The sequence below is a fragment of the Takifugu rubripes genome, chromosome 20 (genome assembly GCF_901000725.2).
Source record: "Takifugu rubripes chromosome 20, fTakRub1.2, whole genome shotgun sequence".
Taxonomy (NCBI): Eukaryota; Metazoa; Chordata; class Actinopteri; order Tetraodontiformes; family Tetraodontidae; genus Takifugu; species Takifugu rubripes.
The window spans coordinates 2,922,205-3,038,842 of record NC_042304.1 but is presented as its reverse complement, the minus strand read 5'-3'; the positions used below and the strand labels follow the sequence as shown (position 1 = coordinate 3,038,842).

General features: G+C 39.8%; 2 protein-coding genes across 3 annotated transcripts; one reads left to right on the top strand and one right to left on the bottom strand.

Annotated features, from left to right (window-relative positions):
• Positions 1-29,543: 29,543 nt before the first annotated feature.
• Positions 29,544-81,412, top strand: LOC105417892 (uncharacterized). Its single transcript, XM_011614453.2, has 5 exons — positions 29,544-29,827; positions 32,631-32,749; positions 37,631-37,678; positions 73,864-74,069; positions 78,754-81,412. The coding sequence occupies exons 1-5, from the start codon at positions 29,770-29,772 to the stop codon at positions 78,923-78,925; spliced, it is 603 nt and encodes a 200-aa protein (XP_011612755.1). The 5' UTR covers positions 29,544-29,769; the 3' UTR covers positions 78,926-81,412.
• Positions 81,413-100,293: 18,881 nt separating this feature from the next.
• lmo4b (LIM domain only 4b) lies at positions 100,294-110,308 on the bottom strand. Of its 2 annotated transcripts, XM_011614452.2 has the most exons (6): positions 109,888-110,308; positions 109,409-109,511; positions 108,489-108,729; positions 104,388-104,484; positions 104,002-104,157; positions 100,294-101,237 (listed from the first exon to the last, which is right to left on the bottom strand). In XM_011614452.2, exons 3-6 carry the CDS (start codon positions 108,722-108,724, stop codon positions 101,229-101,231), a joined length of 498 nt encoding a protein of 165 aa, XP_011612754.1. In that variant the 5' UTR covers positions 108,725-108,729; positions 109,409-109,511; positions 109,888-110,308; the 3' UTR covers positions 100,294-101,228. The 2 variants fall into 2 exon arrangements, with proteins under 2 accessions (XP_011612754.1, XP_011612753.1); XM_011614451.2 differs by lacking the exon at positions 109,409-109,511 and having other exon boundaries at positions 109,888-110,307.
• Between the last annotated feature and the right edge of the window lie 6,330 nt (positions 110,309-116,638).

Sequence of the window (116,638 nt, the reverse complement as noted above, 5' to 3'; positions counted from 1 at the left end):
TAAGTGTGCCCTTTTAAATGGATGTTGTCTGTGATTCTAGCTGACACCCCATCGCCTCAATTTATTTAAAAGAGAATTATTGTGAGTTGCCAATGACAGAGTGACCCTTTGCCTTTTAAAGGTTGATGTGTGATTATTGAAACTAGAATTTAGAATTTAAAATTTCACAGCCAACACATTGTCAGTAATTCTGGATTTAAGCCCAGATAGACCTGTCTCCCTTCATTCAAATTTAGGCAACTGATGATGAAACCTGTCAATATGTTGCTGTTCACACATGGAAGTTCACTTAATAACCAGCCCAGGTTAATCATTAGTTTTACAAATGAATTAAGACAAGTTGTTAACAACAGAAAATACAACAAGCGGGAAGACGAATAGAAAATCGGAGGCAAGAATTTAAAAAAAAGAGAAAAAGCTGCAAAAATAAACTCTGGGGGACAATGTGTTCTACCTTTGAAAGCAAAACCTTGCTTCCATAAATCTCCCTGGCCTAATTTTCTTCTCTAATTTATAAAACTAAACATTTTAACAGTGCTGCAGATTAGGTCCGACAATGTCACAACACATTTCTCTTTAAAAGGACATTATTTGCCCCCCCCTGTTGTCAGGAAGTGCAAAGGTCCTCCCACCGCTTTGAACATAACAGTAACTTTGCCATAGTTATACAGTTTTCACCTTTAATTAACATCAATTTCTCTGATGCATGTGCAAATATAACAAGGAGATCAAGGCATAATGGTGCTAAGGTTTTATTTTATTACAATACCGCTAGTTTTCTCAGCCACTGAAAGCTCGGGCCCTCTCATCCATAACAGACAGCGTGAAGGCACGTGCAGCTGTGGCAGAGTTGTCAGAGATTTCCCGAAGATTTCAGAGAGAACGCCGTCCTTTCCGCCACTTGGAACTCGTGATGTCACTGCGCTCATTAAGGAAGCATCAGAACATGAACATATTCTGCAGATTCGACGTCGCGTCCTCCTTTTTAGCAAAGGAAAATGCCCAGGTTAATGGGCTCATTCACAGCCCAGGTTCATTGAATAATGATGAGCTGGCTGACAAAAATGTGATTGCCGGAAATGGTTTTGGAATCTAGTGCCCTTTCAAAAGGTCAAGAGTTGGAACCGAGTGTGAGTAGGCTAAAACACAGGTTGCAGGTGAATGACAATATTTTCTTATAGGTACTTTTGGAATTACGGCTAACTCAAGAAGAAATAAAAGGTGCTGGCCTTGACTACAACTCCAAACTGCACCTGTGCCTCCACCCTCCTCCTGTTTTGTAAGCTCTCTCTATCCTGACATTCTCAAATTTGAATTAAAACAGTCATTTTTATTTTTTATTTTTTGAACCTGAATATGCTTATTTATTCTGCTGCCTTGCTTATTTTGTGTATGATTGCAGATATCTGCTAGTGTGAATATAGCTCTTCAATATATATCGTCATCAATTTCACCTATTTTGATTGAGCAGCATTATAAATGTTTTTTTTTGTGCGTATGTGTATTCATATATTTCAGGTATTGGTGCAATGGAAAGCACAGTGTTTTCAAATAGCTGTAAAATTGGAGTTAAGGTGTCATGTTATGTATTTGCTACATGATGATAAATAAGCTCTCGCTTCATTATGTTAAAAGCTTCGCCCTGACATGCAACAAGCCCTCTGTGTTGTTTCACTCTTCTCCATTTGACTCTCATTGATGCAGATTTTCCGTGGCGTCCAAGCTATAACTGGGGAACGTGCGCTGCGTCTCGGCCGTGGCCTTTATCATTTGATAAATGTTTTTACTCTTCCTTGATGTCGAGTCCTCTTACAAGAATTCCCTGGCTTTTACCAAAAGCAATTGCACCAGGAAGTAATCTAATAAGGGACACAAGTGCAGTTTACACACTCGTTGCCTTTCTTCCCATAATAAAAACAATGGCACTAGACCTCCTCTAATGGAGTAGCACAGCAAACACATTCATTTGATCACAAGCCTTCCTTTCAAAGCAAGAGGCCAGCCAGTGGAAGATGCAAGGCTAATGACCCATGAGCAATAAGCAAGTGTTAGACTGAATGTACTCTTGCACAAAGAAAAAAGCTTTTCTGAAATAGCGTATCAATATTTTAAAGCCACCACCCACCCCCGCCTCCCCCTCACCCCGCTAACTGGATTAGCTTTGTGATGTGTTCTGACAGTATGCTGTTAGTGATACTTCATTTGTTTTGTCTATCATCTGCTTTTCCCTCGGTGATCCACTCCGCGCTGTTATATTTCATAATTTATTTTGCTATCAGGGCTGATTTGTAAATGTGCAAATTCTAATTAGCCACAGCTACTGTTTCTTATTTATTAAATATTGAATGATTCCTCTGGTGGAGGCTTTCTTCACATCCTCCAGATGAAAGTTTGGGGGATGTAAATTCAATAGCTTTTCGGATATCAGCAGTTCTTTTAAATGTCCCATTTTGTGAGTGAAGCCATTTTGGCACCGTTGTTTATGTGTCCTTGGTCTCCTGAAGGTTGATTTTGATTCATCTCCTGTTGTGTTTGGGTTCGTAACATCGGTAACACACCCTGCGACTACAGCTGCTCCTACGAACTAGCTTGTAGTTTGTTTGTGGCATAGAAATCATGTTCTGTAAACTCTATTAAGAATATTTAAGTGCTTCATTTTAAAACTCATGTTATGCTATGTTGAAATGAGCTTCTGTACAGGCAACACAGTTTACAAGCTGTGGAATATGGCACCAACATGTTAGCAAAAGACTCTTGCAATCCTCTAAGGTGCCTGGCCTCCATGTTGCCTCCTTGTTTGTCCATCACAGCCCAGAGATGCTTGATTGAAGTGAGATCTTGGGAATTAGGTGGACCACTTAAACACATTGTTGTGTTCCATAAACCATTACTGAACACTTGCTTTATTGCAGGGCACATTACTCTGCTCAACGAGGCCACGGCCATCAGGGACTATTGTATCCATGAAAGGGTGTACAAGGTGTGCAGCAGTGGGTCGGTAGGTGGTACGTGTCTACGTAACACATAGGTGACTGGACCCAAGGTTCTGCAGAACAAAGCACATTGCCTCTGGCGGCTTACCGATACCTTAGAATGCAATCTTGTACCCTGCACTCCCCTGGTATACGTGAATCCACGTGAATGCACACGCCTACTGTGGTCTATTTCTGACGCTCACATGCTCAGTGTTGGTGCTTTCAGCTGTAGACAGGGGTCAGCATTAGTACCCTGATGGGTCTATGGCTTTGCAGCCCCATATGTGACAGAAGATCGGAGTCAGCTGTGTATCCTGACACATTTGTAACAGAACCAGCATGAACTTCCTTAGCAATTTGAGCTACATTAGCATGTAGGTTGGGGCTTTTTGCTCCGCATCAGTGAGCCTTGGTCAGCCACAACCTTGTCAGCGTTTGAACCGCAGCTCCGTTCTCAGAGCACTTTTGACCACTTTAGACTAGGAATCCCCTCATGGAGACACTGCTCAATTATGCCCTTGTCAACCTTACTGAAGTCTTTAAGCTCACCCATTTTTGGGTTGATTTCATTTTGAAAGGCGAACGTGAGTAAAAAAAGGTTATTCCTTATGACTCTGATATCTATAGTGCTCCTGCAGAGGTTAATGGAGAATGGCTGGATGGATATCACCTACAGTAAAGTCTTTGGTCTGGCAAAAAAAAACCCAAAAAACAACCTAAATGATGTCATGTCATATGCTGCACTCACTCACTCACTCACTCACTCACTCACTCACTCACTCACTCACTCACTCACTCACTCACTCACTCACTCACTCACTCACTCACTCACTCACTCACTCACTCACTCACTCTGAAGGACATTACCTGTTGTATCTTAAGACCATCTTAAAATGCAAAGCCCAACATTTCTCTTCCCAAAACTCTGATGTTATTTAACCTTTTTGGTGCACTTTTTTTTAAATTGTTAAAATTGTATAGACATGCATTCTGTAGTGTATAATAATCACAGCATAATCACTGTGTTTTTGTCCATGTAGCACTGAGATATATATGGTACCATATTACCATGAGTTCTATTCTATTCTATTCTATTCTATTCTATTCTATTCTATTCTATTCTAAGGCCATTAACTAAGTATATTCATCACATTGAAGTATTCCTTTTTCCTTTGGAAATATGGGTGCAGCTGTCCTTTTCCAACACTAATTTAGGCACTACTTCTAAAAGGTTATTTTATGTAAATGATTATCAAAAGGGATGAATCATAACAAGGTCCATGTTAATTGTTAAACAGGCTTTGGACTAGTTCAGTCTTTTCAAGACAGCCTTCACTCCTCTTGTCTTCATGCCTCACTGCTGCAAGCGCTCACTTTCGTGTGGTTTGAAATGTTTTTGAACGCAACATGTATTCAGCTGTCAGACGTTGAGGACAGCCACATATCTTCACTCTAATTAAGGTTTTAAGAAACACGTCAAGCTACCGAGGCAGTTAATGTCCTCTTTTGCAGAATGAAAGTGGATTTCTCCTCAGGATGATGCTGAATATTTCCCAACCCATTGTGCTGGGCATTGATGCCAAGAATATTTGAAGTCATGTAGTAAAAAATGCAGTTTATGATGGGACCCACTGAGTAAATCCTTGTAAGCTTTCCATACAACATATAATTCAAATGCATAAACAGTAGAACAACACAATTTTGAGCCATTTCCACAGCGTTCCCTTGTTTTATCTCCGCGTCTCTCTCTTTTCTGTCTTTGCATAATAAACCACCCCTCAATTTGTCATGAGATCCCTCATTTGCTGGATACTCAAAAAGGCAGATTATGCTTATTTTTCATTTGGACAGTGGGAGATGGAGCCAGGTGTTTGGCAGCAGCAGAGTGTTCAGGTGTAACTGTGCTGCTGACGGGACATGACGAGCAGCCGCGGATGAAGGATGAGGCGTGGAGGATTTGGGAAAGAGGGGCACCCCTCGACCTCCTCCTTCAAGAATACACTCGGTGAATGAGAGCAGGTAAAACTTTCTTTTTGAACCACTTCTGCTGGAATCAGCTTCTTACCCAGTTAAAGCCATGTTGAAAATGCTGTTGGTAATCTGGAAGATAGCGATGCCGCTTGAAGCTTAACCGGATTAATTCCGTCAACTTGCCGCACAGTGTTAATGTTGCAATCTTCATTTATTATATTTTGAAATATTTCATTTTTTTTAAAAATATCGAATATACTGCTATACTTCTATATGATATATGATATACTGATATACGATATACTGATATATATATGTCACCACTTTTAACAGTTGACATGATGGACAAGAATGACTTGAAAGTTTTGAGCAGCGTTTTGTTCTGGAAAAGCAATTCTGTAGCTGTTTGAAGACCTTTGCTCATCAGCTTCATGAAATATTTGTGGAAATGTCCGATAAACTGTGAGAGTGTCTCCACCTTATGAATATATTTTGAAACAGAGGACAGAAGACGTCTTTGGACTTCACGCTGCAGGCTCACCCTGTCAGTAGGAATGAGGAGCCGGCTTTGGTTTTCTTATCTAACTTAAATGTTAATTTATTTTTATTTCATTTATTTTTTTGGTGCTGGAATGGTTTGTTTTCAACTACAACATCAAGTTCTTTTGCATGAAAATAAAGGACAAATGACATCATCATAAGCTGCCTGTTCACAGGAACTTTGGTTCTTCCACTCCTGACACTTTATTAGGTACACTTTGCTTGCAAAGGTCGGACACTTTTGCCTTTAGAAATGCCTGAATTCTTCATGGAATACACTTCCAAAAAACTGTCGGAGACGTTCCTCAGAGATTTTCGTCCATAATGACATGTTAGCATCCTGGAGTTGTTGCAGATCTGCACATCTGTGATCCAAATCTCCTGTTCCATCACATCTCAAAGGTTCTCTGTTGGCTTGAGATCTGGTGAATGTGGAAGCTGCTGGATTTAAATGAAGACATCGTTCCATCCTGAAACCAGTTTGAGATGATCTGAGCTTTGTGACATGGTGCATTATCCTGATGGAAGTAGCCATCAAAAGGCCGTGGTCATAAAGTGTCAGCAACAATAGGGGAAGGCTGCGGTGTTTAAATGGATGGTTGGTACTAAGGGGCCCAAAGTGTGCCAAGAAAATAGCCCCGACACCATTACACCAGCCCAGCCTGAAACATTGGTACAAGGCAGGATAGATCCATGCTTTCATGCTGTTTATGCCAAATTCTGACCCGGCCAACTGACTGTTGCAGCTGAAATCGAGACTCTTTTGTCTAATTTTAGTGAGCCTGTGCCATTTGTATCCTCACTTTCCTGTTCTTAGCTGACAGGAGTGGAACCCGGTGTGATCTTCTGCTGCTGTAGCCCAACTTCTTCAATTTGGACGTGTTGTGCATTCAGAGAAGCTCTTCTGCTTTCCTCGGTTCTAACGAGTGGTTATTTGAGTTACTGTTGCCTTTGTATCATCCTCAACCAGTCTGTCCATTCTCCTCCAACCTCTCACATGAACAAGGCACGCTCACTGGATTTCTTCTCTTTTTTCAAGAAAACTCTCGGTTATGTGCAAAAATTCCAGTTGAGCAACAGTTTCTGGAATAATTAGACCAGTCTGACAGACTGACAACCATAACCAGCTACTTTCAAAGTCACGTATGCCCTTTTCCCTATTCTAATGCTCAGTTTGAACTTCAGCAAGTTGTCTTGCCACATCGACATGCCTAAATTAGTTGCAGCAATGCAATTAGCTAATTAGCTATTTGTGTTAACAAACCATTCGTGCAATTCATGAACATTTTCTCTGTTTTGATGTGACATCGATACTTTTATAGAAATGAGCAGAAATGTGGTAGGCATTATTATTATTACTATTATTATTACAGAGAGCTGGAGAGAGAGAGAGGAATTAAGTTTTATGGTTGAAACACCAACCTCCCTTGTGTTCTTTTCAGTCCACACAGAGGAAAAAAACACATGGCCATTAAGGGCAAATGAAAAGAGCTATTGATTGGGCTCTTATGCCTTTTCTATTTGGCTCATTTCCTAAATGCACGATAATAAGGGCTCAGCCACTGAAACTAACAATACTCCATAATGAATTGAAGAAAAGAATTAACCTAAGTTTGCATAATGATTCACAGATGTTTCCATCAATGGATGGCCTTCATTTGGTTTGTTGTTTTGTGGATTCTCGTTCCATTTACAAAACAGATGCTCATCTCCTCGTAACACGCATTATGATGCAATCAAGGCATTATTTGATGATTTCTATTGTGAGAATGGAGTTATTAGAAGTGCCAGCATAACATTTCTCAAAACTGTGATATTAGAATAATGTTACAACTGATATATTATTGGCAATAATTCCCAATGAAAACAGAACATTTTAACAACCTTAGAAAAAGCCAACCAAAACATGCTTTTAGCTAATGGAGTTTGTTAATGGCATTGTTGGCATGAGAGCATTACAAAGACGGAGAGTGAGGGCCATATTAATGTAGAGATTTGCTAATTGTTTGCTCCAGATGGTGATAAAAAGGTAAGACCCATGTTGTTCAGTCATCACCCCCCCAGCCTGCAGTTGCTCCTGCACTCTTTAACTGTTTAGAGCAGCCAGGACTCTTCACCAACCTTGCTGAGGAATACATCTTCATCAGTTTTGACATTTAATACATGGAAAACATGTGTTTTCCTTTGTTTTCATACAAACCCATGACCAAAAGGTTTTGTGAATTAATATGCCTCTTTTTCTTTTTCTCTCTTTCTTTTTCTTTTTTTAAAATTAAAATATCATCGCATGGTCATTTGGCACCCAGCACCCCGTCAAAAGGACTCCAATATCATCCATCCATCCATCCATCCATCATCCATCCATCCATCCATCCATCCATCCATCCATCCATCCATCCATCCATCCACCCACCCATCCATCCATCCATCCACCCATCCATCCATCCATCCATCCATCCACCCATCCATCCATCCATCCATCCATCCATCCACCCCGACCCATCCATCCACCCATCCATCCATCCATCCATCCACCCCGACCCATCCATCCACCCATCCATCCATCCATCCACCCTGACCCATCCATCCATCCATCCATCCATCCATCCATCCATCCATCCATCCATCCATCCACCCCGACCCATCCATCCACCCATCCATCCATCCATCCATCCATCATCATCCATCCATCCATCCATCCACCCCCCACCCATCCATCCATCCATCCATCCAGCCATCCATCCATCCATCCATCCATCCATCCATCCATCCATCATCCATCCATCCACCCCGACCCATCCATCCTTCCATCCATCCATCCATCCATCCATCCATCCATCCATCCATCCATCCATCCATCCATCCATCCATCCATCCATCCATCCATCCATCCATCCACCAGTATAACTATTGGAACCTAATGTGCATTATTGTTGACTGCAGAGGGCAGCAGTGTATGATGGTGGTAAATATAACGCTTTTAAAATGTTGAGGAAATCAAACCACACAAGACTACATGTGTGTAATGATTTTGTAATATGCGCAGATTGTAGGGGGACTCTGAGGGAAGACAACAAGAAAACAACGTGCACATCGTAATGTGCAGTTAATGGTTCAAGTTAATTCTGGTCTTATTGAATCTATTGTTGTATTTAATAGTATTAACTCAGCTACGCTGACAGATCAGATAATTGCACCTTACACTATATCCCATAATGAAGAGACCCACATTTGCCCCAGTTAATGTTGCTGAAAAACTCCGATCAACAGAAGCATGTCCAATTGCCTGAAGCGTTCTTATCCCTGAGATTCTGTTCTATGCGGATGTAAGTTCAGTCATCTCCTTCTGGGCAACTTCCATATTATGCATCCAACCAACATATTGAAACATGAAAGCAATGTGAGGTTATCTCTCAGCCCTCATTGTTTATGAGGCAAAATACAGAAACGTGGACGGTGAGGCTGTTAATTGTAGTATCTTTCCTCCTAAGGATTATATTGTTTCATTTGTTTTGGTTGTTTAGGTTTGCATTGCCCCAAGCCACAAATTTGCATAACGAGCAAATGTTGCAAGTGCAACTGAGGTGTTTTTATCTTTTTTTAGGCACTCGCTCATCTGAAACTGCAATTTTAGATGCCACTGATTGCAAAACTAAACTTTCTGAGCAGCACTAACATTGCCCACGCATTGCTCAGTATAGTAAAATCCAATGTAGAATAAAGTTATAGATATTACACGGGTTTATGGTGCCCGAGTGATCGTGCTCGAGTCAACTTTTCAAAGCTCAGACAGTAGCATATGGTATTTTTGGTGATTCTAAGCCAGTTCCATATTTATGATCTTCCTGTCACCCCTGAAATGATATCCAGGGTGGGAAGAATGAATTTTTATCAATGTAACCCTGTGGAAAGAACAGCAGTGGGCCCATTACAGGTCTTTGTCTGCAGCAGTAGCAGCAGCAGCCACAAAGCAGGACAGTTCATCCCTCTGCTGCCTTTTGCAGCCTCAGCTTAACTTCTTCCTCTGTCTGGGGACAGTCACCTGCAGAGGGCCAGATGGTCTCCTTTCCCCCACAGGGGCCGTCTCCAACGCGTACTGCAGCATTGTATCATTTTCAAATGCATCCTTTCCGAGAAGTAGTGGTAGCAGTTACAGTACGGTTGGATTGGTTGGTTTCCCTTCTATTTACGTATTTGTTGTCTCAGTTCAGTTTTTATATGTTGATGATATATATATATATATATATATATATATATATATATATATATATACTGTATATATAATCAATAACAGTATACTCATTTTTATTTGCTTGTCTGTATAATATTTAGCTAATGTAGCCGTAGAGAGATATTAGAGGATATTAAAGAAGAGACCTAGCACTGGATACTTAGCACATAAATATGCTCCTGAGTTTTACAGAGCTGATTATGGTTACGTAAGAGTCCATGTTGATTTAAGCAGAACAAAAAGCATCTCTGAGAATTAAGTCGTTAAACGATGATAAAACTAGAAACATCAGGTGGGGATGTAGTGTTTGTGTTAATACCGGCCCCAATGCTTGTGTTACGGAACCATGCCTTGATAATATTGGACCATTCTGTTAGACTATTTTCCCTTTTTTTCTCTCCGGCGTGTGGATGCAAACCTGCAGACAAGGGATGACCTCACATCTACCCAAGGATTACACCCCCCCCCCCCCCCCCCCCCTTAATAAAATGATTATGGGGACATAAATTAGATTAGTTCTTATTTCTGTTCGTTCTGCAGCACAAAATATGTGATTTCATGTGATTCTCACCCAAATAAGCTGCGTGCACAGATGAGTAGGTTCTTGACAGTTACGAATGAGGCTCACACTACGTGGAGGCAATGACAGAGGGAGGGGCATTTAAATGAATCATCATCAACTCTTTTGTAAGTCCAGCAGTTTATTACTCTTTTTTTTTACCCCCTCACAGTCTTTCGTAGAGAAGAAAAGGCAAAAAAAAGGGACTTTCAGAGGTTTAGGTCTGTGCTGTCCCTCATTACAGCCCAGTCAGACCAGTCAGACCAGTGGTATCCACTTTTTGATATGATGATAATGACCTCACACAGGCCAGAACTACAACAGTGGGGGAGGGAACGGAGCAAAAGGGGGAGTATAACAATAAAGATACCGATCAAACATTCCGAAATGACCAGGATTCCCAACCAAGGAACAAGAAACAAACACCCAGACGCCTGTTTGTTAAAGCTGTGAAAGTTATGTCAATTTAATAAACACATTTTTTTTGTTCTTTGCTCCTTAAAATAAATATTGTTTTTAACCTTTACAATTACCTGTTACAAAATTACAATGCAAATGATCTAATTGACCCAAGTTTAGAAGATCTTGCAGGTTTTGAAGATCAAATCAGAAAAAGTAAAAAAAAAAAAAAACACATTTCTCTTTCTTATCCATCCCAGCATCTTTGAAAAACACTTTGTCCGCGCACATTTGTGCTATAATAAATATGAAGAGGTTTGAAATGGCTTGAATAATTTCTTCTACAAGCCTTTCATCAGCACTTGGTCTTCCTTGTTGATGTTTTTAACAAATAATAAAAAAAATAAAAATATACACAAAAAAGCATTTTTTAAAAAATTCTTTATTCTACTTGATAGTGTAAAAATAAAACAACACTGAATGCTGCATGTCTGGATTGTTCAACAGAACAGCTTAGTGGCTGTGCAGAAAGACGTTAATAATTATGCTGAACAGTTACAATCAGAGTGAAAGGACAATATTTATTATACCAGTATATTGACCAGTAATTCAGTCCAGGCTGCGTGTCAGAGACTCACTCTGAGTTTTGGTTCAGCCAGAAAGAGCAGAAAGGGTTCTTTTGTTTCAGAGTAAAAGACGGTTCAGCAGAAACACTGTTTTCACTGGAACACATTGTAAAATGTGAGACTGTCCTATTAACAACCGGTAATTGTGCCTGTTGTTCAAAGTGGAAGTCTTAGTAAAACTGGGAGTAATAAGTATCTAGTGTTAACAGTCAGATCTGTTTCAGATAATGTTGAAGATGACGGTGAAAGGACAAGAACTCCCCTTCAGAGCACTTAAACGATGTAGTAAATCTGCTGAAGGACAGCACACCAAACAAGGTCTTACCTCTTCTGTGGCCGTGCATTTCATAGAAAGGGGGAGAATTCAGAGAAGTCTTTGGAGATTACATTTTGTTAATTGCCCTCATCCATCAAGCATAACATTCCTAAATGGAATGGCCATTAGACATTTAAGATAATGCTAAACTATTATGATGGATCATGGTTTCACTGCACGTGTTCAATCAGGTTAATGTTTGAGATAATAATTTTGCTTTAATCAGTGGGGTTTTTTCCCCACCTGAGGCAGTCGGAGGGGTTTTTTTTTGGACATTTTCTGATTTCACAACTACAGTACATTATACAACGTAGCATGCATGTGTCAGATTGCTTCAGTAATTTTTATTTTTGCGGAAATAAGATATGATACATGCGTTAATGATTACTTTACCACTTCAATTAGACTTTTTAGGGACTGGTGTATTATTTCTGAGTAAAAAATAGGAAAATAGGACGTGATTCAGGGAGCAATCCCAAGTATGTATTTTAGGGCTGCAGTTAGCAACACAAGATTATGTAGTGAGCCACAAATCCTTTCAGGTTAAATATTATGGATCATTTCATTCGTTCATAAAGGAGATAATGTTGAAGCTCAACATGGGTGACAGACTTCATCAGTTCTTCATTCTAAAAACCTGAGAGTCAGTGTCAATACATGACAACCAGGTGGAGCTGTGAGCAAAGCTAATCACAGAAAAAAAGGGCAAAAAAACAAAAACACATCCACTTCTGTGTCATTGATATTAGTTCTTACTGTGCTGTCTGCTTCTACACACTGACGTCTACTGTAGGTAGTGTCCAGTGTCCTTGTGCACGTTATATCCGGCATAACTAGAGGGATACTATGTTTAATTGATGTTACTTCCATATCTTTGCTTCTTCTTGTGACACAAGTCCTGGTTGCTGATGTTAGAGACACTGTTGAGAGGCGCTTCTAATCCGGAGGTGGCAAATAATCATGATAATATGGGCACTGTGTGCATGTGTATGGGTGAGCCAATGGCCTGTATGTACGGCTTGTCATTTTTTCAATTACTCGAGCTGTGGTTAAATGTTCATTTTCAGCAGTCAGCCCGGAGCGAAAACTACTGGGCCCCATTAGGTTTTACCCACAGCCTCACACTCATTAGTTTTCTTCGGTCAGACGAGAAGTGAGGGAGAAGCTGGGTTGGCCTTACTAAGGAGGTCAGGGTGGAGTCCATAGTGCTCAGTACAGCCGCTCTCGACATTGTTAAGGAGTTTCCAGCAAGTATCCACCAACAGCAACAAGACTCCAGTGACCCTTTTCAGGCAAATCAGCACAACTGATATTTCTTTTCCCCCTCATATAAAGGAATCGCGTCACTTATGAGCAAAGACAATAGCCAGGACAGCAAAATAATTGTAATAGACGATAGGCTTTTATGACTAGACAACGGTGGAACAAAATTCCAATTAAAGATCCTGAAATTACTTATTTCACATGATTCAAAATTAACAATTTCTTTCAAAGTAAACATTCAGCGGGGAGAAAAAAAATGCCTTTGAAAGATTCATATTGCAAAATATTGGAATGATGTACCAGGATTTTTTTTTGTTATATATATAGATGCTTAGCATCCTTGTGTTGGCTGCTGACTGTAGCAGGATCTTCCCTGAGCTTTCTCCTGAAAGTTTATCAATGCTGAAATTCTTCAGGATGTATTTGACACGTAATTAGTTCAATTTTGGGGGATGCTGGCTTTGCATCCTGTCTTGTATTTTAGAATCCATTAGAAAATATCGTCTGCTAAGGTTACTGTGCTATCACAAATCACAGAGGCTGGATCAGGGTCATGGGATGGGACCACCAAAGTATTTATTGAATCACATCTAAAGTTGCCCAACACTCTGGATGTGTTGTTTCATGGTTAGAAAGCTCCAGGAGCCATGTGTAGAGCATGCAAACGCAGCACCAATCAGCCACCACTCTACACCTGCAGACCAGAAACACATGTTGCTGTCCGATGGCACCAGAGACGGAGTTTCAACATATGTACGTTTTCTTCACCTATTCTCAGAACTGCCAAACCAATTACAGTCAGGTCCAATAATTATGGACCCTCATGCCATCGTTGTGACTCCACACACCACCGCAATGGGTTTAAAATAAAACAAACAAGTTGCACTTTAACTACAGACTTTCATTTAAGGATGTTTAAAAACTGGAGTCACTGTTGTAATTCGTTCACCTGATTTGGATGTAAACGCCCTTAATATTAAATCTGAAGTTAACGCACATCTTAACGTGATCTCCCTTTTCCGATTCCCTGTACTGTAGAGCCAGAAAGATGAGAATTTTGCCGATGTCCCGATATTTATGGACCTGACTGTAAGTGGTTTGGCACATTCTCAATAGTTGCCTGAAGGTTAGAGTGCGGTTGCACTTACTTTGAACATTTTTTTTCTAATTCAAATGTCACCTGTTTCAACTTGGCACTGGTTTCCGCTCCCTGGTGTTTGTGCCAAGCTTGGGGGAGAGGGAGGGTCGTCAAAGGACACCAATTCTTGATTCGCCGCACTGAGAGGAACTGGTTTCATTTATTTATTTATTTATCTTTTCAGCAGAAATTAGCTGGGACAGATTCAAGGTGACACCGTTGTAAGCTGCGCCACTTCACCTTGCACTCTGGCACGCGGATGTTCGCTTGCACTCTTTCTGCATGGTTAGTATCCTCCTGAGCACAGGCCTCTAAAACAAGGCTGATTGTAACTATTCATCATCCTGGCTCTGCTTAATTAGACCGAAAGTAGATTGTAAGGTGAAATGAGGCTTTCAGGTGGGTGTGGACAGAGGCAGTCTGATAAGGCTGTGAAAACACTTCAGGTGCTCAGACGGAGTAAATCCACTTTGTCTCTAAGTGCAGGGTACTCATTTGGCCAGTACAGACTCAACTCAACTCATTAGCCAGTTACCCTCCTGTCAGTGTAATTCAGTCCTATCATCCCTCAAACCAGTTGAAATTAACAGGTAATTTGTAAATGTCACTTTGGGTTAGACACTTCATTTTCTTCCTTTTCCAACAATCCAGCAGCCACAAGCTATTTTTTCCTTGTCTTCCGAATAAGGTTTTCATTCACAAATAGAGTTATGCTTCACTAAATAAATGAGAGTAACTGATGAGGGGGGGAAAAATGGGATTTACCGTAACCTATTAGAGTCAATCAATGACATAGTACCCGGGACTCCTTTAGTTACCTTAATGCTGCCTGTCTGCTGTGATTACAAAGATGTGAAATGAGATGTGAAAAGATGTTAAAAAGTGCTTCATTTGAATTCTTTCACATTCAAAGACGGAGCTGTGCACTCAAAGCAAAAGCAACAACAAGCTAAAACGAAGCTCCAATGTCCTGTGTTTAACCCTTATTAAATGCACATAATACATCTGAATTATGAAAAGATAAAAGCTAAATAAGGTGCATAATGATCAGACATTTAGGATTGTTTTTGCATCATTTACAGCACAAAGAAATGGTTTTATCCCATGTGGGGTTCCTACCATACTTAAAATACAGTTTAAGTTATTGCCACAATCAAAATGAGCTTTAACTTTGTAACACTTCCTACATCCTCCCACATTTCAGTTTTTGCACCCCGAGGTGTCTGAGGAGATGAGCTCTCTGATCTCTTACTCCTTTAATTGCTTCTTTCATTTCTTCCTCCATTTTCCAGTTTTCCTTTTAGTGAAGTGTTACATATTTCTATGGAGGATCCAAAATGCCGTGAGCATAGATAAATTGGATAATAATCAATAAATACTGGTATATATACATAAATGCATACATTTTGGACTTTTATTTATGTAACTGAGTCATTTTCGATCCTCCAGGTATTTGGAGTATATCAGCTTATTAAAAGGCACTTTTTAACAGCTAATATCCAACATTTCTACATTTATGCTGTAAATTCTAATGTTTAAAATTACACTTTTGATATTAATTGGTTTCATTAGTATGGCATATTCATTTGGCTGCATTATAAGACAAGAACAAATGAGAATTCTTTTTACACCTTCTAAACACAAAGAAACAAGCAAAGAATGGGCTCAAATTAACGCCTTGCAAAGTTACTTTCCGTTGTTTGAGGTCATCCTACAGGTCGTTCCCATCACATTTTCAATTATTCATATTATTTCAATTCAGTTTTATTTATTTGATGTCTGGGACAGATGTTGCTGAGTGACAACTGTGCTAATTAGGCAGGCAGCCATGTTGGTAAGAGCTTGATGCTTGTGGCTCAGCTTCTTGGCTGCTCTAATGCAAGATAGCAGCATTTGTGCACTCTAAATTCATACAGCATCCATCTTTATCTACAGCATGTCAGGACTTTAAGAGCAGCCAGGTCCACTAACATGATGTGCATGTGATAAAAAATAAAAACAGCTGCTATTTTTAGTATTGTATCATCAGTGAATCACATATTGATTGTTACCAGTAACACCAAGCTCTCATACAAGTCAAAAATTGGATATATGGTTTCGATATGTATTTCTATGATCTCTCCTCTCCTCTCCTCTCCTCTCCTCTCCTCTCCTCTCCTCCTCTCCTCCTCTCCTCTCCTCCTCTCCTCTACCTCTCTTCCCCTCTCCTCCCCTCTCCTCTCCTTTACCTCTCCTCTCCTCTCCTCTCCTCTCCTCTCCTCTCCTCTCCTCTCCTCTCCTCTCCTCTACCTCTCTTCCCCTCTCCTCCCCTCTCCTCTCCTCTCCTCTCCTCTACCTCTCCTCTCCTCTCCTCTCCTCTCCTCTCCTCTCCTCTCCTCTCCTCTTCTCTCCTCTCTTCCCCTCTCCTCCCCTCTCCTCTCCTTTACCTCTCCTCTCCTCTCCTCTACCTCTCTTCCCCTCTCTTCCCCTCTCCTCTCCTCCCCTCTCCTCTCCTCTCCTCTCCTCTCCCTCCCCCTCTCCTCTCCTCTCCTCTCCCCTCCCCTCCTCTCCCTCTCCTCTCCTCTCCTCTCCTCTCCTCTCCTCTCCTCTCCTCTCCTCTACCTCTCTTCCCCTCTCCTCCCCTCTCCTCTCCTTTACCTCTCCTCTCCTCTCCTCTCCTCTCCTCTCCTCTCCTCTCCTCTCCTCTCCTCTCCTCTCCTCTCCTCTCCTCTCTCTCTACCCACCCCCCCATCAGCAGGAGGGTCCCCCTACATGAGCCTGGACCTGCTCAAGGTTTCTTACTGTTAAAGGGGAGTTTTTCCTTGCCACTGTTGCTTGTCTGGGGTCAGGCCCTGGGATTCTGGAAAGCGCCTAGAAACAATTTTGATTGTAACAGACGCTAAATAAATAAAGACTGATTTAATTTGATATGCAGATGTCTTCCTTTTTCATCACCACACCCTGAAAAACAAATCATTGGTTTCATACACAAGGGACTTATACAAAAGTCAAGCCATAAAAGAAGCTAATCCTACAGAAGTTGCATCATAACCAGCTGACGTGGAGGATGGGTTGATAGTTTAGAGACCTGAATATGTGAAAGCTTTTGACCAAGCATACGGAAGGATGCGTGTTTAGGTTTAGCTGTAACGCTGCCTTTAGGAGCAGAAGATAAATAAAACCTTTGGGCAGAATCATATATTACTGCTATCATAGATTATATCTACTCTCATCTGAGGATACCATATCGATACGCGGGCAGGACCAGATGGCACAGTCTAAACCATTCCTTGTCACTATCATTTTAGACACAGCCTCACTTCCTTTCATATTAAATGTATTTATTTCCTAAGGTCTAAATCAGTGAAGAAAATTTGTACAGTATAAATACACAAGATTACTGTTAGACTCTTAAATCTAAGTCTGTCCCCTAGCATTGTTATCGCTTTAACAGGAAACAACTATTGTATGTCACATTTAGGGAATTCAATGTTTGGTTGCACAATGCCCTCACATCTGTTACATGACAGACATTGAAATGTCTTCAACTCCCCAATCTGTCAGTGCATCAGCTAAGTGGAATTCTAGACCGGACTGATTTTAACCCTCATGTGCCTCTAAAAGCCTCAGTGTGATTAATAAATATGAGAACTGAGGAGACATTCAGAGTGGAGAAAGGGCCTCCTTCATTAAAAATGGGCTGTGTTTTTATGAAGAGGAAATAGAATCAGCAGTGAGCAGGATGAAGGCGAATAAAATGCTTTAAATACAGTAAAGACCGATTGGCAACCTCCTCCTCCACCCACAGCCAAATGTCATTATGTGGGTTTTGGATATAGGCTTCCCATGACCGCATATTTATTATCTATCTAAATAGAATCACTTACCTCTGATGCTGGCTCTGATACAGCCACTCACCACAAACATCACTCCCCCCGGCTGCCGACGGTTTTTACATGAGGCCAGATGATCCTGCACACAGCCAGACAAGAGCTGCTCTCCGACCACTGAGACGATGCATCTTTTCTTCCGAGAGCAAATATTTGCTGTGGATTTTAAACCAGTTTATTTCATCATAGTAAATGTACTCAGGGGTTAAAAACCATGAATTCCATTTCCATGATTGTGCTGCGGCCACAACCTTGTACTGTACGTATAGTCACCCCTTCTCATTGGCTGGTTTAGTGTTCAGTGTTGTCGTAAAGGCCATCTTTCAGACATTAATAGGGAGATATATATATATTTTGGTTATAACTGGGGGATGTATCACACTGCTTATTCATGAAGGTAACATACGCAGTGATCAAAAGCATGTACGCACATAGGCATTGGCCCATTTGTCAAGCCAGGAGAGCTAATTATCTCATACGGTGTGATATTGTTTTGGAGCCATGCATTTTATTTCTCAACATTAAAACACACGTGGTGGAGGCTGTGGAAATGGCTTCCATGAGTATGAATGCATTAGCAAATTTTGGGAGGGGATGTCGTATTAGAACTCCACAGGGATATCAGCATGTTCCGCCTCTTTCAGTTTGTCATTCATCTTCTTCCATAAGGGCGGAGAAAGGAAGCAGTGGGTAGTGATGCCTTTGGCCAACTTGGCAGGTTAATGAAGGTAATTTGATTTCATTCATAATGGCTGCCCATGCCACGCAGGGCCTAATTGCTCTCTGAGTACAGGCGTCATTTCACGGTAGCGGCCCAGGACCAGTGTCTCTTCAAGGTTGTGCAGAGGCAAACAAGCTCCTTATTCAAGGGAAATTTAAACTGTTAGCTGTGGTTCATCTGCTAATGGCGCATCTCTTTTCACAGTCAGCTGTGAGGTCTGATGTCACACCGTGACAGTAAAGGCTATCTATCTATCTATCTATCTATCTATCTATCTATCTATCTATCTATCTATCTATCTATCCATCCTATCCATCCATCCATCCATCCATCCATCCATCCATCCATCCATCCATCTATCTATCTATCTATCTAACCAATCCATCCTTCCTTCCTTCAATCCATCCATCCATCCATCCTCCCTTCCTTCCATCCTCCCTTCCACCCATCCATCCATCCTTCCTTCCTCCCTTCCACCCATCCATCCATCCATCCTTCCTCCCATCCTTCCTCCCTTCCATCCATCCTTCCTTCCTTCAATCCATCCATCCATCCATCCTCCCTTCCTTCCTTCCATCCATCCTCCCTTCCTGACTTCCTTCCTTCCTTCCTTCCTTCCTTCCTTCCTTCCTTCCTTCCTTCCATGATGGGTGATTATCTCTCATTTCTTAAACATCCATGTTGAAAGACACATCCTGCAGTCGTGGAAAAGATGGTAGCCTGCTTGAGAGGTGTCAAACTATTTGGCAAGCATCAATCAAAGAAAACATCCAAGGAGATTGTAGAAAACACTAAAAATGGGTTAAAAAGTGTTCAATGCATTATTACTGGAAAGGTCGTAGACAGGAACCATTATTTTTGAGGAAAACTTGTGCTCAGAAATGAAAAAATAAATCCTGAAGGATTGTGATCGACAAAGGTTTGGTGAAATCAGATTGGAGGAAAACAACAGCAGAAGTGTTTGTGTTTATTGGTGAAAGTTAGAGCAGGTCCACCTGCACAATGCAACGGGAACTCAAGAGATTGGGACTGAACAGATGTTTAGCCTTAAGAAAACCACTAATCATTAAGGCTAATTGGGAAAAAAGGCTTCTATTTACCAGCGAGCATAAAAATTGGACTCTGGAGCAATGGAAGAAGGTCGTGTTGTCTGATGAGTCCGGGTTTACCCTTTTCCAGAGTGATAGTGCACCAGAGGAAGAAGAGAGGCGGATGAAGTGATGCAACTATCAGGCGCAGCACGTACTGGAGCAGCCTATGCCCAAAGAATGAAGTCTGCTGAATACCCAAATATATGAAATAACCAGATTCCTCCATCCATGGGTTTTTGTTCTTCCCTGACGTCACGGGCATATTCCAAGATGACCATGCTAGGGTTCATCTGACCATTATCAATAGAGGATCTTGGGGAAAAATTAACGCAAGATGAGACGCAAAGAAATCTTGTGACATTGCAGAAATGTATGGAACCATAGGACACGTGTAATCAAAGCTAAAGGCAGTCCAATGAAATATTGTGTGAATATGTTTATCTCTCGCCCTGTTATGTAGATTAAGATGAATAATTTGTCAAAATGACCAGTGGTTACATGGGATCATTTGTTGGCCAACATTAATATTAAACACATCAGTGGCTCTAAATAATATTCTAATGACTTGTATCAACGCTAAATGAAAATAGCCATAACTGTTTAAGGAAAAAGCTGAAATATTTATTATTGACTAATTACACGTCTCTACTAATAAACACATCTCTGACAAAAGAGAATATTACCAGTTGGGGTGGATCAGATCAAATTAAATATTACTAACAAACTGATTGTGGTTTTTTGGAGTATACACTGAACTTAATTATACAGATATTTTTTCTCATGCTATAATTGGATCTTAATCAGTACCGAAGTTCAAGCTATTTTCCTAAGACCAATTCATTTGATTATTATCTTCAAAGCGGTTATAGATATTACAGGCTATATTCCTTTAGCCTGCCATCAGATCTAAATGAGTCTTGTTTCAAAGCCTCAAGGACGGTCTATGATGAGCTTGGCTGGATCATTTTTCGCTGCTTATCACTGATGTCTGTAAACATCGGAACGCATGCGATACAAATAACAATCCAACATAACTCAAGACGTGAAGATTTTCTGTAAATATCTAAAAACACCAGGATGACAAACCAAACAAATGTTCAACACAGGAGATGATGAGATTCTTTTTGGGACAGATGGATAACTTTTTCACTTATGTACAAACTATTGTTGCACTCATTCAAAATATTGGCATTTGAATGGTGGAATTTTAATTCTAAATTGAAAATTTTCAAATACAAATGTCAGCGTTGTCCATTTAAGGTAATAATATTATTGGCTATATTGTATATTGGCTATATTGTATTATTGTTTGCATATACTATATTACCGATACATTATGTAGTAAATATGTTAAACACGTTTTAGCTATCATTAGTAAAACAGAAGTAAAATAAATACAACCTTAACTCATTTAACTTTAAATTTAGACTGAATTTAAGAAAAACATTAAGGGGAAAGCTCCCGCCTCCATGCAGGAAGGTGAAAAAAAGAAATAAAATATATAAATAAAAGTAAAGGTCTATTCATTTCTCCCGAACTCATGTTGTATCGTACCAAACAATTTACATCTGACCACGAAAGGGGAAAAGGAAATTTTCTCTAGTACACATGAACCATTTGGCCCACTTAACCCTTTCATCATAGGAAAATCTTAAGGTAATAATGACTGACAGGCAGAAAATAATTGATGTTATCATCAAAACAGGTATGACAGAGGCTTAATAATGTGCTGAGAGTACACTCACCAATTCTGCTAAACTGGAGTGTCCTGGAAATGATATCCAGCAGATAATTTATTAGAAATACGTCCCCAGGCCAATGTCATGCACATATATTTTTGGCATTATTTTTCATCTTTACACAATGTTATTTGTACGCCAGTACCTCATGTGGACAAAAAGTCAGGTTGTCCATTTTGTTTCAACAAATAGGTTTATATATATATATGATTTTGTGTAAGTGTGTGGGTGTGTGTGTGTGTGTGTGTGTGGGGGGGGGGGGGGGGGGGGGCATGCATTATGAAAACTATATTTTGTGTTTTCCATTTCCCTTATGAACTCAATATTTTAATGCTTTGCTTTTGTATTAGTGGACAATGACTGAGCAGTCACGTCAAGCTAACTTTTCTTTTGGATATAGAAACTTTCCTTTTATAAGGTCAACCTTCATGGCTGTTTGGCTCCCTAATCCACCATGTGGCCAAAGCCAAAGTCCACTTCTGAAAATGGTTCATTAAGATTTGGATCAATCTTCTGCTCTCGGTTAGACAGACGTAGGAAATGCCATCAGAAAATTACATTTCCCAATGACATTAGGCACACAGTTGAGCATCTAATTCCATGTGTTTCTATTGAGATGTTAAGATCTGGTATTATTTGGGGCAGAAAACCTGCTTTTTTTTCCTTTAAGTGAGGCAATTAAATTTTCTTGATGGTCTCTGGGAGCACTTAGCTTAAGAGAATACACTTTTAAATCAAAAAGCTTTCAATCATCTCAAATCATATTTGAGAGAAATGTGCCCTGGAGTGTAATGTCACATGCAATGTTGTTGTGTCACTGACAGACTCATGCTGGGACAGACATTGTTGGTAAAGGTTATTGTACATGTCTTTGTGTGCAGGGCACTGGCTGCGACATGTTGTTTGACTTTAGAACTGCATATTAAAGACAAATAAAAAGAAGCCGGCCAAATTCAGAACAAATAAAGAACAGAAATAACAAGTGATGAATTTATGACTCTTCTCGCTCAAAGTGATTACGGCTTCTGTTCTTTAGCCTAAAAGGAATTTAAGCTGTTTTTGTACGTGATGACTGATTCCAGGATATATGCATAAAGCCAAATCTAATGCATTTAAACAGTTTGGGGGCTTGCAGTTGATGGGAATGATTTTTTTCAGGGGGATTTAGCTTGCCACGGACCTGACCACAAACTGCAAAGCAGCACCATTTTAGTGCTCGTCTTGCATCTATCGCTCTTCTGTGTGGACATTATGGCCTTTATGGCTGCTACATTGTAGTTAGGTCACAAACCCTCGTCATGTATGCAAAAAAAAAAAGCCACAAATGGGTCATAGAGGCAATATCCTTGTGTAAGAAAGGACCTTTCATCTCTTTATAAGAGAAGGAGAGGCTCTTATTTGCATACCGGTAATATGGATACCCACTTCCAAAACAAAGAACACCTAAAAATTAAACAAAAATTAGTGTGTGTCATTGTGACCTACTCAGGATGCTAGCAGTTAGCTTTCTTGGCTGTAAACTTCTGCCATTCCCTTTGTAGAAATGATCATTTTTAGGTTGAAACAGTTGCAGCGTGTCACCGGTCAAGATGACCATCTCAGTATAGCATCTTGTCCAACATCAAGTACTCTGTTCCCTGTAGGGACTGATTGTTTACTACCTCCCCTCCCCCCTATTTTCTTTAACGACAGCTAATTAGGCAAGTTTTATCACCGCCTTTACTTAACTCTTTCATACAAAGATAAATGACTATGTTGCATTTCTCACTTAATCATTCTAATTACCATGGGCAATTCATCAGGCTGTCCTCAGGGCTTGAATAATTGGAAAGTTTCTCAGTTGAAACTCTAAGATACTGTATTTGTACTCAAAGTATAAGCTGTGTTTTTAAATACAATATATAAGTTACATGACCAACTTGTTGTCTGGATAGTTTACAAGAATTTACTGTTGTCCTTCATAGCAATACTAGCCTCGGAGGGATAGTCCACCATTACGCAGGTTACCATATTAGCACAGGAAGAGTTCTTCAGGATGGATAGGCCCTATGCAGGCGTGGTCTTGACCCCATTCATCACTATAGCAACAGTAAAAATGGGGTGTCTCCTATTGATCAAAGGGGGTGGGGGATACTGCTGTGGGCTTACTTTTAAAACTTACAGCAACATAAAAATACCATATCCCAAACCCCACCAGGGGGCATTTTTGTAATTGCGTCCTGTCAAACCTCCAAAGTCCTTCTCATAGCTTCAGCTGACATTTACCTACTTTGAATTTCATTTTTCTTTCTCTGGTATTTTGGCACTGGTGCGACTTGCGACCAAATTTAGCTCTTTTCTCCCACTGAGCAGACTGAGTACCAGTGATAAGAGTGTGAAATCTGTACTTTGTATGAAAAAAAATAATAAAATAAAAAGAAGAAGAAGCAGCTCTTTAGGAAAATATCACATTGAACAGAGGACAATTTGCAAGTGCTCTAGTATTTATAAATGAAGTTTGAAATCTCCTCACCTGGATTATTCTAAACTAAAGTGTTTTAAAGAAGAACAAACATTGCAACTGAACACTTGGATATCTGCTCTCACAGTTAAAGGAAAGAACAAGGGTATTTGCAGAAACAACTATCGTGGACACCACAGCTATATGATAGGAGTCAGCCAAAACTAATATATTCATAGTAGGTTTTAAGAAAATGATTTTCTTTATGTAACAATTGGGTTCTGCAGTCTTTTTGAATAAGCTTAAAGCGCAGCTCCTCTTCTAGACAGTTGAACAAAGTCTTCTACACCTTCTTCCTCTTTATGAATGCCCAAAGTGTGCAATGATGGTGTCACGCCTGAGACAAACTGAGGTTACTAACAGTCAAATCATTGGTCTCTTGTAATGGATAATAAGGCCTTGTGGAGCAGCCAATACACGGAGATGGCTCAGAACAAAAGCAGCCTCACGATAACCTTGTGTTGCTGTGTTTCCTCTGAGTGCCTGGCTGTGAGAGAGGGGATACTGACACATTTGTTTTGCTATGGATTAATAATTCAAATGAAAGTCTCCATGATGATAAATTATCTCTGTGAAATGTAATTAGAATTTAGACTCTATGACACCACGAGGTGGTGACGGCAGAGGTAGAGGGGTTAACTATTGATTTAAACCACCTGAAAGTGCGTTAAGTGGTCAACTACAACTACTACAGTATAAACATCTTCAATTTGCCTTCCAATCTGAGTCAGAATCTATTGATACTGATCCATATTGTGCAACTAATGACACCTGAATACTCAGAACTGTTGAAACGGAATAAGCGTGGTCATGGTGATTACCTTTTTTTCTCTATAATTTCCATTTCTACCTTGGCAAAATGTGAAATTTGAAAGAGGTCCGTGAACATTTTTCATGTAGTTATTCAGACTTTTAAGTCTCCGATCGGCATTAAAAAAATTCAGTCTCCCTATAAAAGGTACAGCTAAGTGTCAGCAGCGAGGTGACAACTTCTCGTGCTCACGGTGAATTTGGAATCATGAAGACCAACAAATCCAAATTATTCTCACAGCTACCTTCAGAAAAATTTCTTTTTCTCATTTAGTGACAAAACTTGCAACAATCAATGCATATAAATGGTGTGATAAATATCATCCCAGATCCTCACTGTGGGTATTCTTATTGTCCAAAACTACACCTTTAACTGCAGTGCCCCATTTAAATCTCCCGGCGCTAACGTGCTTTATGTTACTGAGAGGAGTGAAGATTAGCATATGACATGACAGATTACATTAAATCATGTCTGCACCATACTTTATGATATTAGCCTCTTAGCCCAGGCATACAGATGCATGCAAATGCTGCTCCAAACCCTCTTATTTAAATCTGCTGCATGACATGGCACCTTTGATATGATTATTAGTCATCTAAGCGACTTGACTTCACCCTCATCAGATTGGAGATGTCAGTGAAGGTGAGAAATGATGGCCACTTTGAACACGAACCTTGTGGAGCGGCGGTAGAACGATGAAAAGCAGACGACTGGCTGAAAATGTTGTTCAACATGGGACATGCACGAGGATGGGTAGGCGATTACCTTGGTGCCATTTTAATGAGAAATGTGTAAAAGATTTTTTTTTTTTTAAACTGTCACAGTCTCATGCATGAGATGGGGAAGTGGTGGAAATGTGGTTGTCCTTTTCTTGCTGTCCAGCTCATTATCAACAGAAGTCTGTTGCTGTCATAACTGCTGCCCAGATGGCTCTCCAATCTGCCTCATGTAAGGACGGAATCATCATAATCACACATAATCCTCTCTTTTGACACCTCTTTTACTTCAATTAAACCAACAACAACAGTAATACAAAGAGCAAATCGGGGTTTTATTTTGTTATTTTGGCGAAGCGATTTTTAAAAATCACATTGGTACCTCGCTATTGTCAGACACATCCAGTGTTTGCATAAAGTAATGTTCACAACCTTCTAGTCTTTAGGGAGGTAGAGATTGTAGATCCTTCTCTCCAATTATTCCCAGTGTCATCGAAGAAGCCCCCAACACCACTCGAATGTCTTGTCTGTGCTCTTTGGTCTTTAATCTTAATTATAAAGCTATCATTACAGCACGGACCCCGGGCTGCCAGCAGTGGAACCCTGCGCTCATCTGCTCTGAATCAATCAACCCAAGTTCTGCACTCGAGGACTTTTCTCCCTCTTTTTTCAATCAGGCCATTTTGATTCTCCCTTATCTCATTTTCATAATTATGCTTGTCCTGTCACTGATGGAGTGAAAACTCTCTACCTCTCGAAGCGTCACATACCCGCGTTAGAACACTTCGCTGCTACAGCCGTGAACATGGGACTTTCATTCTCACAATTCGTGTGTTGTTTTTGGTTTGTTTGTCCTGGCCATGACAAGTGTTTGTGTGAACAGTCAAAGTGGTCTGATCTGTTTCATGCAGTGTTCTGGTGACAAGTAGTGTGTGTGTAACCTTCGTCATGCTACACAGCCTCATGTATAAACGTGAGGACATTTTTGGGGATTGAGGACATTTCAGCTAGTCCTCATTTCTTCACTGGGTTGTTTAAGGTACACTTGGCCTTACGTTTAAAGGTTAGAATTGGGTTTTTTAAATATAGGCAGTTAGTTGTAATGGTTAGGGTAAGGGGCAGGGGGAAAGCACTACATGCATGAGAGTTGTAGATAAAAGTAAAAGTGTGTGATTTAGGTCACTGGAAGAAACAGAATTTTGTATAGGAAGTCAAGAATTATTCAATTGCTACACCCCAAAGGGTGAAACACACTGGAGATATTACTTTATTTAACAAAAAATTACAAGCTGTTATATAGAGTATTTGACTATACAAAACGCCAACACAAAGCAGATAGATTTGCATATAAACAAGCACTTTGAATGCCATGACTACTACCTAGTAGTGCATTCTAAAACCAACCAAATTAAACTGAATAACAACAGCTTGTAGGTGCTGAGTAACAAATTTAGACCTTTACAATAACAACCACGCTACATAGATGCCACCCCAGCCAGTGACTGTTCAGTCAAGAGCATATTTCTTTTCTTTTATACCATTAATGAAACAGAGACTATTGATATTTTGTATCACTGCTGGTATGTGAGAGTACAGTCTTACCACTCACCTTTATTCCGGACATCCCATGCATACTCATTCAGATCAATGTCTGCGGAATGTTGTGCCAGAAGGTGTTTTTTTGTCTGCAGTCCTGAGTTTCAGGAACTGAGGTTTCACTTTAACACAATACCCAATAACATGAACTTTTGAAGCAAAGATAAGCTATTTTATATCAATTATATATCATGCTCAGTAAGTGCTGGATTCAGATGCAAGAGAAACATTTCTTTTTGCCAGTTGAATAGAACTTCAGTATATTTTGACGCATAATCTATTACTTTTTGAAAAAGGCACTAATCACCCTCTTTGTCTAGATGAATTTATTAGAGTCACAAGTGTACCGCTAAAGTGGAGCAGATAATGAACTTACGAACTTTCCGTCTGTCGTGGAAGAAAACGCAAATGGAATCGAGCACAAAGACGACCTGTAAGGCACATGATTCATCATTAAAGACGAATGTGATCAAAGCGTAGATGAATTGAGCTTTTCAGCTGCAGCTTCCACACAGACGCTGCAGGTATACGCTACTGCTTCCAGCTGTCCTCGCCACCTAGTCATACAAAAGGAACGGGCCTAACGAATGAGCCAATGACAGAGAAGATTATGCAGAGTTCATCGGTCACATTTTTATAATATCAAACCCTCCAAAATACCTTCTATTGCTGAAAGCCTGTATTTAAAGCAATAGAATTTAAGTCCTAGATTTAAAATATGCAAAGACGTTAATGGTAACATTAACCATTTCCTGTATCCTGTTGAAAAGTTCGTTATCGGCACTGTGCCTACTTCAAATATTCAAATGAGATTTGATGTACGTAATCTACGAACTTTGTTGCAAGTGTACAAGAGGGCTGTATTTTTGAGAAAACTACAAAGAGTAATCAATACTTTGGTAGAAATAAGAAAAGAAGTGATGCTTTTCTTTCTGCTTGCCTAAACACTGTTTGGCTGAAGGTTTGGCTGAGTTCACCTTGCTTTCGTAAGACAATGAACTAATCAGCTTCTCTGTTTTGTATCTTGTATCTGAGAGGCTTTCAAAACACAGTGTGACACCTAAAGGTTTTAAAGTACCATATCAATCTGTCACAAGAAACTTTGGGTCACAATCTCCTTCTTTTCTGGGTGTTTTTGTCCACAGTAATCTGATTTCTTTTACAAACAGCAGATTTTTACAGACAGGGGAGACAGCATTTACTGTAGTTTACACTAGTCATGTGACATCAGGATTACTTAAAAGTGAAATGCACGCCTCCCCATCCTGTTCAGCCTTTTTTGTTTCATTGTTTCTGGTAATATTCCCCATGTTATTCTGTATTCTATCATCTCTGAATGTTGCTAATCTGAGAGATCCTGTAGTCAAATCCTTGAATTGTGGGTTTGGACCAGATCCATTTCTAAAGAATTGAATGTGCTTCATGGCACGCGCCATAGAGTCATTTATCTAATGGACTGGAGTGAGTGTTTGTTTTAATAAATGGTCTTCACAAATGGGACCTATGGTAGGGGACATGTTATTTAATAAGGTAGAATGTATCTTTAAACACACAAATTTCCAAAGGTTCTTCTTGTTTGGAGTTCTTTTCCACCATACGAAGAGAAAATAATTTAATTTTAATTATTTTGTCTTTTAGAAGTGCAAACAATCTGACAAGTGGCTGTATATTTCTTACTTAGCAGGATTTTTCTTTTTTAAATGAAGCAGCCATAAGAAACTCAGACAACGGTGGTTGTGGACTTGTAGGGATGACAAAAGAACATAAAACTTTGCAGTGGGCCTTGTGTGGCTCTGTTTTGGAATGGCTGTAGCCTGAGTTTAGATAAAATCAGACAGCGACAGACAGTAAGTTCCAGTTCCTGGTAAAAGCCAGAGTCTTTCAATGTCCACTAGATTAGACCAAGATTTCGAATCCTATCAACTATGTGTCTGGGGCATGGTGATTATTTCACAAAAGTAGTGCAAAAGACATTTTCAGGGTTGCTTTCTTGGCCAGCGCTGGGTTTATACTTGAACAAGCAACTCTTGCAGCAAAGAAAAGGGTGGGAAAAGGTGATGTGAAGCTGCTGCATGTTCATGTTTATCACCTTTGTGCAAGAGATTCAGAGCTGTCAGAAACCATAGTTTTGAGTTAATGTGGTTGAGTTGATCGATGATAAAGATCGTTCTCTCGCCTACAAATCTCATTTAAAAGCAAGAAAACTACAACTGGAACCTTTTTGGTTTTAGTCAAAGAACTTGGGAAATTCCAAACTTTGTCCCCACAATCATTAATCATACTTGTGGCAGCCCAATGTTGATTTTAGGACCAAGATTTATGAACTTGACAGAGTATCTAGCCTTCAGTTTATTCCTGGATTACTTTTTTATATGACACACATCTGTGCTTTACAGAAACTCAAGGCTTTACTGGAAATGTTTTTTTTTTTTAAACTTCCTGTTATGACGTAACAGATGTGCGGCAATGATTGGTTGCCCCTTTTTCAAAACTTCCTGAAAAACAAACGCCCAGAGACATCAGCTGACTGCAGAAGCAGAATGTACAGGAGATGAGCAAACTTCTGTTTTTCTCCTGCAAAATTGGCAAAAGATTTCAGGTAAACCCAGACAGAAGAAACAGGAATGTAAACAGGAAACTGCTGGGGTCTGGAAATACTTGGGACTGACTGGTAAAAGCTGTGTGTCAACCGCGAACTGAAGGAAAATATGGACAGTGACAGCCAGCCGATTTCACCAGCCCAGTCAAGCACAAGTTTGTTGATGGGTATGTACTATATGTACTCCTAAGTTACTTTTAACAACTTCTACTGTGTGCACATGCCATGTTTATTTTCTACCAACAAGACAGCAATAATGCTTTCGTTTCTTCCTGAGTGTTGCAAATGGGCCATATTTTAGCAGGAGTTTCTAAAATGATCGAATGAGTAAAAAATGCGGCTCCGAGTGCAGAAATGGAGTAATGTGAATAAAATCAAGTGACTCAATGCTTCCAAAAATAATTTAAATGAAACCAGGCTGCACAAGTGAAACCAGGAAAACACTGAATGTGAAACAACTTTGCTTCTTTCCAGTTTCAGTTTGTTTCAGTTACATTGGCTTCTTCCTAAATGTTATTTAAAAGCTATTGTTTTAAGGCGTTTATCAGAATTGTATCACTCAGTAATGTTAAACTTTTAAAAGTCAGTAAAAAAACATGATTATGTGCGTATGAAACCACCTACAACATGGCTCACATCAAAATAACAGTCAGAATATCAGAATGTAGTAGAGCGCATACGTTTGCCAAGGCCTAACTGGCCCATCAAATTAAAATTCCTCTACCCTCCCTAACGCACTCTTTCCATTCTCATCCTCCCACTAATTTTCTGTGAGGTCTGTCTCGTAGTTCTAAAATGATTAAATCATCAAACACACAACCAAAGCTCACCCGCAGAGCAGCTGAAAGAGCTCATGTAAAGACACCAGGATGAGTGTCTGCTCGCTCTTTACTCTCTCTTCTGTCACTTGGATTATTTATGCTTGAAATTCAAATAAAAGAGCTAAGAAATAAGAGCCAAATGCACGTTCTGTTGCTTCTCTCTGTGCCCTGGTCTTGAGCTTGGATGAATGATGTGTTAGCTTACCCGTCCCCCAACCCCCACCCTACCACACCCCCTATTGTAGCCAGATGGCTGTCACACAGGCAGTTTCTCGGCCAGACCATGCTGATTTCCCATCATTCCTTAGTTAATGAGGTTGTTAGCGACGCAACGGACAATCAAATTAGCCGAAGCTGGCATTTGTTTATCGTACGACGTACGTCTATGTTGCGTCACCCACCAAATTTCGTTGCTGTAGCCTCTTCTGTCGTTTTTATGATGCATGGGAGCAACGCTGTGCAGCAGGGAACTAAATGGACCCACCACCAGAGCCACTTACAGAAATAGAGGCGATACTTGACAGAGTTTTGTTAGTACATTCTTCTCAGTGGTCGTGGAGAATGTCTTTAGCCTTCAACATCACAGCGCAGAGCCGCTAATGCTGCTGCTGCTGCTTCTGCTGCTGCGCACAGGAAGTTCTGTCTGCACCCCATTGCTCACCTTCAAGTGCAACAGTGCTGAACAACAGTGGCACTTAATTACACGAGTTACATATCAGTCAGATGGGGCTACAATTGACACACATGTTGACAAAGCAGCAGTGGGTTTTCTCAGTAAGCAGCGCATCTGTTATTCAGCTCCATAAACGCCCTTGGCCTCCCCATAATGATCCCCACAGCCGCACAGATTTTGGGTGCAATGCTTGAAAAGACTTGGAGGTATAATTGGTTAACCTGCCATCGCGGTAACACTGGAAGTATTTTCGGTAAGGCTGTTGACTGCCTGGGAGCTGGCTGTCATGCTGGATATGGGCACTTCTCTGTGGCTTCATTATAAAGTCTCCTACATATATAAAGATATTCTGTCAATGAACAAAATCCGGCTAAAGTTGACATTTTGGCAGCCAGACAGGAATGAAACATGAATTCGAACACACTGTGATCACTGAAAAATGTCTCGGTTCATATGGGTCAGGTGGCTGTTGTCATCCAGAGGAAATGGAGGGAACAGTCACCGCATCGCTACGTCTTTATGTGAGAAAAGTTGATCTGCTATTCGTATTTAAAGATTGTCTCAATATTAATAGATGGTCGAGCAGTAGTAGAATCTGCGTACCCAGAATCTGACTCGTTGAATTTAAAAAATAAGTGGCCGGCTTTTGATTAAAAGACTTTTTAATGTGACGGTGGATTTTCTCCTGAAGCTGTGCCGTTCAGTAAGCGATGCAGAAGAGACAGGGGCTTCTGAGGCTGCACTTTATTGCCCAGGAAGGTGAGAGCACAGATGACAGCTAACATCCAATAAGTTTATGAGATGAAAACAACTAAACTGGCTTCTGGCTACTGTCGGCATTTGGCTTCGAAAATCACCAGTGATAAAGATTCTGGTGAAGTTTGCTGGTTAAATCAAAGGTGCTTACAAAGGGAGAAGCTGTGATGGATGGGTCCTGTGGCAATTGGGGCCTGAGGGCTACCGTCACATCTGGCAACGCTTGCATGGTTTACTCTTCAACTTTAATGTCCAGCATTATCTGAACAATTCTGCAATAAGGAATGCTTTTACCTGCCTGCTTAAACAGCTGCTATAGATTGCAAAGCAAATGGGGTCCTCTTTGACATTTTAAAATTAAAAAAACGTGATTAACACAATAAATAACAAATGTGAAACATTCTGTAAATGGCTTTTTGCTGCTATAGAAGGAATCTTATCATACATCTTATATGCAGGAAAGGAGAATCTAAATGGACTTCCTTTGTCAGTCATTTATTAAGTGCGTACCTGTGCCTCACTGAAAATAGGGCCACCAGCATTGTTAGCATTATCCGGCCCTCGGTTTTGATGCACTACAGACTTGCTCTGCACATTGTTTTAAGAAGAAAAGGAAGGCACAGGAGACAGTATAGTATTAAACCTGCATGGGAATCTGGCTCATGATGCACTGTGGAATCAGTAGCAAGCATTCATCATCTCGCTCCTCTTTGTCTGCAGAAACAGAGTGTTTTATATGCAGAGATGTTGAACTCCAAGCCAGTGACCCACTGAGAAAATTCTGTGACTGCAAGAATTTACTTGCCCATCACGTGTGTCTGTCCACATGGATCCAAAGGGTAAGAAACTTTCCACATTGGCAATATCGACATTTTGAATTTGAGCTGGAGTTAATGTGTTTTCTGTTCCATAATGAGACAACACATCACCTGATGCCTCAAGATAATGATCTACCTTTTTCATAGAACTACTAATTAGTTTTAATGAGGGTTACAAGCAATGATAAAACAGAGTCAAACAGAAGTGCCTCATTATGGACTGGCAGTAGGCCATCATCCAGCTGACACCTACTGCAGAAAATCTCATTAACATCCAGTACAACCCTTAAAATGTATTTTTACACTGAACCTCAAAGAAAGATAATTTCACATTGTTCTCAGCATGAAAGTATATGGTGCTTATATTTCTTTCTCTGCTCAGTTAAGGTGATTATTGTGGTGCATGTTTATTATGCTTCCTCCATTAATTCTAGGACAGCTGCAACTGCTGCGAGGATTGTAAAAAAACAAAAAAACAAATTTGTTGGAAATGTTCCTCCCAAAGAAAACTGCAATGCTGAATAAAAAGCAAATGGTTATTGGACATGGGAATATCAGGGAGCAGCACATAATAATAAGCCACTTCAGACAAAAACTAATCTTGTAATATGCTACATGATAGGGTTGTTGCTTATGATGTGTAGCTTATCAAGTCAAAGGGAATTTATATTCTGGGAACAGCTTCATATAGTTTCCCTGAAAAATTGTAATTTACTAATGATCACCTTATCTTCAGCCAGACGCCAGATATGAAATGCTGTGTATAACCCCACTGTGCTGCTAGTTTTTAATGTGAACAACTGATCAGCCAATTAAATGAAAAAGCTTGGTTTAGCCTTGCATTATTTGTGATGGATGTCTGCCAAAAGCACTGAATCAAGGGTAAGTGGGTCAGGAGTAACGGCTAATTTGGAATGGGCATTTCACAGCAAAGGGAAAATAAAATCCCAGGAAAGTTTTAATATTCATCTCCTTGTCAGGCAGAGGATGAAGTCAGACACGCTGCATCTGACATCTGCAGTAACCTGTAGCGTTGCAGCCCTCGTGCAAACCTGTCTATATATGTGCAGTAAAACTAAATACCAGCTTTGGGACACACAAGTAAAGCAATGAAATGATTGCTCAATACATTTGTTACTTGCATATTCTCACAATTTGTAATATTGGCCAGAGCAGCAACTTTGGAAATGGGAACGTGGTGCATGTAGAGAGACGGAAAAGAGTAAAGTTTAAGAATTAAGAGTACTTAACAAGGGAGAGTTTCCCTTTAGGAACACCCTGGGGGAAATGTCAGTCTTTTCCCATTGTTTTACTCTGAAGTTTGAGGTCAGTAATTCTGATTTTACAAATCCTTGATGCAAGTTTTTATGCAGACTTCCTGTAAATATGAGTTTTTTTGTCCTCCTTTGAAGGCATGGGAGCATGCTGTTGTGCAGATCCAGTATTTTACTGACAAACGTATACTACTGTAAGCTTCCTTCAAGGAAGTAAAGTGCTGGAGCTTAATCCATAAGAATTGGTTATCCCAAATCCGTTATCTCTACGTATTTTTGAAGCATTTAATGTTTGATATCTTTATCTTGCAACTCACCCAGAGTCACAGAAGCATGTAATGCTTTGACCAGACAGCCAAAGAGCAGATAAAGCGAAAATTAATTTAATCGCTCCCACTTATGCACTTTTGGACTGTTCAATATTTGATTTTATCTGCATGGTTTTTCTCTGCTTTTATATCCATGCAGAGTCCAACTCTGTTCATCTTTACTCAAATCACTTGGCTGTACACAAACACATTATTTGTCACGGGCAAAAATGTTATCTTAATGTAATATAGTAGGCTTCACATCTGCTGTCTGATCATCTAATGTGCTGGATCTCCATGGAAACTTTTTAAGTGGAAGACCCAAGCCTACAGTCGACCTCATGCCACTTCTATTAAGTGTGTACCTTCCAATTCTATAGTTACTGTGTACAACATTGATGCCAAAGCTCCACACGTGTAGGACGGAGCTGTTTAGAGTGTGCACTGATGCCACAAGACTACTTTAGTTTTTGTGTGCAAGAGGAGCAGAGTGAGGGAGAGAGTGCGCCTGTGACCTTTCAGAGTGCTCGGCACAGGGAGGCCTTTTACCATTTACGGAACAGAAATCAGCAATTGACCTGTCACTTTTGCTTTGATGGCCATCTCTGGAAAGCAGGTCATCCACATATGTCTAAAGTGCCTCTTAACCACATTTCATTAAGCCAGAAAAGGTAATCCAATAATGATTTAATTTGTGTAACACACACACAGAGTGGAGCTCCACTAAAAGCAGCTGCAGAAAAAAAGAAATAAATGCCACATTTCTGCTGAAGTTCACCCACAGCAGGGTCGGCTGGTTTTAATAAATGTTTACCAGACAGTTTATCTGCTTTTTAAAAAAAAATAAAAAATAAAAATGTAGCCACTTTATGTATTGCTAGTCTCCAAACTCAAGTTTTGTTTGAGTCGGTACATTAGAAACAGCACAATATTTTGACTTTTATTAGTAGGTTGCCTAAAAGGAGCCTTTTTTATGGCTGATGAAAGAATCTGATCTGTTTGTGTGTGTGTGTGTGTGTGTGTGTGGGGGGGGGGGGGGTCGTCAGTATTTTAATATTTCACTGGAAACAAATTGGTTGTACGGGGACCAACACTCCATGTAAGAGAATCCTGCCTCTCAAAATGACATGATTAGGAAAAAGAAACATCTATTTATCCCCACAATGAGCATAACTGGGATTGATACTGTGTACATGTAGGTCATGTAATATAAGTTAATGGGAGGTAATTAAAGAGCTTTGTTTTTCAAACATTTTATGAGTACATTAGGATGGATGTTGCTGTGATATCATTTTAAATTGTTTATTGTGACTTATATTGGACCATTTTATAAGCCTTTCTGCATGTTGAGGTAGAGGAAGATTTGTATGATCATCAGTTACAACGAGGGCAGCCACACAGGCACATGCACACACCCCAGGATCCCAAAGACAAATAGCATGGCACAAAACTAATTAGTAACCAGGAACTAGTTAGGAGATGCCCTTTCGAAAAACATGTCCTTAGGCTGGATTTAAATATAGGGACAGAGTCAGTGACTGAGTGTGTCTAGGAGATCCCGGCCTCCAGGCAGAGCAACACTTTGACCCCTGACACTCATTATAGGGAGCACATTCCTGGAGGGGTGAAGCCCCTCATAACACAAAGTACAAGGGCATGGGAGGACTCTATGGCTCGTAGCTCACCAGCTGAGTGTGTGGGCTGGTGTTTCTCATTGCCTAAACCAACAGCAGCTGCAGATTTTACAGACCATCAAAGCTTCTGGCATACATTGGCTTTGGAATAGAAAATTTTGTTTCAGGTTGTCTTCAAAATAAGTGGGAATAACATACATTAACATTTACATATATACATGAATTGCTTTAAAACATTTGTAACACAATCCAATTAAAACAAGAACAGTAATGTGGGTATTTAAAATTCAACCTAGATTTAACAACAATATTAATTCATTTTATTTATAGGTGCCTCAAGGTCACCTCATATAAAGGTCACATTAAGATTAATCAAAGCAGACGGACAAATACATTAGGTAGGGACAGATTATAAAAGAAAATGACTTTTGACTTTTGATTTGAAGGTGGTCAGCGGGATCAGAGGCCAGATATCTTGATTTAACATTGATATTGTGAGGTGCAAAGGTTAGAACTTGTAGCAAGAAGGTTCCGGGTTCAATTCTTGCTGGGCCCTTTTAATGTTAATATGGAATGTTCTTCCTTTGCCTTTACCCCACAGACCTACACATCCAGTTAATTTGAAGACTTTAAATTGCTCCATGGTGAGAATGTGTCACATGGTGGTGTCCAGGGTGTTTAGATTCCAGCATCCTCCATGACGTTGACTACAAATAAGAAGCAGTTAGAGGATGGACATTAGCAGTAAAGGCTCGGAAAATACTAACAAATGAGTTTTCATATGGTATAATGATTGTTGTTTTTATACGTATAAATTCTATTAAACGAATGTTTGACAGTGCGTCTGTCTATATTTTCCTGTAGTTGCTAGTGATGTTTAAGCCTCCCCCGTCTCACCCTGCCTCACTTTCTCTCTCATGGGTTGATAATTCACATCACTAAAACAGACTTGGTTTACATTCATTAGGCCAACTCTCACAGCAATCAGGCCACAGTGCCAGGGGCAATGGTCCTCTTTGCAAAATCACATTGGCCTAATAGCAGTGTTGTATAATTATATTCCATTAACATCTATCAGAATGTATTTCAAACTGCACTGCATATTCCCAGTGTATTGGCTGTGTCTACACGGTCTTTCTTTATTAACAGCTTGGACAGGTAATATCAGCAATTCCAACCAATAGATTAAGTATGTGTGTGATGTATAGCTTTACATCTATATCCTAGAGATAATAAAAGTAATGATATTTTAGAAAATAGAACAATAAGAGTTTGTTTTACCTAGCACCGCCACCATCTTCTTTATGCTGATCATCTTCATAATACATCTACTCTAGACAAGGGTGAGAAGATCATTCAAAACTTTATTGATTCAAGGGAAAAAACCTACAAACACAATTTCCTATAGATGTTATTTTAATTACTATGGTCCCATTAGGAACCCTCTTTGGTTCGGTCCTCCTTTACACATTGGTGATCCGATGATCAATCCTATTTCCACTGGTCTCCATTGATGATGCTGCTATGGCTGCATCATACCAGCCCACACTTTTGACGTCATCTCTATGATATTTTCGGAATAACTGGAATAATCCTTTCTTTACTATGCGTTCAAACATGTTTTGTTATCATGTTTCCCCTTTAAGTTGAGGGCCTAATACAGTTGTACAAATTGCTTCTTTACAGGGACGTGGGAGTGAAGACAGACTGCGATGCATTGTCTGCAGAGCCACAGTAAGTACATCCTCTGTCTGCGTGTGTGAGGGGAAACAAACACACTTTAGGTCCTCTGGCATAACAGATTTATCCAGAGCAGATCCATAATACTAATGAGCAATCAGTCCTTTGGTTTGCTTTGCTCTGTGATTGAACTGCTTTACCAGCACTCGTGCTGTATGTCAGCATCACTGCCGTCTACGCCATGTTATTGTAGCAGAACACTTGCTATGGAAAGGAGGGAGAAAACATTACAGTATTTGGCAAAAGGATACAAGTCATGTAATGACAAAATCTGTATTCATTTTGGGAGCAGGAATTAATCATGCCTCACCGGTACATTCCTAATGTAAATTTCCTATCAACAGATTGTGTCTTCTGCTGGCGAGTTTATTCGTTTTGAAACAGTGGCGCGGATGTGTCACCACAGATGGGGTTGCGTGGTGGATAAGGTGGTCACATTACTAAACATCTCAGATTAGGAAGTGAGCTGTTGATGTGGTGTATGTATTCATGCTCGTGCTGTGGGTCAAAGCATCAGAAGCAGGATACTTAGTGTTTTATTCATTGTTTGGCCGACAGTGGTGAGACAAAAATCTGATCCTCGCTGTCTCCTCTTGTGCGTATGTATGTGAGGGGCCCCCACTGTGGAAGGAAATGTCACAGTAACTTTGACAACGACCTTTCGGGGTCTTAGATATTTTAAACATGAAACTGTGTTCTCGTACTGATAAAGGTAAATAAAGCATTTAGACAGTCAGAACAGCTGTCCATCTGTCTCCTTTGATAGTATTTTTTCACCTAGAGCAACCGAGGTCTCATCTGTTCACTGCATTATAGAAGAAAAAATCACATTGTGTCTGTACCTGCATAGGTATATGGGTAACTTACAGTAACTTATAATCACAGCAGAATCATCATTTGAATTAAAAAACAAAAACATAAATCTAATATTAGGCCTGGATGAAACAAAGGTTAACAGTAACATATTTTGTCATAATTCAACTCACTAGTCCCATTGCTGCATAAAATAATTCCCCTAAATACAGAAGATGGAATTCACCATTCAAAACACCAAATTTTGGGACTGACAAATAAAAATGTTTTCATGTTTTGTGTGTTTCAAACAGTAAATACATCCCAATATTTGCAGATGGACTCCTATTTCCTGAATTAATTCTTGACCCTGTCATCTCTCTCCTTTATGAGATTTCTAATAATGATAACAATAAAAAAACAGGCAAATATAGTCGAATGGGATTATTCTTTGATCGGTAAAGATTTCACAGAGTTTAGCCCAGTTTCTTTTTGCAGCATCTCTAACTGCACTTTTGTCACTGTACCAATGGCAGTGCCATCAATTATTAATGTGTAGTAGTAGTAGTACTAGTAGTAGTAGTACTAGTACTACTACTAGTAGTAGTAGTAGTATAGTAGTAGTAGTATTTGTCTCAGAAGCTTCCTGCTGAATGACCAAACAGACAAAATAAGGGTCGGTATTAAGAATAGTGAATTGTGAGCAGCAGCTGTGCCATTTAGAAAATGATTGTTTTCCAGTGTTGACTGATATTGAACTTTGCATGTCTGTAATAATACAGTAATATCTACTACCAGCCTTTTATTATTCCACCTGGGAGGAATGTATATGTAGATCAGCAATAATGACTATAATGATAATCGTGATAATCATTTGGTCTTCAGCTATCGCTCTGTAATGCATTACTGCATTCACCCTTACATTACATTAAAAGGCTTTAGCTATTCAGATTTCCGGTGAGCAGCTCTCATCACCCACTCGCCGTGGCAACCATTTTATTATCTTTTTTTTAAATGCTGATGATGTTTTGCATGTTTGCTGTTTTTCATTTTTGCAGCAAGGTTTCAAATGGGGGCTGTTTGTATGAGTTATAATAATTTGTTGAGGCAACGAACGCATTAATTTCATTAGCACATGGCCTCAAAGCAATAATTAACAGAGTAGGTGTGTCACAAGCAATCATGTTAAAATTTGCCAGTTAATTATTAAGATTTTGTTCTGAGGGACCTGGATTTGACATGAGTTGCCGAAGGAAAAAAGAGAGAGAGAGAGCAGAAAGTTAATGCGTTCCAGTGGCCGAGGCTAGGTCCTTGTTGTTGAACACAGTGGGGGTGGCCGGGGCATTGTGGGCCTACTGGCAGGATTTTTGCATGTTGACAGCTCACATTCTGGACTAATTACCACAAATAGCAGAGAGCTAGCTGGTGCTGGGTTTGTCCAGGAGGGTGTAATTATATAGACAAAGGAGGTCCAGATCCACCTAATGGCCTCGGCTGCCTCTGATTGGAGCCCGGTGGAGAAGATATTGGTGGGGATTTGTGGCAGAGGAAGTGATTCACAGCTCAGTTCCTCGGCCCTGATTACGCCTTAGCTGACAGTGAACCAGGTTGAGTGTAACAGAGATTATTAGTTTAATAAAGGCTTTCAATCAAACTTGACATTACCGGCAAAACTACATCGTTCAAATAAGTAAAGTAATTGCTGAATGTTTCTTAAGCATCTTTGACTCAACGAATAATCAAAGTGGAGCATATCCGCCTGACCGCACACAATACAGATAGGGGAAAATGTAAATACATTTATTTAGCATAAGATGTGATTTATTAGGCATAAAAGCAACTGTGGCAATTTACGGGCTGTGAAGAAAAACACATTTATCCCTGCAGGACAGTATTATGTCCTGCAGGGTAGCACATGGCTGGGCTATTATTTACAACGTATTTAGTATTTAGTACAACGGATGAAAAGAAAATTCATATGTACATTTGTCCTGAATCCTTGTTTTGCATGAAAAGTCATAATAGCAGCAAATACAATCCCACATATATTCGCGCCTTTTCGTGTATAATCTTCAGTACACATTGCTCCCTGCCACAGTTACCAGATGTGCAGGTTAATGTCACAGAGACACACCCAACCTTCAATCAAATATACAGCATCTGTACCTTTAACCTCATTGCAAAGTTAAAGACTTTGATAATGTCTTAAGTGAAATGGACAAAAACCAAATCACACAACTTAATAAACCAATGCCTGGATGTCATATGGTGTATGGAATTACAGAAAATAAATCAATACATGTATATATGTTTATTTATGTATATATTCTATTCTTTTAAGCAAGTTTCAGAAACTCTGAAAGTATGTATTTCATCAAATGACAAACCTAATTAATTCATAAGTGTGCATGGGTAGTAAATGTTTAGGTTATAAATATAGATTCTAATTTTATAAATCAACATGTACTTACATACTTACAAACATACAAATATACAGTATATCTTTTACTGAAAAGAAATCTTTGTTTTCTCTTGATATTAAAGACCACATACTGTAAATGTGAATCTTCAATGACAGAAGGGAACAAAATACATTTTAGGAGATAGTGTGTTAGTGTGTGTGTCAACTTTAAATGACAAAATCAACATTTTATATTGGAACATAACATGAGCACAGCTTTTAAAAAAAAATCTTTTTAAAGACATGCCATTTTTAAATGGTTTCTTTAAGTCTTGTCACACAGCCGTACAGTCCAACGTGCGTGAACCTTTCCCGCCCTATGTCTTTCAAACGTCTCCTTATAGGTGCTCACATTTTCACTTCCTTTCCCGTCTTAAAAAATGTTAATCATCACTTGATTTTATATGGAAAGCAGATTATCCTTTGATTTTGATGAACGCGGCAGCTGGCAGACTCGTCATTTGACTAAAAGCAGGACATTCCGCCAGGGCCTCTCGCATGTCACTAAGCCTCTGTCAGGACAGTCGTGTGACATGTGATGACACATGAAAGGAATTCCTCCTCATGCTTTCCCAGGACAATGGAACATAGCCTTAAGGTAGTGCGGTGTGTGCGTGTGCGTGTGCGCGTGCTAGCAGTTGCTCCAAAGCCAATCATCTACAACAGAACATTTCACGAGCTGTGGATCAACTCTGGCTCTTCCCTCGACAGGAGCTACATTCTAAATTTAGTTCCAGGGTGGTTTTTCAATGCATAAAAACCTCCCTGCTCAGATGTATTTGCTACCAGTGTTCAAGAACTTTCACACACACACTGTGGCTTTGCTGCAATGTCCAATTTAGAAAATAAATAAAAATAAGCCATAATCGAGAAAAGGTGCTGCACCTACACTATAATGAGTCATTTTTTATCGATTTATAGATATTATTTTTCATTGTGTATGCTAGTACTATAAAAAATCTCCTCTTTCCCTGGGCGGTCTGTTCCTCCTTCAAGCTGGGGTCCCCTACTAGAGGCCTGAGAGCTTGAGGGTCCTCCACAGTGTCTTAGCTGTTTCTAGCACGGCACTCTTCTGGAGAGCCATCTCAGATGCTGGTCCTGGGATCTGCCGGAGCCACTCCTCCAGCTTGAGGGTCACAGCCCAAGTGCTCCAATGATCAAGGGGATCACCGATGTCTTCGCTCCCAACATCCTGTCCAACTGCTCTCTTAGACACTCTCCCGTTCCAGTGGCCTGTGTCATTGGGGACTGCCACATCCATCACCACAGTGGAGGCGTGTCCCACTTTGACCTCAGGGTTTCCAGTCCAACCCTGGTACAGACGTTCCTTTGCCAGCTACATGGTTGTATATGTCCAATGGATATGAGGCCGAAAATTTACTGTACCGTATATACTGTATTAAGTGGAGTATTTATATGATAGAAATAGTTTCTGTCAATATAACTAATAACAAATCAAACCTTTGTAGCATATTTACATTCCAGAAAGTCTATATGCTTGTGGTTAATAGTGTTCAGATGACTTTAATGTCAGCAAAACCAAATAAACACCCAATATCATTTATTTAAAGCACATTCAGACTCTTTTTGTCATTCAAAGAAAAGATTTGAACTCCTGTTATATTTGGCCTTTTTTGTTTAACCTCCATCTTCCCCTCTTTGTTCCTGCCTGTGTCCCCAAGCACTTTTAATTTACGTTCCTGTTCAGGAGGGTCCTCAGACTGATCCAATTAAGGTTCCTTTAATTGACTTCCAGGCAATCAAACCAAAATTGATAGAGAATGAATTACAATTCCAATTGCTTGTTGAAACACCCTAAAACATAACATGGTCAGGCCTACTTTCCGCAGGACTCCTCTGACCATTTTTCCTCACCCCGAATAGTTGATGTAAAAGAGGCTGAATCTCTTGGACCATACTGATACATCAAAATATGGTGTTTATTTTATGTTTTAATCATATGTCCACGCAAATTTGATTTTCACTCTAACATAAGTTGTTCAAAGCAGGCATGGGTGTATGGTTTGAACACCCCAAACCCTTTTTTTCCAGTCTTTGGTCAGAGTTTTAAGGACTCAGACTAGAGCGAGAAATTGAACTAGAGTATCTAACAACAGACCAACTGTAAAAAGGCTGGAGATGAGGGCTGCTGAAATGAAAGATTGAGGTTCACATATCATTAACAGCCTTGAAATCAACGGTTCCTTTTCCCCAGTGTCGGCTTTTGTCTTCATACAGCGCTGAAGCAGTGATTGTGCTCTCCCATAATTCGCCATAATGACAGTAATTTCAGTATCAGATGTTCAAATGTTCAGCCTTAATTCATTGTGGTTAAGTAGCTTAGTAGCTTCTACCCCTCTTAGCAGAGTGTGCATGAATGAAGCATCTGAGGCAGCGCCGACATTTACATATGCTCTGAAATACATTTGTCATGTGTAGTGTCCAGACAAGGGTCAACCCTAACCCTTAATTTATGTTAAACACACCCATACATTCTCACTTTTAGGGGACTTTCATAGACATAACACATTATTAAGCTCTTTACCCTCCCCCTCCCCCTACCAACTCCCAACACCCAATTCCCTAACTCTAAACTAAACCCAATTCCAACTTCAACTTTAAAACTATATTTAACCCTAAATCCTCATTTAATGTATCTTTATGATCTCTGCCTCTTCTCTCCTCTACCTGTCCTCGCCCTCTCCTCTCTCTCTACCCACCCCCCCATCAGCAGGAGGGTCCCCCTACATGGGCCTGGTCCTGCTTGAGGTTTCTTCCTGTTAAAGGGGAGTTTTTCCTTGCCACTGTTGCTTGTTGGGGGTCAGGCCCTGGGATTCTGGAAAGAGCCTAGAGACAATTTTGATTGTTAAAGACGCTGTACAAATAAATATTGATTGATTGATTGATTGAGTACTTTCAAGTTCTAGAGACCGGCTAAAATGGCCCCATCTTGCAAAAATGTCCTCACTTTGGTAGTAAAATGATTATTGTGGTATTTTGGTACTTAGTATGTTGCAAATACTGGGAAGTAGGGTGGTGTGTGTGCGTGTGGTGGTGGTGGTGGGAGGGGTCTAGCATAGTGTAGCATTTTTTCTTTCTAAAAAGAGTTTGCGTGTCACAAAGGTGTCATGCATAGTGCAAACCATGGTTGAGATACCCTTGGGCTTTAGGATGTGTGTACTCATTGATGGATTGATGGCTTGTCTTTAAAGTATTCAGTATGTATGAACATATGACATTTTCATAACTTTTGCAAACTATTATCACTATGGGGTCTTTTTGATCAATTATCTAAAGCGTGTCAAGTGGGGAAAGGCACATCAATCACAAAATCATTAAAAATCAAGAAGAACCACGACAGCAGGGTTTCTGCTTTCCTCACTTATGTGCTTCTATGTGTCACAGCTACGGTGCAATGACATATTACTGTAATCAATCAACCATAAAGAACACTTTTGGAATCCTCAGTTAGAGTAATATGTGCATGCAACCACGGTATGTGACCTTGACTACACTAAAAACTGAACAGACTGAACTAGTTTTTTAAAAGCAGCAGAAGGGTGCAGTTTTAGGCAGAGACCGTTCCAACAGAAATCTATCATATCAGAAATGGACACAGTCATCTCTCACATTTACAGTTAGTTTTAAAGTGTTGGGACACTTTTGGTAGCTATCTTCATGCTGCTAAAAGCTTTGGTTTTATGGTCCTTTCTGTTCACCTTTGGAAACGGCAATTGGATTTACGAGTGCTTTGTCATCCAAGACAATATTCCAGCTGTGGAATATTGTAAAAAAAATAAAACAAGTAGTGCAAAATGAGCATAAAAAAGACATACCATTGTTGTTTTTAGCAGTGTTTGCTAATAGCATCCAATAACAGCATCCCAATCAACACTATCCACAGAGAGAAGCAGCGCAGTACCATCTGTAAAAGTAATTAAAGGGCTAAAAAACAAGCCTACTTAGCATATAAACTGAATTGTATGTGTGTGTTGCTCTCAGCCATTTTGGATTGCAAGATTACTATCAATTTCTGACATAAAATTCCAACTTCAGGGAGTGTTTTTCCATTACTGGAACCAGCTGGGAAGTTTAAAGCTCCACCCCTTTGTGTCTCTCACCTTCCACTTGATTTTCTTTTCGCCATATGTCAAACACGAGTTATAAAGGATAATATACAGAACCATGTGCTGCATCCTCATTTGAAAGATTTGCTGCCTTGACAACACAATCAAAGCCCTATATCTTTCTACCAACGTGACATCTATGTGAAAACCTGTGATTCAGTGGCTCGGATTATTATTTTCAACAATAATAAGAATACTGAAGCTAATAATTTGGTTTTTCCTACTTTGAGCATAGCTGAGGTTTCGCATGTACATGTCCATTAATCAACATCTTCTTCCTCGGACCTTGCAGGCATGTGTCTGTATTTTCATTATGAGGCCTCTCACAGCCATTAAGAGCAGAATGATTCGGTTCCAAACGGAGCTGTAAATTTTGAGGGAATCTGACATCCCGTGCCTGTAGGGTTACAGCAGCATACTAACGAGGCCATGGCGATGCTTCCATCACCATACAGTCAGCTGCGCCATACATCAGCCCCGCACTGAATCTCTGCCTTCCACGCGTAAAGTCAGTAACAATTTCAGACGCAACACTTTATTAGCATCCGTCCCATAGCCGCGGTGTAATGAATGACGCCATTTAAACAGGATTTACGATATCTTTAAAACTTGATTGCTTAGAATTTGAGAATTATTCATAAGACTAAAGTGTCATTTGTCATACGGCAAGTGCTGTTTTCATGGGAATAAATGGTTTTGTTGGAGTTTTTCAAAATGAACTCCTTCCATTCACTTCTAAAATAAGTCATTTGTATGCATATATGTCTACACAATGGATGTAATTAAAGGGAATGAGGCTCATGTGACAACTTGCAAACAGATTTTCTATACAATGCAGTAACAGGCCCAAGTAACAGACATGGACGCAGATGATTAAAAATATATGTACGTATTGAATTTTACTTCAACTTTTACTGAAACAAAGCGTTTGGGGGCATGACTGTAGGTCTGCGGGGCAAGTTCATGTACAGGTAGCATCCCTCATTGAACAATTCATTTGTGTATTTGCGTTATCTCCCCCGCGAATTACATTGGCTCATTCTTACAGTGTGAGAGCAGGAGGTTTCCTTGGCTTGTTATTCAGATTATTGTGCTCACGTCCTGAGGCGGTGTGACCATGCTTTGTGTGTGATGGCAAGATCATCTCTCAATTACACAAGGATCCTGAGGCAGAGGGTGTGGACCCCAGTGAAGAACCAGTTTTACTTTACACGCACACACACACACCAACACACACACATGCCATAGCTCGGAGGCACGGCTTACTAAACCACAGCCAAGAACGAGGCCTCTCAGCATAGATTTACACACAAATAAAACCAGTCTTATCTTGGCCCACGAGTGAACGGGAACTGATTACACGGTCTACATTTCAATGCTCAGATGAAACAGAGTCGATTTCTTATGGCCTATTTAAACCAACTCCAACCTGCAAACACCATGAAGCTTAATTTGGTGTTGCTGAAAAAGAATTTAAAGAAAAAAAGTTTTTTTTGAGACAGTTTTTTGATTCAAAAGGTTAACCACTGTAAAAAAAAAAAAAAATTTAAAAGCCGTACATATGGAATTGCTTTCTTTTTTAAAAAGTTTTTTGACGTTATGGAAATATAAGATTTCCAGAAAACAACAACATGCACGCAATGTGTGTATATAGCTGTCTTCCCTCCTTCAAAAATGTCACGCAAGGCTGCATTTACAGCAACCAACAATGAGAGACATGTTATGGATCTGGATCTTCTTTGTGCTAATTGACCTCACAAAATTCAAGTTTACAGAAAACTTCTTCACTTGGACTGTCTGAATTTGTACTGATTGACAGCAAAATTACAGGGATGAAAGAGTCAACGACACCCTGACACAGAATTGTTTAAATTTACGTATGTTAAGAGGGTTTGGTAAATACTTAAACACTTTAAGCTATTCCTATGTGCTAAACCATCACGCTGTTTACAGTGGAGTTGTAAAGTTGTTGACAGATGAGCCTTGTTACGGAGTGACTGTAATTTTTGTTGAGTTCTCCAATTATCCATTTTGTAAAATAGATATTAGGTGGCCTCTCTACATTATTCAGCTCTTGTGAGCAACCTATTGAAACACTGACATGCTACATAACCCCCCCGAAGGTGGTCTCATTTGTTTAATTAGCTCCCAATCTTTTCATTGGATTGTTCATTACATTTTGAAGGCCAAAGTCATTGGTTCTACTCAAAACAACTCAACTGCTGATTACCATAGGTTGTGATTTTAAATTAATCAAACAACCTTCAACAATGGAGAGTATTGCTCCTTATCTATCATAATTATAGTCTTTAATTAGTATTGTTGCAAAAGCAAAGGATTCTTTATTTACTTTAATTTGATGCCATTAACAATACAAATTTTAATGTTTTGAGAGATTTAATTAATTAAATTGTTGCTCGATAAACAAACAGGGTCTTAGTTTGTTTGCCTGTGTGGAAAACTCTCACAGCCATGCCGCAATGCTTCAGCAAAGCTTTTGATTAGTTGTGGTTTTATATTAGGATGGTCCGTTTAATTAGGTTATGTGGGTGCTAAAGGCCAGCGAAAGGTAATCACAAAGATTATTTACTCTTATTAATTGAGACTCCATCTTAAGCCCACAAGGAAAGGTTAATGTTCTCTTGGTGTTATTTACTGTCCACACTTCAGTGGTGGCCTCACGTCACACATGATAGAGGAAAGGAAGAGGAGCCCACAGGTGTGGGCGTGCGAAATGAAAAATAATTTGTGGTATAATGCATAAAATAGTTGAACTTTGCACCATTTCACTAAGCCCTCTGAAATATTGGACAGCCTTCATTTTAATAATCTGACTTTGGCTCAGGTATGACTCTGAATTTCCCCGACACTTTAGGTACCTGCGGCTCATCGCCACTCCTAATCTCTCCTTTTACTAACCTGAAATAATCTCCATGCACATGTAAATCATCCAATGAGCTTTACAGTGAATGTAAAGGCAGATTCAAGCTGACGTCGAGTGATTAGTTCTGCCACTCTCTAAATGACCCTGACTGCTGTCTTCATAGGAAAACCCTTCTATTAGTCTTCCCAGAGTCATTAAAATTACAAAAAATATTAACCCACAGGTTAATAAATATGGAAATCTAAGTAGTATCTGATTTAATTGGCTGTGAAGAAGTACTTAAACGTGTCTGCACTCTGAAAAATCTACATGGCTCAGTGGTAAAGAAATTGGAATATCTAGCTGTCAAGCTAATATATTTGACAATGTCATGAGTGTAATCTTCGCACAATCTCCCTTTGAGCCGGGCCCTCCTGCTCGCTACCGGGGCGATCAAATGTTGGAAATCGCTTCACGCCTTTTTGAATAACTCTAACGTGGTCCAAAGAGTCCAAGTGTGGCCATCAGCCAACGTTCTTAACCTTTTTAGATAAAAGATGGGAAAAGTTAACTTCAACTTTCCCATTTAATGTCTTTAGTCTTTTCTAAATCTCACCTGCGTTATCGCTGCAGACAGGAGAGGAATACAAATTCGTGTCAATACCGTAGTTCTATTACATAAGTAGGATATCAATGATGAGCATTTGATTTGGCCATCCACTGGATGATGTCCCGTAATAGTTAATTTCATGCCAAAATAAATGAGTTGTAGATACAATTCTGAGGCTTTGGCATTCATTTGTTTATGTTCGATTGTTTTCATTATAAAGCTAAAAAAACAGTCTGGATAATTTTCTACTTATGCGTCTACTTTTAAAAACTCTTTTACTCATTTTGATGTTACATTTGGCAGATTAATCATCTAAATAATCATATGTAAACCCACACTGATCGGGTTTCCAGTGTCCCTCCCTGCTGTAAAGAGAAATCCTGAAAAAGGGTGTGCACTTTCTTTGTTCAAGTAAACTATTAAAAGACATAGAGGAATTGTTCCATTTAGTATTTCCACATTAACCTTTATTTTGTTTATGTTTCTATTAAAAATTTTGCTTGAAAAAGTCTCTTTCCCACAAAATCTTTTACCTATATTGTTTTTTGTATTCCTCAGAGTTAAATAAAAACAGATATCTCCAGAGTCTATAATGACTCCTGTATAATTATATCACTGAAGTATTAAGATATTATAAGATCATTAGTGTTGCCATTAACTGCTAGGAGAAATACATTATTAAATACGTTACATTATTACAGTAATTCCAGTAATTCCTTGTCACAGGAGCAAGTATCTAAAGTGTTCAAGCATTTAAGAGTACTAATCAATTGTTTTTTTATTTTTTCCTTCTTTAAATTGTGGTTTATATTGTGGACGGTTGCTGAGGAAGTTACGCGCTGTGCTTGGCTGGACATTCAAGTCCAGTTACGCTTCTTTTGAGTTCTATTATAGTATTAACTGTAGTCTGTCCAGCATCAGCCGTGCACCTTTGTGGTTTTCCACGTTTGTGCTACATTACTGCGACCACAATAGGAACCGATCAGGGCAGGTCGCGCTGACACAAGTGTCATGCATTTCTAGTGCATCCGTTGTTCCTGAGAACTGTCTAGAACAGAAGAGCACATTTTTAAAGACCTGCGGATGGGTCGGAATTGATTTTCAAACTTTTTCACATCGGTATTAGCCGTGAAGTGACATTAGCATGATTCTGAGCTACGCCAAGCTAACTCACCCGGTCTATCAGCAGAATATCACAACATAATGCTACTACTCACACCATCAAGACATCAGCATCATTTACAGCTATACTCATCAAATGAACTAATGTTTATTTTTCACTTCTTAGTTACGTAGTGGAAAACCGACGCTCCCAGGGCTATCGTTTGTCTGCGTGTCTGTTAGCAGAGCGCTAAGAGGATTTATCTGGGTGACCCATCATGCAAAGACAATGAGCTGCACAATAGTGGTGTCTGGCTGAGAAGGATGAACTTGGACACACCCGGCCGTCTGCAGCTCTTCTTCCTAACCCAGAGTCATGTTACCGGTGGAAGGCCCATTACTTTTGTCTCTCCAAGACGCCAGCGCATGCGTGTGACAAGGATTACTGTATGTCAGTGTCAAATCTCGGACTTTTTCTGACCGACTTCGGCATCGGGTTTCGAAAGGTCCGCGTAGTTCTGCCGCTCTCTGCAGTGGCAGTATCAGGACCAAGCAGCCTCATCCTGCCTGCTGTAAATACCAACTGTATCTGTCCTTGCATGGAAATGTTGTCATAAAGTGGTTTTGCAGAACTCTCCAGTTTTTCAGAGACTTTTGCCCTGGGGCTAGGTCTAATGGCTTACTCGTCCCACGACAGAGCCTCGGGCTTCAGGTACTCTCACATTGTCAAGCTGTTCTCATTAGGTCCTATAAGTCCTGGAGAGATAAGTGTTGGACAGACACACACTTGAGGCATTAACGGTGTGCGCAATACACTGACAACACATCTGTAGCTCACACAATTAAATGATTTTAGCCTGACGTAATATTTTATTCATATTGCAATAGAACAAAATAAGTTTGACACAATTTAGAAATGTTGGTGAGGCAAGATTACTTTAGTGTATCATCATGTGTTTTTAATGAGATGCTATGGTAATAAAGAGGTTTGTTTCAGCATCTGTGAGTCATCTTTTAGCAGTTTTTTTGTTGTTGTTTGGATTATTTTTTCTCTAAAGTTGAGCAATGAAGCTCAACAGGAGTAAACATGATAGTAAAATGGAACTACCAGGTTAAAACATTCACGTGCCAATCTTCACATCTCAGCCAAGGCAACAAGAAACCATATTTGTCTACATATTTATGCTATTTTTGTCTTTTTTTAGATGACTTTTTTCCTGTACTTTGTTTTTCCAGCATGACTGAAGTCGATACGTGTTTCCGGAAAGAGGAATTGTGCCGCTGAACCCCCAACTTTCTATAATCTGTGCTAACTTGTGAAATAAATGACATCCATTGGTATCACCTACAGTGACCCGCATGTGATTGCAAAACATAGTTGTTCTATACATTATGTTCCTTTATGAATCAACTGATGAAATGAATTTGATCTTATGTGGGCCAACACTCTGATCTATATAAAAATCAACCACAAAATGTAGTAAAATGTGTATCAGATTTATTTTTTTATTGCTATTATTTTAAAGTCTTTTCTTCTTACCTGCATTTGCCGAGGTTGAGAAAGATTAGAGGAAAATAGTGCATCATAAACTGGCTACAGGCCTTAGGGCAACAGTGTCTGCTCTAAAGCTGGATAATCTCATATCAGTGTGGCGTGTTCATTTAGCTTAAAAGATAGGACCGTTTTAGAAGCACCTCCTTAGGTTATTATGAAGCTTTTCATACTCAAGATGATAACTCAGTCTGGCACCTGTGTAATTTACTAATGACACATGATTTTAGCCTGCACTGACTGCAAGCCGGGGAGGAATTACTGGGCTCTGCAGAGTCTCTGCAGATATGACATAGAGGCAGAACCTGTACAGCTTGTGTTTTAACTTCTTTAATTAGGTGTGTTTACTCTGTATTTTATTTGCAGAGATCATGAGGGAGCCTGGGGATAGGTAGATTTAATTAAGGGACACTGATGAAAGCACACGGCTCACACAATCTCCTAAGTGTTTCCTCTGATATTGCTGCAAAATATCCTGATGACAGGTGGTGCTGGGGAGGAGTTGACACCACTGTGAAATGAAGCGATTTAGATTGTTTCTCACCATGTGTAGGTGGAGAAGTGTTACAGGTCTTGTGTTATGTATCAGTACATTCATTTAACTGCTATATAAAATGTCTGCCTTACATCATAGTCTCATAGATGGGTGAGAAATTATAGGAGTGTAAAAAAAAAAAAAAGTGTTTGCACATAAAAGAATAGTAATGGTTGGGAGATAGTGGGAATGTAGGAGCAGCTTTGCAATTAGCAAGTGCGGGCCTGCCACGTTGTCAAATGCCCTCATGCTCTGTCTCTGCGATAATTGTCACAGCCCCACTCTTTTATCACAATCTGTCATACAGTCAGCCATATTCATTAGGAGTTCTTATCTGCTTGTGCTTTCACATTTGCCAGATGCCACGTTGGTATCAAAGGATAATAATGATGTCGCAAGGAAATTAAGACTTTATTAAAAGCTACTTAATACTGGAAAAAAGGAAAATCAAAATGCATTTGATGCATCAGTTGATCCTTGATGATTCCATCTGTAGACGGGTAAGAGGTCAGTCCTCCTATCTTTTAGGTACAGGATATGCAAATTGGACAGCACAGCTGAAATTAAATTGGGTTTAATTTAACTAATCTCCCTGGTGCATAATTTACACTTTCTACTGAAAGGAATCCTATTTTACACACAGTCCTTTAATCATATTTTTACACACGGCATTGAATTGGTTATAGAAAATGTATGGAATGTGTAATTGAAATGTTCAGACATGATAGGAAAGATATATGTTATTCATGCATGTACTGCCTTTCATTTTCCTTTATTTTTCTGTAGTTGTTACTAGACATTAACGTGTTTGGCCGGCTGAATAATGAAGGTTCCATAGTTGTAGAAAACCAACAGGGATTTTGAGCTGATGACAGAAAAGCACGATAAAAGTTAAGCAGATGTGAAGGAAAATGATGCTTAATGATTTCAGGCAGAAGGAGGATGAACACACACACACACACATATGCCCCCATTATACAGTCCCATTCTATGTTGTGATGTATACTTTAAATACTATGAAAGGACAAATTGGAATAATTCTCTTATAGCCGAGTTTATAACCAAGTTGCCTGATGAAAATGAACATTTAATCAGATTCTCAACGCTTATTTTTCACATGGTATCTAAATAGAATAGTATGGATCCTTTAAATGAAGCATTCAATTATGTTTTATATGCATTAATAATCGCTCTGTAATCGGTGAAGTGCAATTAAAAGCAGTTTGAACAGGGACAGATTAAGACTTACACTTTATCTGGCTTTGTGTGTAGCTGCAGTTCTCATTTCTAAAAGGAAATGAGGGCATAATAACGGCAACACCTTCATATTATGTTTCCCATCTGCTTGAGACCCATTAAAAGCAACATTCCTCATTGTTCATTTATAACAGTGTGTTGTTGGTGAATTAGACATGCTGCTGGTGAAACTGTGAAGTTATTATAACTGATGTATGTAGGTGCATGGTTGTCTTATATATAGAATAACGTGGAGAATGATCTGGAGCTGCAGCCAGATTTAACATTTAACCTTCCAACTCTTTTCCTGATGCAAATTGTTCATAAAATAAATTTGGATTTACTTCTGTTGTGTGGCTTCATGATTTGCAAGGAATAATTGATCAAGTCTACATCATAATCTGGATCTAGACAGAGTCTTGATCAACATCAGTTGCTATTTAGCATAATTAGCACAAACCTCACATTTCTGTTTCTGATATTTGCTATTAAATGTGATGGTAATCAGTAAAATTAGCATAGTAACAAAAATAGCAGAGTCACAAATCTGTTGTTGACATAAAAATGAAAGAATTATTCATGTGTAATGTCTGAACATATGAAAGTCACACCAACTTTACATTGTTTTTCGCCAGTTACCATATTTAAAATGTATGTTAAAAGAGTAAATAAAGTTCTTTTTTTATAACAACTGCAGATTCAATGGATGCATTCATGATGAAAAAGAATGTTTCCCTGAAGAGATCTAAGAAGCAACAGCTTAAACTAGCGCTGCGCTAAAGCTCTCAGACCTGGTTCCAGGGAGTCAGGAGTCACTGATGGCTTTTCATCCCAACTGCTGATATATATTCACCTTTCTCTCCCTTCTCCCTAACGTGGGATTGCCACATTTTCTCTCTTTTCCCAGTTCTCCATCACCACAATATCGGACTAAGTTACCATGACCTGTTTGTCTGAACGAACATCCTCCACCGTCTTTGGAGGCATGTTCCATCTTCACCTCAGATCTAAACCCTGTTGTTATGTGCTGGATTTGGATCAGGTGCTTCTTTGCACATCCTGTATCTTGACCATGGCTGGTGTGGTAACGCCCAGCCTTTATCGCTGGCATTATTAATTCCTCTGTTCTGTCTTTAATTCAGCCTTTCCAGCAACTGATAGAATTTGACCCACAAACCCTTGGACATGCCATGCAGAAGGGTTTGTCCACCCATGACATTTCCTCTTCTTCCCAGCTGGGTTTCTTGATGTAGACCAACTTTCTGATGTCTGTTTGTATGTTGTGTATATAATTGTTCCAGTCTGCATGGTGGGTCACTAGTTCGCTGCCTGTAGCCACTTGTTATACACCCCCAGGGTGCTGGGCTTGGTGTAGCTTCCCTTATGGATTGTTTTGTATCAGTGGTGTTGTCGTTTTATCACACCAACTTTGTTCCTCCCATTCAGCTCAGGTACTTCTCAGAGCTTGTGCTCACTGTTTGGAAGTATTTAACCAACTTTCCTGTGGCTTCCTAAAAGTTCCTGGTCAATTGCTGCCTTCTGATCACCCCACACCTTCAGTTCTGACTACCTTTCCTTTCTTGTCTACGCTTTGACAACACTTCCAAAATTAGTGGCATCCAAATTATATTTTATCATCATTGTAGATCCTTGTCGAAGGAATGGTTGCCCTATTTTGCAATTGGTAGCTATAGCCTGTTTTGATCAGATAGATAGATGGATAGATTTATGCACATTCCATCTTTTTGTACTCAAGCACACAGGCAGATTCAGTCTCGAGATCTTTGTTATTCTCAGCTATGAACAAACGCCAACATCTGGATTTAATCTGGCAAGTCCTGAGAAACCTGACTAACCAGCAGAAAAGCCCAGGTAATTTATTGCAGATGTTAGTTAACGGAGGACCGCTTTTCAAATCATTTTAATTGAATGTGTTCCTGGACTTACCTTCCTTAATTTCGTGCTTTTCATCAGTACATCATACTTGTGAATGGTTGTGCAGCACCAAATGCTCTTTGACACACCGATGTGCTTACACACTGACGCACAAAACAGTTCAGTTTAGAATTAGAACAGAGAGCTGCGAGGTGGGTCCTCATTAATAGTGTAATATGGGTTGCTTGCAATATAAGTGACAAAAAATGGTGTAATACTGGGCTTCATGGGTAGATAAGCTTGCTAATTGGCTCTTTAAAAGAAGGTTAAAGCATTGTAAATGCCTCAAATTGGTACGTTCTCCTTCTGAGCAAGTTGTGAGTGCTAAAAAATAATTAGAGCTGTGCTGATCGTTATGAATCCCATATCACACCGAGGCAAAGCAGGCAGCAGGGAGGTTGCCAAAGAAAGCTTTATAGGAATCTCCAAAACCAAGTTCAATATATAATAGGTAATGTTTGACAAACATTTCTAATTTTCAAAATATATCCTATTACAAAACTAGACTTTTTTGTGTGTTTGTTCAGCAATAATTACATTGATTCAGTTCCTGAATTAAAGCATTTTATTACATGCTCTAAATTTGATTAAATTAATGAATATGAAAAAAAAATACATTTGGAGAAACACCATTTAAAAGTAGAACTTCTATCCGTATTCCAGTAAATGTACCTTATCCCATTTAAACTGTAAAATGTCAATTAACCCCCTAAAACATGCAGATGTTTTCTGCCTGTTTTGGCAGTGAGAGACATTAAGCTTTAATCATGGGGAGCCCACAAAGCAGAACTGTGGATCCTCTGGTGCAGCTGTTTGGGGACCTCCATGTTGTGAGATTCCTTAATGCTTCCATCAAACGTCCTGGCAGCCTCATTCTCCCAGCTAGCATAGGCCGTCCCAACTGTTGTTAATTCATCAATGTTGCGTGCACTGGCTGGCACACTGAACCACCATTACAACATGTGTGTCCATCCATCATGACCAAGTCACTCATTCAACCTTGTTAGAGGAAACTAAATGGAGCTTTTGAAGTGATGTAAACAAGTCTAAGTGGACAATCGCCTCCACACTCCAACCGAGGAGAGGAGAGAACTTTCAGTCTCCCCATGACATCCAGGGCCTCCCATTCTCACATTAATGCCCTCTTACACAGTTCATTTATTACTGGCATGCATAAGCTGCGTACGTGTTGACTAATGTTAGTACTGTTTAAATGCAGTGTTTCATTCTCAGTGCAATTATCCTCTCAATTACCCAGAAATCTCCCTGTGTTGTACACTTTAAGAACACTACAGACCAAAATAATTTTAATTTTTAAGGCACAACAATGGGGAAGATGTTATTTTCAGGTTGACATACACACTATTATATACATATAGGTTGGCATATACGCTATTATATACATATAGGTTGGCATATACACTATTCTATTTGATATTTTATTGTGTGCATTGCTACAACAAAAAAATAACTATACTAATCTATTTTCTGTCTAACAGTGGGCTCAGTTAAAGCCAGTTTTGGAAAGTTTCATTTGGACAATTTAAATCTTATGAGGTGTGCTCATACCCCCAGGAAGACTCATTCATTTATTTTCATTAAACGACTCCACAATGCAGGGAGAGATGATGAGAATGTTTCAATTAAAGGACAAAAGGAATTTAGAGAGCTAGTTGATGCACAGAGCTGTTAATCACCCATGGCCTAACAACCATTAACTTAACAAGGTGGACTGAGTGCAAATCGACTCAGTTTAAAAAAAGAAGAAAAAATCCTCCCAATGGATGTAAATAAATATTTTTATTCTTCAAAGCCTTTATTTTAGCTAATTTGTCACAAATTTCTAGGCTTGTTGGTCATTTCTTCCCCACATTCCAGCCTCATGTGCAGAGCCAGAGCTGCATTTTAAATTGCTGTATCCTCCTGTAGCTATTATTTCATAAAACAGTAAAAGGCGTTTCTCATACAAGCTGAAATTATTTTTAATTTCCCAGTAGACATTTTGTGAGTTCAGAGGTCACGAAAGCAATGAAGCCATTTCAGTTTGTTTATCAGAGCATCTTGTAGTGTCTGTATCTACACCTAAATGGAGTAGCTGTTGTGTGACTTTCCTCTTTTTTGACTCTTCAAGTGCATTTAAATACCAACCAGCCCCTCATACAAGTTAAAGAGGATGGGAGTAGGTCACAGACTCACCTGACGGGGTGGCCCCAGTGTGCCAGGCTTGAGCACTGTGTCTCCAGGATGGTCAGCAGCAGCACTGGTGCTCCACAAGGGGCTGTTTTAGCCGCTTTATGTGGACATGACCAAACGGGGGTGGCCAGGATGCTCCTCTTTGCCAGGCAGCCTTACAAACAAAAAGTGATTGAACAAGCTGCTCCAAGAAGCGGGCTCAGTGCTGTGCAGGAGACTGGACCCGCTAATGTTGTAGAGAGGAGCACAAGAAACAAACTAGCTATAAAAAAGCTATAAAAGTCAATAGCAGACACTCTCTCCACAGAGGAACTGCTCCTCTCAGTATGCAGAAGTGAGTGATTTAAGAGTGAATGATACAAGTAAAACCTAGCGATTAAGATTGTTATGGGAAAAAAAAAAATCAGGCAACTCCATCTTCCCTTTCCAAGTACTTCCTTTGCATTAATGCAGTTCAAAATATGAGAAGTTCCTACACGCATAAAATGGATTTCCACGATTATTTAGCAGAATATATAAATCTACAAAACAAGTTGCAAAAAAAAAACACGACTTGGTAACATGAGTTTCAATGAAAACCTTCCAATTTTAAACAGATTTCAATAATTCTGATAGATTGTTGAGCACAATTCAACATGAATCTAATTATACCTATTATACTGAAAATCAGGTAGAAACCTCTTGCTATGATAATTACCAATTCCTTCATTTGGAGAGCAGATTTGACTCTAATTTTGGTGGTTATTATCTAATTACCCTTTAAAAGCCCTGAATATGCCTGTCTGAAAATGAACAATAATTGCATCCTAAAGCTTACAAAGTCTTTTCAATGGTCAATTGGTAAAGAAGTACATTAATCTTTATTTTACATTAGAATTTCTTGTGTTGCACTTTGGTTATTGTCAATTTAAAATCTGCTTTATGTTCACCTTTAAAAACTCCTTTATGCTCACCATTATCCGTGTTTGTGTGATTACTGGAAGATAATATGAACAACAAGGATAAAATAGAATTCATAAAAAGGGGAGTACTTTGATCACACAGCAGGCGCCTTGAGGAGTCTTGCCTAAGACTCTTTGATGTGAATGACTGCATGAAAGACAGGTCCAATTGGCCTGGGGTGACCCTCAAATTTGCACTCTTTAATCATGTCTTCCATATCAGGTGTTAAAAGAAATGGTCCCATATGGTTTATGATTTCAGACTATTATTGCATGAGATTCTGAAGTGAGAAGTGATGTGTTGCCCTGAAATATGCTGGCTTGTGCGAAATATGGGAAAGACAAGATGCTTGTACAAAAGACAAGATGGGAGGAAAAGCCCAAACAGTTGTTGTGTTAATACCTTAATAAACAGCGAAATTGCATCACCTAATTATGGCAGAAATTGAAAGGTCACTTGGAGCTGTAAAAACCGCTACCAAGGCAGCAAAATAGTCTGCCTTAAGCTATATTTGATATGTTGGACTCCCACCCCTATTTTAATCAATGTATATAAAGTCCTAATTCAGTGAAACATGCTCTATGAATTAGACAATGTGCTTGTCCAGATATATTAAATAAACGTGTTTATTCTTACTTTAAGCTCTCTACATGTTGACAAAGACCATCAAGCTACCCTGTCATCATTTGCATCTGAAGTGTAGGGTGCTCAAGCTTCCGTATTTGACATATTTGTTGTTTTATAATGTGATAGACAGAACAATATGCCATCAATTACCATGTTCTTTTAACAAGAAAGGTGTACCGGCAGTAATATTTTTAAAAACCTAATGGATTCTATTACATGCACAAGTCTTTACAGTAAATGGAATTTCATTTGATGCATGTTGTTTTAGTCATCAAGCTAAGCAACAGATGCCATGACAGCAACAGCATTGTTCCAACATAATTTCTTTCTTTCTTCATTTATTTATTTCTATATATGGTCATTATGGCCGTGGCTCCTCTCAAGGCTGTTTTTTCTCTGCACTTTATACACAAATGCGTGTCAAAGTCCATATGTGAATATGCTGGCATATTAAATTTTCTCATGACAGTGATTGTGTCACTGCTTAACAAAAATAACAATCACAGTCCAGTGGTGAAAGGTTTTTACAATTGGAATGAGAGATCATTTTTAAAAGTTAAAATCAAAGAACTAGCTATGGGTTTTATGAAGAAGCCTTCACCAAACCAAACTTACAAACTGTGAGGAGCTCTCTGAGTTTGTACAGGGCCAAGGCCACAAGGAAAGTAGCAGAACCCCTTCCCCTTTGTCTACCCTTGTCCCTCAAAACAGAGTAAGCTGAGGAAGGGATAAAAACATTCCTCTAAGAAACAGGACACCACTTGACTACCCCAAGAATTGGAGCCTGCTAGCTGCTATATCAGAAGATACGACAAGTCATATAACATCAAAATGCCGGCATCAATAGCAATGGTCACCATGGTTCTGCTGTTATTTGCAGTGATGTTGCTATATTTAGCTACTGTTGCATTAACTCATTATAACAAAACATTTTAAAATACAGCTAACAGTTTAAAGCATGGTTGTGTAGTAGGTAAAATTAATAGGAGTGTCATTACTGTGGAAATTGTGCTAAATTTCATGTACATGTAACGGCCACAGCTCCAAAAAGAGTTCTGTTGAAACTCTTACACTACAAAATAGCAGAAATATTTGAGGAGACAGAGAGATGTGTTTACTCCTTTCATCCCCGAACATGCTCTTTACTATAAAAATACTTTCTTTAACAAATTCCAATGCTATTAGCATTAACTAACCATACATAACCGTGCATGTTTTTGTCAACGTTCTGAAATGGCATCAATGAGCGAAGCGGATTGGGGAAACTTGTTTGTCTTCATTTTAAGGGTAGAGTAGCCCTCCATCTTAGCTATACCCCTTAACCTGATGGCGATTTAGGCCTCTCCTTTGCTAGGAGTGGTCATGGTCAACAAGCAGACCAACCCAAGTGTCCTTTTTGATACCAGTCACTCACTGGGCTGCAAATATGAGCTAGTGCCATTTGATCACTGGTACGTGGTAGCACAATTTAAAATAAATAGATTAAAGGACTTGTTTGTCCCAGTAAAAAAAAAAATTGGCCTCTTAAACGTATTGTGACGATCGACCCCCGAAAGATTAATCGTCTCTGTCTGTATCCGTTACTTGTGGTGAATGTTTGTTATTCTTTGTCCATTTGAAGTGCAGTGGTGATTTCTTTGCTAGCTTGACAACATTTAGTGGGCTTGCAAACATTATAGTTTGTCAGTGCCACCAATTTAATTTAAATGTACCTCATTTGACATGACTTTGAAATGTCACCATATCTCAATAGTTGATACTTAACCTTTCCCTTTAACAAGGTTTAACAAGTCAATACCTTACACCTGTCATTAAATAACTATAAGGGGACATCCTCCAAATGCCTCACTCTCCATAACGGAAGAAAGATGAAGCAGAAGAAGCAGATTTTATGTTCCCCAGAGAAGGGAAATTGATGATTTTTTAAAATTAAAAAGCCAAAAGACAGAACTGCTGTTTATAGAAGAGCAAAATTAACATTTTAAGGTAACAAGAGTTTGATCTCAGTCACCAAAGTCTACAAAACACTTCAGGGGTCTTTGGTGCAACATGTTTCAAAAATGTTGACAGTAGCCAATGAGAACACTTGTAATAATGCTGTAAATGACAGCTGATCAAATTATTACTTAAAAACACCCCACGATGTGGTTCAGAAAATGTTAGATTAGTATAATGAAAAATGTACATATTGTGCATGAATCTTGACATTAAAATGCACATTATTATCCGTCCACACATTTCTTTCTATTGCTACTGTTGACTAGACATCTCCATGTAATTTAATAGAGTATTCTTATTCCTGTATGGAGAAACAATTTGAAGACAAATAGGATTTAAGGAAACATATTACCCCTTGTCTCTCCATGACTACAAAGAGCAGACCTTAGTGCTATCACAAAGAAAACAGCTTCGCTGCAATGCATTTGTTTTCCATTCAGAGGGAGAAGCACTTTGTCTTTCCAATCGTTACCTGTCTGGGAATCAGTTGCTCCATTAACGACAGTCTAAAGAGGGAGGTGCTGTCTAGGGCTAAATTGCAATTAGTTGGCCTGCAAGTGAGGCTAAAACCAGTTAACTTGGAAATATTGGAGTGCAAGGGCCCCGTAATCAGGCTTCGGTCATGTAGAACAATGCATAAAATTAAATTGACATTAATGAATAATTGTGTAATGAAAATAGCGTAGTGGAGTTAATTGCATGTTACAGTGAGTGTAATGCCCAGATAACCTTGTGTCTAATGCTATTCTTAGTCTGACTGCCAAGGCTCTCACCGTGGCTCCACTCGGCGGGAAGTCATTAGCAGATAATGCCAGAGTGCCGAAACTCAAAGTAGCTACAATCTTGAAAAGACTTTCTTTCACCTGCTTTTTCCCCCTCTAAGTGGGCTATGCGGTAGTCATTTGTACACAGCCTGAATGAAATTAAAGGTCACCATTGCAAAGCATCCATGTCTGAATGGGCTTTTAGAGTCGGGCCCACTCACATGCTCACTTGGTCGAATGAACAAGATGGGGATATTTCTCACAGAAGAATAGGAATTGAGTGACAGCCGTTCTCACTAATTACTAAAATGAGCTACACTTTTATTTTCAATTGTATTCCAGCAATTAGAGTCTTTGTTCAGATTTGCAGTGAACGTTATACATGTATTATCTGACTTAGAACATTTCCAAAGGTCTCAATGCTGATAGGCTCATATTATGTGCCTGCCTATTAGGGCTTTCTTAAGGTTTCACAGTGTTGAAATATTACAACAGCTCCAAAGCACTTATTGTCACAATGTCGTTGACGATCAAGGCCAGTATGTTTAATCTTTCGATTGCCAAAGCTAGCTTTTGCTTGACTAATGACTTTTTTTGAGTGATTTGCATCTGGCAAACTGTGTTTGCTTTTATAATAAAGGCAATATTATTGTGTTTATCATTATGGATGTTTCATTTGGAAAGAAGAATGTCACAATGAAGTTGTCCAATTCATTGCCTTACCTCCCTTAAGTGCAACAGCACCATGCTACATGTGGTCTTCACTTTTGTCCACTATTTCCATAATAGTGACTGCAGAGTCTCCACTTACTTTCTTTTTGGAATCTAGGACAAGCAGGCTTTTGTTATCATGATTAATCATTCTAAGCCCTAAGTAGGAGTTACTTTTTGTCAAGCTATCAAATCACCAAACATTCATTTGGGACTGTTAATGTAGAATGGATCATCTAGATAGGAAACAGAAAACATTAACAAGGGCTGAACCTAAAAGACAGGAGAGCAAGTAGATGTAGGAATGGGAGTACTTCATGGTGTAAATATATGTGGCAACTGGTGGATCCTGACTGTCAATACCAAAAAATGTCAAAAAAACATCCATTTAAATGTGAAAATCAGATGTCAGGCCCTTCAGTCGTACCATACGGGAAATGAAAATATGCTATTTTACGGGCCAAAAGTATTTTTAATTAACAGAATCTGTTAAAAAAAAAGAAAGAAACATTATAGCTGTAAACATCAAACAGACTCTCTAGCTTCACCTGTGGGATGTAACCCTCAGTTTCACACTGAATTTGCCCACATGCACTTTTGAACAAGCATTTTGATCAAGCATATGTCTTATTGCCTGAAACTCTAAATTATGCTGAACTATATACATTGATAAATTCAACATGGTTAGATTCTTGTTATCAACTTAAATTAAAAAAAGTATGTATATCAAAAATAAAACTTCAGCAGTACCTTGATACTCAGGGCAATGCTGACTTACCTGCCTGCCAGTCTGAATGGTAGCAATGAATAATTTGATCACATTTTTCATTGCACTCAAGTGCTGAACAAACAGGAATCTGTGATTAACAGTTTTAATTAGGACTCTAACATGACAAACTCTTACAGCCTCTCAAAAAGTCTCAGAAGAATAAATCACTGGCCTGTGCTCATCAAGCTGCCTCTGATTTGAAAGTGCCTCAAGATTACTTTTTGATTCCATGAAGTATGAGTCAGCCTCGCTGAGAGTGTTTAACTCATCGGCTCCTAAACATTTCACAGGTGGAGGAAGTTTGTGTCCCCTCCACCACTCAGGCAGTGCCCCTCTTTACCTTTCAATATATTTGGTTTCATTCTTGACAGCTGGATGTCAAAACTTAGGAAGGCTGTGCATGTGAGTTTCACTCTCCCAAACATCTGTGGGCCTTTGTTATTGGAGTTGGGGAATGGACTGGCTGAACATGCAAAGTGGCGCTGCGGTTCGTGTGGTGCTTTCTTATACAGATGCTGGATTGTTCATTTAATTAAGAAAATACAATCGGTGAAAACATATGTGATCGCTTTTAGCTTTTTGTTAACCTTATTTTGTTATTCATGAACCTTTATTACAGTTTTCTTGACCACTTTATCCCTTTCGGGGTCACAGGGAAGGTGCTGGAGCCTATCCCACCTACATATGGGCAAAGGCAGAGTTCATACCTCATGAGTGTCCAGCTCATCGCACGGCCCTGTGTTAGCATTTGAGGGTTGGGTACCTTGCTTAAGGGTCCCTAGGCAGTGCTTTGAGGGTGTTCTGCACCCCCTCCTACGACACCTTACATGTATTGTCCACACCAGGACTGGAACCAAGAAACCTCCACCTGCTGTGCACATAACTTCCATAACACCATGCTGTCATCTGCAAAAATGTGAACAGCTGAAGTTAGAAGGGCAGAGAATGAATAGAGAGAGGAGAACCAAGGAAAAGGAAAAAAAAACAACACATCCTAGAAATAAACCCCTGCCTCTTTAGAACTCGTCCTGCTGAGAAAAAAAATCGATGTGTATTCGTCGCATCGAGGTTGATTTTCAGATCCAACACACGAGTGAGAGACTGCATCACTTCTGTGCCAGCTGACTTGGAGATCAGCAGTGTAACATTGTATTACTATTGGTAGCATTTGGTGACTTCATTTACCCTGGACATTAATGAATCTCAAGTAACCTGATGTAAACATATTCCCTTGAGATGCTTTGTAATCCGGCTTTAAGATGCGTTTTGAAACTAATCAATATATATCCGATGATAAACGTGTCCCGATGAATTTATTTATCGGTTGCCTGGGATGATTACTGAGCGGACGGGTAAAAATCTTCTAAAGAATGCTGAAGCACCTCTTCTTCTGGTTGCATTTGTCCAATTGCAGTTCAAACATAAGTGTCATCTATGAAATGAATTGGCCACAATAATCTAAAAAACTCTATTCACTCACTTTTTAATAAAATCTGGAGACTGTTTATTAAATCATTGATCAAATTGGAAATATATACAGACTACAAAAGTCATTTTTTTTGTTTAGCTTGGGTTTCTGAGGGACATAAGCTCCATATCTTTTCCCCACAGTGATCTGCAGACGTGTTGCCTACATTTATTGTGAAATGCAAAATACAAACCTTAATGACAGGAATCATAACTTTTGCAATCAAACATCTTAAGCTTCACCTACATTATTAATTGTCAAGAGTAATGATTTATATAGTCCTGCTAGTGATTGTTAATTTTCTAGTTGATTATAAGTGTGTTCCAAAACAACATTGTCCTGCATACAAGCAGCTTCTGAACTAAAAAAGTTAAAATGAATTAAATATTCCCTCAAATGTATTAATCATTTTGTTGATTCTCTCCTCACATTGACCAAGAAACCTTGTTGCATGTGCAGTCGAGCAGGAGTTATCACGTATTTGCCAAAGCCTACTTGTAAGTTACAGCACTGCTAACACTTGAGAAATGTGCTGCCCCAGTATATCATTCTGGAGTGACACCAGAGGTTTACATTCCAAAGGAACAGCGGAGAGTGACAGGGGTGTGTGTATACAACACACACTCTCTGAGCTGGGCAAGTCTGGGTATGCCGGAGCAGGAAAACAACAGGCCAAGTTCAAACTTTAAGAGTGGTTAGGTTCTCATCACATAGAGGAATGCACAGGTGCAGACACTCTGCAGCAGTCAATCCCAGCAAACACTCCCTCTATTTGACGCTTTGCAAGGTTAATACCACTGACAGGCTCCCGTGGGCTCGTGTTTGTTGTATTTGGGTGTCATACAGCAAATAAAGAAGCCCACTGAGCTGTTGTTTTCACTTTGGTGCTGCAATATCCTGGTGGAATAAATCCTTATACGTTCTCCTGTTCATTAATAGAACCACAGCTGATGGTTGTGTAATAACACTTTTACTCTGATGAGCTTGGCATGGGTATCTAGTGGGATATTAATCTATCCATCTCCAATTAATCAATGTTGGATTGCATGCTGCTGCTGTTAACTGCAGGATTCCAATTACATTTACTGATATCACCTGACAGCATTTGCAAGGGATGACCTTACGATGGGACGGTGCTCATTGCATACATCCTAACATTAGCAAACAGTTATTTTTGCAGCTGTATCAATTTATATTCTGTCCGAACCAGCTTCACTTTCAGAGCCAGAAATGATTAGTCAGAAATAGATTTCAAGAAAGATCCTTGCAGCTTCATTGATCACAAGAGATACCGACGTCTCCTAAACTAAATTTCCCAAGACCTTCATTAACCAAATTAAATTTATTATCCAATTAAGGATCTTCACTCATAAAATTGAAGAGGAAGGAACTGATGTGCTATATTAATGACATTGATTAGAGAAACAGCTCAACATCACAGCTGCCTCATCCTTAAGCACAGGTGTATTTGTTTGGAGGACTACATCACACACATTCGTACAATGCCGTGGTCACCCCATCTCCTCCGGCTCCAAAAAAGAAAGGCAGATTAATTAACAGACCTTTGCAGTCAATGAAGACAGGTGGCAATAATCCTGACAAGAGACAGATCTGAAGCCTCTCATACAAAACCAATTTCAACTGCACTCCATTTTTCAAAAGCTCATCAGAGTGAAGAACAGGAGAGTTGAAGCCGTGCGGCTGCAGAATTTGTTTCTCTCTGATTGCCTTGTCAGGATATCTTACCCAATGCCAGATGACCAAAATCCCACCCGTCACACAGGCTAAGTCTTTGTCTCTCACAGTCTATTCTCTGTGTTTTCACGCACATTCACACACACCCTCACACACTGCCAAGTTTCAGCTGGTGCACCTGCTAAGCATTGATGCTCACAGTATAAAACAATTTCCTTTATCATTCAAAATTTATTGAAATGTATCACAAAAGTGATGCTTTCTGGGGTTGTTTTTTTTTTTTTTACGTCAAAAAACGTCAAACACAAAATATGAATAAAGCTTTCGTGCTGAAAAGGTTTTAAAGTTCTCACCAAAATAAAGGTCACATCTGTCAAAATATTAGGTGGTGTCATCAGTTTAATGTGGTAAGAGGAGGCTTCTGCTGTTTTTTTTTACATTTGAGTCAGAATAATGAAGAAAAAAGCATTTTAGGCTGAGCTATTGTATGTCCTTATCAGCTGTCTTAATAATTCTGCCAGAAGTCCCTCGGTGATCCAAAATGTTACAGCTAAAATTCAGACAGGAATTAACAAAAGCGATCACATTTCTTCCATCCTGGCTTCTCTTTATTGCCTAGCAACCAAACCCAGCATAGATTTCAAAATACTTCAAGTTCCATATCCATATCTTATGATAGACTGCTGTGCTCTAAGAGTTCTGGCCCCCTGCTGTGGAACCAGCTTCCTTAGCAGGCACAGAAGGCCAAATACCTCTCTAAAGGTTGTTTTTTTTTTGCAAGATAATAATTGTCAATTGACAGGAAGTCTTTCCTCATAAACCATAAGTGGCATGTCTCATGAGAGGCCAGTGGGGGAAATCTCCAGTCATTGTAGGCCACCATAAAAGCTAAAAAAAAAAAAAAAAAACCATCCACAAATTGTTGTGCAACCTACCAGATTCGGATGAGGAACGAGGTTCTGCTTTGGTGATGGTTCAAGCTGTTAAAGGGGAGAGGCCAGATGCCTGTTTTGTTTTAAAACTGTTATGGTCTTGTTTAGAATCTGTGATACAACCCTTAAACCCAATGGTTGTCATTAATAAGTGTGTGATGATGTTGCGGCTTTATGATAGACCAGAAAATGCTAGATGGCCACTCCACCATTTATAGAAGTTATAGGAAACATAAGAAATGTTGTAGTAACTGGATTGAATTGGGAGGTCACACCAGTTTCCACACAGTCCAGCAGTCGCCCAAATCCTGAATGTTGGAGTATTTGGATATAGGGGGAGTGGAGACTGTATCTGTCCATCCACAAATTAACAGTATTTTAATCACATGTTCCTGTTTTTATGAGAATGAAAACATTGACCAGATGATGCAAAAATGCTACCGTTGATGTTTTTTTAGCAAGGGTTCTGCTGGCATGTCGGGGTAGCTTGATGGGCTCAGAGCAAAGCTTTTGTACACCTCTCAACACCTAATTTTTCTTTGTTGCTGGAGATTGTTGGGGAACTTCAAGCTCCATCCAGTAATAGAAAGAAGATAATTATTATTATTTTTTTATTTTTTTAAATTACAGTGGTGTTTAAATGAGATGACGTCAACTGGGGAAAAAAGATTTTTAAAAAGATGTCTTTACAAAAATTGCCTGCATTTTTTGCAGGTTTTTAAAGCCTCTCTTGAAAGTTTCTCAGGGCTTCACACCATATCGAAAAGTATCCTACTAAAATGGCATTGTTTGGGCACTACGTTTATAATCTTTATGCCAATATATTTCATTATTGTATTTCAATGTGCCTGCTACTCATCAGGCATCAACACTGACCCAAAGTGGCCAACATTATGCTTTTAAGTAACTACTTCTTATGATAACTGCTCTCAAAACATCACTTTCACAAACAAAAGACCTACTGGGTTGTAACAAATGTTTTGTATTTTAATTTTATATTGTTGCCATTATTACCATTAACCACTATGTCAACGACTAAAGTCAAAGAGAACGACAGTCCTTCTAATTATATCTCCATCCATTGACCCAAATATATGATTATTCTATAAACAGGACAAGTTTGAATCCTACAACATTTCTGTTTTTGTCCTACCATGAGTGAAAGCTATACGGACCATGAGGCGGAAAGAAAGTGGTTACCACCTTTAAGAAAACCAAATCCCAATACTCCCTAAATACGGACAAAAAATATTTTGTCCTTCAAATCAGGGTGAGCAATAGATCTTTGATAGTAGGTATAGGAGTAGTGGGACCCCCCACTCAGAAATACCTCCATTGGTCCCAATGAATGAAGGGAGCATGTCGAGCTACCCATGGCTGTCCGAGCACTAGGTGGTGTTGTCCCATTTTTGAACAAATATGCACGGCCATGGCTGTCTGAAAATGTTAAAGTCACTGGAGGGGACTGGTGTGTAATGGTGCACAGGCTCTCTCTGTTAAGAGTTGTTGTGGTGGAGGGGAATGCAGAGATGGCGAGAAGAGGACAGTTCAACCAAATCCAGACAAAAACAAAACAGCTAAGCATCCACAGCAGGCAGACTAACAGCATAGCGAGTATTTCTCATATTTCTCAGCAACATGCACAGAGCTTTAAAAACTCATTTTCTTCTGTGATTATCTACACCACATTCAAGTTTTCAGTTAACTGAAGAGTGTTTGGACAGTGAAAACAATGGGTTGCTGCATAGAAATAGTTTCCTTAGAGGGCTTTGTTTCTGGTAATCCGTCTTTTTTATTGTTTTCGATGCAAAGAGGTAATTTATTTGACTGAATGGATCCCAATTGGTTTGCAGTGACACTGGTCTCATTATAGTAGTTTCCACTGGTAATTAGTGCATAATAACAATATTATATTGCACTATGACTGAGATTGTCTCTTATAGGATTATCAAAATACAGCAGTATTTGCTGTATTTACCACTCCAGCAAACTCAAGAGTGTCTCAGTGGTCAATTATGGTATCCATCCCAACTAGCCAAGCATGGCTACCTCTGAGACATTAATTTCCAAACAGTCCTATATGAGAGAGAAAGAGAAGGAATAAAGCTGTCCAAGCAAGGAGACTAAGGAGAGTCTAGGTGAAAGTATTCCGTCAAATACATTTTGCACAGATAAATGTAAAATGTAAACGTCTGAGCGTGTCAATGTGTTGAAGTGCCTTAAATGCAGACGGAGACTAATGGGAACAGGAGATTCAGAGTTGCCTGATGGGTCTCAGTCAGCACTTCTCTTCTTTGAAGGTGTGATAGTGTCCAGAGAAAGAGGCCATGCAAGGCTGAGTGGGAATGTAGGCAACAGGCTTTTAATCTCAAGATGTTAATTGATTTTATTGTTTCATTCTGCTGAGCACAACTTCCTCCCTGTTGTTCACAAACAAGCAGCATCTACACCAGGGAGTATCTGGATTTGCGATGCATTTTTCACACTGCAGAGTTAATGGTTAACTTTTCTAAAAGTTGCTTACATTAAGCAGGAGTGCACCTGAAAACCGCCAACAAAAATAGTACCGAAGCCTATTTTCATTGTAAGATGTGGACCATCAATATACCATGTTTATTTGGTTTAATAAAAAGATCTATTTGAGGTGATCTGCTTGAATAATTTTGCTACCGAGAAAAATGATGTGCAGAGAAGAACTAGCTTACAAAGAGAAATAATTATATGGAGGTGGGTGAAGAGGTACCTCATATTTATCCATAAAAACCTTAAAGATTATACACTCTTCATCAAGTTTGCCGCTGACACAACTGTGGTAAGTCTCATCAGCAACAGTGACGAGACAAAGTACAGAGTGAGGTGAACCACCTGGTCATGTGTATCAAGGACAATCTCTGCCTGAACATGGAGAAGATGAATAACTTGTTGTGGACTTCAGGAAACCGCACACTCAAGGGTACTCCTTTCACCATCAAAGGTTGGAACACACCTGTCCTGCAGCAGCAACACTGCAGCACTGGCCAGTAAACCCAACAAAACCTATACTTTCCCCACAAACTGAAGACAGCCCCCACTATGCACACCTTCTACAAAGGCACCACAGAGAGCATCACCATGTGGTACGGTGCCTGTGTCGTGTCCTGCCACAGTGCCCTATAAGAGATGCTGGGAGGGTCAAATATAGTGGCTGTTTAAATGCTTAATGTGTGTTAACAATGGATCAACAGTATAAATATGGTTGTCCATTTTCACCTCTAACTTGCCTAATCATCATCTACGTCTTATTCTTATAGGTGGGAATTCAGCTCACAATTAAAGTTATTAAAAACACCGGTGGCACCAAAGACAATAGGTCATATCTCGGCACAAAATATTGCTTGCAAAAATGTTCCCGTAAATTTGCAAATAGCACATTTTGTCTTGTGATAATATTAATTCATTACCTGCAGTTGCAATAAACAACCGTGCCTTTTTATGTTTCGAAAATAACATGGAAAAAATATGTAAAAAATGTATTGGGGTTGACTGTCTGGCTATTAATAATGATGATTATGGCTTGATAAGTGGTGCCCTAGTTTCAGAATATGTTGATCTAAATATTCCCAATAGGCTGCTCCCCCTTGTATTGATTGATTGGTATAGAATTTAAAGGTCACAGTAATAAAACTTCAGGATGTAATTAACACATTGTAATTTTTAACCATTGGCTAATGTGTTTGTGTTTGTCGAGTTAAGTTATAGCTTGTAGAGTTTTTAAAACAAAGATTATTGTTTGTCTGCTTGCGTGTTTTAAATACTGGATGTGCGAGATAATTGGATGTAGAGATGAAAGATGTGACTACAAATTAAGAAAGAAAAGCATCTCAAGATGTAAAGAAAAGTACACAACAACAAATGAGGGATTGGTACATTTTTCAGTCAACTACAGAGAAAAATTAATTGGATCCCCTGTTTAGGAAAAGTCAGGAAGGTCCATCATGCGTGTGCTAGTGTGCTAGTTTAGCTAACAGGTTGTTAACTTACTGATGACAGTTGCAGAGTGAATTTAATTATAAAACAACTTGTTTAACAGTGGGGGTTTCATCAGTCTCAGACATGTTTTTCAGCAAAAACATGTGCAGTACTCTACACCATGAAGAACTACCATCATGTTTGACCGTAGAACACTAATGTCGGGCAAATTTCACCCACGCGATTGTTGTGGTAATGGGGTTGCTAACTGTGACATTTGTATTGTAGGGTTAATTGGATTTATATTTTCCATCGTTACCAACTTTTAATAACAGTATTTCTATGGAGTAACCACCAGGGTAATTGAAATCCATCATATTTGCTCATCACAAATGCAATTATGAAAACCACATCAGGATTAGAGGAGACCTTTAACTGAATACCTATTTGTCTTATTTTTTTCCCTCTGATCTTTGCATTCTATCTTCAATAGCTTTTTTCTTGGCACACATGGAGGAAACTGGTTTCTCAAATAAATAAAATTCACATTATCTTGACTGATACACGATTAGAGGAACAGCTAGCTTGTCAGAAATGTAACTGCAAATTCGGTGTAATTTTAATTGTTTCTGCGTTGTGTTGCCAAATTTTGAGGAAATTTGCATACCGGTGTCTTTTAAAGAGAGTTTATTTAAATGCTGTCTGCTTGAAGATGGAAAATACCACTACAAAAGATGACATGAGTAGGACATCCGCCCTTATAATTTAACCAGACGGTCTAAAATCAAAGGAGGTAAAAGGTCAGAATCTGAATACATTGAAATGGAGCGGTTTTTAAGAACCTCCTGACATAGCTCACTTGTGGAGGAGCAAGCCTCGACAGAGAGGGCTGACTAATGAAGATGGATGTGCTCTGTTATCATGCAGTCACTTACTGGTGCCTGATGTAACCTTAAACACCAAGGATAGTGCTGTCTCACAAAGTCTAATTAATGAATAGCAGCCATGAAAGGCAAGTGTACATTTGCAGATGAATTCCAGACACTAATCAAACATTGTTCAAGTGCTTTGGTTTGTGTCCAAAAGGCTTGTTTGGAGAAATTTAAGGCACTGCGTGCATGCTTCGCTTGGATCTGTTTTCTTTTTATTGCCTTCGGTGTCCACCTTTATTTCCTTGTAAGTGTTATGTGCAAATGTTAAATGGTTCAAGCCAAAGGAGTGAACTGAACATGAAAGGTTGCTCCCAAAAATGGCTTTGCATTGAAATTGTTGGAGTTTGTTTACTGGTTATTGTATAATTATTCCAATTTCTAGTTCTAAGTTGAAAAGAAAGTTTAAAGCCAAATTATTCAGTGTATGGCACAATGTTAGGGGGCTCTGAAACTTTCGATTGAAACAATTTAGAAAGAGTAAAAAAGAAATGCCTCAATTGAGCAATATAGCGACTATTATTGTCACCTGATCTAGTAGTTCATAACATGATGTGCAAGGCTGGTGCTGTCTCTTCTAATCCTCTTTCACCAACGTAATATTACAGCCCACGGGTAGTTAAGGAGGTGGAGCGCTGCACTGTGATGTGTGGGTTGAGTGCTGGATTAGGGAGGCTGGCCCATAAAAGATATTCTGATTAATTGTGTTTAGGTTGCAGGTGAGTGGAATTATAAATCTTTGATCAGGAGTATTAACTTTACCCGGGCCACAACATCTCAGCAGCTGGGATGTAGAGTGCACAGTGCACTAAGAGATTGACAGAGATGTCTTGCACATTTTCAGTGTAACAATGTAACATTAATTATTTACACGACTGACAAAATAAAAACCACTCCCTGCTCTGGTTCAGAACAAAATCTTTGGATGCCTGTAACACCGAGTGTACCCTTTACAGCCAATTATGTCATTTAAACTCATGTGTGCTGCATTTAGGTATCTCCTATTTTGCATCTACCAGATCTCAATCAAGAACTTTTTGTTTTTAATATATCTAAAAATGTTAATGATGGAAAATGTATCTGAGTAAAACTCAAATTTGCCCAAACATATCTCACTAAAGTTATAGGTAGAATTCAATTCTTTACAGCAGCCTGCTATATAACATCCATTGTGCTTTAGGGGCGCATTTTTGAATCTTACGTCGATTAATATGCATGTGAGGCAAATGTATTATATAATATGTCCCTATACAGACGTTTAGTATCAGTAATATAACACATCTCTGGTCATTTAAATGTTATTGTTGTGATTCTTACCTAATTACCTGCAATGTAACAAGACTATGACAGAAATCAGGTTCATGTGAGAATGAAGCTACGTGCTGAGGACATCAAATACAGGTTTCCACCACAAGACTGACCTGTGGCTTTAACAACAACAGTCAGGCTCGATCCGAGGACCCACCAGACGCGTCGCCAACTCCTAGCAGGGCTATTATATTTCTTGTTCCTTTTATTTTGCAACATCCCTGGCTGAGGCTTTACAGAGTAAACACTGTTTTCCTTCTTGGATGTTTTAAAGTTGTAATTAGACCTGAACTGGCAGACTAAATAAACATTGTTATTTTGAGTCTTTAAAGGCGTCATCATGATCAGACAGTACATTATATTGTGCAGTATGTTTCGCCTCATGTGCTCACAGATGAACTGTGTATTTGTACTTTTCAGTGATACATTTGGTAAACAGGTTTATTGAACCTAACGAGCGGCTGTATTTTACTGTTTTGTGTTGGAGAAAGGGCCTACAGGACACAATGTGTCCCCAAAAATGGGGAGAGGCTCCTTGGACGAACAGTAAAATTTGAATGTTCCATGGTTTTGACAAAAGAGTGCGTCGAAAAACTGGATTCCACTGGCGTGCAGCTTTTATTTTTATTGTTTAGAATCAGTGACGCTGATGCATGTTGCTTTCTTTTTTTCCTTCTGCCCAGTACCAGCTCCAGAAGAGGTCTCCATGGCGAGTGCTGTGCCTACAGTGGGAACCGTGGGTGGTCCTGATTACCGTGTTCGTCCTGATGGGTCTGGTGTCTTACATGGTCCATTGCCTGATAATGCTCATCGATAACCCTCCACCTCCCAGAGTCTTTAAACTGGCATCAGTCTCATTTGGACTGTTGGCAGAAATCCTGTTGCTCAAGTGAGTATTTCAGCTATGATACAATAGAACTCTCAATGCTCACTCTGAACAATTAAAGTTAGAAGAACACAAGTTGATCTGCCGAAAGCTTATTTAACTGCACCAAACACAGTGTTTGAATGATATCAGTCTGAGAAGTAAATTAAAAATGGCCTTTGGAGAGCACAGGAATCCAGCTCATATCCCCACATATTGTGACTCAAACCCATAGCATAGAGACTCTATATAGGCACTCAAAATACAGCCCAACATGACACAGTCGACTGCTTTATGATCGCAGTCCCTTGGTTTTGATAATAAAGCAATCTACTATGTTATATTGTTAACATTTGAGTTCTTTTTAACAAGCAGGTAATTTTCTCACATGTGAATTACACCCAAAACTAATAGTCCCAATTAGAATACCTTCCACGAGTTTGTCTGCCACGGTATACTGCTTGTCTTGTAGTCAAGGGTAAGCCTTGGTGAAAGGATTACTGACTGACGTGCAGCTTATTGCCTATGATTCCAATTAGAGATTCAAGGAGAGAGAGAGCTGAGTTGTCTTCCTTTAATGGAGATTTTTCATATAAAAATGAAGGCACAAGTTAACCAGTATGAGTAGAATAGTATATTTAAGCAATGCATCACAACAGGCCAACGGTATACGCTTGTCATACCACAGCTAAGGGACTTTCTTTGGCCCAACATGAGGCGGTGGTATAAAAACCCCTTAAATAAGCAAACACAATCTCAAGTTGCATTCAAAATAAAATTATTTTACTGTGATGTCACCCATAAACAAAGCATAGGGGAAAAAAAGTTGAACTACACTGTTGTTGCAAGGGCTTTGTCTATGCAGGGAATTTACATTTTCTTGAAACTAAGGTGGGTTTCTGTGGATTGTGCATCCACCAAAATCTGTCAGTGTTTAGGAGACCAGGAATAACGGGTGGAGACCAATGAAGATTTCCATATAGCCGTGTTCTCAGTGGCGTTCCAGACAGGATCATCTTAGTCTTACTGTATAGACATCAGCTTAATAGCCATCGATGTCTAATTTATACTCAAACCAATCTACAAAGCACTTGTTTTCATTCAAGTTAGGTTAGCAATACTTAAGCTAGGAGTTGGTCTTTGCTCAGTCGTGGAGTAATATCAGGCAAAACTGTGATATATGTTCAATATACCACAGCCAGGAACCAATCAGATCACGCGAATTTACTGTGCATTTTATAAATGGGCAGTGAAGGTTACAGAACATACAAACTCGTTTTGTTTTCCCCTGGTATCTTTGAAAGATCAAAGGGCAAATTCCCTCTGGAAGTAAAAACATCACCAAAGTTTCTTCCTTGGCCCTTTTTTAACATTTGGCAGAGGTAATAATGCATCTGTTTGCTAACATATACATCTCCTCTGATTGGAAAATCATCATGTTAAGTAATCAGTAATCCAGCAAAAAATAAAAAATAAATAGTAATTCAATTATCCTGCATCGAGTCTTCAAACTTTGACACTGTTTTGAAATGCTAATGGTCCCCACAGAAAATTGAAAACGTGTTCTATGTGTCAGCGATCTGGTATTTGCCTGCACTAAAATAAGGGAGCTCGTTTGTACTTAACAAGGCTCGTAACATTTTCCCCACATTAAACTCATTTGCAAGGAATGTGGCTAGTCGGCTGGTAATTAATAAATGTAGTTACACTGGTAATGTGCCTCTGCTTCATTATGTTGTCGGAGCCGTTATCCCTTCTGTAATAAACTGTTATTTTATGGCAGGAAATTGGCTTGTTTACAACACGTTCAGCAGCCTCTTCCTAGCAGATTATATATGCAGGTATTTCATTGTTTAAAGAGGTTTGAAGCTGTCATGCTGACAAGTATACCATCTTATCATTATTTACTAGGAGTAGATTTATTATTCTATTTTGTTAGGGTTTTGTGTGCTTGTTAAAGCAGATATTATGATACCTGTTACCATTAAGCTAATTAACAATACGGGAATTATAGAGTTTATATCTAAAAACCATACAGACAAGCGACTTATTCAATGAAGGGTTGTTTAAGTTGTAATTATGTGACAGTGCTCCAGTACTACTGAGCGAGGACTTAGATCTTTGTGATATGTGTGTTTATACTACTACTGTATGGAGTTCTTGTAATAAAGAGCTTCATTTTGGTAGTTTCATTATTATTGGTGCGATATGAAGGTTGGTGGATGTCCCTATTAGGGTTGATAGGCCTCAGGGAGCAATGCCCCATGGTGCTTTGTGCTGCCTGAGACATGCCAGCCTCCTGCTGCCCCCCGTCAATGTACATTTCAGTCACTTTCCACCCTAAGGGTGTGGGACCTTGTAAAGAACAACCTCCTTATCTCCCACCAGGCATTAAGGGGAAGGAGACTAAGATAAACCATAGATTAATCACCTTTTTAGAATCAAATAATCACTTCTGACCATTTTGTTGTGGTGGCTAGCAAGAAAACATGAGGGTGGTTTGAGAACAGGCCTGAAATCATTTTAGGCACTTTCAGGTGCGCGTGGTCACCAAACTCCAGTATTTGTGACTCCTCTATCCTCAAAGCATGCTACACTTTCTCTCATCTGTCAAACTCGAGCAATCTGTTGTATTAGCAGGATGGTTGCTGCTGTATCGCACAATTCTACTAAATAAATTTAGTAAGCAAAGGATTTAGGATTACACAATACATCATATGGTGAGGGTTTATGAAAAGATAGGAGACCTTTAACTCAGAGGCCTATTTTCTCTATTATACTGACACGGTGTTTGTAAAAATATAGTATTTTAAGTTGACAGAAATGCATGTTGTGACGCTCAGGTCTAAACTAGCCTGGCCTAGCTCACTCACAACGTGGGACATATGTCATTCAATTTACTCACAATGTATTTTAAAATTGCATGCCGATGATCAAAGAAGAGACAAACCCACTTTTATGAAATCAACCAATGTGATTGTTACAAAGTGGAGGAGGGCAGACTGATGCACGAGGAGCCATATTTTGTATTTCCCATTTATGAAACTAATAAAGTATTATTTTTTTTGCCAAGGTTCTTGCACCGTTCACTCCTTTGCTGCAGGTCTGTTATTGTGCATGTTCACTTGAAGTGCTTTTCAGGGTGCTGTCGTGCCAATATGCAACCTCTCCTTCCTTTATTGCCACAGTGGCAGCGGCTGCTGAGACGGTGTCCTGACCATGCAGCTCTGCACTGTGAATTTTTATATGCCATTGCCTGGAGGTTAGAAACTCTCATTATGCCGTGTTAGATTTATTAAAATAGATTATGGAAATGTTAATTAAGTCATTAATTACATTATTTAAGCAGCATTGACAGATAAGGGAATGCTTGTGTATGTGTGATGGGGAGGGGGGTGTCGAGCTCCCTGGGTGGTTTAAAAAGATGTGATTGGTGACAAGGGACACCGTGGAGATGGCCTCTAACCGCTAGCACTGACATGATACAAAGTGGCCTACACTGCTCTGTCACCTCACCACTGTCCTCAGCAATTTGCAAATCCGCCTAAAGACAAGTCGCTTGTTTTGCAGCTTCCAATGAACAACGTGCGCATTCTCAAAACACAAGTATCGCGATTACAATAACGTGCATTGGAATTTCAAATCAACATTTGGATTGCGCCTTCCCTGTTGGCGTCGGAGCAAAGTCATCAAACAAAATTTCTAACATTTCCAAAGCATACAATTGTAAGATAAATTACCCAGGAGCTGATACTATGGACTCTCTTATCTGTTGACAGTTTGGTTAACACAGCGCCCAAGAAATGTGTTTTCCAATTCTCTGAGATTTGAGCTTTTCTTTCTTCCATCAAACCTATATTAAAGGAGCGAAAATTGCTGTGATCACACTTGATAAGAACAAATGATAGATGTTGTAAACAAGCTGAATGTTTCAATTCTGATCCTGGGCATTGATTTGCCTCAGCAGCCAATTACTGTGTGGACTGAGGTTACTTGTTCAGTGTGTCTCCCAGGAAAAGACTTTTGTTTCGGTTTACTTTGTACCAAGAACTTCCACCCCATTCGAAAAGAAAATCTACCATTAACCTTTATGATAAGCAAGATGCCAGCATTGAACCTGAGTCCTTGAGGCCTCCAGCAGTCTGTCAGTTGGTGTTTTAAGGCGAATGGCTTTAAAATAAGTGGTACGAAATTGAGGAAATGATAAGGTTTGCAACTGTCAACTGCCAGGGAGTCAAGCTATCATGATAAGTTCCATAATAGTCATTTAAACCTCACCGTAACATGCTCATTCTGTGATAGCCACGATGCTAAATCCCTGTTAGTGACAGTCTGCTCTTTTCCTTAAGAATTCCAGTTCAAAATGCTTAAAGCATTGCTTTTATTAATCAAGCTCGGACTGCCACACATGAACATTAGCTTATTTTATTCTATCACATCACTTGTTCTAAGAATCCAGTAACATGTAAACATTGACAAATGTATTTCAGATTGACAAAATGGGCTGAAATACACAATAAAAGCTTCTTTAATCCATATATGTGTCGAGCTGATGAAAATAACTCAACTTACACTTGATTATTTTGGTGGACTTTGAGTTTTCAGGTTTTATATGTACCATAACACCATATACTGTATGTATAAAAGAGAAAATATCCATAGTTTCATAACAGGTGTTAAAAGTATTCTAACGTTGGTGTTTTCACAGATGTCTGTCCAGTTATTTCTGTAGTCGGTACAAGGCAGCGACACAGAACTCCATTACTGTCCGGGCCAGAGGCGTGGAGGAAAATGGGACGGGTCCAGGCGGCTGGAATCACCCCACGTTGTCATGTGATGCCTCACTGGTGGATGTGAACCAGAGAAAAGCAGATGTGTGAAAGAAGAAGCGCGTCAGTGTGTTAAACCAGTAACAAGCGATATTTAGAGTCACCTGTCAGCTTCCTGTCAGTAGGTCTCTGCTTTCCTTTTAGCACCTTTGCATTCGGATTTTATTTTGTGTAAATGCTGGTGGCTCCCAGTGGTTTGCAGAGTGTGACCAATGGCGAAAAGTGGAAAACAATCTGCAATCCCTCTCTTTTCTTTATGATGTCCAAACAGAGACAATGGGGTGCCCGTCTGATTAGTGTCACCTGTCTACATGCATCTCATCTGATCTATAATGGCTGTTTCTTCTGCTAATTGAATAGCCTGATAAGAAGTGGTGACAACGATGACGTGCGAGCGTCTGCTCGTCCTGCTGCTGGTCCACAGACGAGAGTAAAGCTTCCTAAGGAAACTGTTGCTGTAATGACATTTTCCATTATTATACACACGTAAAACCTGTCAACAGTCGGCCTTTGTGTTGACTCTGTTGATTGTGTTTATATATGCAGTATTACAGCACTATATTGGTTTCCCTGCATGCCATTATGTTTTTGTTGTTTTACTTTGGGGTTTTGATGCACTTTAACTGGTCCAATGATACCTGACCTTGAGTCAAAGTTTAAGATTCCATAACACAAGTAAGTCACATATAGAAGCTTTGTAGAGCCGAGAGCTTGGCTATGGACATACATTAGCAGAGTGTTGCAGCAGCATCCCTGCATTGGTATCTTTTAAAAACACAAATGCTCAAACATGACATGTATTGTGGTTTCTGTTTGCTACAGGGTCGCGCCTTAAATATCATCTCCAGGTCGCTTGGCAATGCAGACAGTAACTGACTAAACATTTTAAATATGAGCTTTAGACGTTATTCATGTTTATATGTACAAGGATACCAACATTATAGATATCATATTTATTTTACCGTCCAAATAATCAGGTTCGTGTAGAGTTACAGTCTGCAGATGTGGAGGCTTTCATGTGTGAATTATCTGTGTGTTTATTAAATCCTCCCTTTCTAGTTTTGCATGCACTGATTGGATCTTTGCTTAGAACCCCCCCCCCCCCCCCCCCCCCCATCTCCTAGTCTTCAAGTTTAATAGTAACTTGGTTTTCCCATAAGTAAAATGGAAAGCAAATAAGTGAAAACCACTGGCTCTGAGCATTAATAACAATAACACAATAAAATATGGGGGGAAATGTGAAGGTGTAACCACTGATACAGGCTTACACATCAGGATGTTCTTTTTAACACATGGTAAGAGAGGCTATATCCACACTGCAAGCTGGCCTGGAAGGGTTTTTTTTTTCATGTGACCCACATCTGGTGAACATTTTTCACAATAACGCACAGGTGGGACCCTCTGGAGGTACTTCACAGTAACAAACGGGAAGGACTGTTGTAGTGGCGGCCGTCAGTGGAGTAAAGGGACAACGTGGTTTTAGACTGAGAAACCACGATTTAGGCTGAACACACATTTGCCTGCTTGATAATACCTTCGGAATAAATCTGAAAGCTCCATGTTTGCCTTTGACTTCCTGTCCAGAAATGTCAGGCTGCCACCGTCCGTTATCCTCTACATGACCACTCTGAAATGATGTGAACATCCACTTAAAATAAATCAGAACTCTGACCAGGGCCCCCTGGACTGAACATGTGTTAGTATTATTAAGTGACTGCAGTCTCATGTGTTTTGCTCTATTTATTTCCAAGCTTTAAAATTGTAATCTTTGTTTATATTCAGTGAATTCAAATTTCCCAATGACAATGTTTAAAACGACAAAAAGCTTTACTATCTTATACTATTACTACATGTTATAGTTATTCCATATAATTATTGTATTGTCTGGTGTTCACTAATTTCATTTATCTGTTTTTAAATCAGCAGTATTTTTTTTTTACTCCATGTAAATCCAGTTATTATATCACCTTTACATTCATTTGTGTAACGTTACAACATTTTTTCCCAGAATAATGACATGCATTTGCACTCATAGCTGTTGCTATTTGCACATTGGATTATGTCCTTTCAGAGTAACATTACTGGAATGCTTTTAGTAAGGAAATTATGAATGATATTATTATATCAAATGTGTATACAACGTGAATTTACAATTAAAATGCATAAAATACAAGTGCCGTCGTTTCACTTTTGGTTTTGATCTTCAAACACAAAAGACATTGGTCACCATTGGTTAACTAGACTTAAATGGTAATGGAGGATTAGTCATCCCCAAGTTCCTATTCTGACTCCAACAACACAAATGCAAAGAGCATCTTTATTTTTTTAGTGTCACATTTCTGTTTTTTTCTGATTAGACAAATCAATGTTGGCATTATCAACCCCATACATTACCATAACGATAATAACAGCACTCTTGTTACTTTAAGCAATGTGTCGGGCTTTGTAGAGCATTTACTAGAGCATCTACAGACAGATCTATAGAAGAGAGCTTCAAATTGTCCCTTACGTTGATTAGATAACCACTGCGACGCAGATCTATAAAGGCAGAAGGCAGCTTTGCTGTTATCTGCATGTGCTCAAAGCCATTGCTCATGTAAAATGAATCCCTTACTCCCCATAAGGTCTGCTCTCTTATTCCCTCTCCATGTCACCTTTCAGCCAAAGCCAAGTGAGTATCACCTGTGCACCACCTCAGCGTTTCTATGGACACAGGAGAGGAAGCATTGATAGCTCACCCTGCAGTAGAAATGCCACTACAGGACTGTAGAGTTTGCTTTTTTTTTCAGTTTCCACATGCATATGTGGTTGTGGGGGCTTAATGTGTGCATGTGGGGCCAGATGGACACTTTCATGAGTGCGTGAGTGTGGATTATTCTGCAGGCGACATCTGGGGCTCCACATGGTACAGCAAACTGTGGTGAGAGAGGCAGGTGGGCATGTTGGAGGGCACCCCTACTGTGGGTTCTCTCAAATCTATTCAATAGCGCATCGTCACAAATGACAGAACAAAAGGTTAGGGAACAATCGTACAACACAAATGCTCCCCTGTCATCACAAACATGGAGCTCATCCTCCTCTTTGAATGCAATGATGCATTAGTGTCAAAAGAGAGGTGGTTTCAGCATTGTCTGACCAGTGTATTGCTCAAGGACAATTAAAAGATGAGAACTTAAGTGTCACTCTAATGATTAATGGTATACCACCTGAGGTACATCTGCCCATAATGTGAATATGCCATCATTTTATCACCACTGCATACATCGTTGTCAGGGTCCACTATATCAAACCCAACAAAGGGACAATAGTTTCTTCTTTAAAAAAAAAAAAAAAAAAAAACATTGTATATAATCAGCAACTTACAACTCACCACTGTTGCAAAGGCATTTATAAATAGCACACAATTTTATATGATTCAAGATCAAATGTAATAGACCCCTGTGGATGTCTAGGATCTATTCTAGTCTAGGATAACCAAGACTGAATGACTATAGCTTTGGGGGATTTTATTGTAACTGTGTCCAAAATCTTTTTAATGAAACAATATGAAAATGCAAATGACACTTTGTGAGGAAAGAACAGAGTGGAACAAACAGTGGACAAACCATGTTAGTCAATTTGACTCACAAACACTTACGGAGAAGCTCACAATATTATATCTGTGTTATCAGACCATCAAATAAAAAGCTCCTAAATAAAACCTCTAATTGATTATCATATAAATATGACGTGTATTTTGCTAATAGAGCTAAAAAGTAATAGATGTATTTAATTAAGCAACTTGTAAACATTTCAACGCATTAATTGAGTAATAAGCTACATTAAAGTAAACTGTATAATTAAAAGTTTGTGAAGCATAACCATGGCAACGACTACCATTGTTTTACCATTTTTTACAGCAGCGGGACTGAACAGAAGGTGGAGAAAGAAAAGCAGAAATAACCGGGCCTGACGAAACAAGTGGGGGGGGGGGGAAGAAACTGGGAAGATCATAAGAAGTTCAAGGAACAGCAACAGGGAAATGAAGAGACAATTATGTTTGTCTATTACCAGAACATTCTGTGCTCTGGTTTATAGTCCTTACAGCTGAACTTGGACAAAAAAGCATCCTAAAAAAACTAAACAGATAATAGTTCTAGTGTTACTTCAGAGCTCTGAAGGTGATCTGGCACCTCCAACTACCAGAACACCTCTAGGACAATGCTGAGGTACCCTTGAGCAAGGTACCAAACCCACAAATGCTCACTTAGAGCTCTGGGTGTATCCAGCGTCCGGGGTGTATCCTGCTTCCGCCCATACGTGTAACCTGTCACCCCGAAAGGGATAAAGTGGTCAAGAAGATGAGAAGGAAATCATACGCACTCAATCCGTGTTCTACTTCCCATCTTACAACAACACTTTGGTTCAAATCCACCAGGTGTCCTCCTAACAGTCCAATAAACACTCCTCAAATTAATTAAATGAGGTGTAGAAAAGTAGAAAAATCATGCTATTTTATGAACAATAGCCCTCAGCAGTTTCAATAAAAATGCATCTGAAAGAAAAACAACAATGGTGAATTTCATAATTGTTTTCTGTGAATCCCTCTAGCATCCCTTAGAATCAATAGTTGGCATAGGAATGGTGCATTTTCCTACAGGAAAGAAAGATAATGTCTAAATATGTAGTAAATAAACTGAAGGGATATTGCTGGGGAACAACAAACAAATGCTTGTCATTGAAAGGCTTCCCATAAATCACTGAGAAAGGTAAAAATGTTGGAAAACATGCATTCAAAGGGAAATTAAACTCTCAATGAAACCACGTCGCACCAGTTAATTCAATAATGCCACACTCATGCTACACTGAAGCAGTGTTAACGCAGAGCTCTTTAGTGGAGACCACCTCATAATGAGTGTCCAGCTCCATCAAAGGAGATCAACCCACCCTGTGCTCCCTGGGATCCTGTTGACCAGACCTGCAGTGTTTCAGACCACACGTGAACAACACATTTGCTTTGAAACCCCAACACGCTGATGTTAGATGATGCGTCCCTGCACCAAATGAACTGGGCTGTGAGTGGACGTGCTGTAGAGTTGGCTACCTGTTGAGGAGGATTAAACCAGATGGTGTTTACATAGATACACAAACCCGGCAGGCTCGGTTCTAGATTGCTCAGACGAAGCTTTAAGACCAATTCTGTACGTCCTTCATAACCGACTGCAGTATTTCTCACCGCTGAGTGTCCGTACATTTATTCCTCATGAAATCCTCCCTGTGGATATCATGGTTGATATTATAGAATCACACATGACCCTGAGTTCACCTCTGAAGGACAAAGGCTGCTGCGAGTAGTCTGGCCGTCTGATCCTCTGCGGGTCAACTTGAATAAATTAAAGGAATTACCAGCTGCCTCGTGCAGACTCACAGGATGCAGGGTGGCGTGAACATGCCATTACACCAATGATAAGGATATCTGCGTGGCCTTGTGTTAAAGGAATTACGCATAGCATCCAGAGCTGTTAAGGGAGCCTGACAGTTTTGCGCATGCCGACATTTTGGTACAACATTAAAATGTCTTTGGCTGCAGAATCGGCTCGGCTGCAACTCGGCCCGAGTCAAGTCAAGATGGCACCTCCATGCTAGCTTGCTGAGAAGTCAGGAAAACAACAGAGAGAGCACTGGACTCTTGTTGTGATGCAAATAGACGCAGGATGATCCCTCACCAGTACATCAGCGCGTCTCTTAAGCAGATAGTATCACAACGCTAATTAAAAATGACGACATCAAACTTTATTTAAAGGAATACGACAAACCTCTTAAAGTGAACTCAGAACCAGATGACTCTATATATACACAACATTGCATGCCCAAATAAAAACAGAAATAAAAGTGAATTTCCACAACACGAGGCATATTCCATCCCAGCCTAATGTTCGAGTAGAAATTGGTTTCAAGGCTTCCTGGGGAAGGCAGGAGGAAATGTCAGCCTAAATATGAGGCACTTGGCCAAGGAGTCTGATAACTTTGTCTTCCACCTGTAATCTGATGCGGCACGGAGAGAAGGGATCGGCCTCAACCCCCCTCCCCCCAGGGGGTGATTTATGATTGAGGACATGCTAATAAAAATATCAAAAAAATCTGGGCTCTGCTGGGGGAGATACGGGGGCACTGCGTACATCATGCTCGACAGGAAAAGGCCTGCTCTGCGATATTATGATGGTATGGATGCCCTGTCGCCCGCCCCGCTCTCTTGAATAGAATATGCAGCTGTTGTTTTTTTGGGCGAGGTGGGGGAGGGGTACTACCGCTCACACAAGGTGACATTTGTGTGAACATGTGCAGCTTTTAGCCTGATAGGTGAACCATCTTGAAATCCTGATCCCAAAGGAGCCAGGAGTGTTTTCCTTTCATTAAAGCTCCATGATGAAGCTCGTATGAGCTAAATGCCTTTTTCATTTGGATATTTATTATGGTGTTGCACACAGTCACGGAGCACTGAGAAACACACTACTGTTACTGAATAAACACCGCTTTGAAATCATGTCTTTCTCACTCAAGATGACCAGAGATATAGTTCTGTTTTGCATTCAGAAAGACGACATCGCCGTACAAAACCGCTTCTAACCAATGCAGTTTCCGTTTTCATCTTTTTAGCTCTCAAAAAGGTTAAATGGAAAAGATAGCACCTATGCGACGCACTAAAGTTCCAGTGATGACTTTCTCTGGGTTCTTCTCATCACACAGTGCAGACAGGAAAGATTCCTAAACCCAAACTCATTGAGGTTGTTTCTATCTATATGATGAGGCTCCCACCTACAGCCTGAGAGCTCTGCATCCATTTCTGCTAAAGCTTTTATCGCGAGTTGTTATAATTATGATGGTGACGCTACAGTCTGAGGAACGTCATTAGGAGCCATATATCCCTATAAAACCTGACTTTTTTTCTTCCACATTTCCATTTCCAACTTTGCTGTTTGCCACTGATTAGCTTCAGATCCATTTATGGTTCCGAAATGCGTTTTTCAAAGTGTATTTTCTGTTTTAAGAGTGGTTTTATGCAGGTACAGAAAAACATTCTTTCAAGATAAATTTCCTCCAACATAAGTCGCTGCACCGTGACACTAGTGAAGTCAGACTTGTATAAATGTCAAGAGAGATGTGTCCTCCTTTTGTTCTCCACAGATTTGCCAGCAGCTCATTTCCTCCAGGAACACATTAACAAAGCAGTTAATTCTATCATTAATTAAAAGGAATCACAATTCAGTGAACTCTTCAAATTAATCTATTGAGATTTGCTCACACAGACTGTGAACATTCTATTTTCCTTGTCTCATCAGAGAAAATAGAATAGAGTGGCATGTTTTTGCTTTTTTTCCTTTGTCTTGTGTCATTTCCGCTGATACTGTGCAGCTCTGTCAGTAAAGCATATCATCAACACTGCCAAGTTTTAGTTCTTTGTTTGCAAAGAGAGCCATGCATGCACCAGATGAGTTCAATCACAACAAACAGCAAGGCGCCAATTAAAGCAGTTTAAAAACAATTAATCACCAAATTATTAATAATGATTTTTAAACGTATGACTGGTTTTAGGGAGACTCCTTGGAACCTCTGGGCTAAATTTCACATTAAGGTTATCTGGCATATTCTCTATGTAGAGCTAAAGAAGAGAATTTGGTTGCTTGGGGATTAGTTGTTGGTTTGGTTTTTCACCAAGCTCCGTTATGACGGATGCAACTGGCAACATTGCAGTTGATCATCATGTGACTAACTTCAGCTGAGGAGCCATATTTTCTCATCATGGTGGAGTCAGTGGAAAGCCTTTGGAGAATAAAGTCAAACTTACCGGATCTTGTGTGGTTGAGCTTTTAAAATTTCAATCTAGAATCGCTGTACATTGCATTGTTAACTGTTGGCATCTTAATTCACACATTTGTACATTTGTAGAGTTAAAAAGCCACTGTTTCTTTACATTTCTCACACTTTCTATAAATAATCCAGCAAAATAATTCCATAACACCCCAAAATGTCTTGGCCATTGGCCCACATGGATCTATTTATCTCCTCTGTGTCTGTAGTTGGGTTATAAATCCTCTGGGCGTCTTGGCGTCTCTGCAGCATTGAGCTACTTGGAGGGTGATAAGGTGCTAATTAGCAACCGTTAACAGGGGGGGGGGGACTACAGCTACAAAATGAAGCACATCTCCCTGTTGCCACTGAATGTTCCTCCGATGATCCTTTCTCCTTGCCAGTAGACTTGAGAGATGTCCCTTATTAACACTGTGTACAAGAAACCATCGTCTTCCTTTCTTCCCGGCAAGCCAGGTCTGACAAATTAAGGGTAGAGAGTCATTAGATTAGGATAAGAACTTATCTTTTAGTGTGACAGACTTTTATCTCTTGCATTTCTCTTCGCTCCCATCTTTTTCCTTCCCTCCAATCACTGCGCGGTTCAAGTAATTGGGATGTTATGTGACCAGAAAGGCCAGAGAAGTTTTTAACCCTGTCATGGACTAACCTCTCTTGTCTGAGGTGTAGGTCACAAAGGGGAGAGTTGGAGCCAATGTAAGGTCTCATTTACGGGAATCTCGATGTTTCGTTGTCCGTAGAGCGGGTGTGTGTTCTGCAGGTACATGTGCTAGGAGCTCTGGAAATGACTTCTGTGTGCTGTCAGGGGTTATTAAAGCATAAAGTGCATTTCAGGGGTCACTGAGCAAGACTTCCGTGGCGTCTTCATCTCCAAGTACATCATTTAAGGACGATTCAGCCAGGTTTCCTCACATGGCTCCCGAAAAAGCTATTTTAGATGACCTTTTTAAGTTAATCACAGTCATGCTCCGTTCAACCGGTTTGAAGAGAACCAAATTAAAAAGATTTTTTTTTTTTTTTTTAAACAACTAAAAAAAAAAAAGGAACAAGCTCACTCCGATATAATCCAGGCAGGGTAATTAGGAAAGAAGCTCAACATCACATATTTTATTTTTTGTGTACAAATCTGGCGCATCTCTCTGATGCCTTGTTACATTTATGTGTTATTAATAACTAAGGATAGATCCACCGCCCAGAGCAGTATGATTAGAGCATGCAGACTTGTTATTCCTCAAAGATGAACGTATAACTCAACTAAAATAAATTAGCTTGACCCTCACGGCGGCAACCTGTGCTTTGACTTGATTGCGGGTGTTTATAATCCTTTGTTTTAAAGGTCACGGAGGAAACTTGTTCATATGTAGACGTTTCTTTGAAACACTAATTGTGTCTGCATTCCTGGCCACTTTGTCAGACAACTCCACACTAAAGGGGAGAATTCAGAGGAGTATATGCTCCTTGTTTACTGCCATCAAGATAACAAGGACGAGCCTGTGGAATAACGAAGGCCACAGCTGATGCAGAAAATACTGTATTTTCCATTTTAATGGTGTTTAACTATGGAAGCGAGAGGAGAGATAGCTTAAAAATGTAACTAAAGGATTGGATTCAGTTGGCTCCAAATGGCAGGGGTAGCTGTTGGGCATGATGACGTCTCTTTGATCTGAGCTATAACTAGCTTTAAGCTCAGCGTGGCCGCATCATGGCTGCATCCTGACTGATGTGGATATTCCACTTAGATGAGGGCCACTTTGTCATGTGAGCCAGCTGTACCTTTAATTTCGAATTCTCTAATGTCTCAGATGGGAGGACATTAAAGGCCCGGTTCATTAATGTATTGTAATGTTTGCCCACATCTGTGTGACTTGGACTGTCATCTTTTGGAATTTCATCATATTCATCACTGCTCTGCATAATGGAATGAGATATTATTTACATAAAGGATCAAAATTGCCAGAAGAGAGCATTAATTATTGAAAACCTAACAGAATCAAAAGAGCAGCTTTTTTCTCTCCTCTCTGAGTTTGTTGTCGGCACAGGCTGAAAGCCACTTGGTACCAGTAAACACAATTATCTCATTTATAAAAACACTGCAGACTGTTTGGAATAAGAACATGCTAGACACAAAGGCCACCACTTCTTTTGTCTTCGCATGGAGCTGTGATGCGTTCCTGCCTTGTTTGTCAGGCTGGAGATGAGAAGAACACGCAACATACTGATCTTTGCTTCTGTTACTAAAAACAAAGCGGAGCTTCAGCGAGCTCGCTGCTCTGCTAATGTCACGTACATGCAGGTGAAATATTCCTTCTTTGTTGTACTAAAATGCAATAAAGAATCCTTTGAATGATAATCGATTAGTAAAGTGGACAAATACACAGTTTATATTGGTTTTGATGCTGCAGTTTGCATTTAATTCTGCTCTCATCAAGTGTTTCCTTTAGTTGTCATTCAAAAAATAAATTGGCACTTAAAACAAACCACAATATTATTTCTTTTCTTTAAACTTTAATCGCTTTAATGTAATGTGTAGCGGTTTAAAAACTGCTTTAAACTGTTTCTCAATAGATCACAATCGGAGACATTTGACATTAACGTATCGGCTGGGACTTTACATCGACACAAAACCTTTTACAGTTTACAGATATAATCCAAATTTAGTTGCTTTGCTAGATTAGTAGCATTTTAGCACAATTTTTAGAGTCTATTTGATTTGTTATTTCCAGAGATAGTTAACACCAATGCTGTCGCTTCATTAGAAGAAGGTCCTGGGTTCAAATCCCCCTGTGCTGATTTAGGTGTGAAGCAGGTGAGCACAAAAAGTTCCTGGTTCTCAATGAGCTGGTGACTAGAAGATGGACAGAACAATGGATGGACGGAGAGATGGACGGTCTAACGGGTGATACACGTCTTCATGTTGTATCCCAATCTTTGGTAGAGGTAGTCAGCCCATCTTCCACAGAGGTGAACAGGCTGTGAGGAAGAAATACAAACTCTAACGACCAAAGAAATAGAAAAATCCGTTCCGTTTATTGGTTCCAGTATCGTCAGGCTAGTTCTATAACAACCAAGATGTTTTCTTCCAAACTCAGGAAGATGATACCTGATTTGCAGCAGCGCTTCTTAGAAGCCCGTTTGGACGTCAGTAATTATTTAATTATTATGCACTTTCCTCTTGGGGTTGATTAAAATTTCATCTTCTCTTATCTGCTTCAATCATCACAATCTTCGAGTCTGTTTGAAAGTGGTGTAAGCTCCTCTTCATCTGATGCTGTTAAATGTGCCGATTGCATGCTCAATAGTCTTTACATTTCCTCAAACTAGTCCTTTGCTGCCTTTTTGAAGGGTTTTTCACTCCACAGACATTTATTTAAAGAGAATTATAATGGATGGATAATGAAGTTAGTTTTACGGCACTGCCCCAGCGCGCACATGATCATTAGCGTGGACGGTGCCATCGGTGAGGACTAGAAGATGCATACGGATACCGTATACTGTATCTGTCATCCATAGTGTGATTCCCTAAAGCTGCCAAATGAGTTTAGGGGTGGATCCATGAGGGCCTTCTGTAATCGGCTGGCACGCTCGTGCACCGCCTGTGGAACCTTACAGGCTGCAAAAGCTGGTCTTGGCGTTGCTTTTGGCAGCTATATGGTTCTGTGCTCCTCCGCACTACATACTCTTTCTGGAAAAAAGAAAGTTTTAACTAACTGGTCTGGTCTTACCACTCTTTTATAAACGAGGAAGCCTTTGGCATAAATGGATCTACATGTTCATTTGGTGTATTAAGAGAGACACACAGTTAAAGAGTGTTCATTACAATTGTAAATTTTTGCCCTGAGGCCCTTAGCCGGGCGCTAGATTACATGAGGTCTATGCTCACGGACAGCGTCTGGCATCTGATTGAGGGTCCAGTGCAACTAATTAATTTCATTAGAAAGTGAAGTCATCTTCTAGCAGGAATTAATATTTGGAGCGTCATGTTGCTAATTTATTTAGAGATTTAATTAGCTCAGAGAAGAAATGTTGCTTGGGCAAGAGGACTTTTTAATTATCAGCTTGGATAGATTTGAAAATGTTGATGCCTAAGGGTTGAGTTAATTAAAACCTGCATTATTTTAACTTTAATTAGTTCCCATCTTTGTTTTTCTTCACCATATGGCCATGTCCTGTAGTCAAATTTAGTTAATTAAGCTAATTAAGCTAATCATTTTAATTACTCAAGACAATGTGATTGGATAGAGAATGACTGCAAGTTTATAGCCAAGTACTTGTTTTTCATTAAGTTGAAGGGACAGAGTTATTTCTGATTGCAGTTGGCAAGCGTGGCAGAATAGTTTGAGAATGAGGCAGCCTCTGTGATATTAAGGATGAAGTCTAATTGCATTCCTGGACAAAATATAAAAAAAAAAAATAATAATAAATGTTGTCAGCAGCACAACGCTTTTAGTGGAGAAATGGCTTCGTGCACCATCTTTAAACTAATGTTGGCCCCTTTTACTCTATCGGATTAAATCATTTCCAAGCTTCTTTATGTTTAAAGAACCTTGATGTCACAGGGAACGTGCTGGTGGGACGCACTTTATATTAACAGGAGTGATTATGTGCACATAAATCTCATGTTGGCAGGAGAAACATTGCTCTTTTTGCACAGGCTTCACGTCGTCGAACCACAGCTGGTTGAGAAAGACGACTGTGACCGTGTGGTCCTGGTGGGACGGGACACTGCCCTTCCCCGTCAGGACCCTGGCTGTGTGGGATATCTGAAACGCGGGTGTATCGGAGCTGCTAGCAGATCAGTCTGGATGAAAAGCCGGGACCATCCAGAAGCCGGGTCTCGCCAACAGATGCAGACTCAATAATGTAATATTACTGGGAGACATCATGTCCGTGGTTTCCATCATTGTTAAAAGATTTGACTCGTGTGTGTATACCCCCACTTAGGTAATTTGTTTCCATGTCTAATCCTATTGTTCACTATTAAATTAAGCCAATTGGTCATTTCAGTTTGGAGCCTATAAATAAAGTGGTTACTGTGTGTACGGGTGTGTGGGGGGGGTGTCTCATGTGATTAGAATGGAAGCACTTAATAATTTGTACAGCAAAAGGTGACCTTCAGTGTGGAGTGACCTCGATGGCGTGCCCTAAAATATGGCCTAGCAATATTACTAATGTCTGCTTCTAATGTATTTTACAATCCAGCTTCACGTCCACCTTTGAGATTGTTTTAATCAAGAGTCGCTGTATGCTGGGGCCAACCTGATTACGTTGGAGGTGTTTACAAGCTCAGAAGGTGTAAAGTTGTGCGAGCGGTGTGTGTTAAGACCAGTGGGTTCACCAGCATTGGTCTCTAATATTACACTGTAGCTAAAAACACAACAGCTATTGGCTCTTCTCGTGACGCTCGTGTCATCTCCAGGGTCCTGCAAATGGTCACAGATTGTATTCACCTTATCCTCAAGTGGCATTTTAGATTTCAAAATAAGGATCCCTTTTCTCTACTTGTCTTGGAACACAAGAAACTCAGGCTAACGCCATTGTTTAGTCTGATGGTATCACCTCTACTCGCTTTCGGGAGCCGGCATTGTTGTTGGGGAGCATTTCCACTGCACAAATAGTACCCCCATGTTCAAACACACACTCACTCACACACACACACAAACGCTCTCTCTCTCCCTCTCCCTCTCTTAACCTACCCCCACACAGGGTTTCCATCTCTGTAAACATGTAAACAACTTGTTCATCTCTGATAAATGCTTGTTTTGTGCTGTTGGCTCCTTTAGTGTCGTAGCAGAAAACACTGAAATTATTAAACTTTTTTATTACAATCGGAGTCCCAATCCTGACACATGGTATCGTGAAACACGTGCATTCAGGATGCCAGCAACATTTGATAAACTTACAAACGTCAACATTGCTTAAAAGGTTGCTTTTCAGTTACGTGGCGTGTGTGTCCTTACGTCATGCGTGTGTTTTCCGTGAGGTCTTGCGACACTTTGGATATGTGGGGTCCAGTTGAGGCAGAGATCTAATGACCTGGATGAATAAGATTTGAATGAAGAGTCCAATCAATCATATTTGGAAGCAAAATTTTGATTTTGTTTTTTCCTACTGGGTCATTTTCGTGATAGCAACACGGTTAAGTCGTGTCATATTAAAGCTGTTGTGGAGTTTTTCTTTTTCTGGCCATTGTTGGGCCACAGTAATTTATTTTAAATGCAACTATGCTAAACACAAAAAAACCAAAGCCTTTAAGTCATGCACAAAATGGAATTTGAGCACTATAATATCGAATGGTTACAAATTTATAGACTTCCATTATGAAAAATGACCAAAATGGCCTTTACAAAAAGTTCAGTGTCTCTTTAAACTGTGGGTAGTTTCATATCAGATCAAATGATGCTGGGGAAAAAATAGATTAGAGTTTTGCCCTGGTCCTGCCCACTGTCAGATATACAGTAAGCCCCTCCGCTGGCCAAGGAGAGCTCAGTGAGAAGCAGCTTAATAGATTTAGATGAAAGAAGCAAATCATGGAAGCCTGGACCTGTAGAGAGTTAGAGCATCTGCTCAAAGGCCACCTCCCCATGCCCGGATCAGCATCTCCAGCAGAAGTCAGGCAGGCACGGGGCCTCCATCTCTCCATCTCCACACTAATTCCTGTGCCCCTGCCACACACAGGCTAATTAAGGCCATGCATTTATTTATGACTGAGCTCATTAAACAGCAAAAAAGATGGTCGCAGCTCTGAAAACACATTAGTCCCTGAGGAAACTGCCTGTGAAGTCGTTCCCCTTAGGCCCCTTCAGGTCACAGATTCTGAATCTTTTTGACATATAAAGAGAAAGCAAACTATAATGCCTTAAAAATCTGCTTTGAGGCAATGGAGTGATGGTTCGGGACATTCTTCAGGGTATATTTGGAGCTGCTTGAACTGGTCCCATAATTACATGTATAGGTCATTGACTGGAGGATGAGCAGATTTTTCACCATCAGGTCTTGTGTTTTGCATTTTGGTCTCGGGGTGTTTGCGAAACAGCCGTTCTTTGCTCGCGTGATGTCGGCCCTTTAATAAAATAGGACAACTGCGGCAATGGAAATTACACTTTAGGCAAAAAAGTAATGATTATGGGAAGGAACTCAGCTGAACATGAAACGCCTCAGATCAAAATCACAATCCAATCACTTTTGGTCGTCCATTAGGACCTGGCTGATATCCTTTAGGTATATTCTGTGCTGCTTGTGTTTGTGTGAGCAGACAGAAATATCTTATGCAGACCCTACTTCCCGCCTTGTAATTGCAAAGATAATGCCAGATCACACAGCCCTTCCCTGAGACAAATGGCAGCTTGACTTGGCGCTCTTTAATGACTGTAAGAGACATAAAAACATGACTATGTTTTGCAGTATGGTTTGATTCTTAAAATTTTCTAGTTCTCGTTAAACGGTTAAAATCTGAGTTTCGGGCAATTTATCTAAGCATGCTAAGGCTAATGCTAATAACAAATGATCATTTTTAGCATGCTTTCTTCAATGACTACATATTAGGATGGATAGGAAAGCTGCTCTAAAGTGGGTCCTGTAATTTTAGTTGTCAATTTTTGTGTTTAATTAATGTGTGACATAAAAACAGTGAGATACTGATTGAATGCTAAGCTATTTTGCTCTGTAAGGAACAGTTTGAAACAACAACTGCAGTGGCTAAATTTTGCACAATAGGAGACGAACTAGTGCTGAACAGTTTTGGTTCATTTGAAGCTGTTTCTACCATCTCAGGTTAGAAAATCAAACATCAACGTCATCAATATAAGCTGTATGCTTCAGCCAGGTGCAACACACTATGTATTACTGCATGATCGATATTTATATATTGCAAATGCTGGCCTGTCTTGGTTAGATTATTTATTGACAGTTGGATTTAACATTGCAAAGACAGGGACAATGGCACTATAGAGACAGTCAAGCTCCTCAGTCCTCCTCTAATGTAGTTTGTGCTTTCCTTGTAACAGCAATTTACTGTAAAAGCAGCAGTTGTTTTGATGCAAGAAACATGGGTTTGGATTACACATGCAGAACATCTACAGAGTGTACTCTAAAGGGACTTGTGAGGGAACATTTGCAGTCTTCATTATTTAAACTTTTCAAACCCTTTGCTGAAATACTTTTTTAGCTGAATTCATTGAGCTGTTTTGATGCAAACCCTGTTACTGCTGGGGGATTATAATCATTATTGACATGCCAGTTATTTCTAAATGCTGCACTGACTTGCTGTGTCATTTAGTCCGAGATCCATTTTAGGAAATTCAAAATGTAATTTCTATACTTCTAAAAGCTGGAGAGTAGGTGATTATTTCTGAGTTCATGAAGCTGCAGACAAATGGAGTCAAAAATCAATCCATTTGGTGGTTCATGTTTGAATGGCTGATAAACAACAGCATTTGGTGACCTTTTGGTGTTCTTAAGTGGGATTTAACCCCCTGCTCAGTGCTGCACCATGCTGGCGGCTCCAGCAGACAGGAGCCTAATGTGCGCTGGAACTTTCCCCCTGCTTGTGTTGCAGGATGCTCAGGCAAAACTGAAGAATGGGACCATGAACACAAACCTAGCTGGGCATTCAGTCACAGACGGTGTGTGTGTGTGTGTGTGTGTGTGTGTATCAAAGACTAAGGTGGCGTGGTGGGGCAAACTCACTCTAGGTCTCAGCGTAAGATGCTTTCAACAGCAGGCAAACAGTGTGAGCACTTACTGTGAGAGGAGGCTCTGAGTGTTTTAGGCACTCACTAGACTTAATGCATTATTATTGTTACATTCTTGAGGAGAATGATGCAAAATGGAACAAGTAAATGCTTTTCAAAACCAGTTAAAGAAAGATGCGTGCGTGGGTGAGTGTGCGTGGATGTCCTGTATAGTGAGGACCAGGGTTTAGAGTTCACCTGCGAAGGGGGGTTATTATTGGTAGGTGAGGAAATTTTATCTGGTCCTCAGAACTTTGAATCTCTTCAGAAGTTAAGACTTGGTTTTGAGGTTAGAGTTGGGTTTAGGGTAACACTTTATGTAAGGGTTGGGGCAAAGTGTCTAACCCAGTGTCAAGTGTCTAACCCAGGGGCCAAGACAAACCCTTTAAACATCATGCAGGGTCCTCTGTCTCTTTCACCAAGGACATTGGGATCACAGGTGAAAGCAGGTCTCTACATGATAGGACAGAAGACCCTGATAGATGTGGCTCCCATCGGACTGGTCCAGATGCCCCTGGGGCTGGGGAAAGCATTATGCTGTTGGGAGTCCGTACAAAGTACAAATGCATCTTTGGATGTGTGTGTGTGTGTGTGTGTGTGTGTGTGTGTGTGTGTGTGTGTGTGTGTGTGTGAGAGAGAGAGAGAGAGAGAGAGACTTGTGTTTTTCTCATTTTATCAAAATACTACCCAATAAAAGTAGTGTAAGATAAGATAATAAGATAGGATAAACTTTATTGATCCCACATCGGGGAAATTCACGTGTTCCGGAGGTAGCCCGTGGTGTACAGCACAGTATAGAACTAAAAGAAAAAAGAAAAAGACTCGTATGTTATGTACATTACTATGTACATTATACATTATATACAGAAATTAAAAATTACATACCGAAAGGGCGATATGAAGAAAAATGAAGGTGCAAATAAGACATTCCGGAGGTAGAAGGCCTAATACACTCTTGTCAAATACACACTTACTATTTATTCTGTTTATCTCAAGTTAATTATGTATTGACATCAATACAGAATGATTAAACCATAATATATCATAGCAATGATAACAGTAATTGCTATTTTTAATTTTCCTTTTACTGTTATCTGACAATGAAAGTTTGATTAGAAAAATTAGAAATTCTTCCGGTTTTTAGTATCCACTCAGTGGTTTTAGGACAAGTAACATCTTTTTTTTTCGCCGCTTTATGCGTGCATTTTGGGGCATAAAGTAAGCCTCTTTGCATGAGAAGGCAAGCTTTTCGACAGTGAAAAGCAAAGCTTTAACGGCGCTCCTTGCACCAGAGTTGGGAGCATACATAATGGAGAGGATAGAGTTACCTACTACTTTAGGCCAAACGTGACTGCCAATAATTGCCTCACTAATATTTGCATAAGTAACCGAACACCCGGCACTGGTGCAATTTTATGTTGTTTGCTGGTTTCACAGTGGGATAAAGCAGGACAATTATCAACCACATTTCACACCATTCTGGTGTTTTTAAAGGGTATCAGCCTTTATGAGAGCCCAGATCTGTCCTCCCAAAGCATGTAACATTATCTATACACCATGATACACTAATCCATGATTTGACTTTAATACTGTTATTTGAGATAATACATGTAAAACTGTCCCAGTCCCTACGTTGATAACATCCAATAATGCTCATGATAGGCTGAGAAACATGGACAAGTTAATGAGATGTGCCACTTTCCCAATTTCTGTCCAAACTGGATAAATAGTTGATGAGATGTACAAGTGAACAAAGGAACAAACAAAACCCACTGGACCTAATCAGTGTAATTACAGAAATGGTAAAATCTGGTGCCGAGATCCAAGAAAACAGATGGATGGATGAACTAGAGGAAAAGCAAATGATCAGATCATGGTTCCGTAGTGGTGTGGAGGAGGTTCAGTGTAGAAAAGTTACATTTGGAAACTTAGGTGCAATTGTGAATCAAGAATAATATATATACTACAATACATAGGGTTAAAACATATCTATATAATTGGACACTCATTGAATCTACATATATTTATTGGAAAAGAGAACAAGAATACTTGTTTTCTATTTTAAAATGAATCGTGCATTATAGCAGGAGCAATAAACAGTAATAGTGTATTGCAAGGTTTTGTCCCAGAACATTGGACTTTGATTTTATTCCTTTCAGAACCCTGCGTTTTCTTTCATCTTTATCCCATAATCGGAATATTAAAGAAATCAGTGATCTGATGCAATCTGCGTTACAGTAAATAAACAGAGGTGAACGTATTGAATTCGTTTACAGTATCCTGCATGTGATGAAATGCAGAATAACATTCCATTACAGCAAAATCTGCTCTGGGTCATGAATAACTAATAAACGATATTTGACCTAAATAAAAGCATTCAAGTAAACATGAAGAAATCAACTTTTAAGGTGGTTTGTAGCATGAATGTTGTAAGCCTCTCACCGTCCCATACCCCCCTCTTAATTTACATATGTCTCCAGCCTTTTGGGAAATTATTTGGAGTGTCACTCTCTTTGTACTGGGCCACCAACAGATGGGCCGACATTACATGGTCTGTCCTTGTGGCCATGTTTTAACGGAGCCATCAAACGCAGGGGATCCGTTGCATTTTAGAATGAAGACAAGAGCATCCGGCTAGCCTCGGTGGTAAATAGACATGTTCATGTTCCTGGATTACTATGGAAATAACACATTCTTACCATGTTCTGCCATTTATTTAATAACTTTTGATGCATCCTTCTCCGACAGGTTAACATACACCATAATGTTATGACATGACATTAAAGACCATTTGATTAGTGAAAGATTGTGATGATGTGATCACCCCCATCCCCCATCACTTGGAGATTAAGGATAATCTACGGCAAATGTGCGGCAAAATGAAGTAGTAAAGTAATTAGGAATAAATATAAGGTGACTAATCAAGAGTAATCACGTTGCGGCGCATCAGCAGGCTCCCCTCAGAGAGCAGGACTGAGCAGCAGCAGTGTGAACGTGATTTCCCCCAGGCCAACCTTCTATATTGCCAGTCCTTTACCACTTAAAAGACAACTTTCAAACATGTGGAACATGCACACCCGATTAGATTTAAATGAATTCAGTAGTTTTGAGCTCCCAGATAGTTTGAGCACGCCGGTGACGTAGGAAAAGTGCACGGTTGGCACGTGTGCGGCTTATTTTTGCCTGTATGTGTGCGTGAGTAAACAGCTTAATGGAATCAAGAGGATTTCATAACGGGAGCATCCAGCGTAGCGCGGAACGGCGCTGGCGAGAGGTCGATTACTGAGATGACTTAAAAGCAAAATCAACTTAAAGGATCATTTGTTTTTTTAAAATCTGATACTTAAAGGCTCCGTTGGTCTCAGAGGCGTTTTAAGCAGGTAAAAGTGGGGAAAAAAATCAATTGCTTCTATGATCCCCTTCACATCACAGTGGCTGTAACATATTTCATAAGTCAAATCGTCCTTAAAGTCCTAAAATCAAAGCTAAATGAGGATGATGCCTCTGAAGCATTTTACAGCCATTTCAGTATTAAGGGAAAGCATTTGGATGACGTTCGTAGGGCTGTAAACAGAAACATCAGTTCGAAATGCCTCAGTCATCCTGCAGCCAAAGTGCCATTTAAATGTCATGTGGAAAAGCCTCAGTTATCCGATGACACTTGTTTATTCTACTTATTCCGTTGTCTTTACACAGGACTTTTTACGAAAATTGCTTTGTCCTAGTTGGATCCAGAACTCACCAACAAATACAGATTAGGAACACATCAACTGTCAGACCAAATGGACATCCACATTGTAGACATGGAGTCTGAACATTGCCTTTAATCACTGTCAGACTGGTGCTTATTCACTTTAAAAGGAAGTAATTGTGTGTGTGCATGTAATAACACAAACCTGAATAGTTATAGCAACCTTGTCAACGTTATGACATTGTTTTTCCAAGTTAGCCAAATGACATTCTGTTCATTTTCAACATAACTTTGCACACCAGATCCGACGGTTGGCTCTTCTGTTACTTGCAATATTTTAGCTTGGATCAACCTTAAAATAATTGATTATTATGCCAAACACAACTTTAATAAGCTGCTACATTAAATTTCTATGTGGCCGCAATACCTTGATTTTTTAATACAAAATCTGTCAAACTTTAATTACAAAGTTTCATATATTGGCTCTAATGTGTCCTGTAATCTGAAAAAAGGCACAAACATTTAAGATAGATCCAATCTTTGGATGTTTGTTTTCCAAATCTGAAATTTCATTCTTAAATCACTGCATTGTTTGGTGATGCTGCAGCTTCGCGCGGGGGCCCACACTGCATGGATAAGTGCATCAGCCATTACCGGGTTCCTCCTTCAGACCTATTAGGTCTTGCAAGGACTTCAAACACCAATTTGTTCTGCAAATAGCCCATTCAATTTGAGGCTGCCAGAAAGAGACACCTCGCTCTCTCTCTGCAGTAATTGAATCTTCAAAGCGACATTTTCCTCCATTTCTGTCAGGTATTAGCGTGATGAATAGCAAACGGTCATTTGAACAAAAGGAGAGGATACATGTTTATCCATTTTCAGCGAGACACTCATTATGTGGCTTGATGATTGGATGGAAATTCAATGGCAGCCCTGCAGGATCCTCAGCAGAGGACTTTAAAGGATAAACACAGATGAGCCATTGAATGAATATTACCAATTGCATTAAGAGAGAAATACTTTGCCACCTGAAATATCACATTCTGACATTTAAAAAGCTGAACTATATACATTTCACATTCTCCTACAGTCACAGCAGGTCTAGTAGACTTCCCAAAGCTTTGACAATGAATTTAAGGAGGCTTTTGAAATAATCTTCCATGTTTTTTTTATTATTTAAATACACCATATTGGAGCAAATGTCTCAGAAAATATCACAAATAAATTTTCTCTTTCATTCAGCATTAATATCATGGTGGTGGTCTCTATTACCGACTATAAGCAAGGTTGTTTAGCGATTTCAGGTGGGGGGGGGAGCCGAGTGCAGACAGGGTCAGATGTACTCTAGCCACGCCAGGACGACAACAATAACATGCATACTGTACATACATGAAAGTTTTACAAATACACCAAGAGTGTTCATGATTTATTTTCCACAAAAATCCCCCCATATATTGTATATACTGTAAGTGTGTGCATATATACTTTCTACACATATGTATGTATGTTTGCATATATATATACACACACATATATATACACACACTAGACCGAAGGGAACAAAAAAACACATTCCCTGTTTACAACACAAAATATATAAAGTGGAAACACCATGTTGTTGGAAATGTGGATAGAAAAGGGAGAGGAAAAATGAAAAGGTCCTGGTATCCCGCCACATCTTTTTTTTCTTTTTTAAAAAAAACCCCCAAATACGCAGAGTTGAAAAGTCTGCATGATTATAATCTCATTAGTCTTTCCCCCTCACTTTAGTTCTAACATCCTCCTCTGTGTTATTTAATATTTTGTAGTCCTGAAGTCCTGGAGTTGTCAGTGTCCAGACTTGGATGCATTAAATGCAGGTTATCGCCCATGAGTGGGGAGAAGCCAATGCTAAGGGCTGCAGGCTGCACAAACACAGTTACTGGTAGGGTGTGTAGAGGATTCCTTTAGGACAAAGGGAAAGGGCTAAAAAGGCAGGGTGGACAGGTTGTTGGCTGAGTGGGGGCTGCTGATCCACGCTGTCTCAGGTGACAATGAGTAAGTTCCATAATGAAGGCACACATCCTGCATCCTGCTCAGCTCCTGCCTAACACACCTGAATAATGAGAAATACAAAAAAGAAATAAATAAATAAAAAAATCAAAATTCCAAGCTGTCATTATCACTTCACAAAATTTCCATAAATACTTCATGATGATGAATCAACTTTCCACCAGCTCCAGTCTTTAATTTATTGATCAGCCAGGCTTTGAAAACCATCTGGTGTCCCATTTACTTTGCATTAACTTAAAAGTGCATCCATGAAGCAATTCTCTTTGGTATAATTATAACCACGCTCCAACATAACTGCAGGAGGTGTTCAGTCCTGCGAAACAGAAAAAAATGTTTTTTTTTCTCCTCTCTTTTTATGATTCTAAGGGTGATTTACTTTCCCCTTCATCCCTCAAATCACTAGGAGGGCTTCAGTCTATTAGTAATTGCAAACTCCGACTTGGGGGCTAATTAAAGTGACTGACGCTGGGAGGGTCTTTCTCCCCTGGGTCAAAGCAGCTCTGTGGGAGAGAGGTAATTTGTTTGTTCTGAACAAAGAGTTTAGGAAGAAGCTGAGAAGAAAGCTTAATAACTGAACATCAAATGTCGGAAAAAATGAGAATCACACAGGTTTAAACGGTGGGCAGCCCAGCGCTTCTGAAAACTTTCCCCATTTTCAATCTATACACGAGCTATATTGAGTTTAAGTGCACATCCTCCTGTGCGGCTGCGTTATTTGAGGCCGTCTGGATTCTATTTGAGTCCAAGCAAAGTGAATGTGGTTGTGTGATGAAGTACTTCAGCAGCAGGAGGAGTCTTCCTTCACTCACTCCGTTAACACGAGCATCCCGAGACCGTTCCCACCAAAGGATGGGCCTCTGTTTATTTAATAATTCTCTCTGCTATAATTAAAGTGCTGGGGCCAATATTCAGATTGCATTTTAGCATCAATAATTCAGCTGTTTTCACTACAATTGATGTTAGCGTATGAATAAACAATGAGGCCTCATATTTACTACACCAGCAATGCAGCATGAAATGTTGAGGGTGGGAATGAGGACTTAAACAGACATTTAAAATTAAGCTACATAATGCAACGGCTTTCAATTTAGCTCTAAGAGCTCCAAGAGCTGATTTGTAGAAGTGGCAAGCCCTTAAAAGGCCTGTGACGTGGAGGTGAAGGGGTTTAATGGAGCTCTACCTCGTCTGTACTCACAAAAGCACTCAAGGTGAAATGTATGCTCCCAACAATATAATTCCTCTTTCAGTCAGTCAGACACACTCCGAACACCTCCCATATCTCTCTGTGTGCAGACATGGTATCAATAAAGCTCTTGTTGGGAGGCAAAAAAAGATTATCTGCTGCAGGCAAAATGAAGCCATCCTAAAGAATGAAGTTACCCTTCATATATGATTAGGACCTCTGTTTTGATTTCACTGGAGGAATCAAGGCTGAATCCGAGGAAATCCATGATGACAGCTTCCATAATGTATCGTGGCTTCCACACCATTCTCTTTGTTCAACTTCAAGCACTGGACGCATATTTTTGACCTTGGGATGATAGAAGAACCCAGGCGCTCCCAGTCAGGTCATTCAGAGTATTTTCTTTTTAGAGTTTTCAGGGTTTTCTCTTAAATGTCATCATGTCTGTGTTATGACAATGGAAAAATTAAAAGTAGCGTCGGAATAAGGTCGGAATTTTCACTTATTTCGTGATTTGTGGATGATGAAAACTGGAAAAATCAATTGGTACGGTTAAAATAAAGGATCCTTTCTAGGATATTGACTATGAATGGCATGCCTCAACAGGGAGGAGAATAAAATTGGCAACATTAATGTAAAACAAGAAAGAAAACTGCGATGTCTTGTCCAACCGATATCCCCTGCTGACTGATCCGAAGTACTGTAGTGACTATCTGAGTGGGGATGTGACTGTATCAATAACCAAAATATCTGAATCCTGTTGGGCGCCTGTGATGGTATTAAATGATGGGTTTCCTAAGAAAAAAAAGTGTAATATTTCAACTGCAGTGAAGCAGAGTGCAGAAAAATAGGACCTACAGAGGCCATCAAATCATGCACGCCTATCATCTTCTGCACTCTGGTGCCCCTTTAGATCTAATGTGGAAATCTGTGCAACAAAATGGTGGCATTAGTGGTGAGGGAGAGCACAAAGTGGGTGATTTGGGTGGATTGTGGATGATCCAGCGTCCTTTGAATCTTATGTCTAGAGGCATTTTATTTTCCCCCGTGTCAAGAAACAGTGAGGGACAAGCAAAAAAAAACAAAACAACAACAACAAAAACAATCTGCTGACACAGCCAGGCTACAGTGGCCTCAGTACAAGACCATGAATGTTGCATCACAAATCAGCGCTCTATTAAGACAAGTGTTTATTTTTAAGACTTTTGCAAAAAAAAAAAAAAGGTGATTATTATCGTTATTATTTTTTAACTTTTACAACTTTTTAGCAGCGCAGATACCTCATGCCATTAGCTGGCACCCTTTCCAGGGCGTACCCCACCCTCGTCCGAAGGCAGCTTAGATAGTCTTCATGACCCAGTAAAGGGATGAAGCGGTACGGATGGACGGACTATAACAGTCTATGGTTTATATTATCCTAGATGATTATTCTTGCGCGAATTAGGAGTCTTTTTTACTTTACGTGAAAAGGATTTTTCATGCTCTTTCTTGTAGCATATGGACAGCAATTTTGTAGTCACTATCTTCTCATTTTTTAATTGTCACATGACATAGAAGATGTCAAACCTATTTTTTAGTGACAATTTTGGCCCCAACAACAGGTGGAGAAGGATGAAGGACTTACCTTCTGATCAGATAGGAGTGGGTTCGTCTGCAGTGAACTCAAATGGCCATTTATGAGTGCTGTAGGTCTGTCGTGTTCGCAGAACAGGCTGCCGTTAACGTAGTGAAATCGATCCCCGGGGACAAGCCGGTTCCGACAGGTGGAACATGTAAAACACTGTGGGAAGGGAGGGGCAGAGAAATGATCAAAACCCAACATAATAAGGACAATGTAGCATTTGATTCCTTTCTGCAACAACGCTTCAAAGCAAGCAGATACTTGTCAAGGCGAGACAGTAACGCTCCTTTGATAGCGCTAAAGCTAGCTGGTGCAGAACTTTAGAACTGAATATCTTGTCAGGACTGTCTTAAACCTCAATTCAGAAATGTTATGTCACTTCCTGTTACCTTCAGGTGGTACACGTTGCCTTGTGCCCTCATCACTAGTTCACTGGCAGGAATGGACTGACCACAGGCACTGCAGGCGCCGCTGTTTCCGAACAATCTGACAGAACGGAGGAAAGACATGAGTACAAATGTTGAGCCACAAAACATCTGCATGCATTTTAGTTGATGCAATTAGACCTTAAAAATGTAGAGTTTATGCCTTTTTGGCAAATTTACATCATTTGAAGTCGAAGGTAGCCTCACTGAAAAACAAACATATGTGGAATTTTACCCATGGGTGCTTCATTTCAATGATATTAGATTTAGCTGGCATTAAATTTGGGGTCAAATCAATGAAATGTACTCGATAAAAAAGGGGTTAAGTCCGGCAGAATGCACGACGACAGAATTTGTGTTAAAAGTTGCGATCGCTGAAGGTTGAGTTCCTACAGGGGAACGTTAGCAACAACTCTGTCACTCCCAACCACCCTTTCAAATCTGTAGAGAACGCACAACGGGACGGGGAACGGAGCCCGAACAAGGGATGAGAAATCATTACAATATAGACAGAAAAATGAATTCCCCTGAAATCACATATTACTTTTACTTCCCATTTTTTCCCAACCTAATAATAACCTGGAACATAAGCAATCAGGGTCTAAGAGGATTTGATTGTACATGGGAGGCAGAGACATAGTGCTTTTGCCATTAGGACTTGTCTGAATGCTCCGTCAGTGCCGTGTTTCCATTAGAAAGCCTGAACTACTCAGGTTGATATATAATGTGCATGGGTTAACCTTTTCAATCATGGTGTCAACACTTTAGATTTGCTTCTGCTCATCTCTTTCGTCTCTAACCTTCTCTCTCACACTCTCTCTCTCCCCCTCTGCCTCTTGATAATGAAATGCTTGCTCCAGCTTCCCTTCTATCTTCCTTCTGAGTCCACAATTTAGATTACTTCATCTCGGTGAGCAGCAAACTGAATGAAATTTCGATTTGAGCAGAAAGTAATTTACTGGGATCTGGACCCATTTGTCATCATATCTCACCGGGTGTTTGCTCTATCACTGCACTTTTCCTAAGCAATCAAATAAGACCACGGCATCTGACATGCTCCGCAGAGAAGGAAAAGGAGGGATGGAAAGAGGAAGGGATGGTGAGGAGTGGTTTACATGTGTGTGTGTGTGTGTGTACATGTGCGCGTCTTCCAAAAGTGTCTGGCTTAAAAATTGATTAAAAAGGGGAATGTGATGTGGCAATTAATTCTTTCATTGACACCGAAGGGAATTTTCTTAGCAGTATTTAACAAATTAGGTTAAAACGGACGCAGCAAGACAATTAGAAGCTTCTACCATCCCAACCCAAACCAAAGGAACTGGCAGATACATCTGCAAACAAGCAAAATCTGCTTTCAAAGTGATGCCAAATGGCTCTAATTAAGACAACCACACTGAAAGCAAATTTTGTCTATTCATCAGTTGGAAAATCCCAATCAAAGCACAGGAATCTATTACTTGAGCGTGGCATCACAACACAAATGGCCGTGCTTTTCCTGGGACAAACGTGTTTTGAAATGGAAAATAGAGACCTGAATCCTCATACCTAGTTAATTGATTTAGCACTGGTTAATTCTGCATTGTATTTGATTTAGGGAGCCGACACTGAAAGGTGCTCAATTTAGTTGCTATATCACTTAGATACTGCACTCTAATGGCTTCCTCTGTCAGTGACCTACAGCGGCGAGGTGAAGCAGACACCCCGTGTCAGTGTAATTAAAGCCAAGGGACTCTTTAATTGCAATGACACATCTGGTTTCAGCGGCACCGCCCTCTCTTCTAGAAAATCTTTTGATTCTGTAGGACAGTTTCCCTTTGATTCATCTGCTCGCTCTCCTCCGGATCGGACTCTCCTGCAACCAACATGTCTGATTAAATTAAATAACAAAGGGGGAAAAACACATTTAGAGCCGTCTGTTGTCTGTAAAGGCGATGACTATTGGATTTCATTTCAGCACTGACTGCCAGGTGAAATATAGTGTAGCTTGCCGCGCGGCTGTCTGGTAAATGCAGACCTCATTCACCAAGGCCTTTGAGTAGGGTAAAATTACCCCCACAACAATGATTTCTGCAACACAGTCCATTAAAAATGCTTCTCTACATCAGCAGCAAAAGCACCTTAAAAGCACTAGGCTATATTGATACTGAAGCGGAGCTTTGCATAATGGCAAGAGCTGCATTAGAGGAAAGGGGTGGAGGGGCTGAGGCCAGGGCAGGGTGGGGAGATTGCCAGGATGAGGGAGGGCGTTCACGGATCGGTGTTGTGCATGTGCGTGTTTTGGAAAAGGGGGGGGAGGGGAGGTGTGCGTCCATAGGAGTGGTGCATTTAGGTGCGGGAGGGAGGGGGGTTAGTGGTGGGGGATCAGCCAAATTACACTTGGTTAATTCAGAGTAACAGATCTGGCCCCATGTGAATTGAAGGCCTTGAATTAATTCTGTTATGACAAATCAAGATAAACGTTTCCCCTAAATTGCATGCGATTTAATTAATTTCTAGGATCCCTTTTTTTTTTACTGGCCTAATAGTTCACATTCTCTTTTGCTGTCATAGTGCTCGAGTGGGAAGACTTCAAAGTGATATTAAATAACCAACCATTAGATTTACCTCACACGTTCTATTGGAAAAGTGCCATTTAATTACCTAGGCTTATTCAATTAAAGGGACAGCATTCTCCTTGAATCCAGCAGCCACAAGTAAATTAATTCTCCTACTAGCAGCCCACGGATATAAGATCACCTCCAGCTGAAAACAACATGATCCCTAAATCAAATGCAACGTTACCGGCAATTCCGACATTAGAGCATATGGTGGCAATGCTGGATTACAAGGATGGTGCTGGTCCAAGAGGTTTTTGGAATCTTTTTTTGACTGATGGGAGAGTCAGTGAGTGTATCAATCAGTGTATTACTGCAGGCCACGCACACATCCTAATGCATCTGTCATGTCATGCACTTTCACATAAGCTGCATTTATGTACGGCATCAGCTTTAAATGAATGTCATAGAGGCAGTCAATTATACATAAAAGCCTGCCTCTTTAAGAAGAGAGAGAGAGAAAAAAAAAAACAGCGGCAAATGGCCTTCACAATAATCCCTCTTCTATATCTGTCTTTCTTTCTCTCAAAAGCCAATTTGGTTAATTAAATGTTTTGTTTGCAGTGCGGCTCTCATTCATTTCGGACACGTCATTGGGAGCGGATACAAGCCAGGGACCAGATCTCATTAGATAAAACCCATCAGGACTAAAGGAAATGGAGGGGGACTATAATTAAAGCATTTAATTGTGTGGACTCACTGTCAGATGTTTTTTTCCCCCTCACTGCTCTTATCTCTATCTCTACAGAGATCTCATGGTTCCATAATATGTTCTTCCACCATGCATACTCTCATTACAAGTGGGAAGTTGCATCCACGTTTTCCCCTTCCAATTTTAATTACGTTATGGTCCCATTATGTATGAAGTACCCAATCGACTTCCTCATCCCTTTGATTAGGTAGGTGTGAGAGCAAATAGGCACACTTTATATTTGGATTTATCCATGCACATGCATACAGGGTTCCAGACAGGTGTCCCTCAGAACACAGAATAATATGTTGATTAGCTTTACTTTTCATCCAAGTCAGCTACAATCATTTATTTGAGTTACCATCGTGCCCTTGTGTCCCACTTCTATACCTCCATGAATACCAATAATAGTTAACTGCTGCACTATTTAAAACCTTGTCAATTTAAGGTTCTTCTTAAAACAATTAAAAATGAAAAGAGTTCCAAGTCTAATCTGAAACCATCATGTCACAGAAGACATTTGTGTCTTTCACTTAACACGAGTAGCAAACAAGAACGTGCTTAGAGGCTTCATCTAAGAAAAGGTGATCCACATGTCTCATGACTGTGAAAGATCAGTTTAATGAAGTCCAAAGTGCAGAAATTATATTTGATCTGTTCCTTTCATGGTGTCTGAGAAAAAAACCAAATCTTTCTACTTTTTATTTTACTTTTATAAACAGCATTGGGGAAGTTATACATGTCAATAACAGCAAGTATGCACTTATTGGCCCATCTCACCTGATATAGTCATTTCTGCAGAGAATCATACCACTTTTTGTGTAGCACGACGTGCCGATTTCACCAAGCTGGGCCTGGCAGCAGGAGCACTTGAGGCACCGGCTGTGCCAGTAGCTCTCCATGGTGTAAAGGAGGAAACGGTCGGCGATTTTGCCCCCACAGCCTGCACACCGCTTCCAGGACAGAGAACCTGTACCCACTGCTGGTGGCTGGCTGCTGCCTCCGGGATTCACCATTGTCCCTACGGGACACAAGACAATGATGCGTGATTAGAGACAAGAGAAGTGTTTCAAATTCTGGAAATGAGCTAAACGTGTGTCGAGCACCGCGCGCCACGGAAAAAATGTGGTTGAGAGTATAAAGGTATGACTTTACAGGTGAACTAATCTACCCTTAATCTGTGCCTCATTCCCGTGTTGTTGTTGCGTCACTGGATCTGTTGTGATTCATTTACATTAACTTCTAACACCACAAGTCAAGAAATGTCAACAGCAATTCGTGACACAACTTCTCCCTTTGGCATCAGTGAACATTCAATTGGATTCTTTCTGAAAATACACACATATGTTTGAATGCGGCTGTTTACGCTTCCGTGACCTTTGACCTGGGTGAAAAATGTAAAATAAAAAACCACCAGAGGCCTGCAATAATGACACCAAGTGTTCTAATCCAATGCCATGCAGGCATTTTTCTACCTTCAAAATGAAGGCGACTTCTTTCAAATGTAATCCTCTCCAATTTGGTCAGGCAGACTACAAGGATAAAGCCAAATCTTTGTTGAAAGGCAGGTAGGCTAATTAGCCTTGGGGAGGGAGGAGGGTGCACACAGACGAGCATTCAGCCAGGCTATTAGCGACGGGACACACACAGCGGACTTTAGTGCTGATTAAATCTAAAAGGACATGAATCAAAAGGTCGACCTGAAAATGACTCCGTGGATAAACAAGCCGGACCATCGTCAAGTTTCAGAGGAGACTTTCTTCTTATTTCGATGAAGGAAGGGGCTGGTTCAACTTAAATGGGCTAACTCAAATAATTACACGGGCAGAGACCATGAAAAAAAAAAAAAAAAAACGAGACAGAGGAGGAAATGTATTAGTTAGACATGTGCTGCCGCTAATAATAGTAGTAATTAGAAAGTCCCGGCCCCTTTTTCCACTGAAAAAGAAAGAAATCTAGCGGTGGTGTTGCGCGTTAAATGCGCATCTAAATCTAAATCTAAATGCTACCGACGTGGGCTTGATTCGCAATTAAACAAAGACAAGGCGTGAATGACTCAAACTGAACTGAGCTACTTTCCTGTAAGAAGTGCCCACATTTATACACGACTGCTTGCATGAATTACATTTTTGAAGGAGACAGGACAACATGGTGGTAATAGAAATGATCGAGCACCCACCTCGTTTGACTGCTGTAATGCCTGTAAAGTTAAAAACTTCAAGCGTCGCGACGTGCACAGAAGGGCTTTAACAGTCCCAAAAAGTACGGAGCACTCGGAGATTCACCGGCAACAAGCGGAGCACGGAGCAAATGGAGTTATCAGATAGTATTTCCACTGGACGCTTCCCGTTTTACTCTTGCTGTTTTGCTGCTGCTATTTTTTGTCGTCGGATCGAAAGGAGCCCATTGCAAGTAACATTACAGGTCTGTGCATATCGTAGTTTTCCTCTGTGGGAGAAATATTTAGGCAAAATGACTGAAAGACGATAAAGGACGCTGGTGGAGAGGCTGGAAGTGACGGTCCGTGTCTGCGCTCCGTGGGCCCCGTTGTTTGGTGATTCTACATGTGTCGCTGTCAGGAAGAAACCTCAAGTAAAAAACCTGTTTTAATGGTGTGACGCAGTCGCCGGCCAGCCAATCACAGCGCTGCTCATTTGAGCGGAATAACAGATTCGGCCAATCAGATAACGCGAATCGAGCTCGAGGAATGGAGACGGAGACGTGACGACGAGTCCGGCCGAAGAGGCGCGAAGACACACGAGTGTCACACGTACACGTTTCTATGTGATCGGGGCGACACGAAACAAGAAATTTCCCCCAATAACATTTACAGGGAGGAAAGACTAGCTACGATAATTACGGAATATCTTTTCCCCCTTCTTCTTATTGTTATTTTGTTTGACAAAGCAGGGCGTGATCAACATGCTGTGCCCAACATTCGAAGACGCATTCGTCTCCTTTGAGTTTCATTAGATGACATTAGATAAGGACTTGAGTCAGCGCGGGGAACTGGAACCACTGGGAAATAGCATCACCCAACAGCTGCGTGGTGGCGCCATCGTCTGTCATTGGAAATAATCGCAGCTATAGATCTGCTGTAAAAGTCATCACGCTTCAGATTGTTGCTTTAAATACCTATTTAGACTCATCTGCATGGCCTCCATTTGTCTGACATCCGTCCAGCATGCCCCCCACTTCAACACCCATGCGATTAAAATGAAGACAGTTTCATAAAATAGTCTGATTTTAGTTTTTTTGAAAATCAAGTGACCTAAAAAAAAAAAGTGTGCCTCGGAGAAAATAAATCTTTTAGATTCACTGGGTTGAGTGGTTTTACATGACAAAACAGCTTCATTGTGAGATGCCCCTGGCTCCATTAGAAAGACATCAGATGTATAAAGATTATTCTTTTCTTGACTTTAATTGTGTAATTATTCTCGTAGCTCCGAAGAGACCGTGCTGCATCAAGATGATTTCCCTCTGGCAAAGCCAGTGCTACCCCACCTTAGTTTGAGCCACATTCTCTTGACACTCAGATGAAGACTCTCACTCACAAAAAAAGATGGCAAAGAATGTGTGTGTGTGTGTGTGTGTGTTTTTACCATGGAATAATTAATTGATATAAATGATTAAAACATTGGGAAATTATGAAATGAATTTGAAAAGAGGCCTCACAGGAAAAGCTTTGTTTGTTCCGCGCCTATAATGAGCTTTTCATAATCGGGCAAGAGAAATTACTCCTCGAGTTCTTTTTCTAGAGCTTTTCATTTCTTCGCAAAATAATCACGGCTACTTGAAGTGAGGAGGAGGAGGGGTCAGGGCGCTGATGATGTGGACCTGAATGGATCAAATCTTTTCTCTGCTGAGATCATTCTGCAGCAGTCTCTAAGCAGCTGCATTATGAAGCAGACCAGATCATCAAGGGAACCACACAACAACTTGGCAGAACACTCTTTAGTGTTTAAACAGGAACAAAAGTGTCAAATATGGGTCTCCATGTTGACACTCTCCACAGGTGTGATCTCCACAAGATGAAAAGGAGTTCAGAGTGCCTCCTGATGAAGCTGCTAACCTTGTGGGAAAATAACGCTCTCCGTGGTTGTTGCTTTATTCTGTTATATTCGATTAACATGACATTGAGGACATTTCAATGTGCAAGGTTACAGACATGGGCTGCACCAAATCCACTCACTAAACAAGGAGATCATCCTTTTCTCTCATGCTAAAATGATTCAGATTGTTTTCTGAGATGAAGGGCTGTTTCCCTTGATATCCAGTTAACAGACTCCACTGATTGGTGGCGATAAGAGTTCAGATAATTAGATTGTGATGATTGTGGAGTTCTCCAGAAGAATTCCAAATGAAGTGTTTCAAGGAAATTCTTATTTGCTAACACCTCAATTTGGCATTAAATGTGGAATATGGAGAAAAGACAGATAGAAAAAAAGGGAAGACCGAGGCAGCTGGATGAGTTCATTGGCAGCTTTTTACTGAAAATCTGACTGAGATTAATAAAAAAGAAACGACAGGGCTTGTAGTTTGTTTCCTTATACTGTGTGTGTAAATGCCAGTTTGTGTAGCTGTGACTACTACTGTTCTCTCTTGAAGCTTTGGCATTTTTGGTAGAGGTGCATTTCTGCATGATAGAGCCACTCATATACAAGCACAGGTAAACAACATGCACAGTGACAGGCTCACAATGATCTGATGTATAGGTCAAGTGTTTACTAGAAACTTGAGCATACCAGAGCATAAAAAGTCAATTAAAGCCCACAAAAGCTTAAAAAAGTACTGGTTATTGATGATGCTCTCTATTTTGCTGACATTGAGACCATTTTTTTTGGTGATATGATGTCGTGGTGACTTAAATCCATGGCTATATACGGTAACATATATAAGAAACTGGTTCTAGGCTTAAAGGGATGGAGGAGGAGCATTAGTGCCTTAGTAGTTTGCTCCTGATGTTTTCCATCAGTAAAATGTGTGCGTGCAGCATAAGTAATGCATATAACAGCAAGAAAGTGATCGTATATGCTTTTAAAAGCATTTGTTTGGTTCATTTGAAGGTAATAACTTCCTAATATCTCAAAGCTGCGTCTGCAGGAAACTTGAGGGTGACTCCTCCTTGCTCTGCTGCTCTACAGTAGGAGACGTCCTCAATGTGAGAATCTTTATTTAAAGCTACACAGTGGCGAGTTAAACACTGGAGTAATTCAGGGTGATATATCGGCGCAGTCATACATTAGCAAAAGAAGAAGAAGAGCTGATTATATATCATTTTATGATCCTTTATGCTGAACCTGGCAGGTCGTGATTTCATTTCTTGTAAAAGTTCCAGCTTAAAAATTGAGGGACTATTTTTTTTTTTCCATTTTAAAACTGCCCCAAATCCATTTCTTCCTATTAATTTTCAGCACGAGTTAAAAAAAAAACAACTTTTTGATTGTCTGTTTATTTCATTGCACATTTGGGGAAAATTCAAAATCTGAAAAGCCTTTGGTTTCTCTAAAATGATTTTCACTTCCAGATTTTCTCCTCAGAGGCTACAGAAGAAAACTTTTCCAGTAAAAACAATGTAATGAATGCCTGTCATTTCTCTATATCAGTGTAATGGATTTTGTACATTTTGATGGATCACAGTGCACAATTTAAAACATGCAAGAAGCCCCTGACAGTAATGAATGTGCACAACCGAGCCAGAACACGTCTCAGAGATACAGCGAGATGTCGATTGATGAAATTTAAACAGTAAATGACAGAGAAGCAAAAACCTTTAAGTGCTTTAATTGCTGGGTAATTGCCTGCGCACCATTTCAGACTCTCTGCATGCACGCGTGTACAAACACAAACAGAGCACCATGTGCTGCCTCTGACAGCATTACTTTAATGAAATGTCACAAATCCTTAATGACTCTCAATGTCTTGTGAAAAATTTCATAATTATTCAACCCCACACTAGTAGAGAGAGGAATTCATCAGTCAAAGCAAATTAGTTAGATCCATTAGGGTTTAGTGTCTTGTAGGAACATTCACTTTATTAGCTCCTTACACCCATTGCCATAATTGGGAGCATATTTCATTTTGCTCTATCCCCTCTTTACTGTGACCTCACTTTTCTTTTTTATTTACAGCGATATGTTCTGCGCTGCAAAGCCTGCTCTGCATACAATCGCTCTAATACTCTAAGAGTAAGACACTACCCCCTTATTTCTCCTAGTCTATATATTTCTTTCATCGTCATTTATCATGACCAAAATACACAAATTATAGCCAGAGTCTACGTCTGATTACACTTTTTTGGATTAAGGGGAGCCCTTAATTGTATAGAGCATTAATTAAAAAAGCATTGTGCACTTGTGCAAATATTAAACACCATTAGTCTGCTATTAAAGGAACACGGTCCCTTTGATTGTTCTGCAGTTGCTTTATTTATTGATTTATTTATTTTTTAAGTTTTAGTTACCCCCTTGTTGTATTTAACCACTCAGAGACCTTGACTGGTCATCCACAGGAGCAGAAGTGGGGGGGCAATGGACCAAACTGGTGTGTTTTTTGATGATGGGTGTAACCAGAGAGCCCAGAGGAAACCCACACAAACCCAGAGAGCATACTAACTCAACCCAGAGAGGCCTGGGGGCCAAACCCGCGTTCTTGTTATGAGGCGATAGTGCAAACCACTACACCACACAAGAAATATTTACCATATGTACAATGACAAAACGGACAAGGAATGAAGTCACTAGTTTTTTGGTGGTAAGAGAAAAGTTTCATGTGAATTGGAGGTCCCAGGAGATTATTATTAAGACTGAAGTTGCAATTTAAGCTAAGTTCATTAATAAATATTTGCTTTGAAATCACTATGGTGGGAACGTCACATGGTGTTCTAGAATGTTTCCTTCCAGAGGTCTAAGAACTAATTAAGGACACTAAGAATGACTGGCTAACCAGGTGAGCGGTGTGCTTCCTCTTCTGAGGAGTCAGGACTGTGCTAAAAGACTCCTGCTGAGCCTTGAACTTAGACAAGTCAAACACAGCAACCTGCTAAACACTGTCAACGTCACTAGTAAACAACTAGAGGTGCACAGAGGAAGAAATGTACACATCAAGTCTAACCTGCAAGGAGGCTATTAGCACGAACACTTGTCAGATACATTAATGGTCCTGACATCTTCTGACAAAAAATCCTGCTCATCAAACTATCCTTGAGACAGCATTCTTTCCATCCATCCATCCATCCATCCATCCATCCATCCATCCATCCACCCACCCACCCACCCATGAAATCACGTATCACTGTCTTTTAGGATAAGTCTGATGGTCAAGTTTATAAAATCCCATCCTTCACACCATAATGGTTGTTTTAAACATTCAACTAAATTCTCTCTCCTTGAATTGTATGGAATAAGCTATTTTTTTATTCATAGTATTGTACAGAGATTGGGTACTTTCTGTCATTTGACTTTCCAAAATAATTGAACCATCCATGACACATTGCTTCCCTAACCTTTTAAACCACTTTAAAAATCTATAATATTCTATCTGGCATCAGCTTTTTGGAATAAATTAGCCAAAATTACATTGGTCAGAAATTCACATTCCAGCGGGGGAAAAAAGTTCTTAATTAAACAATCAGAATAAAAATCAACATTAAAATGAACAGTAACCCAGAATTAAATGAGATATACTCAAAAGATGATGCCAGATTTCTGGTTTGAACAAAATACAGCTGTGCGTTGAATAGTTGAAAATGCCAAAAGGTTAAATGTTTCCTCAAGGTTTCATAATTTCCTAATTTTCCTCCTAAAGTCACAAAAATCTGTCTTTGCTCCCCGTATTTGTATTTTTGTGATGAAGCCATAGATGCAGGACACGGCTCATTGTGATCAGTCGCACGTGGGGACGAGGAAAATTTCATTGGGAGGAACGATCACGATGCCTCTCTTTTTTCTCTTGTCTTAAAACATGCAGAAATGATCATGTTGTTACTTTTGTGGTGGGTCAGTAGTGTTTAAGGAGTCAGATTTGTGGTAAATAGCAAAAGAGGACTTTTGGGAAAGCCTCCTTCAGAAAGCAGCACTGGGAAGTGGGGATTAAATTGTGCGACTAAGTAATTGGAGTCGGTTCCTCATTCTTCATAGTCTGATCTGACTGAAGCATAACTGCATTTTCTTCTAAATCTATACTAAAATTTTAGAGTTAAAATATTCTTCTAGTCTGCCTGAAACATCCTGAGAAAATAGGACAAAATACGAAGTTGTAGATGACATTAATGTCTTGTTTCCTGCAAAGTCCAAAGACTTTTACATTTATTTTAGCAGGTAAAATCATTTGAGAACAACTTTGTCTTTATAATGATGATCTGGCAGGTCTACAGGGGCTCCGTTGTTATCACTGCAACAGTGTGTTTATTAAGGACACTTACAGTGTTTTTCTATATAATGTTGTACTTGTTCTGCATACTTTATGGTGAGATTAACCTTCACAGTAGCACAATTTGAACAGCTGCATAGATTGTGTTCAAAAATAAAGAATAATAAGCAAGCCACTAACTGGACATCTGAAGAGGCGGCGCAATAATGTCCCTGCTCTATTAAAACAAAATTAAGGAACCGGAACAGCGTTACAGGCAGTTTGTTCATTAGCCTGTTCTATTGAGGCTCTGCCGTTAATGCAGAGTGGACTTACATTTTCCTGAGATGTTTATAAAGTTTTGATCCAAATCTTAAGAGAATTGTTAAAGTTATGGGCTGTGAATCACAAATCCAATCTCCCTTTCATACTCAGTGAAACATTTTGTGGAATACTGATGGCGTGGAAGGATCCACAGAGCTGCAGAGAGACTCCAACAAAGACCTTGTGTCTCGAACCTTTTCCGTCCACCCCACAACCGTGTTTATCCCAAGAGAATCCGGTGTGGAACAGACTTGATT

What these genes read in the sequence shown, in the direction of transcription:
- LOC105417892 (XM_011614453.2), top strand. Translation starts at nt 29,770, where the DNA reads ATGGACAGTGACAGCCAGCCGATTTCACCAGCCCAGTCAAGCACAAGT. An exon ending in AAGCACAAGTTTGTTGATGG is followed by an intron (nt 29,828 to 32,630) that starts GTATGTACTATA and finishes CTTTGTCTGCAG; the next exon opens with AAACAGAGTGTTTTATATGC. An exon ending in GCAGAAATCCTGTTGCTCAA is followed by an intron (nt 74,070 to 78,753) that starts GTGAGTATTTCA and finishes GTGTTTTCACAG; the next exon opens with ATGTCTGTCCAGTTATTTCT.
- lmo4b (XM_011614452.2), bottom strand. Translation starts at nt 108,724, where the DNA reads ATGGTGAATCCCGGAGGCAGCAGCCAGCCACCAGCAGTGGGTACAGGT. An exon ending in TGCAGAAATGACTATATCAG is followed by an intron (nt 104,485 to 108,488) that starts GTGAGATGGGCC and finishes CCGTTCTGTCAG; the next exon opens with ATTGTTCGGAAACAGCGGCG. An exon ending in GCAACGTGTACCACCTGAAG is followed by an intron (nt 104,158 to 104,387) that starts GTAACAGGAAGT and finishes CCCTTCCCACAG; the next exon opens with TGTTTTACATGTTCCACCTG.